This window comes from Balaenoptera musculus, chromosome 14, assembly GCF_009873245.2.
Source record: "Balaenoptera musculus isolate JJ_BM4_2016_0621 chromosome 14, mBalMus1.pri.v3, whole genome shotgun sequence".
Lineage (NCBI taxonomy): Eukaryota > Metazoa > Chordata > Mammalia > Artiodactyla > Balaenopteridae > Balaenoptera > Balaenoptera musculus.
The window spans coordinates 30497859-30642037 of NC_045798.1; the positions used below are offsets into that span (position 1 = coordinate 30497859).

Consider the following 144179-nt stretch of genomic DNA (forward strand, 5'->3'; position numbering starts at 1 on the left):
GATATATGAGTCCTGGGGATAGAACGGACAGTGTGGTGACCATAATTAATAACACCATGTTGCGTATTTGAACGTTGCTAAGACAGTAGATCTTAAAAGTTCTCAGCACAAGAAAAAAAAATTGTAACTATGTGAGGTGACAGATGTTAACTAGACTTATTGTGGGTGATCATTTCCCAAGATATACAAATATGGAGTCATTATTGTACATTTGAAACTGTTATGTGTTAATTATACTTTAATTTAAAAAGTTAAATTTGGGACTTCCCTGGTGGCACAGTGGTTAAAAATCCGCCTGCCAATGCAGGGGACATAGGTTCGAGCCCTGGTCCGGGAAGATCCCACATGCCACAGAGCAACTAAGCCCGCGTGCCACAACTACTGAGCCTGTGCTCTAGAGCCCGCGAGCCACAAGTAGTGAGCCTGCGTGCCACAACTACTGAAGCCCGTGAGCCTAGAGCCCATGCTCCACAACAAGAGAAGCCACCACAATGAGAAGCCCGCGCACCTCAACGAAGAGTAGCCCCCGCTCACTGCAACTAGAGAAAGCCTGCGTGCAGCAGTGAAGACCCGAAACAGCCAAAAATAAAAAAAAAAAGTTTATTAACAAAAAAAAGTTAAATTTTTTTAATTAAAAAAGACAGGAGGGCTTCCCTGGTGGCGCAGTGGTTGGGAATCTGCCTGCTAATGCGGGGGACACGGGTTCGAGCCCTGGTCTGGGAGGATCCCACATGCTGCAGAGCGACTAGGCCCATGAGCCACAACTGCTGAGCCTGCGCGTCTGGAGCTTGTGCTCCGCAACAAGAGAGGCCGCGATAGTGAGAGGCCCGCGCACCGTGATGAACAGTGGCCCCCACTTGCCGCGGCTGGAGAAGGCCCTCGCACAGAAACGAAGACCCAACACAGCCATGAATAAATAAATAAATAAATAAAATTAAAAAAAAAAAAAAAAAGACAGGAGAAGATAACAGAAGCTAGCATTGACTTCTGCCTCTCTTACCAGTCTATGGTCGTAGGCGACTTACTAACCTCCCGGGCCTCGGTTTCCTCATCTGTAGAATGGAGAGAATAATAGTATCTGCCTGATAAAGGGGGTTGTGAAAATAGAATGAGGTCATATGATGTAAAACGCCTGGGACAGTAGCTGGAGCAAAGCAGGTCGCTAAACTCGTGTTTGCTCTCGTTTACGAGCACCTGCTCCGTGCCGGGACCAGAAGAGGTGCTTTCTGTCGAGTGAAACCCATAGAGCCCACTCAAGAGGCACTGAGGGTGTCGACGTTTGTGTACACAGGGCCCTGCTGGCTGCCCGGAGCCCCCATGGGCAGCCCTCTTCACACGCATGTTCTCCTTGAATCCTGAGGACACCTGCAGGGTAGATGCTACAGCTTTATATGGTGGATATCATACCTTGTATGACACCTTGGGGGCAGATGTTTTCAGAATTCGGAATTTTGTTTGGATTTTATAACAGTAATATGGTGCATCTATTACAGAACATGCAGCAGAGTCAGGGATCGAATCCTACAAGCAAACAGCAGGAATTCTGCAACCGAATGTGCAGACATTCCCCCCTCACCCTCGCCTGGTTGGATAAGTAGCTATAAATAGCATCACATCAGTTCAGGTCTGGTTTTATGGCCAAATGAGTCCATATCAAACTTAAGAAAAAGTCCCTTCCAAAGCTTTTGGGATTCCAGAATTGTGGATATGTGCATATGAATTATTTTCTGCATTTTATATGTGAGGAAACTGAAGCTTAGAGAGATTGATCTTCCAAACCCTCCCACAGCCAGCAAGTTACTTAAACAAATTATTCAACCGAACATTATAATAAGAAAAAGACAAACTTGGTAAAACTTAAAATATTTATTAGTATGAATCAGTGTGTGTTAAACCAAAAATAACAGATACAATTGGGCGATGTGGAGGGCAATGCTTTATTACAGAATATAAGGTGGAAAGGTCCTAATGTCTGCAGCGGCGTCTTCTATACATGAGAACTGGGTCCAGCCCAGACAGAAGCTCTTTACAAAAACACGAGAAAGGGAGCAGTTTACACAACTGAGCGGTGACAATGGATCACTGGGTCTGGTTTCAGCAATGATGGTTAAACCAGAACCTAATAGGTCTGAATGAGGCTTGGAGTCCTTTTATTTATGAGCCCACTCTTTCTTCAAGTTGCAATGAGCGTGGCAGAGCAGGGAGAAGCAGGGCCCCTGAGGGGAGCCAGTTTCAGCCATCACAAGCCACGTTCCTTGATCTCAGGGGGCATACTTTGGTCACCCAAGCCTCCCTCGGTCCTCGGTGGGTCACAGCCCTTTGCTTGGCTAAAGGCTGGCTTTAGGTTTTCAGCCGTCTATGGTTTGTAAGGGAAGTCATCTTTAGCGCCCTGATGTACCACTTTCCACTATGAAAATGGCAGGTCAATTATGTGCCTACGTAAAATGTTTGCATGACCCCACTGCCATTTTAGAGATTCCCACCGGGAAATGATCCCTCTGAGAGCCCATGCCTGCATTACATGACACAGAGTCACGAGCCAGACTCAGCCAGTGAAATGGATCACATGTCGGCATAACAAATATGAAATCATATTTACACATATACACACATGTACCGCACAGGAGAGGAAGGAAAACAGAGGAAAAGAGCACATTTGGGGAAATTGGGCAAAGGATGCTGCTTGACATTTTGGAGCAACAGTAATTTCCAGGCCTTTACATGATGTTACATGGTTATAGTTCAAAGATTAGAAGAGCCAGAAAGTAATCTCAAGGCAAAATAAAGGAAGATCAGAAAGCCTCCTTGTGGACAAGGCTCGAGCACCTATCTTCAGGGAAGACGCCGTGTTCCTGTGAATGTGTGTGTGCCCAAGTGCCATCTACTCTTTCTACCAATTGCTCCAAGGACTGACTATAGACACATTGTCGCCTGACGGCTTGAATAGTTAAGGCCATACAGGAAGGCAAAAGAGTGGTTCCCACCCTCGTGGGCTTCTGAAATCAAGTCATGGGCTCATGGGTGGGTAGCTTGCTGGTTAAGACCGGCTGTTTTATGCAAGATGCGAGCACTGAAAACTTGCTGGGCTGCGTAACTCCTTAGCTAGGCAACCTTGTCTAGAGACAAGCCCAGGTCCTCAGGGACAGCTGGATGATGAAAGATTCCAAAATAAGCCTACATTACACCTGGAATTAGGTCATTTGAATTTGCAACCCACATTTTTTTTAACTTTGGAAAGAGGCAAGGTAATCGCTTGGCCTGCAAGCAGAATCACGGTAGCCCATAGTAGTGACAAGGTGAAGAAAACCCTAAAAATCCCTGCAAAGGCCCTGCCAAGGTATCCACGTGCCAACTGCTAACAGTTTTTGAGGAACCCGTCTGGGAGAGCTAAGAGGCACTCTTGAACCAAAAATAAGTGTTTCCAGCGTTCACGTCCTAAGATTGTCAAGTTACTCTTGCAAGCTGGATGAAGCGGTAAGAACATCAAACTGACAACACATTCTCGAGTTTAAAAAACCTAAATCTGAGATTTCGACCTGTTTTCTTGATTGCAGTCCACATGAAGAAGTGTGAACTCGGCCCTGGTCTCTCAAGGACTCTCGCTTTTTTGGATGGCAGACTCAGCGTCCCCGCCCATCCAGGGCTCAGGGGCAGAGCATGGCAGGACTCAAGCACGGTTACTGAAAGTTCGAGGTTTTTACTCAGGTTATGATCTCTTCCCTGATTTTTACATTGTAGGTTTTCAATTAATGTTTGCTGAGCCTTGAAGGTACCAGCTGGCCCTGATGCCATACTGCGTGATCAACCACATCTCACCCCCAAAAAAGGCACCAGTCTGAATATCCTCCAAGAATCACCTCCCAACATGAGCCCTCATAGGAAACCAACTGCTTCTTGATCCCAGGTTTTTATGAAAGTTAGAATGGAAACAGGATTTGAATTTTCAATGGGGATAGCTTTGCCTCCTTTCCATGCCTTCTTTCCTTCTCCTTTCATTGGATTCAGACATCTTTAATTAATTGAGCAGACAGGAAATCTGAAAAGGGAGGGTTCACTGAAGTTTGTTCTCAGCCAACTGGCATTCCAGGGTTGGCCCTCTGGTTAGCCTTAATACCCACACCCCCAAAGCTTGGCATCTTCTTAAAGACTTTCTCTGATTTTGCAGTTTTGGGGGGTCTAGAATCTTAATGTGCTGGTACTTCCTCTGGCTGGCTTTCCTGTAACCTATTATTCATTGATATTATTAGAAGTTTGCCCTACAATTTAGATTCAAACATCCTCCAGGTAATTTGTTCCACGGATATGACACTATGACAAACTCTCTTAGTAAAATAATACTCTGTGTGAAACTTCCCTAAGAGAGTGGGAATTTATTACTGTGGAGGTGATGCAAACCAGGTGGTCTCTGGAATAATATTTATACCCTGCGTTTGTCACAGTTTACACAGTAGTGACTCCAGTGACTTCTAAACCAGGCCTCCAAATCCCAGAATGACATGATATATTGTAGTCAGATTTGGTTGGTTGGTTTATATGACCAAAACTTAGAAAAATGGTCATCAAGTAAAAGTCACAGATGTAGATAATAGTTCCTAATACATCTTTCTCCACTTTCATAACAGTGCAAGTCTACAGCAGATGGTCCAATTACACTCCACTGAAAGGGAAATTCCATGAACCTTTCAGTGGAGGTTGGTTGAGTAATTAAGGCAATGGCACTGAAGAAGTTCCTGAAATTTGGTTAGAAACATAGGAAATCAGAGTGGAACACCAGTTTAGAATCTCACACACATAAGCCAGTAAGACTTTTGTACAAATTTAAGAATATTTTGAGGCTTTTAACAAAAAAACTCAACTATAATTAATACCTAAAATCCATTCCCTCTGAGTGAATTTCACGCACCAAAGGCCCTTTTCTGGCAGTGTGGTGGTTTTTCCCAGAGTTTTGTAGAATCCTTTTCCAGGGATGCTCCCTGCCCCGTTCCCTGCGGGTCTCACCTCCCTCTGAGCCAGGGGCCAGGCCACCAAGGGTGGGAGGCCCCCGCAGCAGCACACGGGGAGGGGAGCTCCGGCCTCTTCAAGCACAGGGGACCCCAGTCCCAGGTCAGCAGCACCGCCGGCCGGCCTGCGAGGTTGGCTTCAGTTTGATTGTTCCGTTGTTTCCGTTTTCATGGGGGTCCAACGGTGGGATCTGGCGACCTGGAAGGAACGGAGGCCAAGGTTGAGTTCCTGTTTCCAGCCAACCCCACCCTGCTTCCACGTCTCCAGTCACGTGCGGGTCGCACATGAGGCAGAGGGGCTGTGGTACTAGCTCTTTCCCCCTCTCCCTCAGCTGTATGAAGTCAAGCTCAAGCGTAGAAAGTTAAGGAAAAGTAAAAGCAGCTTTCTGATAATAAGTATTTCCCTGGAGGTGGAAGCCCTGCTCCAGAGCCGGCATCCCTCTTCTCTGCACAAACAGCGGCCACTGGCTCCTCCCAGCCTTCCCCCGCATCCACCAGCGGAATGAGCCCCTTCTCAGCTCCCAGTGAGGCCTCATCTTTGTGCTTCTACAAACAGACCTGGCTTGGGAATTGTGATGGTCCCACTAACATCACGTATTTACAAACACTGAGCTCCCGTGCCTCATCCTGCCAGCGCACTTAGAGCATTAACTGGAAAGCCTTTGGAGACATTCTTCACAGGAAACAGTATCTTAAGTGTCATTCACAAGTAATCTTATTTTAATTTAAAGAATTAGCTGAGAGTCTCTGTTAACAAATCCAAAGTAAAAATTAAACAGGCAGTGGAGGGGAATAGGGTGGTCGTAGTTAAAGAGTATGTGTTTTGTTTTTTGTGGGTTTTTTTTTTGTTTTGGAGATAAATTCTAAAACTGTGCTGATGGGTGCACATAAAAAACACTGAATTGTACATTTTGGTGAAACGTATAGTATGTGAGTTTTGTCTCAATAAAGCTGTCTTCTAAAAAGGCAATGGAATATGGAAATAACAAATATTTGTGTAGAACCTCACAGTTAAAAGATTTTCACAGGCACGTCTTCACTGGGTCATGTGAAGCTGTGAAATGACTGTTATGATCACCATTTTACTATTAACTGGAGAACTTAGGTTACACCTGAAGGTCAATACCAAGGGGCACAGGTGGCTCTCTGATTATAACCTACATCTTGACTTTCTGATGGATCCCAAAGCCTGTGTCCCTCCCACTCTACCATGATAGCTCTTGATGCTACTTTTCTAACCCCCATGGAAAAGGCATGAAACAGGAGCTCTAAAACAGGGATTTAAAAAAATCAGCTAATTAGGGTATCAGTTACTAGGTAACCAGTAATTAGAGATGGAAGGGAAATTAGTTCCAAGACAAAGCCCTTCCATGCAAGTGGACGCCCTAAGGACCATAAAGAGAGTCAAAACGCCCTGGAAGAGGTGCATTTTCACAAGGGTGGAAATCGTCAATTTCACAGGTATTAATGCGTTGTGTAGATCGGGTGGTATGGCCACTCGTCAAAGCTCAAGCATAAAGACTGGCAATTACCCAAAATTCAAAATTCGTGGTAGAGCTCTTATCCGCTTACGGGGCAGACATGAAGGCTGGAGTGATTTCTGCAGCTACTGCTTCTGCCAATTTGTGTCCTCCACAAAGCTGTACAAAGCTTCCGCAGGCCATTCTCCAAACAGTTCTGTCCTAATCCAGAAGCAAGTATGTACTTTCCTTTTCTGGACAAGCTGTGTCTGTTTTATTAGTCATAAGAAAAGGGAAGGAAACAAAATGCCTCTCCTACTTTGTCAATCTTAAGTGATAAACAGAGGGGAAAAGTTCCCAGTGACTACCAATACTCTGATATATTTAGGTCAGATCTTCCCGGTCAAGTGTTCCATACCCCTCCAGAGAAAGTGATGTGTTTTGGAGGGATGGTGGTGTCAAGTTACAGCATTACTGAAGTTATTTATTTATTTATTTATTTGAAGTATAGTTGATTTACAATCTTGTGTTAACTTCTGCTGTACAGCAAAGTGATTCAGTTATACATACATATATACACATTCTTTTTCATATTCCTTTCCATTATGGTTTATCGCAGGATATTGAATATAGTTCCCTGTGCTGTACAGTAGGACCTTGTTGTTTATCCATCCTACATATAATAGTTTGCCTCTGCTAATCCCAAACTCCCAGTCCTTTCCCCTCCCTCCCCCCCACCCCTTGGCAACCACAAGTCTGTTGTCTCTGTCTGTGAGTCTGTTTCTTTTTCATAGGTAAGTTCATTTGTGTCATATTTTAGATTCCACATACAATTACTTAAGTTGTTTAAGTTAACACTTCGGGTGCCTCCCGAGAGTGTTAGGAGCTGTAATAGGGGCTTTTGCATCTGAAATATTTTGGGACAAAATTATAATTCTGACCGGTGCATGCCGCTGCCCTAGTTAACTAGTCAAGTACTGTTTACCGATCAGTTTTGACTACATCAAGATCAGTATCTTACACTCACATCAACCTCATGGTATTCTTAAGTTGTTAACTCTAAAGTTAGCAAAATAGCATTAAGCGGTAAGCCCTCCTATATGTGACCGATTCCACACGCCAAGTGTCATAAAGTTTCATAAGTTTTTTCCTAGGAGAAGTACCTCAAATATAGAAAAAGCTCATCCAGAAGATTAAAGTCACAAAAGTGGAGTGAAGAGCTAGAAAGGGCAATGCCGGAGTGGCCCATCCCATCCCATCCCATCAGCACCCTCCTTTGCCCCCATTCCTCCTCCTCTTCCCTGCCCCTCACTTCTCTCCTCAGCAGACAGTCAGTGGGACAAGGTCTGGGAGCAAGATGAGGTAACACCCGAGGCAGCCCCTCAAGGAGACGCCCCTCTTATTTGTTTTAAACTGTGAGCAACGTTTCTGAATCAGTGTCGAACCCAGCTTCTGAGAGGAGCCAGGTTCTGTTTATCTTCAGAACATCCCAAATCTCACTGAATAGAACGAAATATTTCTCCGAGACAGAATTACTGCAGTTTGTTTACATATTTGGGTTCCACGTAAAATTTTGAGAAAAGGGCTGTTCTGCTAAAAAAAAAAAAAATTAAAAACCGCTGATCCAAAACACCTTTGAGGCCATCTGCACTGGAATGTGAATTAAAGGCTTAGATTGGTGTCCTGTGACACATCAAGGCATTTTTATGGGTATCATGACATTTGTTTCTAGGTTTTGTTTCTGAGAATTGGGCTGCCCAAACCTTTTAGTCATGTCCAATTTTGTCATCATCATGTAGATGTGGATAAAATCTTTTCATCATGGTCAATTGGAAAATGTTCTTTACAAATGTAGCAATTTCTCATTGAAAACTGCCCTCCTGGGGGAACATAAGCGATTTCATGCTTCCCCAATGAAGAGGGAAGGTACTAACTAGCCGTGTGGCTCCAAGTACATCATTATAGTAACTGCTTCCCTTTAAGGAATAAAGAGCTGGTATTACAGCCTTAAAATTCCCTTTTAATACCAATAAAAAGACATTTTCACACTTGTTCTGCGAATAAAGTTTCTTCAGTAACTCCTTAAAAAAAAAAAAAAAAAGAATTACTGCAATTTCCTTAGACTTTGTGTTTCTCATCTGGTGGAAAGAGTTTTGAGATCTGAGTGAGTGTTCCAGGTGAGTGAATTCAGACATGCTATCTGCTCTCTCCAAGATGGCCTTTCCTCACCTACAAAAAGAACACGGGAAGTAGCCTGACAACCATCACGCATCACAGACGCTGTGGCTAATGTGCCAGGAACCCAGGACAATGGGCGGGTCCCCAGCATCCCAGGCTCTGGATGCAGCTACGTATCAACCCCTGCCTCCCCCTCCCCGCAGTGGATGCTTAGGGTTCAGTTACCAGGATGGGGCCCATCCTGCTCTTCTCCTAAACACTCAGCCCAGGAGGGGCCCACACGTTCCAGCTTCAAACAGTAAGAAGAAAGGAAGTGCTTCCATTTTCAGGCAGAGAAAGGAAAGCCGGGCCCTAGCAACGACGCAAGCACCTTAAAAAGTGCAGGAAGCCACCAGCGCTGTGAAAACACCCCAAGAACTCGGATCTTGTGGTCTGAGTTATTTGGAACTTATTCAAAGCTTAAATGCACTTACACAATAGCATAGTTCCGGATAATGCCATAGCGTTTGGTACCAAGGTGATCACCTTGGAACACTGTTGAATCAGTATTAATTACATGGGCACAGAATAGGACAAAAATATACACGCAAACATCTGAAAGAAACATCACTGCATGTTTCTGCTCTTACAAAATGTCCTCTGAGTACACAACCTCCAAACAGGTCGTTCTGGAGTATAAATCCTATGGCAGGGTGTTTATTTTAATAAGGTTTGGATTGTGTAAGATTCTGCTTGGGAAAAGTTAAAAGACTTTTTTTTTTTTGAGTTCTGTTTTCCTGAAAGTTGATAGCCCAGAGAAAAAGCAGGTTTAATAAATGATTCCTCAAGAATTCAATATGTGAGAAAACAAACTCCAAGCCTATCAACTGTATCACGGCTCTGGACTGGGGCTGTAATGCTTTTACACACAACAAAAATAAAACAGCAGGCTCAGCTGCAGCTGTCTCCTCGCCCTGTGTGGCGACCGGCCGCTTTCTGCACCGGCCTGGAGTCCTCCCTGACAAGTCGCTGTTTGCATTCTTCTCTCTTATCCCAGTCCCAGGATTTATGAGGCTCAGCTTTGTTTGGTTGGTGTTAGAGGTGCTGGTACTTGCCCTGTCACTTCCATTTCTTGATCCTGATTTTCTGAATCATCCAGAGACCAAGTTTACTAGGACTTGGCAGTCTTTGCCCTTGATCATGACCTCCAAGCCTCTCCATTTGGGGGGGGGGGTCTCTATGGCCCACTGCGGTGCTCACAATCACGGGACCCTGCCCTAGAAATACAGAATGGGGCAGGTGACACATGCATGACACTCGAGGTCATCCTCTGAACCGTCCTTTTGCTGTCGTAAAGAAGACAATATTGGGATTATGAGATGACCTGGAACATTAGAGTCTAGACCTCGGAAGATGCTAACATTCTGTGCAGGACCAGCATGGCTTAGGATTCAGGAAGTGGATTCAGCCCAAGGCTGGCAGAAAATCCAGGTCAGGGATAATGAGAGCCTTAATTTGGGTGCAGCGGAGAGAAGTAGAAAAGAGGGTTGGAAGGAGAACCGTAGGAAGACACCTGGCAGACGTGACAATTGATTGGATGTGGGAGGGTGAAGAGACAGGGGAGGAAAACTGAAGTTCAAGTCTAGGAGCCGCGGGAACGGTGATGCCCCAGCAGAGAAGGAAGGGAGGGGCAGATCAGCACTGGCCGTTAGCCCAAAATGCCAAACGTCTTCAGCACGGAGGGGCTTAAGTTACTCTAAGATCATTAGGCTTCCTTACCATTCAAAGGCATCGTTTCCTTTTATTTATTTTTTTAATTAATAGACTGTATTTTGGGGAAGGGAGGTAGCTTGAGGTTTACAGAAAAAATTGAGCATCAAGTTCAGAGAGTTCCCATACACTCCTCCTCCTAACCCCCAATTTCCTCTATTTTAACGTCCTGCAGGAGTGTGGAACATTTATTACAATGGATGAGCCATTACTGGTCATTAAGTGAAGCCCATGGTTTCCATGAGGGCTCACTCTTAGTGCTGTACATTCTGTGGGTTTTGAGAAATGTATAATGACATGTAGCCACCATCACAGTATCACACAGAATAGTTTCACTGCCAGAAAAGCCCCTGAGCTCCACCTATTCATCCCTCCCTCCTTCCCGCCCCTGGCCCCTGGCAACCACTGATCGTTTTACTGTCCCCATAGTTGTGCCTTTTCCAGAGTGTCATATAGTTGGAATCATACACTATGTAGCCTTTTCAGACTGGCTTCTTTCACTTAGTAAATAAGCATTTAACATTCTCCCGTGTCTTTCCATGGCCTGATAGCTCATTTCCTCTTATCACTGGAAAATATTCCATCGTGTGGATATATCCCTTTTAATTTTTTAGTTTAACATTTAAAAGTTATAAGATGCAAAAAAAACACCCAAAAACCACAAGCCACAAAGAACAAATCTAATAAGCTAGACTTCATCAAAATGAAAAACTTCTGCTCTTCCAAAGACATTGTCAAGAAAGTGAAAACGCAAGCCACAGCCTGGGAGAAAATATTTGAAAGACAATTATCTGATAAAGAGCATGTATCCAAACTATATAAATAAACTTTAGAACCCAATAATAAGAAAACAACTCAATACAAAACGGGCAAAAGTTGAACAGACACTTCCCCAAAGAAGACACAAGGATTGCGAATAAGCACATGAAAAGGCACTCAACATTATCTGTCGTTAGGAAGATGGACGTCAAAACCACAAGGAGAGACCACTATATTCCCATTCGAATGACTGAAATTTTATCAACTGATCATTCCACATGCTGGCAAGGAGCTGGAGCTACTGGAGCTCTCCTGTATTGGTGGTGGGAATGTAAAATGCTAAAACTGCTTTGGAACACAGTCTGGGGGACCCTTAGAGTGTGAACCATTACCTGTGAGATAAGCCAATTGCGCCACTTCTAGGTATTTACCCACACAGACTTGTACATGAAAGTTCATCGCAGCCTTGCCTGTAATTAATTGCCAAAACCTGAAAACAACCCAAATGTTTAGGTGAATGGATTAACAAATTTTTACTCACATTATGGAATACCACTCAGTACTAAAATGGAACTCAGCAAAATCCACTGTGTGTTAAACTCGGATCACGACAACTGACCTAATTGCTCGCATAAAGAAATTGCAAGGAGGGAACCTACTGCTAAGGAGGGGCTTAAAAGACACACCAGCTAATTTTATCAATTTTATCCACTGTGTGTGGGGCTTATTTGCATCCTGATCCAAACAAACTATAAAATGCAAACAAAGAAACCATTTATGATAATTATGAACTATTGAAAATCTGAACACTGGCTGTTTGATGATATTAATATGATTATAGCATTATGATTATTAACGTGAGCATGTCATTGTTTTATGTAAAAAAAAAGTTACATGCTGAAAATATTTACAGATGAAATGACGTCTGGAATTCCCTTCGAAATAATACAGGCGGGGGGTCGGGGGGAGTGGGGGGGTAGGGATGAAACCAGCTTGGTTATGAGTATAGTCTGCCCTCTATATCTGCAGGTTCTATATCCGCAGATTCAACTTACCGCAGACTGAAAATATTCGAGGAAAAAAAATTCCAGAAAGTTCCAAAAAGTAAAAGTTGCATTTGCCACATTGGCAACTATTTGAATAGCATTTACATTGTATTTACAACTATTTGCATAGCACTGACATTGTCTTAGGTATTATTTGTAACTAGAGATTATTTAAAGTATATGGCAGGATGTGCTTGGTTATATACAAATACTACACCCTTTTATATAAGGGACTTGAGCATCCTCGCTGGGGTCCTAAGCAATCCTCCAAGGACACCAGGTGACGACTGTACATGACGGTTCATTATGTTATTCAGTTTACTGGTGTATATGTTTAAATTTTTCTGTAATAAAGTCTTTTGTTAAGTTCCCTGCAATCTCACCGCCATGAAACAACCACTGTTAACATTTTAATGTGTGTGTATCTTCCCAATCTTTGCCCAGAAGAATATATTTACTATTATATATTATATGGTTCATATTTTATAAAATCAGGATATTATACAAACTGCTCTATAACTTTGGTTTCACACTCAACAATTTATCTTTTTATGTCACTAAAGACAGATTTACAAACTCATTTTTAATCACTAGTTTATACTGGTGACCCATGATTTTTAAAAAATTATTTCCCAAGTTTTGGACAGTTAAGTCATTTCCTGTTTTTCACCATCATGAATAATGTTACCATAAACTGCCATCTGCAATGAGAAGTGATACAGACTCGCAGTGGAGAGCCTGGGTTCTGGAGCCCTGCTGCCTGGTTTCTAATCCTGACCCTCTGTGACCTGGGGCAAGTCACAAACCTCTCCACGCCTCAACTTCCTCAGGTGTAAAATAGGGATGATAATAGTGCCTATTTCATAAGATAAACGGTGCATTAATGAGCTAATATATATTTAAGCAATTGCAACAATGGCGCAGAATGACAATTTGCTCTATGTGAAACATCATTACTACATTTTGCACGCCTGGTCAATTTCTTCTTTAGAATCACTGGGATAAAAGATATGCACGTTTAGGGCTTCTGAGACCCAACTTACCCACATTCTGAAACTACCTTCTTTTGCAGAGGTCTCCTATCACTGCATTTGGTAAATTAACTTTTGAGGGGTTAAGAAAGTGGACAGGCTTTGTCTTTGTCCTTTCCTTGTCCCACAAAGGCTAAACTTGCCTTCATTTGACAGTTTGCTGTACTATTATAAAATGTGCAAATGTTTTGTTTTGTTTTAAAATTTCTTTAACCTGCTCCAAACCAAAAGTGTCCACCTAGAGAATTTCAAAATCCAGTGGACTTAAAATAGCTAACACTCTGTGCAACAAATGACTGCAGACAAGACACAATTACTGCCCGTAAGCCTTAACTTCCTGTCTTTCATGTTAACACCCTATTCTAATTTTTCCAAACTCATACGCTTGTACCTCTAATTACATTCACTTTAAAAATAAAACAAATATTTCTCACCTTGTTCTCAAATTAACAACAAACAAAAGCCTAGTTTCATCTCCAGATGTGATGTTCAGGACAAAGCCTGTGTTCTCTAGTCAGTATTCAAGTTAACTGAGCAGAAGCACAGCTGTCTGTCTGGCCTAGGTCCTGCCCCAATCCAGACATGTTTCTGTTGAGCCTGCAGCCCCAAGTCTTTGTGCCCTCAGGGAGAGGTTCTTTTTAAAGGGTTGGGTATTTGAGTTGAATAACTGAAATCCACAAAGCAAACCTTGTGTTCCCCATGCTCCAGAATCCCGCCCGTCTGCCAGGCTCCTAGCAAATCCAGCCTCAGAGGACTTGCTCCTGTGCTCACCTTCCTCCTTCCAGGGAAGGCAGCCTGGGGTGTATCTCAGGACCATGCTGTTCCTTGTTCCCCATTCGGACCACTACCCAGTGTTCCTGGTTCTACTCCCAAAAGACTTCTGAAATTCACATTCACGTTTTTCCTCCTCATCCAGGCCTCTCTCCTAGAGGACCACAACTGCATCTTCCTCCTCCAGACACATTTTCCAGGGTGGATCTTCCCACTACAAGGCCTGCAAGCATCTGGCTCAGTCTCTAACACCCCCTTCCCCCCCACCCCTCCGTGTGGTCCCTGAGCTCCCACCCTGCAGCCCACCCACCTCCTTTGTCTTCCTTAAAGGCTCCACCACTTCCTGCCTCAGGAACTCACACACCGTGTCCACTTGGCCTGACAGCTCTTCCTGAGCTCTCTGCCCTCTTCTCATTTTTCGGGTCTAGCCTAAAACCATCTCCCTGGGGAGACCTTCCCCAGCCAATCTAAAGTCCCCCCCTGTAACTGTCCCCACGGTCCTTGTACTTTTGCTTCTCAGCCTTGACTACGATGTGTAATTACACACCCACTTGACTGTACCCACAGCCCGTCTCCCCACTCGACCGTCAGTCTGTTTTGTTCCCCAGGCTGTCCCTGGTGTCCAGCATGGCCCCTGACCCACAAAAGAGAGAAGAAGAGAGAGATAGGAGGCCTGTCCAATGGGCTGGTGCTAGCCAACTTAAGTACCCATAGAAAAGTGACACATTTCACTTGATCTAGTGAATCCACTGAAATATTATCTCCTGGAACAGCATGAGATGAGCTGGAAGGTCCAGATTCAAAAACCTCAATTGGGCACGCTCCTATTTCCTAGCCTCATCTTTCTGGGGAATGTGCCAGAATGAGATCAGCTCCCAGAGGACTTACAGCTCACCAGAAGAAGAGACGCATACCTGGAACCCTTAGAGAATCACTCAGAGAAAGAATATGTCCAAGTGTCAAAGTGATGGAGCAGAACATAGTAACCTCAAACCAAAGGTGAGAGCCATGCATGAGACTTTACGAAGGAAGGAGAGTCCAGGGAATTAACATCTGCGGGGAGGAAGGGAGGAGCATCTCATGCAGGGTGGGGCGGGAGAGAGCGAATGTACGAAGGAGGGAGCAAAGATGAAGCCTTTACTGCCGTCAGGGCTCCTCACCTGCCTCTCAAGGTGACTGAGACAGGCAGAGTAGTTTCACAGGGAAGACCATACAGGTTTGGGACAGCAATCGAGTATTCTCTGTGTTTCCACACACCAATTTAAAAACTCAAAGGACAATAATTTTCTTGGCCAAGAATCCTTCCTATGTTTTAACTCAAAGAGGAAAATGTTAGTGTTCAAACTAAAGGTATAAAAACCCAGGAAAAAAAAAAAAGAACAACCCCATGGGACTTCCCTGGCAGTCCAGTGGTTAAGACTCTGCATTTCCAATGCAGGGGGTGTGGGCTTGATCCCTGGTTGGGGAACTAAGATTCCATATGCCACGTGGTGCGGTTGAAAAAAAAGAACAGCCCTAAATGGAGATGCACGAAAGAACATTAGCCACACACCGTTGGGTAAAGCGGGTCCAAAAGTGCGCGGTGGAAAAGGGCACCAGGAGGAGGCCACCCGAGAACGGAGTGTGCACAGACCACCCCAAAGGGCAGCACCAAACACTTCACAGGGCAGCTTCAGTCTGAAAACAGTATTTTGCTGACAATTTCCAGTTACGAAATATATTAACTTACGTTCCCAAAACACAGTTGTCTCATTTCTGGCTTACGGGCCTTCTGGGAACGTAAAAGGGAAACACTGGTCTCTTGCTCTGAGTCCGTATGAATCAATTTTGCTTAAGCACACCTCTTTAACGGCTTTTCTCCTCACTCCTCCTGCATGGTCTTCTGTGACCGCTCTCTCCCGGGCATGTTGCCTCTGCAACCCTGCTCTGGGGGGCACAGGTGTCAGCAATATCTTGCCCTATTTTGAGTTCAGGGAGGAGCACATGTAATACAAGTTGGAACAGGGGGCAGGAAAATAAACGAGGTGTCTGCTGTAATGTATCTAGATGCACTTGGTACTGTGGGGTTTTGTTTTTTTTTTTTTTTTTGGGTACTGTGTTTTAAGTTAACCTGTAAGTGGGTGACAACATCCCACTCTGGAGACATGCACCTGAAGGAATAGAGGCCAGGGAGGCACCAGGGTCCACATTATAAATATGGACGGAGATCTCGCCACCGTCTGGGTATCCACAGGCTTCTTTGCTAAGGTAACTCTAACCAAAGTCTAATGAAACAGAAACAAACAACTGTTTATTTGACGTGGAAGATGAGGAGATACAAGAATCCAATGGCTTCTCTACGAATTAATGATTTGAAGCCATTACCCAGTGCTATAAGCAAAAGGCTTTTTTTCTTTATTAAATGAAGCAGACCACCAGGCTCTCAGGAATTCCTTATGCAAAGTCCCCATCACTTTGATCCATAAAGACCTCATATGCATGAAGGGATTTATACTGGCTGAACAGAGCAAAGGAATAGCTTTTGAGTTGAGAGACTAACGCTTGGGCTTAGGCTTGCTTTCTTCCTTGAAGTCCTTATGTCATTTTATATTGAAAGCATGACTTTGCAGAAACCTCGGAAGGTCCCCTAGCTCGTGCAGAAATCCCAAGGTGAATTTCAGGTACACAGAGCTGCGCGGATGCTGGGGAGAGGGCTCTGGAAAATACCAGGAGCTGCACAGGGGCGGGTGTGAATGTCACAGTTGTCAGGAGCTCTCCTGCTGCATTAATTAAAACCACTAATACATTCATAAAAACAAAATGTTTACTAGCTGTACAACTAGCCTGACGTACCAGAAAAGCTGAACGTCCCCAGGAAAGACAGAGTTTGAAGAAATAAGAGGTTAGCGGAATGAGCTCAAGCCAAACCCTCTTAGATGTCACCCAGACTCACACGGCGCAGCCCTGCACCCACGGCCCAGTTTCGGGAAGGAGCCGGAGTCTGAGGATGCGGGGTGTCCAACGTAAACCTACAGCCCTGGCGCACGAGCGTCCGACCTCCGAGGCCCGAGAGCTCAGAGAACACTATTGTTTTGAGGGTGAAACCACAGCAGGAATACAAATCCTTCTGAAGGAGGAAGGAAGGGAAGTGGATGTGGACCCCAGTGAACAAGTGGGACCAGGGCTGCAGAGCTCCACTGCTTCTTTCCCGTGTTCCTGGGCCCTGGAAGTAACCCAGGTCAGAGTTCCTCATGTGCGGTGAAGTCTCCTTCAAGCCAAGAGAAACAAGCAAAATATTCCCTGCTGTGGCTTCTCAGAGTCTGAAGTAACAAACCAAAACCAGCGGAAAGGAAATCAAATCTGTCCTGGGAAGCACGGCCCCTCTGCCTCTGAGAGGTTCGCCAACAGGGACTGCAGGCCACATGGAGACCAAAACATCAGTTTCCCTTCTGGAATTCCCTTCTGGAATTGCCTGCAGCCCAGATTCTTGAGAACAACTGCCAACTGTTCTGGGGTTCGGCCTGAGACGGGCACCCCAGGACTTTGGGTCCCTGCACCTGGCTAGGCACACGCTCCGAGGGCATCTCAGGACACAGTTTCCTGAGATAGCCACCGGCAGGTCGCTCTCTGGGGGTACCCAGGATGGAAAGCTGTTACCAAGGAAGCTGTGAAGGTTCAAGCTGGACGTCATCTGGGGAACAGCCGCAGATAAAGGTTATTCGTGAGACCAACGTAAAGATGGGGAAGCAAACACGACCCAGGACTGGGGACAAAGACAAGAGCCATCAGCTTCCATCAGTAACTGATCAGATGGACCCGGAGACGATCATGCTGAGTGAAGTAAGCCAAGCAGAGAATGACAAATACCATATGATATCACTTCTTACATGTGGAGTATAAAAAAAAAATACAAATGAATTTATTTACAAAACAGAAACAGCTGACAGACATAGAAAACAAACTTATGGTCACCAAAGGGGAAAGCGGAGGGATAAATTAGGAGTTTGGGATTGACATATACACACTACTATATATAAAATAGATAACCAATAAGGACCTACTGTATAGCACAGGGAACTGTGCTCAATATCTTGTAATAACCGGTAAGAGAAAAGAATCTGAAAAAAAGTATATATATATACACACACACGTATAACTGAATGACTTTGCTGTATACCTGAAACTAACACGACATTGTAAATCAACTATACTTCAATTAAAGAAAAAAAAACTCATCAGAAATGAGGAAAAGTTTTCCACACCGACTCTCCACCCACTTCCCAACTTCAGGTCACATGGGATGGAGACACCACTTCTTGCCGACGATCACGAGGCAAAAGAAATGACTAAAAGCTTCTCTTGTTTCGTTTGCCCAGAGTCATTCAGTTTCATGGGTGATTTTGGTTTTCTATACCTTTATCACTCTCTATTTTCTTTCTCCTCCCCTGGACATACTAACATAAAATGCTATAAAATACATAATTCTTTGATCAAAATAAATTTTATTTTTCAACAGGATTACTTCATTTTGATTCACGAAACCCAGACTCGGCAGGTGAAAGCACGGACTCGTGGAGATGGAGAATGAGGATGCACGGTGTGGGTCCGCAGTAACCAGGGCAGAACTGCAGGGTTTAGCATCTGTGGCATCGGACAAATTCACACAGAGGAAATGCTCTCCTCTGGAGCTCCCTGGTTTTTATCCTCTGACTCCCAGAGCATAAAAATGCAAGCTATCGGGGCTTCCCTGGTGGCGCAGTGGTTGAGAATCTGCCTGCCAATGCAGGGGACACGGGTTCGAGCCCTGGTCTGGGAAGATCCCACATGCCGTGGAGCAACTAGGCCCGTGAGCCACAACTACTGAGCCTGCGCGTCTGAAGCCTGTGCTCCGCAACAAGAGAGGCCGCGATAGTGAGAGGCCCGTGCACCGCGATGAAGAGTGGCCCCCGCTTGCCGCAACTAGAGAAAGCCCTCGCACAGAAACGAAGACCCAACACAGCCAAAAATAAAAATAAATTAATTAATTAATTTTTTTTTTTAAATGCAAGCTATGCTGAAAACACAAATCAGGTACTTACTGATTCCTTGAAAGAGCTCTTCGATATTAATTGCATTCTTTGCACTGGTCTCAACCACAACAGCACCAATGGCCTCTGCGTACTCCTTAGCATCCTTCAAGGGCACCTCCCTGGAAAAGAGGGCAAACCCAGACACAGATGAATGCTCGTTTGTACAGGATAAATAACCCGACGGAGCAAAGAAAAAGCTCACGTGCAAACAGCTCCCTTGTGGTCCTGCAGAATAATAACTCGGTTGCTCAGCAAGTATTGAAAACCTAGGATGGGTGAGGCTTTTTCAAGTTTAAAACCTGGTCTCTGGCATCCATGGAGATAAACTACTGTCCCCGGTCCCACCGAAGGAAAGAACTCCAGAACAGTAGGAAAAGGCTTTAGGAGTAAGGCCAGCTTTCAGAGTTAGGGTTGATTCCAAAAATTTTTCCCATAATAATGACTCAATATTTTAAAAAATTTGTGTATGTGCAAATGCATGCATACATGCTTTTCTAAGGATTTCCATATATTGCCTTTTATAAATCAGAGGAAATATGTGACATGATCTGAAAGTTTGGCAGTGAGCATGTTCACAGCTCCAATGGCACATTTAGATGAATAATCTAAAAAAGACATTTATTGATGTACTTCTCATGTGAAGATACTGTGGTGGATCCAAACATTTAAAAAGACACAGTTCCTATTCTCCAGAAGTTTACTGATGTATTCAACCAATATTTAGTGAGTGCTGTTGTATGCCAGCCTTTCTTTCAGGTGTAGAGAAAACCCTAGTCCCTGCCTTCTGGAATCTACACTTGAGAGCGAAGACACACACCCCCACGGACACGCTAAGGCACAACACTGTCATATCTGTGTGGATAGCAAAGTGCTCAGGAGTAGCGGGGTAGAGAGCCATGCATTTGATCAACGGAACCCAGGCAGGTGCCTTGGAGGAAGTCACTGAAGTGTGGCCACAAGCGGCAATGAGAACATGGACCAGGGCCTGTGATACAGCAGCCTGACGAAGGCCCCCCAGGTGGGGAGCGCCCTCATTCCCCCATCCCAGGTGCCATGGAAAGTCAACTCTGCACCCAGCACTGCCTTGGGTACAATGGAGGGTTGACAATGAAGGACGTGGGGTCTGAGTGCAGAGAAAGTCAGTGAAGGGGCTGAAAGGGTCCAGCAGGAATCGTGGACGGGCAGGTGGGCACCTAGTGGTCATGGAGGGCCGGCGACAGGGTCAGCTCCACATCCTAGGGAAACAGGGGCACGAAATGGACTAGAGGGGGAGGCAGGGGAGAGTTTGCCAGCTCCTCCAGTGCTTCAGGCAAGAGAATGCAGGGCTGGGCTAGGGGGATGCTACAGGGAAAGGGCAGAGGGCAGGGGAAAATCAAAACTGGGAGGGCAGTTCTTCTATAGGCCTCATCGATGGTTTCAACTGATGCATAAAGTTACTGGGAAGGGCTTCCCTGGTGGCGCAGTGGTTAAGAATCCTCCTGCCAATGCAGGGCACATGGGTTCAAGCCCTGGTCCAGTAAGAGCCCATATGCCGTGGAGCGACTAAGCCCGTGCGCCACAACTACTGAGCCCACGTGCTTAGAGCCCATGCTCCGCAACAAGAGAAGCCACCGCAATGAGAAGCCCGCGCACCGCAACGAAGAGTAGCCCCCGCGCAGCAACGAAGACCCAGTGTAGCCAGAAATAAAATAAATAAAATAAATAAATGTATATTAAAAAAGAAAGTTACTGGGCAACTTCTACCTGGCATTTAAATTCTCTCCAGACCCCAAATCATATGAGAGGAGGACTTTTCAGGCACTTCCTGGGAAAGGGTCCCACTGCCACCTTCAAGACGGTGGTCCCAGGAGAAAAGAGGCCTCCTGAGCCGTGTCAGCTGGAATCTGCACTTGCGTTATCATTCTCACCAAAGATGCACCGGGCAAAATGACCCTCCTGGATCTACCCTCTTTCTTGTTTTCTAACAGACAAGCCCTGGGCCTCTCAGTTATTAAAAATAGGTCTTCAGTTTTTTGGTGGCGGTGAATTTTACAGTTGAAATATTTCAGAAGAGGGCTTGTCTAGGTTCAGTCTGGCAAGTCACCTTATTTTTTCTGTCTTCCTGGCAGTCTTTATCAAACCACAAATTGAAGGGTGGGGCTCCTCTCTGCGCAAAGGTGGCGCAGATAAGACGGGCTGTGTCTGCTCATCTCTCCCTGGGGTGGGGGCCCATCTGGCAACCAAGCAAGCTGCAGCGACCCCTCCCCTGCGTTCTTAACTCCCCTCTCATCAGCCCCCTTGCTGGACGAAGAGGAGCAGAATAGTTTCTGCCAGGGTTACGGTGAGAACAAGGTCACTTGCAATGCAATACAACCTATCCATCCTGAGGACCGCAGTAAACCTCCGAGAAGGGTTAATTCTCTCAGAGCCAACAACACTGGGCCCTGAAATGCAGAGAGAAGAGAAGCGTGTCCTCAGATCTCCCCCAGGTTTCGAAACGGGTCTCGTTAAACAAATGACTGGCCAAGGTGACACAGTGACTCAGGGCAGAGACAGGGGCCAACGCAGGGCCCTCCGGCTCTGCCCCCTTTGCTCCTGTCACAACCAGCAAACAGGCACCCACATTCCAGAAGCTGTTCCTTCAATCTTTACGGACAAAGAAATAACCCCAAACTGCAGCACGCTGGAGGCGGGGCGGAGGCAGGGCCGGGTGCAGCCCGTCCTGTAGAACAGGTTCTCCCGCCAGGAGTCTGGAGGCCAGGCACGTCCCGCTCCTCTTAGATGAACAGAGATTAGAAGGACCACCCACTCCTGGGTCTGCGAAAGTGTGTCTCACCACTGTGATATCACACGAAATACGTCTTTGTCCCTGGTTCTTGGCGCAGAGCTCCTGAAGCCCATGGAGTTTCCAGAGTGGTCGGTGCGTCTTTGTTATTCACGAAGAGCCCCCAGGAGACCACACCTGAGTTTCTGATGGGGCTGCAGGACAGGAGCTGGTGGCCCAGCTGAGTAGAGGAGGGGGAACTTTCAGCCCCACTCACAACCTTGGGCAGGGGCGGGGGCTGGAGATTTAATCAGTCACGACCAAGTAATGACACCTCAATAAAAAGCCTTGAACACAAGGCTTGGGGAGCTGTGGGTTGGTGAACACACGGAGGTGCTGGGAGGGTGGGGTGCCCGGGGAGGGCGTTCGAGCTGCACGCAACAGCCCCTCCCTACCCCCCAAACCTTGTCTTATGTGTCTCTTCCATGTGCCTGGTCTTGAGTTGTATCCGTTATAAAAATGAATCACAAGTCTAGTGCTGTCTTGAGTTCTGTGAGTCTGTTCTAGTGAATGATTGAACCTGGGCGGGCCAGTCACGGACCCCCAAAATGCGTCGTCTGCTGGGCAGAAGCGTGGGTGACTTGGGGATAACCAAGACCTGCGCTGGTGTCTGAAGGGGCGGGCAGTCTCGTGGGACTGAGTTCATGACCCGTGGGGTCGGTGTTAACCGTGGGTCAGTCAGCATCAGAAATGTGCTGAGCTGCGGGACAGCTGGTTGGTGTCCAAGAACTGTCGCTGGAACAAACGGTACAGCTATAATCTGAAAGGAGAACCCTGGGGAGGTGAGTGGGTGCTTCCTCGGGGCCCTTGGCAGGTGTGTGACCATCCGGTGACCTTGGAACCCCCCCAGCTGTGTCTCGGGGGAGGCCACGCACAGCCCGGGCAGACTGGAAGGTGCCAGCGTCAACTGGTCTTCTGTAATCGCCATCACAGCAGACATGGCATCCATGACTTTCCTTCATTTCTTTCAACAAATATTTACCGAATGTCTGCCATAGGCTGGGCGCTGTGATAGGCCTTAAACAGATAACCTGAAACGAGTCCACCCAAGCCAAGGTATAAACACACAGCTAGTCAATTTTGATGGGAAAGAGTATTTTCAGACTTTCAAGATGAAGCTACATACACAAAGTCAGGACTCCCAGAAGTCACCCTGGAGACCATGGAGAAAAACACCAACTTCCAGGGACCACAAGAAGGAACGGAGTCAGGATGAGCGTGCAGAGCTGGGTGACAGCGGGGCGGGGGTGGTGGTGAAAGCATCACAGGTCAGGATCTGGGATGGGCGGCTGCCTCCAGCAGACTGGCCTGCGTTGGGCATGCGGTTACAGCCTCAGAGGGCTCATAGCCGTGTGAAGAGCAAATGGGCTTGGAAAACATCACTTCTCTGTTTATACTCACCGCCTTTCAGCCACAAACCGGCCGCTCTCCCTGTAAACCTGCTGTTTCCTAGGCCAGAAGCCCTGGAGGTGCCTACAAGGCGTCCCCTCCCCTCTCACCCCGAAGTGATCAGGCCCTGGTCCCCATCACTCAGGTTTCTGCTGTTGCCTCTACCTGGTCCTCCAGCCTCCTGCAATCTATCACCCCCAGGCCTACCGTGGGGATCTTTCAAAACTACACATCTATCAAGTATTCCGTGAATAGAATTCTTCCATGTCTTCCAACCAATGAAACCTAGCGCCTTAGCAGGACGAGGCTTCCTGCCTTAGTCCTCCCCGTTCATGCCCGAAGTGACAGCCACTCTGGGACCTCGCTGTGCTCGCGTCTGTTTCTGGGCCTTGCACCTGCTCTGGTCCACCCCTCCCCGCCCCCTTCCACACGTGGCCTCCTGGAGAGCTCCGCGCAGCACCCCCTTCTCGAGAGCAGCCTGGGGGCTGCCATCATCCTGGTGAGATTCTGTCTCCCTAATGGGCTGTGGATCTCTTACGATCAGGACCACGTTTTGTTTTTAAGGGGCCGGGATCCTAGTGGTGCCAGGCACCTAGGAGGTGATCGGCAAGTACCTGCTGAATGACTGAGTGACAGTCACACCCAGTGGCCTTCAGCAGAGAGGAGGACTGAGGTAGAGGGACCATGGGGTCTTCGGAGGAAAGATGGGGAGTGCTGACAAGGACAACTGGAAAAGTCCTGGGGGGCGAAGACTCACCCAGCCTTCTGAAAGGGCCAGGAGGGAGGCTTAGGGCTGAAAACACAGGAAAGGGGGCGTCTCCTCTCAGCCCCAGGCTCGGATGGTAATCAGGTGTTATATTTCAGCAGGGTCCACGCAGCGTGGACGGTATGTGTCTGGGACTCAGGCAGAGCCCACAGCCCTGGGAGGCTCCCCATGGGGCAGGAGGGCAGGAAACAGCATCCTTGTGGCTCGGGATTTCTCAACAGGCTGTGCCGCCCAATGAGGGTCCATGTTTTGTTGGTGGTGGGTGTAACCCGGCAACACGGCAGCTGACTCATTCCAACCCCAGGGCTATTTAATTCCCCATGAGCCTCCTCCACGGATGGCAGGGGGAGAGGAGGTCAGGGATCCCAAGAAGGAGCTCCTGGGCCCCACCTGTCAGGAGGGGAATCCAACCTGAAGGCCAGGGCAGAATAGCGCTCTGCCCCTAGGAGTTCATTGGCAAGTTCACCTCCTGTGTCCCTCCTGAAAGTCAACGGAGACAGGTGACCTCCACTGGGCCTCCCGTGCAGAAGAGCAGTACTGTGGCAGTGAATTCTCGTTCAGAAGCTCTGAATGACAGGTGGCCTAGTCAGTACCCAATGTGAGGAAGGTACCTCAACGTGCTGCTCACAGAAGTAAAATGTTCTTCTCCTTCAGTACACAGCCTCATCATGTCTCCCTCGCTCGGGTCTTAGCCCCTGTGCTGCCAGATGGGCAAATGCTTTACCATTTTATTTTATTTTACTTATTTTTGAATTTTATTTTATTTTTTTTATACAGCAGGTTCTTATTAGTCATCAGTTTTATACACATCAGTGTATACATGTCAATCCCAATCGCCCAATTCATCACACCACCCCCCCAACCCCCTGCAGCTTTCCCCCCTTGGTGTCCATATGTTTGTTCTCTACATCTGTGTGTCTATTTCTGCCCAGCAAACCAGTTCATCTGTACCATTTTTCTAGGTTCCACATATATGTATTAATATACGATATTTGTTTTTCTCTTTCTGACTTACCTCACTCTGTATGATAGTCTCTAGATCCATCCACATCTCAACAAATGACCCAATTTCATTCCTTTTTATGGCTGAGTAATATTCCATTGTATATATGTACCACAGCTTCTTTATCCATTCGTCTGTTGATGGGCATTTAGGTTGCTTCCATGACCTGGCTATTGTAAATAGTGCTACAAGGAACTTTGGGGTGCATGTGTCTTTTTGAATTATGGTTTTCTCTGGGTATATGCCCAGTAGTGGGATTGCTAGATCATATGGTAATTCTATTTTTAGTTTTTTAAGGAAGCTCCATACTGTTCTCCATAGTGGCTGTATCAATTTACATTCCCACCAACAGTGCAAGAGGGTTCCCTTTTTTCCACACCCTCTCCAGCATGTTGTTTGTAGATTTTCTGATGATGCCCATTCTAACTGGTGTGAGGTGATACCTCATTGTAGTTTTGATTTGCATTTCTCTAATAATTAGTGATGTTGAGCAGCTTTTCATGTGCTTCTTGGCCATCTGTATGTCTTCCTTGGAGAAATGTCTATTTAGGTCTGCTGCCCATTTTTGGATTGGGTTGTTTTTTTAATATTGAGCTGCATGAGTGGTTTATATATTTTGGAGATTAATCCTTTGTCCATTGATCTGTTTGTAAATATTTTCTCCCATTCTGAGGGTTGTCTTTTCGTCTTGTTTATGGTTTCCTTTGCTGTGCAAAAGCTTTGAAGTTTCATTAGGTCCCATTTGTTTATTTTTGTTTTTATTTCCATTACTCTAGGAGGTGGGTCAAAAAAGATCTTGCTGTGATTTATGTCAAAGAGTGTTCTTCCTATGTTTTCCTCTAAGAGTTTTATAGTGTCCAGTCTTACATTTAGGTCTCGAATCCATTTTGAGTTTATTTTTGTGTATGGTGTTAGGGAGTGTTCTAATTTCATTCTTTTACATGCAGCAGTCCAGTTTTCCCAGCACCACTTATTGAGGAGACTGTCTTGCCTCCTTTGTCATAGCTTAGTTGACCATATGCATGGGTTTATCTCTGGGCTTTCTATCTTGTTCCATTGATCTATATTTCTGTTTTTGTGCCAGTACCATATTGTCTCGATTACTGTAGCTTTGTAGTATAGTCTGAAGTCAGAGAGTCTGATTCCTCCAGCTCTGCGTTTTTCCCTCAAGACTGCTTTGGCTATTCGGGGTCTTTTGTGTCTCTGTACAAATTTTAAGATTTTTTGTTCTAGTTCTATAAAAAATGCCATTGGTAATTTGATAGGGATTGCATTGAATCTATAGATTGCTTTTGGGTAGTATAGTCATTTTCACAATATTGATTCTTCCAATCCAAGAACATGGTATATCTCTCCATCTGTTGGTATCATCTTTAATTTCTTTCATCAGTGTCTTATAGTTTTCTGCATACAGGTCTTTTGTCTCCCCAGGTAGGTTTATTCCTAGGTATTTTATTCTTTTTGTTGCAATGGTGAATGGGATTGTTTCCTTAATTTCTCTTTCTGGTCTTCCGTTTTTAGTGTATAGGAATGCAAGAGATTTCTGTGCATTAATTTTGTATCCTGCAACTTTACCAAATTCATTGATTAGCTCTAGTAGTTTTCTGGTGGCATTTTTACAATTCTCTATGTATAGTATCATGTCATCTGAAAACAGTGACAGTTTTACTTCTTCTTTTCCAATTAGTATTCCTTTTATTTCTTTTTCTTCTCTGATTGCAGTGGCTAGGACTTCCCAAACTATGTTGAATAATAACTGTAATTCATTTCTAATCTCATAGCATTGTGGTCAGAAAAGATGCTTGATATGATTTCAATTTTCTTAAATTTACTGAGGCTTGATCTGTGACCCAGGATGTGATCTATCCTGGAGAATGTTCCATGTGCACTTGAGAAGAAAGTGTAATCTGCTGTTTTTGGATGGAATGTCCTATAAATATCAATTAAATCTATCTGGTCTATTGTGTCATTTAAAGCTTCTGTTTCCTTATTTATTTTCATTTTGGATGATCTGTCCATTGGTGTAAGTGAGGTATTAAAGTCCCCCACTATTACTGTGTTACTGTCGATTTCCTCTTTTATAGCTGTTAGCAGTTGCCTTATGTATTGAGGTGCTCCTATGTTGGGTACATATATATTTATAATTGTTATATCTTCTTCTTGGATTGACCCCTTGATCATTATGTAGTGTCCTTCCTTGTCTCTTGTAACATTCTTTATTTTAAAGTCTATTTTATCTGATATGAGTATAGCTACTCCAGCTTTCTTTTGATTTCCATTTGCCTGGAATATCTTTTTCCATCCCCTCATTTTCAGTCTGTATGTGTCCCTAGGTCTGAAGTGGGTCTCTTGTAGACAGCATATATATGGGTCTTGTTTTTGTATCCATTCAGCAAGCCTGTGTCTTTTGGTAGGAGCATTTAATCCATTCATGTTTAAGGTAATTATCAATATGTATGTTCCTGTGACCATTTTCTTAATTGTTCTGGGTTTGTTTTTGTAGGTCCTTTTCTTCTCTTGTGTTTCCCACTTAGAGAAGTTCCTTTAGCATTTGCTGTAGAGCTGGTTTGGTGGTGCTGAATTCTCTTAGCTTTTGCTTGTCTGTAAAGCTTTTGATTTCTCCATCGAATCTGAGATCCTTGCTGGGTAGAGTAATCTTGGTTGTAGGTTCTTCCCTTTCATCACTTTAAATATATCATGCCACTGCCTTCTGGCTCGCAGAGTTTCTGCTGAGAAATCAGCTGTTAACCTTATGGGAGTTCCCTTGTATGCTATTTGTCATTTTTCCCTTGCTGCTTTCAGTTTTTCTTTGTCTTTAATTTTTGCCAATTTGATTACTATGTGTCTTGGTGTGTTTCTCCTTGGGTTTATCCTGTATGGGACTCCCGATGCGCACACTACTTTGTGTGTGCCCTCCAAGAGTGGAGTCTCTGTTTCCTCCAGTCCTGTCAGAGTCCTGCAGTCAAATCCCACTAGCCTTCAAAGTCTGATTCTCTAGGAATTCCTCCTCCCGTTGCCAGACCCCCAGGTTCAGAAGCCTGACGTGGGGCTCAGAACCTTCACTCCAGTGGGTGGACTTCTGTGGTATAAGTGTTCTCCAGTTTGTGAGTCACCCACCCAGCAGTTATGGGATTTGATTTTATTGTGATTGCACCCCTCCTACCATCTTATTGTGGCTTCTCCTTTGTCTTTGGATGTGGGGTACTTTTTTTGGTGAGTTCCAGTGTCTTCCTGTCGATGACTGTTCAGCAGTTAGTTGTGATTCTGGTGTTCTCACAAGAGGGAGTGAGAGCATGTCCTTCTACTCCGCCATCTTGGTTCAGGGCCTCCGCTTTACCATTTTAAATGTAACGTAGGGACTTCCCTGGTGGCAAAGTGGTTTAGAATCCGTCTGCCAATGCAGGGGACACGGGTTGGATCCCTGGTCCAGGAAGATCCCACATGCCACGGAGCAACTAAGCCCCTGCGCCACAACTACTGAGCCTGCGCTCTAGAGCCCACGAGCCACAACTACTAAGCCCATGCACCACAACTACTGAGCCCGTGCACCTAGAGCCCATACTCTGCAACAAGAGAAGCCACTCCAATGAGAAGCCCGCGCACCACAATGAAGAGTAGACCCCGCTCCCCACAACTAGGGAAAGCCTATGTGCAGCAATGAAGACCCAACGCAGCCAAAAATAAATAAATTAATTTATATAAAAAATATAAATGTAACATAAGTTGATATTATAAATTGCTCAAAACTATACCTGGCACATAGAAGGTGTTTACTTAATACATCTTTACAAAGATGGCACCACTTTCTTAGAGAATGCCAAAAACATAGAGGAAATGAAGCAAGTGGAGGAAACAAGTAAGTAGGAGGCTCAAATTGCCTCAGAGCCTGAATACATTTATTTGACTCACGCTCCTCATTTTACAGCCCACGAAGGCTCCCAGGCCAGTCATCACTGTTCCACAGAAGAACGGGGGACACAGGGTACATCATTAAATACACTAACCACCATAAATCACCCCAAGAGTAAAATTACATCATAGTTTAAAGTCCTTACTCCATGAGAAAAATCTGACATTAATTCTGAGTAACTTTTATTCAAAGTTGGTGCACAACTTTTCATAAGCCACGGATATTTCTTGTTCTGTAATATTCTTACCCGTGTTCTCTGCACACTTTGGTTTGGATTGTTTGGATATTTAAAAATTTATTCGTAAGCGCTCTTTGCATACTAAGGAACCTAGCCTTCTGTAATATATTTTCCACATTTTTTTTCAGCTTAGCATTTTTATTTAGACGTTGTTGTGGCATTTTTGCCACACAGGAGTTTTCATGTAGTCAGACTTATTGATCACTTTCTTCTATGACTTCTGAGTTTTGTATCATGATTAAACAGTTCATTCCAATTCCAAGATTATTTTAAAGATTCCACTGCTTTCTCTAACTTTTATGGTTTTGTTACTTTACAGTTAAATCCTTGATCCACTTTGAATTTATTTTCTCTCTTTTTTCCCCTAATTATCCCAAAACCATATATTGAACTATCCCCTTTTTTGGACTTATTTAAATATCATCTTTATCATATACTAAATATCCCTATGTATTTCACCCTATGTCTTGATTCTGTAGTCTGTTCATTGATTTTCTGTCTAGTTCTCTGACAATGCTGTACTATGATATCACTAAATCACTAAAATATATTTCAATATGTGATGAGATTAGTCCTTCCAATACAATTTTTGCCTGTTTGTTTTTCTAGGTGAATTTTAAGATCATTTTGTAAAAACCTTTTAAAAATGTAACTTTAAATTATCTGAGGTAATTTGCCTGGAAGCTCAGTGAATTCATGATGCAGGTGCACAAAAGTCTTCATTAATTTAGAGCAAACTGACATTTCTACAATACTACTCAGTTTTCCTATCCAAGGAAAAAGTACCTTTTTTGTCCTATCCTAGAACTGTAACATTTATCTATATAGGTCTTGCTCAATTCTTGCTAAATTCATTCCTAGGAATTACAATATTTCAAATTTTAAAAATGACACACACACCAAAAAAGTCTATTACTCATTTACATTGTTACTTATAAAGAGGGTTTTAACTTCTACTTGATTTTCTAATTGATATAGGTAAAGAATAGTTCTTTTTTTTTTTTTTTTTTTTGCCTGTGTTGGGTCTTTGTTGCTGCACGCGGGCTTTCTCTAGTTGCGGCAAGAGGGGCCTACTCTTCGTTGCAGTGCACGGGCTTCTCATTGGGTGGCTTCTCTTGTTGTGGAGCACGGGCTCTAGGTGCATGGGCTTCAGTAGTTGTGGCACTCGGGCTCAGTAGTTGTGGCTCACGGGCTCTAGAGCGCAGGCTCAGCAGTTGTGGCACACGGGCTTAGTTGCTCCGCGGCATGTGGGATCTTCCTGGACCAGAGGTCTAACCCGTGTCCCCTGCATTGACAGGCGGATTCTTAACCACTATGCCACCAGGGAAGCCCAAGAATAGTTCTTGTATATAGGTAAAGAACAGTTCTTCAGTAGATAATCTTGGTTTTCCTAATCCTGCTTGCAATTAAAGAAATTCACATGAAAATGCGGATCGCATCATTCATGCATCAGACTGGCCAAGATGAAAACGTTTACTATCTGCAGTGCTAGCATGTGGAGACAGAGGGGGGCTCAAACACTGCTGGCAGGGTAACCATGTGATTCCAGAGTTCGTGGGTAACTGCATAGCAGCCATGTCTCCTAAGAAGTTTTCAGGTGTCTTGGAGCAGGTGCACAAAAGTCCTCATTTTCCCAGAAAATTAAACACATATGTCAAAAAACAAGACACTTTGATGCTAAAAACAAAGAGACAAAATGACATACATCCAAGCTTCCCGCACTTCTCTCTGTCACATTAACAACCATCACTAAGCTTCTCTAGACGTCTTCAGAGGATGCCTAATGCATCTTGTAGAGCATCAGTCTCAGGTGTGTTCTACAGACCTCCTAGCCCATGATCATTCAGGGCTTGTTAGAAATGAATACCCCTGTGCCCCAGACCTACTGAAGCAGAATGTTTAGTGGGCACATCCCAGAAATAGGCATTTTAGCAACTTCACGACAGCTTCTTATGCTTTCTATAGCTTGAAAACAACTCTTTTAGAAGGTAGACTGTAAAATATTGAGTTTGATATTTCTGCAGTCTATCCAATTCATAATCTGACACTATCAAGTCCAGAGTTTGGAAATCTGTATTAAGATGACTATATGTAGGACATAATAAAGTATACATTTATCAGGCACCATTTTATAAGTGATAAAAGAATAGCGGCCTCATGAGCTCTAAACAACAGAAAACTTCTGGTGTTTCTGGTGTGTTCTAGCATGTATATGATATTTCTAAAATACCATACCAGCAATAACCAAGCATTTTATATTCTGCCAGACTTCTGGGATATGACAGTTACCATTTCACTGAAAAATGTTTGCCCTGTAATTTTACTCTCTCCACCAACCACAGCCCCCTTCCAACCAAGGTCAAACTGAAGCAACCAACTAAGCTGGCCATGAGGACGCAGCAAGGCACTGTGAGCAGGAGAGGCTGTTGAATGTCTGCTGGCATTATTTTTTTCAAAACCCTCCCATGTGTTTAAGGCATTCTAGCCAAAAGCAATGGAAATCGTTCACAACATTCCACCAAAGCCCATCAGAGGAAGGCTGCAGGCTGTTTGCAAAGGCTGTTGTGTGTCATGAAGTGGTCTCCGTCTCCCCAGCTCCCTCAAGCAGCCACTGAAATGAATAATCAGGGCTTACTGTGCTCCTACCAGCTCGTATTTTCTCTAAATATCCAAGATATTTGTGTAGCACCCAGAGGAGGCAACCATGTTAGCAATAATTAAAGCAGCAAAATCTCTGTTCAAAATGCCAGTTCTTTCAGACCCTCAGATTGGTTTATCTGCCAGGTGGAACTAAAACTTAAATGAACTTTAAAAAAAAAAAGAATTACTACCTTCTCAATAAATATCTGATTGGAAAATAACTCTTTACGATGATCTAAGCACTTACAGTTAAAGCACTTGGCATGTGTACCCAGGGAAGGATTTCTGTTCCCAGGGGGCCGAGCCTGCTTATTAATGCGTCTGCAAATGCTATTAACCTGGGGCCAAATTCCTGGTGTCAGGTTCAAACAAGCAGTGTCAGGTTCCTGCCACAGACTTACATGGACTGTTTCTCATGGAAAATGTCAGAATTTGAATCGAATGAGGACTGAGCAGAAAACACAGGTTCCTGATGGGGGCCTGGCCTCTCCTTTGCTTCCAAATACCCCTTCTCCAGACAGAAATGTAGGCTAGTCCCAAGAGGCCAGAGAAACCACTGGAAAAAATCATTAGCTCCAAATTCTCTGAGCAGAATCAAATCAGCTGCCATTTATTTTCTCTCGGTAGATCAGAAATTATTTTCCCTCTTGGATCCTGTTCGTACTTCTTAGGAGAGGAACATAGAACAAACATCAAACATCGGCTCTGGGACAGACTACCTGGGTTTAAAGCTGGGCCCTACATCTTCTCAGCCACAGGGACCTGGGCAAGCTCTTCAGTCTCCGTGCCTCTGTTTCCTTATTGATAAGATGGGGGAATGATTGTAACTCTCACCGGACTGTGAAGATGCAGTTAAACTACTTATAATAGTATCTGGCACATAGTAAGCATTCAATTCAGATTGACAATGATGATAATGGTGATGATGGTTAAACTTGTTTTCAATCCACTGCCTAAGTGAACAGTATATAAAGATAAGTAAATATCGTGCCATTTGAAAGTAACCACTGACATAGCTGTATTTCTTCACAGAAGTCACATTTTGAACTCTTAAAGGTCTGGGCAATATGTAAAGTGAAAGGGGGAAAGATTGTTGTATCTTCTAAGAAAATCTCCAGCAACAAAAGCTTATCCCTCTGTTTAATCATACATCAGTTGATAATTTTTTAAAACATCCCTCCCCCGCCCCGTAAGAAGGTTACAATGATCCCTATGGTTCTGGATTAAAGTCAGAGTTATCAATATGAACTTATGTTTATCTTAATATAGATACAAATGGATACTTATAGAAATAATTATAGATATGTGTGTATGTATACTCCTGTTAGCATACATACATATATTTCCCAGCTCTGTTCACCCAGAGGGCCTAGACTCAATGACACCCCAGTAGCAATGAGCACACCCAGCCCAGATCTTGGTTTCTAAATACCCTTCTCCAATAAAAGGAATGAGGGCTGCTTGGAGAAATGGCTGAATCTAGGGTTGTAGCCTAAACCATCCAAGATGGGCCTGGAACATCTTATGGTGTCAGAAAGTAAGGAAGTGCTCAAAACCCAAAATGATGCGTACATGTTAAAGGGACACAGGTGCCAAAAGAAAGAGCTCCCAGCGGCCAAAGTGGGAGCAATTTGGGTAACAAATTAAATGATACAATACTGCATTATAACTTAAAGTATAAAATAAATATCCATGAGTCCACACTGATATAAGTAAATGACTGAATAAATAAATTGGGGGTGAGACAAATTTCATCAGCAGAAGAATTACAAATAATTTATGTAGGGACTCCTCCCTCGGGGAGGTTGAGGATAATCCTCACCCCTTGAGTGAGGGCTGGGAACAGGGACTGCCTTCCAAAGAGCATGGTAAGCAAAGCGGGGGAGGGTAACTTTACAGTCACCACCTCAGCCAAGTGATCAAGGTCAATATCATCAGGGATGACAAATCATGTTGATAACATGAACACTTGCTATGCTTAATTAATAATAAAGTAATGAAAAGAGCACTTCACCCCCGTGGTCTTCCTCCCCAAAACACAAACCCTCAGTCTAATCATGAGAAACACATCAGGCAAACCCCAATTGAGAGATAGTCTCCAAAATATCTGACTAGTACTAAAAACTGCCAAGGTCATCAAAAACAAAGGAAGTTTGAGAAATTGTCCCAGCCCAAAGGAGCCTAAAGAGACATGGCAACTAGATGTAATATGATATTCTGGGTGGGATCCTATAATAAAAAAGGGATATTAGGGGAAAAGTAATGAAATCTGAGTAAAGTATGGACTTCAGTTAATAATAAAGTATCAATGTAGGTTCCTTAGCTGTGACAAATGTACCACAGTAATTAATGTAAGATGTTAACAATAGGGAAAACTGGATATGGGGTATATGGGAACTCCATACTATCTTTGCAACTTTTCTGTAAATATAAAACTATTCTAAACTAAAGTTTATTTCAATATTTTTTAAATCGGCCATAAAAATAAACACTCCCCAACACACACATGTAGATTTGCGCCCCAACACTCTCCTAATCTCCACCAGACCAGAACTCACACATCCACACCCACACCCTACACTCTCATGAAACCTTCCCTGGGCCCAACAAATATCGGTTACAGAGATTCCAGACCATATCAGAAGTCCAAGACCATTTATCAAGACCCATGATAAAGCTGTGATAATTAAGTCAGTGTAGTATAGGTATGAGGATAGGTAAGTCGGCTTGTGAAACAGAACAGAGAGCCCTAGAAACAGACCTGTGCACCCAGGACACGTGATACATGACTGAGGTGGAATTTCAGTGGGGAGAGAATGGACTTTACAACCAAGAGTGCTGAGACGACTGGATATCCACATAGGAGAAACTAGGCAGCACACATAAAATCAGTGCCAAGTGACTTAAAGACAGACAGGAAAACAAAACTGTAAAGTTTTGATAATCAACACAGTGGAATATCTTCATGATCTCGGGGGTACAGAAAGATTTCTTAAATGATTCGCCCTCCCTCGACCATTCCCCCCCAAAAAACATAAAGGAAAAAATTGATAAATTCTCTTAGGTAGGAATTACAGGCTTCTGATGCTGTAAAAATATAAAGAGAGGACTTCCCTGGTGGCGCAGTGGTTAAGAATCCGCCTGCCAATGCAGGGGACACAGGTTCGAGCCCTGGTCCGGGAAGACCCCACATGCCGTGGGGCAACTAAGCTCGTGCGCCATGGCTACTGAGCCTGCGCTCTAGAGCCCGTGTGCCATAACTACTGAAGCCTGCGCACCTAGAGCCCGTGATCCACAACGAAAGGCCACAGCAAGGAAAAGCCCGCGCACCACAACGAAGAGTAGCCCCCGCTCGCTGCAATTAGAGAGAGCCCGCGCGCAGCAACGAAGACACAATGCAGCCAAAAATAAATAAATAAATAAATAAAAGTTTAAAAATATATATATAAAGAGTGAAAATACAGGACATAAATTTGAAGAAGATATTTCAACACATACCATCAAATTAGATAGATAGATAGATAGATAGATAGATAGATAGATAGATAGATAGATAGATCCTATGAATAAACAAGATTAAGGTAAATATCCCAAGAGAAAAAGTGGCAAAGACTTGAACAGCCTCTTCACACAAGACGAAACTTGAATGGCCAATAAATAAAAACATGCCAACTTCCCTGGTAACTGGGGAAACGCGAACTGAAATTCTTATCAGATCTCTCTCCATGCGCTGGCATCTTACAGCACTAAGGGCGTTGAGTAGCAGGAAGTCTCCTGCACTACCGGTGTCCTCTTTGGAAAACATTGGCATCACCTAGTAAAACTGAGCTTGCGCCCACCCTGTGACTCAGCAATTAGACTCCTACACACCCGAACCTAGAGGAATGCTAACACGTGGCACTATGAGATATGCAAGAATGTTCAAGAAGCAATGTTCATAATAACAAGGCAGAAATAACGCAAATACCCATCACTTGTAGGATGGATAGATAAGCTGTGTTGCACTCATCAAATAGAACTGTGTACAGGACTCCCCTGGTGGCGCAGTGGTTAGGAATCCACCTGCCAGTGCAGGGGACACAGGTTTGAGCCCTGGTCCGGGAAGATCCTACATGCCGCGGACCAACAAAGCCTGTGTGCCACAACTACTGAGCCTGTGCTCTACAGCCCGAGAGTCACAATTACTGAGCCCGCGTGCCTAGAGCCCGTGCTCTGCAACAAGAGAAGCCACCACAATGAGAAGCCCGTGCACCGCAACGAAGAGTAGCCCCCGCTCGCTGCAACTAGAGAAAGCCCGCACGCAGCAATGAAGACCCAACGCAGCCAAAAATAAATAAATAAATTTGTAAATAAAAATTAAAAAATAAATAGTGTATTAAGACTGCCTTTAAGAAAAAAAAAAAACGTGTACAGCCGTGGAAACGGACAAGGTACAGCTAACGTTCGTTGTGATGAAATCTCCCAGGCATGTTGAGGGTAAGAGACAAACCATCAGGGCTTCCCTGGTGGCGCAGTGGTTGAGAATCTGCCTGCTAATGCAGGAGACACGGGTTCGAGCCCTGGTCTGGGAAGATCCCACATGCCACGGAGCGGCTGGGCCCGTGAGCCACAGCTACTGAGCCTGCGTGTCTGGAGCCTGTGCCCCGCAACGGGAGGGGCCGCGATAGTGAAAGGCCCGCGCACCGCGATGAAGAGCGGTCCCCGCACCGCGATGAAGAGTGGCCCCCACTTGCCGCAACTAGAGAAAGCCCTCGCACGAACCGAAGACCCAGCACAGCCAAAAATAAATAAATAAATAAAAATAAAAGTAGCTATAAAATTTAAAAAAAAAAAAAAAAAAAAAAGAGACAAACCATCATGTAATACACTCAGGGTTATTCCATTTACACAAAGTTCAGAAACAGGCAAACCTAAATCTATTGTTCAGATATGCAAACATGGGTGGCAAAGTACAAAGAAAAAAAAAGTGATGGTTATCACAAAAGTCAGAGCAGCAGTTACTTCTGGATGGGGAGCAGGGGATGTGACTGAGTAGGTACAGAGCTGTTCATTTTATTCTTTAAAATTCGTATTGTTCTTTAAGATATACGTAAATGTTTTATAGATTCTTCATTAAGAAAACTTCATAACTGAAGCAGAGAGCAATTCCAGATCCCTCTCTGGGGAGGTCAGTCTTCAGTTCCTTCCCTCCCACTTGGATAAAAGCAGTAGATGCAGGCTCAGCCGCTGCACAGCATCAGAAGAAGGTAGACACACGGGACGGCGCATCTCAGGGCACAAAACGCACATTTTAACAGCGCAGACTCTACTCTGCTTCCTCATCTCATGTAAGGAAAATGCTGGATGTGTTATTCATTCATTCATTCATTTACTTGTTTGTTTGTTTATGCTGCGTCGCATGGCTTGTGGGATCTTAGTTCCCCGACCAGGAATTGAACCCAGGGCCCCGGCAGTGGAAGCTCGGAGTCCTAACCACTGGACAGCCAGGGAAGTCCCTGGGTGTGTTTTAATACTTGCCATGATATTTCCACACCTTGCACAGTAGTGGCTTTTGATGTTCGTTGGCTTTTTTGCTTTTTAGTATTTGGAATAAATTGGATTTTTATCATCCAACATCTCAAGTTCTGTTACTTGGTTTGTATAATTTTAAACAAACTCTTATACCCATTTTTGGCCCACTGTCAAGACTGGAATGAGTTTTGGAGTCACATGTAAGAAGTGAAAGCAATTCATGTATTTTTAGTAAAAAAATATTTATTTCCAAATATATTTTTCATCTACTGAAGACCTCAACTTTCTCCCCAGAACTTGAAACCACTGGTGCCTGATGATTTCTGACTGGGTTGGCGTGTGTTTCAGGAAGCTGCACAGGGGGCACTGAACCTGCAATGTCCAGCTCTCACCCTGGTTTCCAGCTCTAGATGACACAGGAAATTGCAAGAAGCCTTACTTGCTCAAGAATCCAGAGAGGCTCCCACAACTACCGTGGTGCTGGCAGATAGGTTCCATCGCTTTACCTGGTGGTGACTACATGAAGCTCTGTGTTAAGAAGAAGCCTGAGACCACAGAGGCTCAGGAGAAGACAGAGCCATGACTGATGGGCGATGGAGCCCGGGAATGAGAGACAGAAGTAGGAGGCAGGACCTCAGGGGTTTGTCATCCTGGCCCTGCACATTGAGCCCAGACACTCTGCATACTTTTAAGCCACTCACCACCCACCCATCTTCTCCCCATTCCCGAAGGCAGACGATCAGGTAGATACCCTTGATGTCCCCCCCACCCCCCCATGACACCTGTCAAAGGCCCTCCCACGCCCATGCCTTTGCCCATGATCTTCCCTTCCTGGAATTTCCTCCTACCCGACTCATCCTTAACAGCCCAGCTTGTGACACATTTTATCCATGAGCCTTTCCAAATCACCGTCTGCGACTACAGACTTTCCCTTTCCTGAATCCCTTTGTCCTTCCTGCACCTTAACTTTGGAACTTTATTAAACATAGTCTTGTACTACTCATTAGATATTTTCCTCCCCCTGTATATCCCTCTTGGCTCCCCAAATAGAAATAAATAGCTCTAAGAAAATATTTTCTTCTCTCTTCTTGTACTTCCCATAGTACTTTGGTCCACACAGAACTACCAAAAGTTATTTGCTAATCGAATAACTGAAAACTGGTAGAATAAACCGCCTTCCTCGTCCCCCAGCCTAGTTTCACTTCTACCCCAGCTGCTCTGTTCTTGGAAGACGACCTCTAGTCCAGGAGAAAAGTCTTGACTCATCAGCAGCAGCCCAACCAATCTCTCACAATGTTTCTCTTGGAGACACCAGAAGTGTTGCTGTAAGATCTCAGAGACCCTGATTCCATTCCTCAGGATTCCATCCCTGATCATCTCCTGGGTTGTATTTAGAGGGGGAAGGGAGGAACCTTGGGCATCCCCAGGTCATCACCCACCACCTCTCCAAGTCCCAGACTCCACCACTACTTTCGGTGGGTAACTTCCATCTGCTACCATGGGCAAGATAAAATAAATCAGGCCTCAAGGGCTCTCTCCTATCAGCACTTCTACACCATCACTCCTTCACCCTTTCTGATTCGTTCACAGCCCTAAGGATGTCAGGAGACCCCTGAGCTTGAACCCATTAGAGGAAGGCCAATGTCTAAGTGATCAAGAAAGGCAGGAAGAGTTCCTAATCTGGAGAGGTCACAGGGGGTTTTGTGTACAGAGTCAAGAGTCCAAAATCGGGAAAAGAAAATCAAGGAAACAGAACTGGAGCCTGCTATGAGGTAGGGGTGGGGTGGGGGTAATTTCTCCAATAAATTACTTATTATGATGGCTACAGATCAAGGCTGCTTGAAAGGCTGATGGGGAAAAGTGAAGGGGGGATTCTGGCTGAAGTGTCAGGGGTGGGATAGGGAATCCTCTTCTTCCTCTAACCTCAACACCTGGAGGACCCTTCCCCCCATCATTGATTAAAGCAGATGGTTCCTGAAATACCTGCAGTGCATCACATGAAAGCACCCAAGCAAGGTGATCCTAATTCCTGGCCTAAGCCAAGGCAACCAAGTACAGGCTGGATCTGGGGGAGTCCCAGCATCCAGGAGGGGGCTGGGTGCAAGATGCTGGTCCAGCGGCATCTGATATCAATCAGATGGAGGCAAACCAACCCACAATCGCATCTTTTCTCCTGACGACTGTCATCGTGAGATGCAAAAAAGGGGGCAGAGAACTGGAGCTGCTTCTGAAGGGGACAAGATGGTGGGTCAGTGGTGCTTCTTCCATATCCTGAATGATGCTGGACCACTGTTTCCAGCCTCCGTGAGCTCCGAAGGGCAGCAGGGAGGCCCAGGCAGGTGTGGCCTGCAGTCAGAAGCCCAGCCAGGTTCCAGGACCCCGTCCCTCTTCCCTCGCATCAACTCCTATCACCTAAGGCAATGCTTTTGCGAGTATGGCCCTTGGACCACTTGTAAAAGAACTGCTTTACAAAATGCATCTGTCCCCAGCCTGCTCCTGCCCTACTGAATCAGAATCTACGGAACTGAATCCTGGAATCTGAATTTTAACACGTGTGCTAAGCAATTCTTATGTTCATGGAACTTTTAAAACTCCTAAAGCGAGGTGATCTATTTCTTTTTTTTCTTTTCAAGACTTGTTTGCCCAAAATTTCCCACCAGGCCCAGGACAAGGCCGTGCAGTCTCTGGCAGGCTCTCCAGACTTTCTGAGAAGAAGGTTTCTCTTCTCTCCAGACCCCAGGCCAAATGTGCCCTCATCAGAGCCACCTGGAATTAGCCCAAGGCCTCGCGTTACTAGTTCGGAAGCCTGGGACCCGCCCTGCTCAGCACATGTCAGCAAATGGTCACTGTCCGGGCTCCAAGCCTGCTGTGCTCCTCCAGCCCGGCCACCTCAGGCCCTGCACAGTCAGTTCAGCGCAGGCTCTCTGATTTTCTTTCAACTATGTATATTCCTAAAATGTCCCCAATTTGCAACGCCCCCTCCCAGCATCAGCAGATGGTAAGGAGAAGGGAGGTGCCCCATCGCCTAGGCCCCATCAGGAGTCACACACACGTCTCCCCAAGGCCCGTCCTCACTGGGGAGGGAGGGGGCAGGAAAGCAGGGAAGGGACGTCCCGGAGCACCTGCCGTGCGCAAGCTGGGGACAGTCTTCTCACGCACAGCATCACCAGCTCCGGTTTGCTTCCTCGCCTGCGTTCAGAGAGACCACACATCACTCCAACTCCGCAATAATCTGAGCCCGAGGAGATTCTGTCTAGAATTCTTCAAGATATTCAGGAAAATCTCTCACAAAGATCAGGAGCCTTAAAAAAAAAAATTCAAACTGGAAGTCCTGAGTTCCTCTGACCAGATGCCCGTGAGGGCCTTTCACGCTGGGGTGTGGTCAGACCCTTCTACCCTCTTCTGGAATATTGGTGGATGTGAAACCCACTGACCCCATGATCGGCATCTCCCCTGCGAAGCACTTCTGCACACAAACGCCTCCAGCGGGCTGAGTCAAGTTCAGGGAGTTAATCCCATTTCAAGTCCAGGCACTTTCAAAACACGCCAGGCCTAGCTCTGCTCAAGGATTTACAAGCTTACACAACCGAAGTCTGTTAGGTGAGCCCGGCTCCCGCTACACACACACACACGCACACGCACACACATGCGTGCACGCGCACATACACACCAAATCTACATACTCTCCTTCTCCAACCCCCAGTGAAAAAGAAACTATAGTCTTGTGGCAATTACAGAAGAGCAAAGTATTTTAGATTAGAGTAAAAGAAGGTCAAGCTCTAAATAAGGTCTGGGGTGTAGAGACTTGGCTAACTCCCCAGAAAAATCGTACCAGCAGGCGGAATCTGGAGCAGCTGGATTGGTTGGCCAAGAACGCAATTCCACTGCCATGGAAAGGAGTCAACAGCAGGTGCCGTCAGGCTCGCAGGCCTATCATTTACCAGACTATTTCTGTCTAGCGGGAGAAAGTTTATCCTCTGGGCAAGGACCAATCCACCAGGCTTCCCCTTCCCCACTTTCCTAAATGGGAGTTTTTAATATAGTTCCCGTTTTTCTTCTGTACAGTGGGTGTGGCGGGGGAGTGGTTAAATTCATCCTTTGGCTCAGTGTGTTTACAAAACTTTAGTTAATCATATATAATATACATAATATGCATGTATATGTGCACATATACATGTCCACACACACACACCACTGCCTAATATTTACTTATTATTTTTATCTAAATCCAACTTTGTTAACTGAAATTTGTACTGGGGTAGCTGTGGATTCACACACAGTTACAGAAATAATACTGAGAGACTCCTTGTACGCTTTGCCCTGTTTCCCCAAATGGCACCGTTCTGCAAAACTGTAACATCACACCCAGGATACTGACACCAATACACTCCATCTTGTTCAGATTCCCCTGGTTTTACTGGTGCTTGTGTGTGTGTATTATCACTTGTGTAGGTTCGTGTCCTCCCCACAGAGAGGTGGATGTTTCCGGCATCACAAGGATGCCTCGTGCTGCCCTTTTATGTCCATGCTGTCCTTCCTCCCCCTCCTCCGCCCACCTCACCCTGACCATAACCACCAATCTCCCTCTACTTCTAAACTGCTTTCATTCCCCAAAGTTATATAAGTGGAATCATACACCATGAAACCCTTGGTACTGGCTTTATTCACTCAGCATATTTCCTTGGAGGTTCGTCCAGGTTGCTTGTACCCGTCTTGTTCCTTTTCACTGCTGAGTAGTATTCCACAGTGTGACGCACCCTGGTGTGCCCACTGAAGGACATCTGGACTGATTCCATCACAAATAAGGTTTCCGTGGGGACTTCCCTGGTGGCACAGTGGTTATGAATCTGCCTTCCAATGCAGGGGACGTGGGTTTGATCCCTAGTCAGGGAACTAGATCCCACATGCATGCCGCAACTAAGAGTTCGCATGCCGCAACTAAGGAGCACACATGCCTCAACTAAGACCCAGTGCAATCAAAAGTAAATAAATAATTAATTAACTTTTAAAGAAGTTTCCATTAACTTTCATGTGCAGGTTTTCTGTGAACGTAAGTTTTCATTTCTCTGGGATAAATGCCCAAGAGTGTGATTGCTGGGCATATGGTAATTTCATATTTAGTTTTTAAAGAAATCGCCAAACTGTTTTCCAGAGTTTTACACTCACATCAGCAATGTACGAAGGATCTAGTTCCTCCCCACCCTCACCCGCACTAGTTGTTAGCCCTCTTTCTTATTTTAGCCATTCTGATGGCCTGATTATGACATTCAACAACTTTTCAGGGCTTTGCTCAACATCTTGATATTCTCTTGGGTGAAATGTCTGCTCATCTCTTTTGCCCATTTTAAAATCAGACTTTGTTAACCATTAAGTCTTCAGAGTTCTTTATGTAGCCTACATGCTAGTCCTTTGTCAGATGTTTGGTTTGCAAATATTTGCTCCCAGTCTGTACGTTGTCTTTCATCCTCTTCACATGGGCTTTCTCAGAGCAAATGTTTTTAATTTTGAAGAGGTCCAATTGATCCATTTTTCCTTAGATACACTGGGCTTTTGTTATCAAGTCTAAGAACTCTTTGCCTAACCCCAGATTCTCAAGATTTTCTCTTACATTTTTTTCTAAAAGTTTCTAAGAGTTTTACATTTTACATTAAAGTCTATGATTCATTTTAGAGTAATTTTTATATAAGGTGTGAGGCTAGGGTTGAAGTTCTTTTTTTCCCTCTTTTTTAAAGTTTGGCAGTTCCTCAAATTATGAAATACAGAGTTACCAAATGACCCCAAAATTTTACTCCTACGTATACACCCAGGAGAAATGAAAACATATGTCCGTATAAAATTTGTACATGATTATTCACAGCAGCACCTTTCATAATAGCCAAAAGGTGGAAACAACTCGAATTTCAACTGGTGAATGAAAAAATAAAATGTGGTGTATCCACACAATAGAATAACAGTCAGCCATGAAAATGAATGAGGTAACTGATACAAACTTCAACATGGATGGACCTTGGAAGTATGCTGAGTGAAAGAAGCCAGGCACAGAAGACCACATTTGTATGATTTCATTTATACAGAATGTCCACAAAAGGCAAATTAATAAAGACAGAAAGGTAGATTAGTGGTTGCTAGGGGCGGGAAGGAGGTGGAAATTGGAAGTGGCTGTAAATGAGCATGATGCTTGTTTGTAGAGTGGAGATGTTCTAAAATGAGATGTGAGGCTGACTAGACAACTCTATACATACACAAAATTCATTGAACTGCATACTTAAAACATGGGTCTTATGGTTTGTCAATTATCTCAATAAAATATATTAAATGCTTAAAAATTTTAAATTTACTAGCATCAAACTGGGTTTTCTTGTTGAGTTAATCAGAGGTTTGAAGGAGAATTGCAAAGGGAGTTATGTCCTTGATTCAATAACAAGGAGAATTTAAGAGAAAAATCTGGGCTTCCCTGGTGGCGCAGTGGTTGAGAATCTGCCTGCCAATGCAGGGGACACAGGTTCAAGTCCTGGTTTGGGAAGATCCCACATGCCGCAGAGCAACTAAGCCCCTGAGCCACAACTACTGAGCCTGCGCGTCTGGAGCCTGTGCTCCGCAACGAGAGGCCGCGATAGTGAGAGGCCCGCGCACCGCGATGAAGAGTGGCCCCCGCTTGCCACAACTAGAGAAAGCCCTCTCACAGAAACGAAGACCCAACACAGCCAAAAAATATATATATATATATATAAATTAATTAATTAATTTTTTTTAAAAAAGAGAAAAATCTAAGAGAGTTTTGTGTCTAACAAGAGATCCACATTCCACCCTTTAAACCACAACTACGGGAGCTGGAGAAGCCACATTCAGACCCACTGAGGCCAAACCAGGGGGGACCCCATGATGTCACACTGGAAGCTGGAAGCAGCGCTGGATCGTCTCCCTTTGGGGATGGAGTGGCTGTGAGTGCATTTACAAATGGAAGTGAGACGGAAAGATTATGTGAATGCGAGGTTGTGAAAACTGCATAGATAAGCAGACAAAGCAGAACATCTGCTGAGGAGAATGCAAAACAGTGAATTCCACCCTAAGAAACAGTGTGACTTCGGTGCCAGCGGCCAAACCAACATGTCACAGACATCAGGCTGGACTTTTCCAGGAACTGCCCCTCCTCAAAACTACCCACCCTCCCATTCTTATGATTATGGTGGGAGAAATCATCTGTCCCACCCACATCCCCTCCCTTGGCCACAAATGCTTTCTCATGACGTGGGGCAATCCTTTTATGGCAATGTAGAAACAAAGAGAGCGCCAGGCCAGGATCTTTCTAGAAACCAAAGCTGGAACATATCAAATACCAGAGCTAAAGGCACCCCTGTTTTTTTTATCATGTGGATCCCAGTACCTTCCAATAAATTCCCCTTTTTCCTGAAATTAATTTCAATTGAGTTTCAATTCCCTACAGTCAAGAGTGCTAACTAATTCCATTCACGTTTAAATCGTTTTCTGCTTAAATTGTCATCCATTAGTTCTCCCAGGACACACAAGGCTTAGTTTACTGAAAGTCGCACCTTTACCACAGTTCGATGGTGTCGGATGAGAGCAAAGGCTTTCTCTCAGCAGAGGCTGCCTCCACCCACCCACCCCACCTCCTTCCCATGACAAAAGTTAAACCATTCATCTGGGAATTCTAGACAAGCAGGTTGTTTCAGGATTACAGTGCAGAAGGCAGAGATCTGAACTAAGTCTGGGGAGTTTAAAGATTTGTCCAGCCCCCAGAAAAACAAACAAGTAAGTGGTGGTTATGGCTGTTATTATAAACCAACCTGATGCAATGTGATATAAAGCTTCTGAAATCCCAAAGAAACAGAGCAATTTGGCAAAGGCCATCTTAAGGGCTTTTACAAGATCTATTCCTGTTGTTCATTACACTTTGGTTTAATCATATTTGGACTAGCAAAACCTGAAGCATGTGTCATTGTCTTTACGAAAATCAACTACTCGAATTGCTGAGAATTAAATTAACCAGGGGATGGAGACAACACAAATTCACTGTTTTCTTTTTTATTTCAGTTTTATGTAGTAAAAATAGTTAGCTTATCAGGCTAGATAAAGCTATCATCACAGCTCTTGTCTATGCAGACTGGGTCCCTACGAACCTCTCTCCTGGCAGAGGAAGTTCAACATCCAGTGTCTCTGGGGGAAGCCAAAATGTTCACATATGATGCATCAAATTCAGATCTTAGAACAAAACAGTGAGATTATATAGACCTGGCTACAACCTTAAGTTAAAGTCTAGAACTAAAACAAACAGGGAAGCTGTGGAAAATGTGAAGAATTCTAACCCTCCTCACCATATGAAAATGTTACTAAAATGGTAATAGTAGTAATAATGACAAAAACAACAGAAAAGGTAACAATAAACAATAATAAGGGAATTCCCTGGCGGTCCAGAGGTTAGGACTCCAAGCTTCTACTGCAGAGGGCACGGGTTCAATCCCTGGTTGGGGAACTAAGATCTTGCAAGCCGTGCGGCGTGGCCAAGTAAATAAATGAATTAATTAATTAAAAAAATATATTAAAACCATTTAGCCCAAAGACATCTAGAGTCAGGGGTGTAACTGTACTCTGTACAGGAAATTTGATTTAAATATTCATGAGTGGGTGCTCCCTCAAATGTGCATCTCCCTATTACTTTTCCCTCAATTCTACTCTGGTTGAATAAATACCACCTTGATCACCACAACTGAATGACATCGATTAAATTATGACACTGAGAACAGACTTAACCACACAGTTGTGACAGCCTTTTATGCACAGACATTCGGGGTCGAGGACTTGAACTGCATAGACATTTTTTAAATGCATCTTACCTAATATCTGAGAGGTCGCACTTGTTTCCAGCGATAGCCATCACAATGTTTTCTGGACCATGTTCTTTCAGTTCTTTCACCCATTTCTTCAAGGTATGAAATGAATCCTAAACCAAAAGTGTAAATCAATCTTGGGAAAGACCCATCAGTGTAATATTTGAACCATGTAGAAATACAAACCCAATATAATTTAATGAAGAAAAATATCTTCAGGGGGCACACGAAGGTTAACATAGTACCCCAATCTTGGCACAAAATTTAATATTAGCTAAGTTATACTTACAGAGCCTGTAAAAAGTTGCCCTTCTAAAATGGAAACTTGAAGTTAAGATAATCATATTAGTAATTTTCTTTTATAAATAACATTAATTTTAAATTATAGCCTTACCTCAACTTGAGTAAGACAAAGCTATAGGACTGAACCAATGTTCATGCTTAATCAGAAAAGAAAAAATACACACACACACACACACACGCGCGCGCGTGCATAAACGCACGCTTTAGAGTCCTATTTTCCAAACTGCTCTTCCCTCACAATGACCTCCAGGAAACAGTCAAGGTAGCCACTCCATTTAGGAAGCAGTGGTCAGGAACTCATGGATGGTCACAGCATCGAATTAGTTAAAGCAGTTAACTAAGTTCCGTTAAGCAGGTCCTGAACGCTGAGTTCCAGGAGTGGGGGAAATGCCAGCAGACCACTGCCGTTATTCATTGATGGGTATCCTCGGTCCTCAAAATGATAATGAAAAATACATTCATCCCATCTGCACGCAGACACACTATACACACACAAACATCATCCTCGGCGTTTCAAGGTGTATGATTGAAACACTAATAGGAAATAAGTATCTATAACCATCAAACATGCAAAACTTAAAAGTAATTTTCCTTTTCCTAAAAAGCTGACATTCTGGAGACCAGTATTAGCAGGCATAACCTTGCCCCTGCAAACAGACAGTCAATTTTAAAAACGAATGATCACTGTTGTTTATTTAATTTAGCAGGTAGATTTGAAAGGCTTAGCTACATATAGATGAGAGAAACTCAAAATCTGGTGTTCACTCTCCCCAACCAGCATACTGTGGAATCTCACCCCAGGCTGCTGGGGAGACTCAGTGATGCCTCTGCCTTGGTCTTTCTAGGAGGATCACCATAAACAGCACCTAAATTCTAAAGGGCACCTTCTTACCTGTTTGGTAATATCATACACTATGACAGCAGCTGCGGATCCACGATAGTACATGGGAGCCAGTGAATGAAACTGTTTAGGAACAAGGGATAGTTTTAGGCCAAAGTGAACATACTTTATGCAACCCCAAATTAAACATAAAATTATCACCCTACAACATCCCTATAGGATCCCTGGAATTTCCCCAGAATTCAGATCAGATGCTAAATTTTCCTCCTCAACGGCACATTCCCTTGTAGTTTATAAACCATGAGATTCATTCTTGGGAAAAGCCAAAATTAAACATTATTTTCAAGGTTGCTATCCTATGAATTTTCTTTTCTCTACTGCTCACCACTTATCTAATATGGTGGACCCAGGGCAATGTCATTAGGATGATACAGCGATAAGAAGATGTTTGCCAAGGGAAGGAAAAGATGAGACTGGCACAAATCACACCACCCAGGCCTGGCTGCTAAGGAGGAACACTGCAGCAAGGGCATCTCGGCTCCCGCCCTCAGGTCTGGAAGGCTGCCGTCCCACAAATTCACAACAAATGGTGAGAGAGATGAGCTTCGTTCCAAATGTGAACAGAGCAAGTGTTGCTGGTCATGAGAATCATTCATCCCCAAGCAGGACAGATACTTATCCTAGGGCTACATACAGATTTTATGTATATTTTGAAGAATATATCTTTAAATATATTTGAATATATCTGAAGAATGTATCACGGAGGTGTTTTGAAAGACAATAAGAAAAAGATAATTCAGCTCAATAGAAAAATGAACAAAGGATATATATAGATAGATAAATCACAGGAAGAGTAATGAATTGCCAATAAATATTTTAAAATATGTTCAATGATAATAAAAGAAATGAAAAAAAGCAATGATAGGGTATTTATTAACTTATTAAGTATTAAAAAGATTGATCATATCCAGGGTTGGTGTGGGTTTGGGGCAGGAGGCGCTCATACACTTCACAGGAATGTATTTTAAGACCTGTTTATGGAAAGATGCTCAACACCACTAACCATCAGGGAACTGCAAATCAGAACCACATGAGATATCACCTCGCACCTGTTAGAACAGGTATTATTAAAAAGACAAGAAATAACAAGTGTTGGCGGGGATATGGAGGAAAGGGTACCCTCCCTCATACACTGTTGTCCGGAATGTAAATTGGTGTAGCCACTATGGAAAACAGTATGGAGGTTGCTCAAAAGATTAAAACTAGAACTACTAAATGGTCCAGCAATTCCTTTTCTGGATATTTATCTGAAGAAAACAAAAACACTAACTTGAAAAGATATATTCACCCTCATGTACACAACAGCATTATTTACAGAAGCCAAGACGTGGAAAAACGACCAGTGTCCATCAACTGATAAATGGATCAATAAGATATGATACACACACACACACACACATACACACTCACATACACACACACACACACCACACACATATATAAACACACCACACACACACACACAGGAATATTATTCAGCCATAAAAAAGAATGAAATCTTGCCATTTGCAATACCACAGACAGAACTTGAGGGCATCATGCTAAGTGAAGTAAGTCAGTCTGAGAAAAATAAATACCATATGATCTCACTTACATGTGGATCTAAAAACAAAAACTGAATTCACAGATACAGAGAGCAGACTGGAGGTTGCCAGAGGCCGCGGGTAGGGGTGGGCAAAATAGGTGAAGGTGGTCAAAAGGTACCAACTTCCGGGCTTCCCCGCCAATGCAGGGGACACGGGTTGGATCCCTGGTCTGGGAAGATCCCACATGCCGCAGAGCAACTAGGTCCGTGCACCACAACTACTGAGCCTGCGCTCTAGAGCCCGTGAGCCACAACTACCGAGCCCGTGTGCCACAACTACTGAAGCCCGTGAGCCTTGAGCCCATGCTCCACAACAAGAGAAGCCACTGCAATGAGAAGCCTGCGCACTGCAACGAAGAGTAGCCCCTGCTCGCCACAACTAGAGAAAGCCCTGAGCAGCAACTAAGACCCAACGCAGCCAAAAATAAATAAATAAATAAAATAAATTTATATTAAAAAAAAAGGTACCAACTTCCAAGTATAAAATAAATAAGTCAGGGGAGGGAATCAATAGCATAGTGACTATAGTTGATAATACTGTACTGTATATTTGAAAGTTCCTAAGAGAATAGATCTTAAAAGTTCTCATCACAAGAAAAAAAAATTGTAACTGTGCAGTGACGAATGTTACCTAGGATGTGAACTAGACTGATTGTGGTGATCATTTCACAATACATACAAACACCGAATCGCTATGTGGTAAACCTGAAACTAACATAATGTGGTATGACAATTATACATCAATTTTTTTTAAAAGTCAAGTACATAGAAGCAAAGAACAGAGTGGTGGTTAGCAGGAGATGGGGGCGCTGGGTAGGGGTGGGTGGGAAGACACGGATCAAAGGGGACGAGGTTGCAGCTATGTGGGTAAGTCTAGAGATGGAATATACAGCATGATGACTGTGGTTGATAATACTTGAACCCGGAAATTTGCCAAGAGAATAGATTTCACATGTTCTCACCACTTAAAAAGGGTAACTATGTGAAGAGAAAATATGCTAATTAGCTTGACTGCAGTAATCATTTCACTACGTATACATACATCAAATCATCGTGTTGCACACTTTAAGCATATACAATTTTTATCTAAAAAAAAAGATCTTCTTTCAAAGCTACTGTTGGTAACATATAACAAAAAGTTGAAACGTGTGTATCATTTGACCCCAAAGTTCCACTTTTGTGATCGTCACACAAAGATCCTCATCTCTATGTGGTAAATAGGAGAAAAATATTCAAAACAACCCAAAGGTTCATCATAGAGAATTCATTAACGGTGTATGTATATCATGGAAATGCCACAACCATTAAAATGATGGTGAGGATTTTTATATATAGGAAAAGATATCCTTGACATACCGTTAAACGAAAACAACAGTCTCAGAGCAGCAGACGCAACATAATATAATTTCGGGTAAAATGTGTCTGGGTGTGTCCGTGTGTATAGGCATAACATAATGTTTCTCAAAATGTTAACAGTGGGATTTCTCATCACGTGTACCTTTTCCTCATAAGAGTCTGTACTGTATAAATTTTTATGATGATTTTTAAATGATTTTTAAATTTTATAAAAGCAGCCATATTTCAGTTATAAAAAATAATGAAATAATGCCATTTTCAGCAACATGGATGGATCTAGAGATTATCATACTGAGTGAATGTAAATCAGACAAAGACAAATATCATATGATATCACTTATATGTGTAATCTAAAAGAATGATACAAATGAACTTATTTACAAAACAGAAATAGACTCACAGACATAGAAAACAAACTTGTGGTTACCAAAGGGGAAAGGTGGGGGGAAGGGATAAATTAGGAGTTTGGGATTAACATATATACACTATTATATACAGAACAGACAATCAACAAGGACCTACTGTACAGCACAGGGAACTCTACTCCATATTCTGTAATAAACTATGTGGGAAAAGGATCTGAAAAAGAATGGATATATGTATATGTACAACTGAATCACTTTGCTGTACACCTGAAACGAACACAACATTGTAAATCAACTACACTCCAATATAAAATAAAAATAAAATATAAAAAAAGAAAAAGAAATAAAAATAAAAAGCAGCATATTTACTGGGGAGTCGGGGGGAGGGGGGGGAGCAGGGAGAGAAAGTTCGGATCCTGATGTTTTTCTGGCAAACAACAAAACCATCGTTCATTTTTACTTCCCGTGCAATACTTTTCATTGAATCAACACTGGCCAAGTTGAAATGATCCTATTTGGAAATTGGAAGCACATCCATAGCCGAGGATTCCTTTTACTGCAGGATGCTAGTGTGGCCTCACCAGAGTGTGCAAAGAAGCAGGCCACCCACCCCAGCCCCACCGCCCTCGTGCAAGTCTCCATCCACCTTGATGAGAAACTCCCCTGCTCCTGTGTGGCTTTCGGAAAAGGGAACGGGTTGGATGGAGCTCAGGATGGACCCAGGAGTTCCCAGCTGGAGGACCCCGGCCGCTGACCAGGAGTCACTGAGGACAGAGCCTTTCCATAGGCACTGGCTGCACAGCTCTGTGTTTGTTGTCCTTGTCAGGCATCAAAAATCTATTTTTAGTCCATCCTTTGGCAACCCACTCCAGATGCAGAAACCAAAATCAGAATTCCTGCCATAAAGGAGAAAAAAGCCATGTATTTTTTAAAACATTCCTGCTTTGCTAATGGAAAGGAATACATATAAAGTGTCCTTTTAGCCCAATTATATAAAATGTCTATTTTTCCAAAATAGCCTCCGTCTAAGAATGGTCCACTTAAACACTCGAAGCAGGAGAGTCAGTACAAAAATGTATACACAAAGAGGAGCAAATCGTGGCTTTTCTAAGACAGAATTCGTTTTCAGCTGTAACACTGTGAAGTGAATCTGAAATGGTCACTGCTGTGCAGGTCTCATGAATTATTTACTAGAGCTTTGTATATAATGCATTACTTGCTCTTTCCTTCCTCCAAATGGAATCATTTTGAAATAAATCTGTTGATGAAGCCACTTAAATTTTATTACCGGGGACCTGGGGGTTTTAATGAGTTAAAGTTCGTGTCTCAGTTCCAAAACCCAGTAATGCGTTGGCCAAAGGATAATGTTTGTGGAGGACAAAAAGATAAATCACGTCTGGCCTACAATGTGTATACTTTTCCCCTACAAATATAAAACAAAAGCCACAATCGGCCTCAACACTCAACATGACATCATTCCATTTCCGTGGGGTCGGAATTAAGACTGATGAAACACTCTCATGAAAGATTCTTCTAGAAACAAAGTTCTCAATCACAGAAGGTTGATAAAACTTTTTAAAAACTCTCACCTTGAAAGGTTATTTGAAAATCAGCACAATAAATGCCAATTCAAAATCCCTTGTGAACAATCTGTCCCCCAAAAGAAGAGGCTGTTTATGCCCATGTGTGTGACTGTTTGTGCTGTAACTGCTGGATGTCTACAGAGTGAGGGCAAGGGAATGGCCTTCTCTGAGCTTCTAAGACCCTCAGCTTTCACAGGTGCAAAAGTGCTGCTCCCACTTCCAGCAACGGGCAGAATGATAAGTGGGCATGACCCTTCTGGAAAGCATCTGGACAATGTATTTAGAAAGTCTTACCTAAATGTCCATCGACAGAGGAGTGGGTAAAGAAGATGTGGAACATATATACAATGGAATATTACTCAGCCATAAAGAAGAATAAAATAATGCCATTTGTAGCAACATGGATGGACCTAGAGATCATCATACTAAGTGAACAAAGTCAGACAAAGACAAATATCATATGATATCACTCATATATGGAATCTAATTTTAAAAAATGATACAAATGAACTTATTTACAACACAGAAACAGACGTACAGACAGAGAAAACAAATTTATGGTTACCAAAGGGGAAATGTCAGGGGGGAAGGATAAATCAGGAGCTTGGGATGAACACATGCACACTACCATGTATAAGACAGATAAACAACAAGGACCTACTGTATAGCACAGGCAACTCTACCCAATATTCTGTGATAACCTATATGAGAAAAGAATCTACAAAAGAATGAATATATGTATATGTACAGCTGAATCACTTTGTTGTACACCTGAAACTAACACAACATTGTAAATCAACTGTACTCCAATAAAATTAAAAATTTTTTTAAAGTCTTAAAACATTCCTATGCTTTGACTCAACAATTCCATTTCTGAAGGGGATGATCAGCGGTGGCCTCAAAGAAACCAGAATTCATTCTAGAATCATCAGTAATGCTGAAAAATTGTAATCAACCTCAATGTCTAACCATCGGGGACTGGAAACGTAACTTTGGCTTAGCTGTATGATGGAATACCGGGCAGCAATTAAACTCAAGTTTCTGAAAAATATGAAATGGCACGTGAGCCAAGATGGCTTAGTATTTCCCAAAGAAGGGTTTTCTGCAGAACCCTGTGCCCTTTGAAGTACTTTTTGGAAAAAAGCTTCTTGGTCATGTAAGTTTGAGAAACTCTACATATTACAACGTTCCCCTGGAGGTTTACGGAGTTTTATTAGTACGCGAAAGGCTCTGAAAATTTCTGTAGTAAAGGAACCTATTTATTTTCCTTTTAACTCAGAATTTTTGATTTACTTTTTACCATTTTTCAAGTAATATTTATTAACATCTAGGGACCTAGTGAGTGTCCTGAGAACCCACCTTAGGGGCACAGGATGAAGACCCAAGACAGGGTGTTGACCCGCGTTTGGCTCTGTACTGGTGTGGGGGTGGCGGTGGCGGGGCTCAGGTTTTCCCAGCTCTGTGAGGACACTCACGGTTCAAGGTGAGACAGGTTCTGCATGGAACCTCCTTCCCCTGCCCTGCTCTTGCCTTACCTGCAAAACAAAGCTCCCTTCTTCCCATCCCACAGCATCCTTTGTGTGCCTATACACCCACACACACACAGACACACTCAGCACACAGGCAGGAAGTGTTATTCCAGGAAACCTAATCCTTTAGACCACCCAGTTTGCTTCAGGCAAAATCCCTTACACGCAGGTTGGTGGTGTCATAAATTCCATAGCAGCAAAATTCTGCACATCAAGGGTGAGCAGTGGTGGAAAATACATGAAATTTCCAAACAAGGACAGGCCCCAGCTGGGCTCTCTCTCCCCAGATGAGTCACCCAAGCCAGGGGGCTCTGGCATCGGGTCCTGGAACTTCAGGGATTGGTCGTTTTAGGATTTTCAGAGAACGCTCTGTCCCTAGTGAGATGCTTCCACGCAGCCTGGGAGCCGGTGCTGGTCTGTCTCGGGGGCCAGCGCTCGAGCAGAAATTCTCACCCTCCCCCAGAACACCAGGGCCGCGCACACTCAAGGGCAGAAGCCAAAACACATCCCGAGGTCTCTCAGGATTCAAACAAAGAGGGAAGTGGTAGAGGAAAATTCCTGACATTCCGATATTCTCAGCTGGCAAAAGTTGAATGGAAAAACCACTACTGAATGTACTTTCTGTGTCATTCAGAAGAGCGTTTCTAAGTTTTACACAGACCCTCTCTCTCCACAGAAAAGCAGAGGCCTATTTAATATGCCTACTCAGATGTCCTAAAATCCAATAATACGTAAAGTTTAATAGAAAAGCCTATTAAAATGGTTATTTCTGAATAATGCCATTATAGGCAAACCATCACTTGTTTTCATATTTCCTAATTATTTTTAAAAAATTTTTAACAGGATACACTACTTTTGCAATGAGAGGGGATTTTTTTCCCCCTCTGCTTTCTTTTTTCTTTTAATGTGCCAGTTAATGTCAAAGGGCTTCCTCTGCATTCGGAGATCAAAGGGTTAAAGCAAAAGTCCCAGGAGGAAGCTGGGGTTTAGGGTCACCTGACAAGGTGCGTGCAAACCTTCTGTAGCAGAAAATGGTATGACCAAATCCAAATGTCTTTCCACAAAAATGGTGTCGGCGTGGGAGTAAGGGGAAGAGGATTAGTGTGTTGTAACAGACAAGGTCATGAGCTGGCCTATTCTGATCCCTAGAATAATGTGTAAGACAGAAGTCAAGGTTTCGAAGTGCTGTAGCAATTCACGTTTCTCCCACCCATGAAAAACCCAACCACGGGGACCCTCAGCTCTCAGTCCAGTTGGCTGGCACGGGGTCGGGGGGAGGGAGGGGTCCTATAAGTGCAGAACCACGTGTGCCCCACTTGCCCCTAAATCATCGAAGGAAAAGCGGTGATGGTGACAGCTCAGGTTTCCCCAGGGGAACATTGTACACCTCCCTCTCTCTCCTCCAGGCTCTGCGTCCTCGGCCCTCTGAGCTTCAATGTCCCATTGTGGAGGCGAGTCCCCCGCGGAGTGGGACCACAGAGCATCACCCGGGATGGTACCCAAGCTGGCGACCCCGCACTCCCAGGCGCCGGCCACCCTGGTGCCAGCAAAGCTGGCCCTCGATGCAGCCACGAGGAAACCTCCCCCCCGCCCCGTGCATCGCCTTCCTGAGCCCAAGTCATCCTCCCGTGACCCACTGTCCCAAAGCTTCCGTCAGTGCATTTAGATGTTGCCGTGGCCTCCACGCTGGCGGCACAGCGGGGGCTGGGGGATGCTGTCTTGTACTGCTGGGTTGTGATACTTGTTTACATACACTGTCAAATCTATTTTTAACTTTTTATCGTGGAAATTTTCAAACACACACACAAGAAGAGAGCAGAGTATAAAGCACGTCGGTGCTCTTATCCCCCAGACTCAGCACCCCTGACCCGCGGCCCCTAATATCCGCCCCCCCTCACCGCCCAGCCCACCCCCACCACTGGAGTCCAATGCAGCAAACACTTGACATCATATCATGTTAACTGTAAAGCAGAAGGATTTTTCTTCAAATATAAGTCAAATTGTGTCACTTTCCTGTTCAACATCTGTCTAACTTAGCATAAAATCCACCCCCTGGACTGTGGTGTCTAAGGCCCTCGTCGCTGGGGCACCAGGCCTGAACCTGCAGCCACAAGGAGTCACAGGTTTTTCCCCCAGCCGGGACCCTCCTCCACCCATACCCACATGGCTCGCCCCCTCCTTCATTCACACATTTCTCAGCTGCCACCTCCTCCTCCAAGAACCTTCGGTGACCCCCTATCTGGGCAGCAGCAGGAACTCAACAAACATTCAGAGGCTGAACCCACAGGATGAGCCAGTAACCCTGTGCAGGCAGGCTAGACAGGGGGATGGGGTGGGGCGGGTGGGTGTTCCCATTTTACAGATGAGAAAACTGAGGCTCTGGATGATTACGTAAATTGCCCACAGACACACAGCTCTTAAAAGACCTTGAACACAGGTCTTCTGACCCCAAATTCCACGTTTTTTCCACTAGTCAGCTGATTCTCTGAAATGAAGCATTGCTTACACAGATGAAGATACGGGCTGGCACTAACTTTACTCATTCATTCATCAGCTATCACCTGGACACCTGACACGTGACAGGGACCATTCTAAGCCATGGAGACTCAGGGTTGGTAGGTAGGATAACAGCCCCCAAAGGTTTCCACCTAATCCCTGGACCTGTGGTGATGTTATGGTGCACAGCGACGGGCATTGGGTTCCTGGCCAGCTGACCCCGGGATGGACAATTACCCTGGGTTATCAGGTGGGCCCAGTGTCATCACAAGGGTCCTCTCACATGGAAGAGGGAGGCAGGAGAGTCAGAGAAACTTGAAGATGCTCTGCTGCTGGCTTTGAAGATGGACGAAGAAGCCACAAACCAAAGACTGTGGGCGGACTCTGTAAAAGGCCAGGAAACGGATTCTTCCCAGAGCCTCTGCGAAGGAACCTGCCCAGACCTGTGAGAGCGTGAGCCCAGGTTGTTTGAAGCCACAGGAAACAGAGAAGGTGAAGAAGACAGACAAATTCCTGTCCTCCAAAGCGCACATTTTCCTTGGAGTGGAGGGTGGAGGCGCCGCCTTCAGAGGGGCTGCTCTGGAGATAAAGGCACACACGGTGAGTTCCCTCTCAGAGGACACTCCTCTGTCCCCGTGTAGACACGACCTGCTCTCTGCCCCAGGCTGCTTGAGAGTCACCGAGGGAAACTGGCCTCAACCCAAGTGGCACAGACCATGCCTCACAATTAGAAGCCACTTAGGTTGTCACATCCCAGACTAGATACACACGGTAAAAGCCCGACTATCGAAGCATCTTCATCTAGAGGAGCCACGTCCCTCCACAGGACGGGGAGATGCCCTCTGGGGAACAAAGGAAGGTAGTGGGGTCTGTCGTGATGGGGAGGATGCAGAGGGCAAGGGGCTGGGTCCCTTTCAGACCAGCTCAGGGCTGAGATTCCCACCCGCCCCGCTCCTGGATCCCCACTCCCCATCCCCTCCCCCACTTCCAGTGTCCCATCCCACTGGCTGAGGGCAGAGACGTTTACAGTGTTTCCCAAAGGATTTATTATTTTAGTACATGGACGTGTCCTTCCTCTTGCTCTCCTGTCAGCAGCATCTCTGACACACAGGAGGGCAATTCTGCACCTAAGTCCTATTTTCCTAAATGACACCAACACCCACACACTGAACAACCCTGGGGACCAGGTCTATGAGCAACTAGCTCTGTCCCTTCTCGCACACCACTGTCACGCTTTTTTCCTGTAGTTTCTGCCGCCAGATAACTGCCCCTCTTGAGCTGTACCACTTATAACTGAAGGAGACTCCTGGGGCTTCTTCTAAGAGGAGCCGCTAAAAAGGAACGAAATAATGTCATGTGCAGCAATGTGGATGGACCTAGAGACTGTCATACAGAGTGAAGTAAGTCAGACAAAGACAGGTATCACATGATAGTCCTTGTATGTGGAAACTAAAAAAAATGGTACAAACGATCTTATTTACAAAACATAAATAAAGTCACAGATGTAGAAAACAAACTTATGGTTACCAGGGAGGGAAAGGGGAGGGGAGGGACAAATTGGAAGATTGGGACTGACATATAAGCACTACCATATATACAATAGATAACTAATGAGAACCTGCTGTATAGCACAAGGAACTCTACTCAATGCTTTGTAATGGCCTATACGGGAAAAGAATCTAAAAAGAGTGGATAGGGGCTTCCCTGGTGGCACAGTGGTTGAGCGTCAGCTTGCCAATGCAGGGCACGCGGGTTCAAGCCCTGCTCTGGGAAGATCCCACATGCCGTGGAGCAACTAGATCCGTGAGCCACAACTACTGAGCTCTGAGCGTCTGGAGCCTGTGCTCCGCAACAACAGAGGCCACGATAGAGAGAGGCCCGCGCACCGCGATGAAGAGCGGCCCCGCTTGCCGCAACTAGAGAAAGCCCTTGCATAGAAACGAAGACCCAACACAGCTAAAAATAAATAAATGATAAAAATAAAGGAATTCCTTTAAAAAAAAAAAAAGAGTGGATATATGTATATGTATAACTCATTCACTTTGCTGTACAATAGAAACTAACACAACATTTTAAATCAACCCTACTCCAATAAAAATTTTTAAAAATAAAAATAAAAATAAATAAGAGGAGCCGCTGTGACCCGGCCCTGTCGACAGCTATTGATTTCATTTTAATAGCACACAGCATATCTGCAGGTTTCTAAGCTGTCTTCTTCCCATAAAACCTTCATCCAGTGTTCCTTTCTGGGAGCGTTCTTGGTGGGCGATGGAGCGAGGGGGTAGTTCCCTTATTTGGACCTCGAGTCACACTGTGACAGCACTGTTCTCTGGGGGAGGGGGTGCCTGTACTCTACCTCCTCCCATTGAAGGGAGACCCCCATGGAAGTTTGCGAGGAGGCGCCCCAGGGTGGAGCCCCCCCCAGCAGTGCTCCAAGTGTGTGCTCCGCGCTGGGAGCTGGGCCTCTCTTTCCAGGGGCTGCAACGCGAGCGGGGGAGAAAAAAAGAGCAGCTCATTTGGAGCCTGTAAGAGGCCTCTTTCTTCAAGGATTCCTGAAGGTCAAAATTTCCTCTGACTTTAGCTGCAGCCTATGAATAGGGAACCACTTTCCTGACCATGGACTCCAGGGCCCTGAGAAAGAAGGAAAGAGAGCAGACAGGTTTCTTTTGATGTTTGTAAAACAGCCTGAACTTGACCTCAGATACTTGCTGTCTTCAGTTCTCTTTTCCTTCTCAAGGACCCATTCAGACCCAGCAGTGAGGCCACGGCATTCTCAGCTGCATCCCAGCAACTGACCTCCAATCACCTAAGTTTCCAAATGATGGGAGACGACTGGTAGGTGCTGGCAGAATTCAGCCGAAGTAGGGGAACAAGCAGCACCGCTAACCAGCCCGGGCACCCAAGTTTTCACAACTGCATCCATGAAGCCGTCAGCTCCTGGGGCCTCAGTGACTTTTCCTTCTTCAGGCACCCGGGGCTCAAGGAAAACTCCCGACAGAAGGAACAAGTAAAGATTAAACAAACCCGGGTGGTGCCAATATAGCTCTTTAGTATATATTTTCTGGAATCTTTTAAATCTCTCACAACTGGGGAAAAAAAAAGTCTGTGCACTCACTAGGAAAGTGACCATAAGCCTTTTGAATCAATGGGTTTCAGAATATTATCACATTATCATTAGCAGTATGTATTAAGTCATAAAGTCTGGTCTTGGGTTAGATAATATTGCTGAAATAAAACTAAATCAGCTGAAAATAATACGACTTTGACGACTGATTCCTTCTTTTAAAAAATATATTTAGTCAAATACCATAAATTTCAAGTCTAATAATGGTTTGGTACATTGTAAGTGATAACTTCACAAATATAACCTTGTTTATGGTACTATATGAATTTACTACAGGGACCACATTTAAACATTTAAAAGATTTAATACTTTATTCAACATTTTTTCTTTAGGTACTACTCTGAAGTCAAGACTGCACTTCCAAATCGTGAGTAATCTCCAAAAAGATGAAAGACAGTGTGAAACTCACTTATCACTTATAATTTAAAGGTTTAAGGAGTAGGTAACCTCAAATTCACTATGGATTCAATACAATCCTTATCAAATTCTTAACTGGAGTTTTTTTGATAAACATTTACAAGCGGATCCTAAAATTCATGTGGAAATGCAAGGGACTCAGAAGATCCAAAAGAACCTTGAAAAAGAAAAACAAAGTTGGAGGACTCATACTTCCCAATTTCAAAGCTTACTACAAAGCTACAGGAAAATTTTAGATCAAAGGAATAGGACCGAGAGTTAGGAATTAAACCCTCACACGTGTGGCCAATTGATCTTCAACAAAGGTGCCAAGACAACTAATTGGGCAAAGAATAGTCTTTCCAATTGTGTGTATGATACTGACATACAAAGAATGAAGCTGAATTCCTTTCTTACCCAGATACACAAAAAGTAACAACAAATGATCAGAGAGCTAAATGTAAGAACTAAAACTATAAAACTCTCAGATGAACATACAGGAGTAAATCCAGTGACCCTGAGTTAGGCAAAGACAAGTGTTGGCGAAAATGTGGAGAAATTGGAACCTCATGCATTGCTGGTAGGAATATAAAATGGTGCAACCACTTCGGAAAACAGCTTGGCAGGTCCTCAAAATGCTAAACTTAGAGTCACCAGCGTGCTGCAACCACTTTGGAAAACAGCTTGGCAGGTCCTCAGAATGTTAAACTTAAGAGTCACGACCAATTTCACCCCTAGATACATACCCAAGAGATTTTTTAAAATGCATCTGCACAAAAACTTGTACAAGAATGTTCACAGCATCATTACTCATAAAAGCCAAAAAGTGTAAACAACCCAAACGTCCATCGACTGATGGATGGATAAACAAAATGTAGTAATCCATACGATGGAACATAAATCAGCTGTAAGGAGGAAGTACTGACCCAGCTACAACACAGATGAACCTTGATGACATTATGCTCAGTGAAAGAAGACAGTCAGAAAACCCACAGACTGCATGAGTCCATTTATATGAAATGTCCAGATTAGGAAAATCTAGAGACTGAAATTAGCCGAGGGCTGGGGGATTTGAGGGGAGGCTATATTTTAGTCTGTATGTGTGTTCTTCAGTTTCATCCTTAAAAAGCATAAAACAATGAGCTTGATTTCAGAAGCCAATCTAGCCAACTTCAGATGTTTGCAGAGGACTGGAGAGTTTTTATGCTAATAACAGAACCATCAACTCGCCTTTGTGGAGTTTGTGACTGTGGTTCACTTGAAACCAAAATTACACAAATGCAACCGTTATGACTTAGGCAGTCCACTAGGAAAGACAGACAGCTATAACACTGACTCTAACCAAATGAAACAGAAGAATAAGATGAGGGCTTCCCTGGTGGTGCAGTGGTTAAGAATCCGCCTGCCAATGCAGGGGACACGGGTTCGAGCCCTGATCCGGGAAGATCCCACGTGCCGCGTTGGGACTAAGCCCGTGCGCCACAACTACTGAGCCTGTGCTCTAGAGCCCGCGAGCCACAACTACTGAAGCCCGCGTGCCACAACTACTGAAGGCTGCGCGCCCTAGAGCCCATGCTCCGCAACAGGAGAAGCCACCGCAATGAGAAGCCCGTGCACCGCAAAGAAGAGCAGACCCCGCTCGCCGCAACTAGAGAAAGCCCGCGCGCAGCAACGAAGACCCAAAGCAGCCAAAAATAAATAAATTAAATTAATTAATTAATTAAAAAATAAAGAATAAGATGATGCTAATATTTTTCCAGGTTAGATTCTTAAAATAATGCTGCTCTGATGGATCAGACCAAAAGAAGGAAGCCTGACATTTTTCCAAGATACTGACATTTTCAATGGCGTTACTCTATAGATTGTGATTGTGTTTTAAAGCAGGCACAGAAGGATCTGGAAGCACACATCTAGAAAGTGAAGGTTGCATCTCACATTGTGATATTTAATAGCAATGAGGATATGCTGGTCCCCAGTTTAAGTGAAAAAACAAAGGAGGAAATCAAAGGAAACTCAGAGGGAAGGAATGACGTGTTGATACCGTGGGACAGAAGTCTCATCTCCCCTCACAAATTCTGACGATGGGAGGACAGACCTGGGCAGATAAATTCCTTTCTCTTCCCGGGGTTCTCTCTGAGCTGCAGTTCCTGAGTGCATCCTTCTAGGGGCTTTGCTCACCTACCGCTGCTCCTCCTCATAGATCAGCATGAAGCGAAAACCAACACCCATGTGAACAGGGCAGGATGGAAACCCCAAAACACCCCACCGAGCTCCAACACGGGCACTCTTCCCTCGCAACACCCCTCTGGGGAGCAGCAAAGTAAATGCACAAATCTCGAAAATGGTAAGCTTTTAACAAATTGGATTCAACCATCAACTGGAAATGGTTACATTTTTTTTAAACCATTTTTCTTACAGAGGCACTCGGTGGATTACCATTTGCCACTGAAAGAACTGGAGAATGCCCATCATATATGGCTGGACTAAAAGCAAAATTAAGACAACATATCAAGAAAGAATGCACTCTTACACGCAGACAAAACTCTAGTTTGCAAAGATACATGCACCCCTATGTTCATAGCAGCACTATTCGCAATAGCCAAGACATGGAAACAACCTAAATGTCCATCAACAGAGGAATGCATAAAGAAGATGTGGTACATACACACAATGGAATACTACTCAGCCACGAAAAGAATGAAATAATGCCATTTGCAGCAACATGGATGGACCTAGAGATTATCATACTAAATGAAGTCAGAAAGAGAAAGACAAATACCATATGATATCACTTATATGTGAAATCTAAAGTACGACACAAATGAACATATCTATGAAACAGAAACACACAGACAGAGAGAACAGACTTGTGGTTGCCAATGGGGGGTGGGCAGGGAAGGACTGGGAGTTTGGGATTAGCAGAGGCAAACTATTATATACATGATGGATAAACAACAAGGTCCTACTGTACAGCACAGGGAACTATATTCAATATCCTGTGATAAACCGTAATGGAAAAGAATATATATATGTATAAGTGAGTCACTTTGCTACACAGCAGAAATCAACACAACACTGTAAATCAACTATACTTCAATAAAATTTAAAACAAAAAAAGAATGAATGCACTCTTATACAAGGACAGGAGAACCGGGATCCTTTTACATCTTCAGTGCCCAGAGGGAAAAATAAACTTTCAAGAGTACGAATCTGTGCCACACGTATAATGCAGGATTAGTACTGGCAGTAAGCAGCGCATCGACGGAAGTGCCATGTGTGCCAGGCAGACACAGACTTGGTCTAATTTTGAGGAATTAACATATGCAAAGCACTGCGCTCAGCAGTCTCCTTCCTTGAGGACACAGAAATCTGTCTTGATATTGTCAACTCATAAATCCAAAGAGATTGGGTTTGTTTAGCGTTGTGAAAACTAAGGAGAACAGCAGCAGATTTCTACGAAGATAAGGAGGGAAAATAAAACGCACTGGACTCCAACAATTAATGAGAGAACCAACAGCACTCCGCACCAGCAACAGCAGGGAATTTATTTTTAGCTCAAACATGAGGCCACATCATTACGAGCACGATTAAGTCCCTCAATGAGCTGCCAAAACAGCTGAAAGACTGCCATCCTGGAGAGATCGGGGACCGCACAGGGGGACCACAGACAAGGTCAGCCGGGAGTCACACACCAGCCCTTCGAGGGTCAGAGGGATCGGACAACCACGAGGCTGGGTGGATACGGCTCACTTGCTCTCCACAAACTGGATTCACCTGAAGTTACCACCCAAACCCCATCCCTCTTCCCTGAAGTATAAAGAGAATCACTAGTACGGAGTTGTGCCTTGCACTTACAAGATTAACACTTTTCAAATTATAGGCACAGTAATATAGTCACAGGTGTCTATAACTTCTAAGAGTCAAATTTTAGAAAAGCAATTAGAAGAATTAAAAATAGTCATATGAAAAAATTTTATTGCTATGTTGCTTTGAGATGCTAAGTGGGCCAGACTCCAAACTAAAATAGTCACTTTAGAGCCAAATTTCATCAAAAGCAATCGACCCCTTGAATATTTTATTGGAATAAGTAAGTAAATGTCAAATGTCCTGTTTAGATTATACAGAAATCTCCCTTTAAGGACACTATTATCAAGTGAAAACGGCAGATTATAAAGACTCATGATCCCATTGATATGAAATTATCAGCACACACAGTGAGCTATCTGAAGGATGGTCACCTAATGTCAACAGTGGAAATATCTGGGGGTTGGGATTTTGGATAATTTTACTTTCAACTGTATGGTTTTGTGTGATTTTTCTATCATAACAGAACTATAAAGCACAGGACCCAGACTGCTGGATTCAAATTTCAGCTTTATACCTTATTAGCTGTGTGATCTTGAGCAAGTTACTTAACCTCTCTGTGCCTGGGTGACCTCCCCTGTAAATGGAGATAAAGACAGTCCCCAGCTCAGAGTGCTGTGAGCAGGCTAAATGCACTGGTGCACAGAAGGCACTCAGCACAGGGCTGGAGCACAGCAAGCCTTCAGGACACGGCAGCCGGCGGTAGAAGCCGCAGTGCTATGTAAAATTGACTTATTACACTCATTAAAAGCAGCTGCAAAAGCAACTATTTCATGGGCAAAAGTAAAAAGGAGAGCAAGAAAATCACACTGCTTAAGTTTAAATAACAACCCCTCAAACTCCCAAAAAAAAGACTAGCAGATCCACTACAGAGAACACACAAGTACATGCAGAAGAGGTTCCTAAGAAGACATTTCCCCTGGAATCCATCCCCCTCACTTCAGAACACAGAGAGAAAGAGAGGCCCCAGGCAGCGGCTTCATATGTGCAAATCTGCACTCTCAATTCCGCAGAGAAACAGAAGACATTCTAATGAGGTTAGCATTTGTAGGACAGAAGATTCGTCCCAATTAAAGAAAAGGAAATCTCTGAAACGCCTTAATCTACAAACGCTGGAATGTTCATTTTAAGAGTGGATTTATAGAAAATAAGAATTATATAAACACACACTTGATTTGTTAGGAGCTGATGATGAAAAATGATGGATTATCCTGAACCCTGGATTCTCTTTCTTTGAGAGGGAGACGGTCCACAGAACAGATAAGTGAATTCAGTGGTGTATTAGAGGCTGGTAAGGGCTATGGAGAAAAATGGGGTGGGGAGGGCGGGGAGGAAGTGCTGACATTCTAGGCGGGGTGGGCAGAGAAGGTGACGTCTGAGCTGGAACCAGATCAGAGGAAGTTCAACCTGTCACTCCACGATTACAAGCACTGGTGAAAGTTTTGATCAGGCTGAAAGCTCTCGTTGAAGACAAAGTATTGGTTACTGCTGTGTTCACTTCTCCTGGCCACCCCTCTCAACTTTGATGAAAGTTTTGATCAGGCTGAAAGCTCTCGTTGAAGACAAAGTATTGGTTACCGCTGTGTTCACTTCTCCTGGCCACCCCTCTCAACTTTGATAACATACACTCTACTTACTACACACATTTTCTGTTCTAGACAGTCTGCTGGTGTTTGTTAGTTCACTTTTTAAAATCTAAAGATGTGAGGTTCTTGAGTAATCTTCTCCATAAATATCTTCAGCAAAGAAAAAGAATCAGGAATAAGAAAGCAGTCATCTGCTGTTTCTGGTAACCCAATGTCCATTGCCCTGTTTCCGAGCAAGAGAACCCAGACTTTCCTCAGAGAACAAAGCCCATCCGGCTCCCAGCCAGCAGGGTTCAGGCGCAGCTGAGCGTAGCCCTCACCTCCAGGGGTAAGTGTACGACTGGCCCTACCAGCAGGGGCACCACAGCCCCCGAGCACATGACTCAGACCAGGTGGAGGAGGGCCCCAGGGGCAGGTCTGGGAAGAGGTGCCTGCTTCCTGGGGGTGCTGATGAGGCCTCCTTGCGACCCTCGTGGAAGGGAAGCTGGTGGGTCAGCCTAAAAATGAAGTCAATTTAAAGGTAAGCAAGCCAAGGACTTCCCTGGTGGCACAGTGGTTAAGAATCTGTCTGCCAATGCAAGGGACACGGGTTCGAGCCCTGGTCCAGGGAGATCCCACATGCCGCAGAGCAACGAAGCCCCTGCACCACAACTACTGAGCCTGCGCTCTAGAGCCCGTGAGCCACAACTACTGAGCCCCCGTGCCACAACTACTGAAGCCCGCGCACCTAGAGCCCGTGCTCTGCAGCCAGAGAAGCCACTGCAACAAGAAGCTCTCGCACCGCAATGAAGAGTAGCCCCTGCTCGCCACTAGAGAAAGCCCACACGCAGCAATGAAGACCCAATGCAGCCAAAAATTTAAAAAAATTTTTAATTAAAAAATAAAATAAATAAAAAATAAAAACAAATAAATAAAATAAAGGTAAGCAAGCCAAGAAAAGTGAATAGAGACGGACGCCCTGGACAGCACGTTGGCAGGAATGGAACTCAGCCCCACCCTAAGGTGATTTTGCCCCCTTCTTTTTCTCATAGCTGAAGAGTACATTTCCTTTTTTGCTTAAATTATTTCAAGCTGGGTTTCTATCACTAGCAACCAATAGTCTTACCAAAAAAAAGAAACCATTGGTCGCTGGCATTTTTTCCCCCCAGGATTTTCCCTAGAAAGCCAGCAGCAGCACGTTCTTACCCGTTCCTGACCAGCAGTGTCCCAGATGAGGAACTTATGAAGTTCATTTCCACAAGGCACTGTTTTGGTCATAAAAGATGCCCTGAAAAAGAAAACCGACATCTCCACGTTACCGATCACCCCTACAACCTTCACGAAGACTCCTCTTTCCAACAAGTGAAGGTGGAGCCTCTGCTGGACTCCAGAAGCTCTCCTCTCAGGGGTCACGGAGAGGAAAGAAGGGCTGTGGGGTCCTGTCACCAAAAAAAAATATTCTGCATTTTCTGTTAGTCCAACGGGGGGCTTTAGCGGGGGAGAAGGCAAAGAATGCATTCAAAACACTGTTTCCAAAACATTTATCTTCAATTGTTCTAAGACATTATGCCTGAAATCAGGAAAGAAAATAAAACCTTAGATTTTAAAAACATATTATCGGGCTTCCCTGGTGGCGCAGTGGTTGAGAGTCTGCCTGCTAGTGCAGGGGACACGGGTTCGAGCCCTGGTCTGGGAGGATCCCACATGCCGCGGAGCGGCTGGGCCCGTGAGCCACAGCTACTGAGCCTGCGCGTCTGGAGCCTGTGCCCCGCGACGGGAGGGGCCGCGATAGTGAGGGGCCCGCGCACCGCGATGAAGAGCGGTCCCCGCACCGCGATGAAGAGTGGCCCCCACTTGCCTCAACTAGAGAAAGCCCTCGCATGAACCGAGGACCCAACACAGCCAAAAATAAAAAAAAAAATAAAATAAATAAATAAAGTAGCTAAAAAAAAAAAAAAAAAAAAAAACATATTATCACCACAATGAAGAGTGAAAGAGCAGCTGGTATTCGGGCATTTGACAGTGTGGGCCCTGCAGAGGTGCAAACAGTGGCGCATACTCCCTGCTCTATGAATCCAGCACTGGTAGCAACGATTAGAATACTGTATCTCATTCCCATCCTGCTTGCCTAAGTGCAGGGATAAAGATGGGTAGCTTAACAAACATTTGTTTTCTCCAAGAAAAAGGAAGAATTTGAAATTCTCAGTAGATAATGAAACACTTGCTGTTTTCTTTTTTGCATAGTTCCTCTTAAAGCTTTTTCTTTGTGCTCATGAAAGATGTAAAAATCCTTGTACCGGATAAAGCTTCCCATTCATTAAAAACTAGCAAGCCTCTCCAATCCTGTGACAGCCAGACATGAGGAGCCTCCTGATGTGATGGGATTAGTACACGCATCACCTGTGCAGCATTCCGGGCAAAAATGTTTAATCTGAATTTAATCATGAGGAAGCAATCGGGCAAATCCGGAATGGGGAAGATTCTACCAGACAACAGCCTGAATGCTCGGAATAAGTCAGTGTCATGAAAAGCAAACAAAACAAAAGGCAGGGGAATTGTTCTACATTAAGAGAAAGAGACAAAACAACCAAATGCACTGTGTGGGCCTTGACTGGACCCTGGAGACCCTGGATTAGGAGGAAAAGCGCTTCGAAAGACATTTGGAGGACAATTGGAGAAACTTAAATTTAGACTATATGTCAGATATTATCATTGAATCGAACTAACTTTCTAGGTACAATAATGGTGTCCTCCTCATGTTCTTCTTAGGAGATGCACACCGGAGTCTGCAGGGGAAACGTGTCAGGGCGTCTCTCACTTTCATGGACCCCGCAGGCCCTCCTGGTCCAGTGCAGAGTCCAGCCCTGCAACCAACCACTCAGCACTCATCCCGGTAATATTTCCTCAATTTCTACTCCTTTTCCCCAAGACTAAGAGGCAAACTACAGAAGTCCCAGGGAGAAAGGTATTCGGCCCTTCAATTCCCATACTGTTCCCACAACAGACACACACACCAAGGTTAATAGTTCTAATTATCAACATACAATTGCACTAAATGGAAATTCTAAGTATTTTTCTAAGTGATATGACCTAATATGATCAATATCGCATCTGCCCCATGACGTTTCATTTCTTTAAGAGTTCTTAAACTATACATCCCAGATTACCGGTCAGAGCAAATATATTCCAAAAATAAAAATATCTTTATTACTTTTCTCATTATAAAAGCAATATAAGTATTTCAAAAAAAAGAAATTCAAGAAACGAAAATAAAGCAGGAAAGTAAAATCAACTGTAATTTCACTACCTAGCCACAATCACTGCTAATAAGTCGGTATATGTCCTTACAAATGATCTTTACACAACTTTTACCCCCAAATTGATGATACATAAATTTTGTTTTTCCTCCACTTTATATATTGTGGACATCTTTCTATTTCTATGAATATAGATCAACATCATTATCTAAAGGGACTGCATATTACACACCATGTTATGGATGTAAGTTCATCTTCATCACCTATTTTTCACTATTATGACAATAGTTACATGAATATCGTTGTACCTAAATCTTTGTGTCCTTGTACAACTATTCTTTGGACTTAATTCTTAGAAGCATATATTCTCCACGTTGCTATGTTCACCAAACGGTGGGTTGTACCAACCTATATGCCCACCACAGTGTATGAGATGACCTTTTCCCCAACCAAGAATCTTTCAAATCTTTCAGGATGACACACAGAAAATGGTATCTCATTCCTGTTTTTGTTATGGTTATCATAAGTCTGGACATCATTTTAGTGTTTACTGTTCACTTGTTTTGCTTTTGTGAATCTTTAGTTCATGACCTTTGCCCACTTTTCAGTTGGGATGTTCATCCCTTTCTTATGTACTTTTTGAGTATTTTACTCAAAAATACTGTTTTTGAGTATAACAATATATTTTTAAAAATATTTTTCCAGTTAAATCTTTGCCCTTTAACTTGGTTTATGGATTTTTTTCCAAAAACGCTTTTTTAAATTTTATGTGGACAGCTATATCAATATTTTGTCTTGGTACTTATTTTTGTTTTCATTTCTACTTTGATGTAAGCAGATTTTCATGCATTTTTCAATATATCCTAGGCAATGGGATGAATAATACAGCAACTCTGCCCTTAAAAAGTTCTCAGGCTTAGAAAACTAAGTTTGTGCCTTTAAAATCTTAGACTTTACTAACTGGGAAAAAAAAAATCCAGGCCAACCCCTTCACTTTACAGATAAGAGGGGGGTAAATCTGAGACCAGAGAGACGGCCTTGACCCTGGTCAAAGAAGAATCTGATGACACAGTCAGGAGAGAATGCAGAGGCCCCGCGCCAGCCTGCGGAATGGGGGCTCACAAAGTCCCTCAGTTTGCTCACCTGTGAAACAGGTCCCAAATCTATTCTGCAGGATCTACGGGCTGTTGTAGGGTCAAATGAGGAAATGATAGCTGTGAAATCCCCCCTTGGTACACAGTAAGCCAGTGAGGAACAGCTCTAGTCACAGTAGTAATGAGTATCATATATATATGTACGTATATACCTATATGTGCAGACGCACTACACACACACGCGCGCGCGTGCATGCACACATGCACACACCCCTCTCTGTTCCTGATTTCCTGCCTCTAGGAGAAAGACTATCACTATTTGAAATGAAGACTGACAACCATTGCTCTTTTGGTTGTTTGGGGTTTTTTTTCAGCCTCCTTGCTAGCTTACGACTTCAGACTCTCAGGCATCTTCTCTTCCCTCTAGTTGCCTTCTCGAGCGATGGGGGTGAGCAATGCTGAACTGACTTCGTTCCCTGAGGGAAGCAAAATCTAGCAGAGAAGTTAACACAGTTTCCTTGTAAAGGTCGAAATAGAAAGGGAGGTGCACACACATGTCTGTTCAGGATGCCGACAATCTGCCTGAACAGCAGCCAGGGTTTCTTATGAGTCACAGGACGATAAGGATGAACTTTCACTGCTGAAACGCTGCCCTTTCACAGCCTTTGGTCTTTCCCCAGCGGCAGTGATCACAGTGGGAGGGAGCTGGACTCCCAGAGGACTCACTTGCTGTGAGTCAGAAGCTTGCTGTGTGCCCTGCCATAAATTTTCTCCACTTACGGCTGATGGAGACCATCGCCCTGTCTTCATCAATCCTACCCAGTTCCCAAAATTTATACACGCATTGTTTCTCTGCTGAGGAAGACCAAACCTTGCTCTCTGCAGAGAGCATGCTGTCTTCAGAGAGAAAAATAAGCCAGGCCAAGTTCTAAGACAGTGAAATATCAGGCACCTGCAAAACAGCACAGCAAAAGCGCATCTGGCAAAGGCATCCGTAGGAAAGGGGAAAATGGAACAGGAAAATGCTCCTACGTTCCAAGGTCAGGGTCTGGGGTGAGCAATCCTCCCCTCCCCTCCCAAGCATTAGAAAGGAGATGCTGACGTTGGATTAAGCCAGGAAAGGAAAATCAATCTGCCCACAGGCTGCACAGACAGCTCTGCTGTGAGTGGATGCGTTCCCGGTTTCCCCGGCAGGCGAGTCAAAGCAGAACCCTCAGGGATTTGCCCCAAGTCTCGACTTCCATCTGGAAATAAAGCCAGCATGATTTGCAGAATGACGCTCTTGGAGATCAAGGAAATGGCCTTAGGCTGCAGTGTGAGGAGGCTGGTTAGGGGGATGGAGGGGATTGACAGGGGCAGTAAGAGCGGACACACTGCCTAGAAGTCCCTGAGTTTCTGTCCAGGTCTTTACAGTGGGGATTGGTTCTCACTGGCTGGGAGAAAACCACGTGAAGGCTCAGACACAGAATGACCTCCCTGAGTGCTTAGAAAGGAGGAAAGGTGAATTAGAAGAAAAGACGAGAACTCACCCAATGGTTGGGCTGATGTTGTGGTCAAAGTGATCCTGGACAAAGCGACACACGATGCTCGATTTCCCGACACCGGTGTCCTGGAAGAGGAAGAGAACACAGCCGTGAAGATCAAGGCTGCCGATTCTGACCGAGTCTAAACGGAACCCAGGACCCGGGAGCTTACTTCCAGTTGGTGGGAAGGGGGATATTTTCCTCTATTTCATACAACAATGAAACCGTATTGCTTTCATAAAATGGAAAGAAGTATGGTAAAAATAAGTTTAAGAAACATGTCCCATCTATATACAATAACTAACCTAGAACTGGCATGTTCACAGTACATTTATTTCCAGAAATTTGGAAATTTTTGGAGGGGTCTAAGACATATGGCAATGCATCACATTGTTTTGCTAGAAATAGAATTGATTTCGTTCAAAACTTTAGCACTCTAAAAAGATGTAATCTATTTTTCTAGGTATCGCCCTATAAAAATGACGAATTCTAATTATTGCATTTCTAACATTTTCTCTCTAGAATCTGATGGCTGCATATGAACCTCCAGTTTTGCTCAATTATATAAAGGTTGCATCTCAGCTCTTTCTCTGTTAAATAATTCTTTAAAGCTGATTAGGATAGGGGTCCAGTTACACACTGGAACTAGGACACATGCGTTTTTCTGCAGTCCCTTCCAAAACCCTTGGTCAAATGGTTCAAGGAATACAAAACACAAATTCACAAGGTCAAAGAGATGGGAGAAGAGACAACCATCAGACCAGTGATGACAGCGAGAAGCAGTGTTGGGGGAGGGGGTGTCACTGGAGCCAAAGGGCCTGCAGGGAGGAGAGCAAGTCATTCCACACCCACATTCCCTGAAGGTATCACGAGCTGGAGGGCAACGCTGGAACCAGAATCAGGTGAAAAGCTGCACAAAGTCACACCCTGGGCGCCCCCGGCACGTAACCAGAGGAGGGACATTCCACAAGGACCCAGGAGGCTGACTCTCCAGGAACTGTGTATCAGCCACTGGCTGGCTCGGGACTCCACACGCAGCTCAGGGGGCCCCGGGGCTACTGCCCTGGCCTGTGGGACCCCAGATGGAAGAGGCGAGGGTGCCCCTCTGGGCAAGAGGAAAACCCTGCAGACCCTGAAATGTGGCGTCTTCCAACTACAGGCCACGTGTGCACCCGCCCACAAGCCCCCGTGGAAACAGAGCTTTGGGGATGCATTTTAATCTTTTAAAAAGAAAGGCTCAGCTAAGAAATACCAGACATTTATACCCACAAAAAAAGAGCAGGATGCAATTTTAGAAGATCATTCAGAAAGTTAAGAGGGACCCCTCAGAAATTAAAAATACGATGGTAGAAGTGGAAATTTCAAAGGAAGCGTTACAAGGTGAAGTCGAGAGATTGCCCAGAAAGCAGGGGAAGGAGAACAAAGCAACTGCCCCAGCTGCCAGCAGCTGTGCTTTGAGAGCGGCCGCAGGGCGCGCGGAAAAGTCCTGTCGCCCTGCTCTGAGGGCATCACGGAGACTTGAGATGGATAGTGAAAGGGAAACGAGACACGTTTAGTCCAAGAAGGAAAAAAAAATACTGATACACTTCTCTTCAAAGTGTAACGTTAAAAGCCTACAGATCAAGGAGAAAACTCTGCAACTCAGAAAAAGGTGTTTTTCTCTAGACACTGAAATATGAAATGAGATTTGAAACACCACTGCCCATCTGAATTACGGGCACGTCCTCTCGTTCCTACATTCAGGGAACCATTCCAGCAAATGGGGCGAGAGGGCTGTGCGCTCAGGATCCTCATCAGAAAATCAGTGTCCAGAAGGTGTCACCTCCCGGTGCATGCGGCCTGCGCTGGTCCTGAGCCCCAGGGGAACCGCACCAAGCACTGTCTCTCTGCAGTGTGGGGATCGATGTGCGGAGTTCAGAGAGGTGAGAACAGAATGGAAACACCAGCTCCTCAGACTCCAAATCAACGCCGCTGCTATTTCTGAGCTGCACCTTCGGGAGGGATTACAGCTAACATTCCTCACTCCCCCCAAACCACAAGGCCCTCCTTCCTATCTCAGCTGCTCTTAAAGCCCCCGTGGATGAGCAGACCCTTGCCATCCTGCAGTCCTCGCAGCCCCGGAGACACTGGACACGGAAGAACTGGGCCGCCACCCAGGCCGCCCTCCTTCCCAGCTGGGATGACGGCGGCCCCTTGACAGCCTCCCCCCAGCAGCAGGGCGCTCGCCCTCTAAGGGAGGGGCTGGCTCCAGCGTTCCAGGGCTCCAGCCTGACGTGCATCCTTGGGGTCAGGATTCTGCTCCGGGGGCATGTTTTGGAGTCCATCCATTTGCTCTACCCAAGGGCTCAGCTCAAAACTGGCTCCAAATCCTCCAAACAGCCCAAGGGTCCTGCGAGGCCAACCCTTAAAATCCCCTTAGAGATGAAATATTCCAAAGCCAAAATTCCAAATTATTCATCTCTATTCATCATCTTCTCTGGGTAACTCAAGCTAAAATACCCCTGGTCCTGCACAGTTAAAGCAGCCAGCCTGCTCAAATTTAGATTGAAGTTCATTCTTCCACCAAATACACTCAGTGTTCCTTTTCTTTTTACAATTTTAACTCCCAACATCTCTGTCTGATACAATTGACAGGAAGGAAATAACAGGACGAAAGGATAGGCAAAGTTGTAGTTTCTCTCCGAAAGGAAAATATTCGTACAAAGCACGGCCTAAATCATCTTGCGGGGCCAATGGCTTTGTGACGACCTGGGGACCTCGCCCTCCCGTGCCTGCCGTTCCCCCGCCAGCCACGAGGGGAAGGCCCGGCTTGAGGATGGCAGGGGAGCCAGCCAGGATGCCGGCGCTTCTCATGAATCACTCAGCTTGGTGACTTCCTTTTCCTGCAGGACCTCGTTCAGACCGTGACACACACACACAGGAGGAAAACGCCCTGAGTCATGACCATCCCACAGGAAATGGCAAAGGTCTGAAGCAGGAAATCCTGGGTGGATAAGGAGGCAGAGGAGAAAGAGAAGGGCCGAGGCCCGGGCTGCTCGTCGCTCTGCACGGCCCCGTTACGTCCGGTGGACTTGACACCGATGGAAGGAAGCTCGGTCGCTTTCTGAGATGAGACTGTCACAGCCCTGTGCAGCCTCTAGTTCCGCACAAGAGGAAGCTGAGGCCACGCAGCAGGCCACAGAGTCAGAACCTAATTTTCTGAGTCCCGGTGAAATCCTTAAAGGCTCTCATCAGGTTAAATCAACCGCCCTGCCAAATGTAAATATCCTTAAAAAAAAGTCCATTTCTAGAACCCACAAGGAGTGCTTTTACTATTGCTTTCCAGAGTTACCGTCCATAGTAGAGTCACATGTCCTAAAGATACGTCTGCTGGGTTTTGCCTTAATGAAAGGGGGACATATTGCCAACTACCGGGGAGGCATTAGAATAAAACCAATTTTTTTTTTAAACTGAAGTATAGTTGATTTATAACGTCATGTTAGTTTCAGGTATACAGCACAGTGATTCAGTTAGACATACACACACATCTATATCTATATCTGTATATTCTTGTTCAAATTCTTTTCCCTTATAGTTTCTTACAAAATATTGAGTACAGTTCCCTGTGCTGTACAGTAGGTCTTTGTTGTTTATCTATTTTATATACAGCAGTGTGTATATGTTAATTCCAAACTCCTAATTTATCCCTCCCCACCTTTCCCTTTTGGTAACCGTAAGTTTGTTCTCTATGTCTGTGGCTCTATTTCTGTTTTATAAATAGGCTCATTTGTATCTTTTTTTTTTTTTTAGATTCCACGTATAAGCGACATCATGTATTTGTCTTTCTCTGACTGGTTTACTTCACTTAGTATGATAATCTCTAGGTCCATCCATGTTGCTGCAAACGGCGTTATTTCATTCTTCTTATGGCTGAGTAATATTCCATAGTAGGTATATACCACATCTTCTTTATCCATTCATCTGTCGATGGACATTTAGGTCGCTTCCACGAGAATAAAACCAATTCTGACTGCACAAAGCAGGAATAAAATTTAGTACAACCCTCCCTGGGGGATAATCAGAATTTCTTTGTATTCTAACTTGTACGGTTGATACCAGAGCCGTTTTGAGGCCGAGCTATCGGTTCCTGCTACTTCCTGGGAAATGGATCCCTCTTCTGATATTCCTCCCATAGACGTTATTGCTATTATTTGGGGCTAATAATACAATTCTCTGCGAACAATCACATACTCTGCCATGACACTCTCTGCTGTTTGAACGGTCCCAATTATTAATCATGTGTAAATCTGGAATTATGGAATCACGAACCACAAACTTTCAGCTGCTGCCACATAAATCTCTAGGTGTCACTTAATTCACTTCTGGACTAGGGCAACAGGCTGCAGGTAGGGTTTCCACCTCTCAGAATAGAGAACGGGAAATCCTAGGCAGCTATATCACCGCTACGTGATCCTGCTCTAATGGAAGACATCACAGATCAACTCAGGACACATTATTTTAGGAACCTTTTCAACCCAGCTCTGCAGAGAATCACTACGGCCCGATCAAGGTGGGTTCCCAGGACAGACAGCTGCCCTCTCCCCACCCTCGACCCACTCCTCCCGGCCCCTCCACTCCAAACTCACGAAGCACTGCTCTACAGACGCTCTAGACATCTTTACAGGCGGTAAGGTTGAGAAACTAATAAGGAATGTTGATACTGTTGATAACATTATAAATCCACATGCCTCTTATGGAAAGGAAACTGCAAACGATAACAAGACCTACAGACTCAGGAATTCCATTCCTAAGAATGCAGTTAAAAGAAGGGGAAAAAAAATGAGCACAAAAAAATTTCACTGAGGTATTATTTATAAAAATTAGAAATCACCTAAAACATAACTTTAAATAAATTATGGCATAGATGGTACTCGTGAAGCTTTCATCTCAGACCTATCAAAACATCAAAGAGGTAGAATACTATTTGCACATAATGTGAACCATGGAAATGATAACTCCAGCATCTGTCTCTGGTCTGGCAATCAGAACCCAAACAGCAAGGATTTTTACGTTTATTTGTTTATTTGTTTCACTCAGTCACCCACTTGTTTAAGTGTTTAGACTTTAAGCGTTACATTACTTCTAAAAAGCCTTAAGTGTCTGACGTGTCGAGAAGGAGTTAAGTTAGGAATTTAGGAGGATGAGAGAGGCCAGCCAGGTCTTGTGGGTGGAGAGAAACAGGCAGAACCGTGGGGTGGCTGACAGTTTGATCCTCTGAGCCCAAAAGTGAGGGAAGCTGAGAGCAGGGTGGAGTCTGACCCAGGGGAGTGCAGGCCTTGTCCAGGACACCGGACACGACCCCTGCACGCGATGCCCATGTGGGGAGGCACTAGACTTCGTTTACTCTCATGGGAAAAACTGCTTACAGACCGAATTTTAAGCATACAAATAGCATAAATGAATTTAAGCATCTAGATTGAGGTCCCAAGGACAATAGTGAACACAGCTTGTAAACGTCCACAATCCTCTAGATGTATATGAACACAATCTCAAGTCCACACAGAGGGAATAAGGTGCCATGTCTGAGGTGCAAAAAATGCCCAGGAGAAATGTAAAAGAATCCTGCTAGAGAATATGAAGAAATAAGCAAAAATGAGGAGGCTGAAAGCCCCAAGAGAGATGATTAGATGGTTCAACAGGGAACATAGGCACACGTCTACTTCCTTTATCTCACTAGGTGCTCACGACAACGCTTCAGAGGACAGATGTACTGTCCACATTTCCCACATTAGGAAGCTGTGGTCTAAACGTTTATGTGACTTGGCCTGCAGTCCTATAATCAGCAAAGGCTTCATCGGCCTTCAGACTTCCCCTCCCCCATACCCACCAGCCAAAGCATCTCTCTCCAGAAGGCGTGCGTCCGTGCCCTCATTGACTTACTGGTGCCTGTGCAGTCCGCAAGATACAAGGACGGGAGGCAAGATTAAGTCCCGATCCCTGCAGTCAGATCACTTACACATCAGACCTAAACCCTCAAAGGAATCAAAGACAGAGCCGTAATGACTGACATCACACAGGCCACCCCAAGACGTCAACGGGACGGCTGACAGCCGTGTTCCAAACTGCATTTGTTGGCCCATCATTTGAAACTCAGGTGTGTATTCTTCTGTTGACATAATGCTGTAAATAAATGATTATTTCCCAAGCTTGCCCCTGCACTATAGCACTCAACAACAGAAGACCCCGACATCCATGTGTACTATTGTTTCCATAGGAAAATTTACTCTACTTTCAACCTGGGGGTTTCAGCCAGTGTGAACCAGGCCTGCAGTCCAAGCAGAACGCCCTAGGAGTAAAGAGATCTTTGGGGAACATGGTCTCCTGCATTTGGACTCCAGTAATACTGCCAATAATCCCAACCTTTCATAGGAGCAGGAGTGGGCCAAACAGTCATAAGGACAGTGACTAAAGCTCCTGCCACCCAGCCAGGCATCTTCTATGGAGAAATGTCCACTGTCACTTCTTCGAGCATCGTCTCCGGTCTATCATACCTCTTCTCGCCTTCTAGGACTCCAACTGTGCCTGTATTAAACTTTCTTCCCCTACCACATATGTCTTTTATATTCTTTTCTTTATTTTCCATCTTTTTGTCTGAGTTTCAATTTGGAATTATTCTAACCTATCTTCCTGTTCTTTCTACAGATGTACCTAATGTGATGATGAACCCATTTATTGATTTCCTGATATCAATTATTGGATTTTTTCACCATAAAATTTTTACCGTACAGTTTTCGATTGCATGCCAAAGCTTGAAATCATGACTTTTATTTCCTTGAACATAACGAACATACACGTTTTAAAGTCCATGTCTGATAAGTCCATTATCTAGATTCTCTGCAGGTTCTGTTTCTATTGCCTGTGGAAAGATCTTCAGTCAAATCGCCTTGTCTCCTCCTATCACTGGTCAAGTTTAAGTCTTGGAAGCATCCCTCCAGAGAAGGGAATTAGAGCAGCCTGTCTGGTGATGACCCCCGATCTTCTCTGACTCTTGGATGGGTGTTTAAAAAGCATAGTGATCTCACTTCTGGGATGTCATCCACCCCCAAAAAGCTGTTCCTAGTAAGAAAATATTTATACTGTTTTAAAATGCTGTCCTGGACTTCCCTGGTAGCACAGTGGTTAACAATCCACCTGCCAATGCAGGGGACATGGGTTCGATCCCTGGTCCAAGAAGATCCCACATGCCACGGAGCAACTAAGCCCGTGAGCCACAACTATTGAGCCCGTGCGCCGAGAGCCTGTGCTCCGCAACAAGAGAAGCCACCGCAATGAGAAGCCTGTGCACCGCAACAAAGAGTAGCCCCTGCTCGCCGCAACTAGAGAAAGGTTGCACGCAGCAACAAAAACCCAACGCAGCCAAAAAAAAATGCTGTCCCTTTCTACTATTGTTAAATTTATTTGCCTCTTGCTCTTCCAGAGTTGGCAGATCTGGTGGATTCCGAAGTCTAGCAATCTTTCAGTCATGAAGTGCTCTGGCCCCAGAGAGGGGGTGGCTTCTCCACCCTGCTGGTGGCAAAGGAACGTCCTAGAAGTTCTAGGGAAGCCAAGGTCACGTATTGGGCATGAGAAAAGGTGAGCAGCAGAGGCCCCATGCCTCTCCCGGCCCCGGTTCAGAAAGAAGTCCTCCTCCTGCCTGACTCCTCAGACAAGTTAAAGAAGGAAAAGAAGGAGGAAGACACTTCTTAAATGGGGAAGAAGGGCACGTTCCATCACCCCTTCACTTCCATTATTCTTATAATAGCTCCCACTGCTTCTCGGCGTTTCCACAGAGCACTCTGTCCCGATGTACGAACTCTGTGCGGCTAAGCAGAAATTTCAGAGTATCTGAGTCTTAGAAGGTGTGACCTTAACTGTTGTAAAAAATTTTTAACCCAGTGTTTTACTTAAATCGCACTTCCTGCCCAAGGAACCAACTGTTCTTTTACCACCTTTGTTTCCTCTCAAGCAACGCACGTGTGGGCTGGTGACGGGGCAAGACAGGTCACCAGACAAACGGCAGAGACACGAGCTGCCCTGTTCCTGGCGGGGAACCCACTGGCTCCACGGGACACCTGGCCTGCATAGGCTCCCGGCACCAATGTGGGATTTTATTGTTATATTCTGTCGTGTTCTTACAAAACACTCAATATTCACTGTTCCCGAGTTGCAGATCTAGCAAGTAAGGATAAAGAATGATCATAATTGCAGCTTCTAAAGTGGTTCCCAGTGATCCCTGACTCCTGGTGTTTGGTCACCTGTGCGTGACCTGGACCTAATGACTTGCTCCTAAAAAGTAGAAAAATGGCAAAAGTGATGGACGTCAGTCCCCAGGTTAGGTCATAAAACACTGAGACTTGGCCTCCCTTTTCTCACCAAGCTCCCTGCCCCCAGCCAATGGGCTCCTGAAGCAGACACGGTCCTGGAAACGGACACATCAGAGCCCTGGCACCCAATGACCATCCAGGGTGCTCTGCCCATCCTTAGGATAGGCTGGTACGGCCACACCATGAACTTACCCTTCAGGTGGGAGGTGCTGCCGTGAACCCCAAGGGCACCGGGACTCGGATGAGGAGGCTTTGCCCTCCTCCCCTCCCCTCTTCTCCACCAGCCTTTGGAGCCTGGACTTGTCCTAAGGGCAGTGGAACCAACGATACCCACCAAGGGTGGAACTTTAAGAGGACTGGAAGGAAACCAAAACAGGAAACAGAGGCATTTAGGAGGCTGCACTCATCAGCTGTATTTTTACTGAGCACCTACTATGTGCCGGGCATCTTCACAGATAACGGTGGCCAGTCTATCGTGTCAGAGCTAAGACTCCACATCGAGAGCTCGCCTGGTGCTCATGTTGGGTTGTGCAGGGCGGACAGAAGGAACCGTTTTTGTTTTTTTTGTTTTTGACACAGCACAAGCTTTATTCGTGGCCAAAGAATAAAGGAGTGTGAACTAAATTCACAGATCGACTTCTCGCCCACCTGGCAAGAGGGATTTAATTTTAAAGGGTAAAGACAAAGGGAGGAGGAGGGAGGCTAATGATGGGGAGGCAGATGCTTCAGTTTACAGGGGAAGGGGCAGGGCTTTTTCAAGGGAGTAGGGTGCCACCCCCTTTTTAGGAAGGAACCGTTCTTACACCCTGACTCTGACAAGCCTGACAGCTGGCATCCTCAGACCACTTGCTCATCTGAATTAACGCTCGATGCTTCGCTGACCCCCAAGCCGAGATCTTGTGTGATGTAGATAGTTTACTGCTGTGATCCTTAATCACGACACTAGATTATAGAGGATGCACATGCACCCTTGTCGGCTGCAAACAAGAGCAAACAGTCAACACACCTGCATGGTACTGATAAGCTGGGGATACTAGCCTCTGCTCACAACTAACCTACCTTCCTGACTCTATCACTGTTCCCATTAAATAACCATAGTTTTTGACCCATGACATGTGAGGAATCGTCCTATGACAGTCAACTCTATCAAGCCCCAGGCTTGATTCCCACACTAGTGTCAGAAAAGGGACTTGCATGAAAGGGAGGAAGTGTGTCCGAGGTGGGGCTGGGCCTACAGAGTGTGAGAAAAGCCATTCCCATAACTATCACGCTGGCATGACTTTCCCATGGCTTAGTTCCTTCGGTCAGCTGGCACTTCTGCAAGCATTTCAGAGACTTTACAAAACACACATAGAAGGCAGCAGTGGGAATTTCCAGCTCGAGGGAAATTACTACCCCCCTCACTTTCAATCTATGCTGTTTGGGAATAAATGCTAAACTATCACACTTAGTTTAAGACATTCGTCCAGGAAACGCAAGGCTGCCTGCATCACAGCTGCCCCTGCGAGAAGAACCCCTACCTGGCAGCCTCTGAGCAGGGCTCAGCCTCCAGGGTGAGCCTCCAGGGTCAAAGATGGGGCACCCTCATACTTTCATTGTCCAAAGGAGAGAAGACGGGTGTGGCTTCTGGGGCTGGAGATGAAGATGGACCACGTGGATGAATTCCCCAGGAACAGCCTGAGTGGGTGCACTGCTGACAATAAGCAGTAAAGCCATGGATATGTGCCCTCTGATTCCTGCACGGTGTCCCCCACTGCTCCCCAGCCAAAGACCAGCTGAAGGTCAAAGAGGAAAGCACATGACTGCAGACCCGCCCTCCACTGCTGGCTGGATGCTAAACTGCAGAGCCAACGCCATGTCATTAATGCTGAGGCACAGCTCTGGTCTGAAAACTACCCGCCACCCCCCCCCCCAACCCCCAGAAGGGAAAACTAATCTGAAACCTTGTCATACAGGAGGATGTTCCGCCGACAGAGGTGAAGATCAAGGGCGCTGCATTGAACCTGAGCTAATAAGTAAGTGCACGTGCCCAGTTGAGCCAAAATTACAACGAAAGTGATGACTCAGGGAAAAGGGAAGAGAAGACAAAGACTCCAGGCAAAGCTCCAAGACAAATGGAGCTTCTGGGCTTCCAAGTTCCGAATCACGATGATCCATGAGCTGTTAATAACACCGACCACGTTAGTCACGTGATGGTGGTGATGGTGACGGCTGACGTTTTGCTCAGCTAGACTCCATGTTAACCTGCATCATCTCGTTCATTTTCAGCCCAAATCTCTGAGAGATGTACTACTATTGCCCATCACAGTTGGGAAAACAGGCCCAGGAAGGGTCAGCGATTGAACCCAGTCTGTGCTTCCCAAGCCCGAGCTCTTGACCTCCATCCTTTACCCTAGTGCCTCCTGACAAACACCACCCGGGTCCCCACCCTGCGACAGGTGTGATGATGCGTATCTCTCCCACTCGCTAACCCATCCCGCGTCTGAGACACAGCAGGCCCCGTGTCGAGTGCTGGCGAGTCAGCAGGATGTATCCTCTCCTGCAAGCGCAGGAGAGACACACCCAGGGACGTGACCCAGAGCCAGACCTCAAGGTCTGGAGTTTCCTCTTCATGACACAGAAGGAGCATCACGCCCAGGACTACATGCCCCCATCCCGGGGGAAGACTGCTCAGGCCCATGGGGTTTCCGTGGCCCCTCACGATGCCCTTTCCATGATGTTCTGGCACATGCCCTTGCTCAGCAGTTCAGGAGAAACTGAAGCCATGGCCTTTCTTGACCTCAGCCTGCGTTCTGAAGGCTTTCCAGCTGGCAGAGCACTCACATTCATTACTGCATTCGGTCTTCATGGTGACCCTGTGAGGTCATCATTCCCATTTCGCAGATGGAGAGCTTGAGGCCCAGTACCCGTCAGAGCACACCGCTGGCAGAAAGGAGGTCCGGCCAATTCCAGGCCTTGGCCTCCCCGTACATTCTTTCCCCAACTGGAGAAACCATCTCCAGTCCCAGGTCAACAAATCCTTAGGGAATCTCAGTGTGCGGGGCCAGCAGGGCTTTCAAAAGCAAAACGCGCAAAGGGGGTCAAAAGGCACAAACTTCCGGTTATGAGATAAACAAGTCCTGGGGATGCAGCAGATGGCTTGGGGACCAGAGTTAACAATACTGTGCTGTATATTTAAAAGTTCTAAGAGAGTAGGCCTTAAAAGTTCCCATCACAAGAAAAAAAGATCGTAACTATGTGAGGTGATAGATGTTAACTAGACTTATTGTGGTGATCATTTCACAAGATACACAAATGTCAAATCATTACGTTGTACACCTGAAACTAATATAATGTTCTATGTGAATTACATCTCAAAGAAGAAAAAACATCCAAGCAAAAAAAGAACTTGGTCAGGTTTTCCTAGAAATAAAAATGCTTTTATCATGCAAATATATGCTGCATGAACCTAATAAAATAATTTGCAATTTTAAAAAAGATTGAACAAAATGTTAGAGTTATTTCATGTTGGTACAGATAATTTATCTTAACTAGAAATATGGGCAAAGTAAAAACAGAATTCTTTCAAAAAAGAAAAGTTAGGGAGGAAAAAGTCCAGCGCTAAGAAGTGTCAAAGTGAAATAACAGGCAGTTTGTTTCCTATAAGTGAACAACTTTGGTTAATTTTTATATTAAAACATAATTTTATGTAAATAGGTATAGATACGTTGATAACAACCCCACAGCGTGGGTCACCTTCCTCTTCACGCTGATAGGAGGGTATCAGTACGTGTTTGAACTTCATGTACCAACACTGTGAAATTCTGCTTGTGGATACTTCTAGATCTGTGGATATAAATCTCTTTAAGAAGTTTATTTTAGGGTCAAGAAAGAAAATATGCAGTTTATGCTTCTCAAGATAGGAGCTGTTCCCTTGTATGAATCACTGAATATTCCCAGAGACACTGTGGGTAAACATCCTACATGTACTGTGAACAAAGGACAAGTCCCACATTGCAGAAAAGGAGGTGTGTATCGTCTGATAGGTGTATATCTATTTACAAGTGGCACACATGCAATACTGTATGTACTAAGATACTATACAATGTATAAGCTATAATCAGAAATAGAAATTTTAAGAGAATGATCTATTAGGATCTTCTCAATACTGTGCCACCAAATACAGAAAATCCCTGGATGCTGAGGCTGGCGTAAGCTGCAACTGCCCCCAAGCCCCCGATTTCACATTTCTGCTCAACCAACCAGCTTCGCTGGTGTCACAGACAGACTTACAATCGACACAAGCCAGCGCTGGGGGAAAGGACTTTCAGTGTGCCCCGCTACCCACCCCCACACACACAGAGCCTGGAAACACAGGGATGAAGCCCTCTGAGGCTAGAGCCACACCGTGCAAAGCGGAGTCTGGAAGCGGCCACCTTTCAACTCCCTGCATCGGAGAAGGGAAGCAGCTGTGCAGAGAGACATTAAGCCAAGCAGCCCAAAGACGGGATTCTGGTACCTCCCCTACCTTCCCGAGGCCCAGCTGCATTCCTGCTTTGGGTTCCGTGGGACACCATATATCTTTCTTACTTTTTTAACTGGGTCTCAAGTACACGTTGGAACCTCCCAATGGCCACTAGCAGCACAGTAGGAGGCTGCCCATCCGAAGCTTGACCCCCAGGAGGAAACATCTGTAAGGATTTTACAGCTGACCCCCGGTCATATCGCACCATCTCCATGCCCCTTTCCTTCCGCCCCTGACTCTGCCATCACATCATCACACATGCTACTTTTTTGCAGGAAGTTACGGCCAAACCACAACTTCATAACGTGCTGCTCTCCCAACAAAAGAGAGCCTGGAAAAGGCCACCTGATGTCTGGGCCTGGCCAACAGCAACGTCTGGGTGCCTCTGGCCAAAGCATCAGGAGCAATCCCTCGGTCACTCGCTAACACCTGGGTGTATTTCATCTGCATCACGGGTCACGGTCACGGTCTAAAGGCATTGCTACACGTGCACTCAGAATCTAAGTGACAGAAAGCCATGTGCAGCCTCTAATTTGTTAGGAGATGTCCACTTCTATCTTCTAGCTTTACAAAAAGACAACTGATTGACTTTATTAGAAAATGAAACAAGGAAGAAAAATCAGTGGTCTAGGAAAGACAATCACTTGTTCCAGGAGTGAAATCATCTTTCTGGTTTCAATTTGGACCCTGTTGTCTGTTCATGTTCTGACTCTGGGGACCCATCACACACTGCCCTGCCTCCCCCACCAAATTCTCTCTCAAGCAGGCAGGAAGATTGCAGCTAGATTGAGGCAACCAGGCCAAAAGTTGACAGAATAATTTGGTCAGATTAACCAAAGGAAGTGTGTTTCTTCACTCGGTGGTTTGGACACCTTCAGGGGTGAGGAAAAGGATTGCAGACCTTCTCTGCCCTCAGAGCACAAACTTCTGCTCTATTGCGATCTGACCACGTGACCTGAGCAGCTAATTTCAAACTCTGATTTCCTACCCACGAATCTGTGTCTTACCCAACCTGGCATAAAAGAGACTTTCCCAAGCGTCTGACGCATATGAAAACACGCTGGTAAATCCGCCTACACAATCTCCTATTTTGTGTGCCTGCCTCTCTCCCAAAAAAAGGATTAGGATATTTAAGAATGAGCTCCCAGCACACGCCCAGCCTGCATTTTTATGAGACGGGATCCTTTTCTGCTAAATGGATCTAAATGGCAAACTGTAGCTGGCGGCCAGAAACACAGAGTCAGCCAGGACACACAGACAGCGGCAGCATCCTGCTGTTCTGCTGACCAAAGGAAAACATTTTGGAGCTTGAGTTTTCTATGACGTTTAATCTTGACTCTAGATCCAAACCGGCTTGCTGTTATGCTTGCTCAAGACAGTAGCAACAGGCTGGCCGGCAACATTGCAGTATCCGTTTGCTCCTTCTCCGAAAAAGCCAAAACGTGCATCCCCAGTGCACAACTGTTCTCCGCAATATCCCCGCATCTGATAATGCCACGAACTCACAGAGTACCCCGGCGCCCCACCCTCTGATCCGTGGGCTGGCTTACCAGCTACAATTCAATCTGGAGCTCATCAGCTGGGGAGACACAATGACCCAGAGCAAAGAAAAGGAAGAAATAAACAGCAAGGGCCGAGGCGCCCAGGGATTAGGGGCTTCCTCGGACCCGCCTTTCATCCTGGGGACCCATTCACCACGTAGCAGGGCAGGCACGGGACACCCAGAAAGTCTCAGTGTGGTTCTCAGCCATGTGGCATCCCAGGGGGACAACCAGGACCTGCCTCCCCTACAGGAGAGAAGAGTCTCCGAGATTTCTTTCTGTATGCATGCCAAGCTATAGAAATTATGCACACTCTCTTTTCTGGGCTAAAAGATCAAAATCTGATAGCCACTCTTGGGAATAATTTTGCAAACCTTAATCATAATTGTTTTGCTCTTCTGAGTTATTCCCTATCTCTTTTAACTGCAGGACAACATGAAGAGAACTCCAATAAAACAGAAACCCCAAGAGGTCATAGCCTGGAGTGTGAGACACACAGGGCGCACACATCCGAGGGGATGCTGTAACAAAGGAGGAAGAGAAGATAACCACCAGGGGTAAACCAGAAGCGGTGATAACCCCCGCCTTCCCGCAAACTAACCGCACAGAGGAGCAGAATCTGGGGGTGGTCAGAGTGTGGGTCTGGGGTCAGATGCACGAAATTTAAATTTCTTCCTAGTTTTCTCTGTGCTTCTGTTCCCTCCTCTGTAAAAGAGGAGCAATAGGAGGGCCTGCCTCATAGGACTGTCGTGAAGATTAAATGAGATAACATGTCCACAGCACTTAGAAGGGCGCCGGCATCCAGCAAGTGTTCATAAATGCTGATTATCATCATGACGATTACACAGCCATCCAAAAGAATAAAGTCCATCTGTAGGAGCTGATATGTATGGAAAGCGTTCCAAGATATACTGATTGAAAAAATCCATTTACAAATTTGTAATGACACCTTTATTTAAAAAAAAAAAAAAATCTGGGTGTGTGAGCACAAGCACACAAGCCTGAAACATTTCCTTTAAAAAAAAATCACAAGGACACATTAACAGTGATGATCGAAGGTTAGGAAGGCTGCACTTTTTATTCTGTACCTTTCTGACGCATTTGAACTTTGTAATCCTATACAAAGGGTTCCTTGTATCTATTTTTAAGTATGAACAGATGTGATCCAGGTACAGGGATCAGGGTACAAATTCTGTATTCTTCTTTAAGCTTCTCTATATAAACGTAAGTTTTTACACTAACATTTTCTCCCCAGACTCCTTCATATCATCTAAATTTTAAATGGCCATTACCCAAACCATAGATTCTTGCCTCTGTGGGGTATGGTCCGTGTAATCTGTATGAATCAGAGTTACCGAAGCTGATGAGGTGGAATTATAGGAAACTTGCTGGAAACTGCATGAGCCTGGGAACCCGTGGGAGCGTGCTTCCTGGGTCAACTCCACTGTCGGTGTCCTATGTGTCATGTGTTTCTGGTGGGAAAACATTAAAACTGCTGAGCTAAACCCTCCCCCTCCTAATTACTCACATGTAAACTATTTCAGAGGTGGAAGTTGCCTACACTCATTTTTGTTGCTGTTGAGGTGCAATTCTCATAACCCAAAATTAATCATTTTAAAGTGAACAATTCAGTGGCACTCAGTCCATTCACAGTGTTGTGTAACCACCACCCCCATCTAGTTCCAAAACATTTTCTTCATCCCCAGTAACTCCATACTCATTAAGCAATTACTCACCATTCTCCCCACCCCACAGCCTCTGAATCACACATTTACTTTGTCCCTATTGATTTACCTATTCTGGACATTTCATACAAATGGAATCATACAATACGTGATCTTTCATGAGTGGCTTCTTTCCCTTAGCGTCATGTTTTCAAGGTTCACTCACATCGCCCTGTGTATCAGTACTTCATTCCTTTTTAAGGCTGAATAATATTTCATTGCATCTACACCACAATTTGTCTAGCCAGCCTCCACTGATGGACACTCGGGTTGTTTCCACCGTTTTTGGTTGTTGTAAATAGTACTGCTGTGAACATTCGCATTACAAGTATTTGTTTGAGGTCCTGTTTTCAACTGTTTGCAGTATATACCTAGGAGTGAAATCGCTGGGTCACATGGTAATTCTGTCTATAACTTTTTAAGGAGCAGCCAAATTTCCATTTTCCACAGCAGCTGCACATCTTACGTTTCCACTATCCATATATGAGGGCTCCAATATTAAGAGGAAAACTTCCCATGTCTTGAACCCTTTAGGATTAATTAGTTCTTCCACTTTCCGCATCCAACTTCCTCTCACTAGGGTCCTTTCTTGTCACTAGTTAACCAGGAAGCACACTGCACCTTTGCTATTTTTTGATTCTTTAACATATTTGTTATGTTAAAGAATAATTACCGTAGGCAAAATCCTGACTCATAGATATAGAATGAACATGTGTTAAAGTCTTTATTGACCTCATTATTAATGAGAGTATTAGTGAGGCGTTACAACCAATTCACAGAAGTCAGAGAAGCACAAATTTATATGGATTAAAGGAACGATCCAATTAAAGGTTGAAATGAATTTACAAATGGACAAGAAACTGACTTTTTTTCCTGATGCTGGAGGAGGTCATTTTAACCACACAAATAGATGTTTTTTCCATGTCTGCAGACTGTAATTATTTTGCATTGCTATCAGTTATCTATAACTTACAAAGGCAAAAAGCAGACCAAGGTCAAGAAAGGGCTAGAATCAGACACCCTGGAAGGCTGTTCTTTACATGATGCATAGTTTTCCACTGGGGACACCCAGAAATCTTTTCTGCTTATTCCAAATTTCCTCACAATATGACACAGGAAGTAAAAAGAGAAAAAACTAAAGGTGTGGATGAGAAAAGGAACTAGGAGAGGCAACTCCACACTAAATAAAAATGAGAACTAGAATGGGAAAAGATTAATGGGCCAACGTGCACCATGGGGTCCCACGACCGCTGTACGGTTGGGGAGGACACAGGCCATGCGTGCCACAGGAGTCCACATGGCGAAATCTGGGGGCTAACGAGGAGATCTCTCTGCAAACAAGACCCTGGTCTAAAAGGGAGGACACCAAAGGCAGCGGACACGGGACAAAGAACTGACCGGGGCTGCAAGACAGCAAACCCTGGCACTGAGTCGGACGGTGCAGAGGTCTGTCACCGCTGCCGGGGGGTGTGAGGGCCCAGAAGCATCAGGAATGACTAACAGGACCGGGTTTGGGCTGGGAAGGGAGGTTCCCTGGAGCACGTGTGGGTAGTGGAGACCCAGGAGTTTTCCCAAACCCACCCAGCGTCCAGCCTGGCATGCACCTGGGAGCCCGGATGGGGAGTCGGCCCTCGTGTGAACCAGCCCTTGTAGAAACCTAGACAGTCACAGGTTGGCTTCATATAAACACTCGGGTATTATTATTTGACTTAATGCAATACTTCTTCTTTAAGTGATTGAGATATATATATAAATATTTCAGTTATTACATCTGTCCTCTTTATTTCCTGCAACAAACGCATTGTTTTGTAGCTTTCAAGCATATGACAATTATTTGTACATCTGTTAATCATTCCTCCTCATATGCTGGTAATGCCTGTACAGGGAAAGTTATCACACAGAACTGAAAAAGAAAATCACAATATTCAAGGAAAGTAAATCATTTTAAGCAAAACTGTTTCCATCCAAAGCAGGTCTAGGGGCTGACTTACTAAAGCATTGTCACTGGTCTTCAGAGCCTGTTTACATTGCTTTTTTTTTTTGGCTGTGTTGGGTCTCTGCTGCTGCGCGCGGGCTTTCTCTAGCTGTGGTGAGCGGGGGCTACTCTTCATCCCAGTACGCGGGCTTCTCACTGCGGTGGCTTCTCTTGTTGTGGAGCATGGGCTCTAGGAGCGCGAGCTCAGTAGTTGTGGCACGAGGGCTCAGTAGTTATGGCGCACGGGCTTAGTTGCTCCGCGGCATGTGGGATCTTCCCAGACCAGGGCTCGAACCCGTGTCCCCAGCTTTGGCAGCGGATTCTTAACCACTGCGCCACCAGGGAAGTCCCTACACTGCATTTTAAATGGGCATCTTCCCATTTACGTTTATGAATAAAAACCTATCACTTATTAGAAAACAAAGAGCTATGACGAGAACTGAGAACGGCCTTAGCACGCAGCTGGCAGAGCGAAGGCCCAACCCCCTCCCGGCCACTTCAACAGGACTTGGCTGTTCCCTGTGGCATTAGCATTTCTTTACTCTTCCTGTTGGGACAAACGGGGTGATTGTTTGTGAGAGGAACTTCCCAGAAGGCCCACCAGCTCTTCAAGGGGAAGCTTCCACAGGCAGTTTGCACCCTAGGATTCTATGAAACCCTCAAAAACCTTGCCTTGCCGTTTGCACCCATCCTGCATCGTGACAGTGATTCTTACCCAATGACAACACCCTCCTGCTCGGAAAGACCTCCTTAAATCAAACTTAATTCTCAGCGTCGGACCTTGCCTCCCTCCACTGGCGCTGCCAACACTGGCTCTGCCGGGTGGTCAGCAAGGAACTTCAGTATCTCCCAGACAGGCCTCTCCCGGACAGGTGAGGACAGCTCTGGACAGGAGTGAGGGTGGCCAGCCGGAGCCCCCATGACGCCACAGGCCTCCCGTCAAGAGGCCACTGACTCCCCCTGCCTGACACCAGGGCCCCCCAGCAGTAGGACCTGTGGGCACTGCATCAGCTCAGCAAAGACACGGGTGCCACGTGTTAGGCAGGAGAGCATTTCCAGATGCCATCCCCCCACACGGCAATCAGGGCGCCAGTGGAAAGTAACCACACCCGGGGGAGGGCTTCCCAAAGCCGGGGTGGCAGCAGGGGCTGCCAAAGTGCCGGAAGGCAGACGGTGCCTTAACTGAAACACGCACGGAAGCTACAGGAAGCCCAGGCCAGGAGGCATGGCCCCACCCCCTCCCACAGCCCTGCGAAGCCAGCAAAGCACCAGGGGAGCCGCCCAGTAGCCCACATGTGGGACCCCGGCCGGGGAGGCAGAGATGGGAAAGAACGTGGCTTCCCAAAGGGCAGGTCCTCCCAGTGAAGGCTCATCAATTCCAACCCCACGACTTCAGTTCTTGTGATATGTCTTTGTCACTTAGCGATGCCACCCAGTTCTGGAGCTGCCTATCCCAGGACCCCGTTTGCCACATCCCAGGGGTGCCACTGGCCACCTCACACATCACAGCATGCGATGCCCCAGCAGGAGTCCCACCTGCCTCAAAGCAGCACATGCCGGGGTCTTGCCCAGGACCAGCAGCGTCCCTGACAGGGTCTGGGCTCAAGACCCAGGGACCCCAGGGTACCGGCCAGGAGGAGCACGTCTGCACTGCCTAGGGACTACAGCTCACGACCCCCAAAGCCTCCTTCGAGGCCACGGCTGCCACTGCAGATTCCCACAAGGCAGCGTGCATACCTCATTTCCCAAAGAAACTTGCTTTTTTGTTATCCCTTCTTTCTAGCACGGGTGCAGCGGGGCCAGGAGATGTGTCATGATGGTATGAGTTGCCTCTGGGTGAACATTAGTTCATCACAGAATTTTAAAATTTGCATTTGGAGAACTAAAAATACTTTTACTGTAAAGTGGTATAATCCTGGTGCAATAAGGCAAGTTAAAGTAACTTCTGAGCAAGTCAACTTGTTTTTCCAGAAGCATCAGGGAAGTAGATGACCTCTACCAGTCCTCCTAGAGAGGAAGAACAAACTTAGTTCTACTGAGAAGTTACCATACGACAGGCAGGAGCCCCGGTGTTCTCAGGTTACTTGTGCTGTGTAACTGTCACAACTCGCTGAGACAGACACTGCTATCAACATTTGACAAGTGAGGGATCTGAGTTGAAGAGGTTCCACAAGCCAGCTTAAAGCTTGCTTCTCTCTCCTTCGAGTCCAGAGTCTGAAAGACAAATCAAGTCAAAGCTCCGGTCAAAGCCATAAACTCACAGTCTTCAAATTCATAGTCTGGCAGTGACCTTGCTGGAACACAAAAGGTGCTTATGGGAGAAACTATCATTGCTCCACGATATCCACGTTCCCCTTCACCATCAGAAAAAGAGCCCTGAGTGAGGTTCAGCAGGCACTCGGCCACCCCTGCTGGTCGAGGTGGTCAGGGGTCTTGGTTCTGGCCAACGGGGTGGAAGCAGAGGCAATGTGTTGACCCCATAAACCATCAGAGCATCCTGAACCAGCCACCAGGACTGATCAAGAAGAAAGAGACGATTTCTCTCCTGCTTAAGTCACCAGACTTTGGGATCTCTTATTTCAGCAGCTCAGCCTGTATCCTCAATACAGCGCATCGAAGAAACTTAAAAACCTGCATATCCCTCTAAGCTGGCTAAGAATTCTCCTTAGAGCTTGTTGAACCTCATCACCTGTTTATTCCTCATTCATTTATAAGGTAAATTCATCCTGGCCCTGCGTCTGAATTCTCACAATTTCCAAATCCCAGTTTATGAGATTTACCTGTAAAGTATGACAATATACCATTTCTTTAAACCCATATGCTTCCCAGAATATGTCCTTCTTTGGAAAATGCCACTCACCCATATTTAGCTATTGCAGGTGGTCTGTCCACCACCCAGTTTCCCAGTGGCCCGGGCTGGCAGGGCATCATTTGAACCGGGCGGTGCTCTCTGTCCTGCTGGGTGGCTCTGGTCCTTCTCCAGCAGCTGCATCTACTTTCACACACATAAGGCCCAGCGGGGTTGCCACGGCATCCTTTAAATGCTGGCTGGCAGGCCGGATGCCAGGACCAAGTCGTTGATAGTCCTGTCTTGTTGGATAGCGTTAGAGCAGACAAAACTCTTTTTATGACCATTCAGCAACAACAGCCCTTAAAAGAAGCAGAAGGGGGTGGGGTATCTGCTGGAACCCTCTGACCTATTTAGAGACCCCCAGCTTGGATGCCTTATGCTATATAGTTCAGCTGCACCACACATAACCACCCAACCGTCATTACCTGAGATTATGTGACAGGTATGGGTCAATGTGTTCTAGCCTGCGGTTTTCTGCCTTCTCAACGACCTATTACCAAGATGAGATTGATTTGCTGTGACACCTGCTGTGTCCCGTGACCAGAATAATAAACACAACCAATTCACTTTGGCCACTCCATTTTTGGTGAAGAGCTGCAGTTGAGAACGACAGACATCTGCCCATTAGGAGCAGCACGTAATTAACAGCAGTGTTTACCCACCCGATACCAAGCAGTAGAGGGGCAACAGACTGTCACCACGAGAGACCAGCATGACCCTCGCCATCCTGAATTACGGCCGCTACACTCTACCTCCCACTCAGCCTCAACTACAACCAAAATAAATACACTTTCAGATTGAAATGACCTATGCTATACATCTATATTATCTATGCTATATATTATCATTATATTACACGTATTAGGAAACTAGGTGTTTGTGTGATCACCTGCTACAGAGGCCAGACTGGGGCTAATCTTAGATTGAAACAGATGGAATTGCCAGCTCTGTGACGGAATTAAACTGGCATATGGAACCGCGCTTTTTATGGCATTTGATTGGAATTTTTATGTGCTTGACCTTGTCACAGGAGCGGAATCCATCATCTATGAAAAGTCATAAAACTGACAGTGTCACCTTGGCAAACCATTCAAAACCAATTAACCGATCTTCTGCTAGACACATAAATCCATTGATCCATCCTTACAACTGGCATATAAAACATTCATAAGTGCAGACAGGTAATACATTTTAATAGACATTTTAAAGAGTAAACTAGAGACAACACAGGTTTAAAAACAAAAATAATGAGCCCTTGCCCCTCTTATCCAACATCTCAAAGCACTACTTTTTAGTCTTAGGGGAAAACTTGGAAGTTCACATAAAACAGTACTGTGCTTTTAATATACATTTGTGTATTCTAACACAAATTATACACCATTTTCAAGCAAATTTATCACCACTGTAGTAGTCTGAAGGCTTTTTAGAAACTGAAAGCATAACCCACTTAAGACTTCTGTTGCCTTTGGCAAATCTAATTATTAACGTTTGCTGAATTGGCTTTAGACACCTGATATCATGTTAACACAATCAGCAAATATTTACCAAAAATTCCCAGGATGTATGCCACCATTTTGATGTTCTGAGTTGTCAAGGAATTTACAAACAAACAAATACAAATCCACACACATCGGGAAATTTCAGCTCTAACAATCAATAAATGAACAAGAGGGACCCCCCTCAGTCACAGAGAAGGCTCCCTCACCTCCAGCGTCACTGAGCGTCACCTGCTTGGAGGCGCCGGGCCAGCTCCAGTCCTCTGCAGTCCCGACAGGGGGACAGAGTAGTGACAACGGTGGGCAGCAAGCTTCTAGAGCTTCAGTTCTAGATTTAGGATCTAGAGTCCAGAATCAAAATTAAAAGTTTTAATAATGACAAAGAAGATGCTATTTACTCTCTATATCAAGACGGTAAAGAGTGGGAAAAAGTGCCCCTTTTCAAAAGAAGGAATAGATTTTGCTAGAATAAAATCACACACAACACGCCTGGGACACGATGCTGAGATGAGACAGCCTTGGCATCACCTGGGGAGTCCGTCCCTGCACGGTGATTCGGTCCCAGCGCCCGAGAACACAGAGCAGCCCCCACCCCAGGGAGCTTCCAGGGGCCAGAGCCGAGGACCGCCTCCCGGTGCCCCTTCTGTCACCCACAGCTGTGTCTTCCGTCTCCCCTGCGTTAGTCACTGAGGCCGGGTCTGCTGTGTGGCCTTCAGGCCCTGAGCCCTGCACGTCGTCAGCCGGCTGGCCCCTCACCCCTCATCCTTACGCGGCCTGCACAGGCCCACAGAGCCGCTGGGAGCCAAGGCCAGGGAGGTGTCGTGTGCTTATGACCTTCGCTCGATAGGACCTAGTCGTCCACACCTGCAGGCTGCCGACCCGGCTCTGATCCCGACAACCTCACCACACCTGCAGCTCCGGCCAGGGCTCCACGCGGGGCATTCAAGCTAAAAGAGATTTCCTGAAAAGATGTCGGCCTGGAAACAAAAAGGCACAATAAACACAGCAGAATGGTTGGAGCTGGGTTGAGGGCCGGAGGAAAATGAATTAATTAGAGCTAAAAAATGAGAGAGAGGATGCAGGCGGGCCTGGGCTGACGAGGCATTAGGTGAGGGGGTGTGTCCATTGAACCCTCAGCACCTAAGAGCACAACTCGGTGGGGGGGCGGGCGGTGAGTCGTACGAATTAACTCTGAGGATTTCCAGGAAGCTGGAGAGCTGCGGTCGCAGCCGAAATCACACCAGGACATCAGGCTGGCCGGGTAAGTCTGCCAGGCACAGCTCCCCGCAGCCGCCTGCAAGGTCACTGCCATCCCGGCTCCTGGGCAAGGGCCAGGGCGCAGGTCCCAGGCAGGTCGAACTAGGTCACCTGCCCGTGGCCAAGCTGCCAAAGAGGTTCTTGGCCTTTTTCGCCTCTATTCAGAAGGCAGGATCTGCTTCCCTCTGAAATTAATGCTACAAGGAATTTCCTAAAGTAAAAGACAAACATCCACCACATTCCCTGCATCTAATTCCATGGCTTATACAACTCAGACTGGAGACTGCACCCAACTCCAGACAAAATTCAGTTTAGTTCAAGGGGAGAAGCAGCTCTTTCCTCAGGCATTTTTCAGGTGCTCTGAGAATCGTTCCCTCCCTATGTTTGATCTGGAAACTAAGCCAAGGAAGTCTTCCATCCTGTGATACTTGAGACTGATAGGCAACACAAGCGTTAGCATTCCAGCTAAAGTGCGTTCTGTCACAGAGTGATGAGCCTATTTCACACGCGTGAAATTTCACCAGTCACGTGCGTGGATTCACGTGTGAGGGTTCACGGGCGGGAAGGTGAGCCTAAAGACAGAGGAGAGGCTGGTGGCAGAGGGGCTGGGACACAGCGCCTGAGGGAACGTGGACTGGCCCCCCAGGGCAGGAGCAGAGGCTGTGAACGGGGAGGCAGGCGGCGGCCTGTCCGCACCCCTCCTGGGCAACTCCTGGACGTGATGACGGCCCAGGAAAATGGGAGGCTGGGGTTCGGGTTGGGACTCCACGCGAACAGGAGGAATCAGAACTCTCCTAGAAGGAAGGCGAACCTGTGCCTCTGGATTCGCCCTCAATACTGAAGTGCGTCCTCCTGGAAGCAGCCTCTGCCCCACCTAAATGGCAACAAGCAGTGCCGGACCCGCCGTGATGTGAGGTCTTCGCTTCCCTGACCGGAGCATATGCCCTACAGTCCAGCGCTACAGGCATCAGAAAGCGTTAATTTGTCACAAAGAAGGACTCCAGCCCTGCTCGCTATTTGGGGGAGATGAAGAACCCAGGATCTAGGATCACTTTAAATGGACTGTGTTACACGTTAAGCTCGATGTATCCCTAACTTTTAGACTCACACTTCCCACTGACATAGCACTTTCTGGACTAACTCCAATGGAAGTAATCCCACTCACACTGAAGGGGAAAAATATAAAGATTCACAGCACGGAAAACACCCAAGTGCTATAGATGGTGGAAACTGTAACTCACCACTCCGCCTGCTTATTTTTCTACAACTGGTCCAAACACAGAAGCCATCACACTTCAGAGCCAGGTACCATCCAGCTAAGCTCAGCTCACAACATCACTCTTTCCCTTTAGCCACCCTCAAATTTTTCATTCATTAAAGCACCTTCCGGTAACCACTGAATGAATTCAATATATGCAGTGTTCCAGATTATCATTCTCGGTAAAATGGACATTGTCACAGACGAACGAAACTCGGTGCACTTGTACCTATAAAGTTCGTACACGTTAATAGTGGTTCCATGAGCAAACCAATGAACTAGATCCGAATTGCAGCCCTGAGTGTCCAAGGCCCCCTGCACCATTCAGTTCCCAAAAGTGATTCCTTCATGCTATTTCTAAACTTTCCTGAATCTGATGGATTCAGAAATCAGTGTATTTTTAATAGAACAATATAGAGTCCAGAAACAGACCCACAGGCACATGGAGATTTCATTCATGATAAAAATAACCTATCAGATCAGTAAATAATGATGAATTAATCAACAGTATTAAAACAACTACCTAAACATTTGGAGTAAAGAAAAAAACAAAAACAAAAACAAAAAACTTGAATTCTAGCCTGGCTCTTTGTACCAAAATAAATTCCACGTGATCAAAAAAAAATTTTTTAATTAAAAAAAATTTTAAGACACTATGAAAGTACAAGAGCAAAATTAAAATATAGGTAAAAAATTTTATAATACTAGAATGTGGAAGGACTTTCTAAGAAAGACATAGGCAACAAAACCATAAAGGAAAAGACTGATATATTTGACTAAATAAAGATTTTAAAATATTGATATGATTTTTTTAATTCAGTAAAAAGGTAAACTAGAAAGTAACAAACTGAAGAAAAGTTTGTACAATACAAATGACAAAGGATTTGGTTTCTTTTTTTTTTTTTTTGATAGGTAAGAAGTGGATTTCTTTAGAGAGAAACACACTCCACAGACAGAGTGTGGGCCATCTCAGAATGTGAGAGAGGCCAGGATTTGGTTTCTTAATATACAAAGAGTTCTCACAAATCAATAAGAAAAACAACCCAATAAAAATTAGGTAAATGATGTGAATGTGTAGGTAACAAAAAATACAGTAAGTCAATAAACATATGAAAAGATGATCACAGTCATTCATAATTAATGAAATCAAATTAGAACAGATTATCATTTTTAATCTATAATATTAGTGAAGATAAAAAGTTTTGGTGATATTTAGTGTTGGTAAAGTTGCAGAAAATCATATCCTAAACACTTAATGGGAATATTCTGTTTTTTGATCTGGGCATTTACATAGATCTGTTCAATTTGTAAAAATCCATTGTGTACTATATTAAGATTTGTGCACTTTTTTGCATGAATATCATACTTCAGTATAAAAATGTAAAGAGGGACTTCCCTAGTGGTCCAGTGGGTAAGACTCCACGCTCCCTATGCAGGGGGCCCAGGTTTGATCCCTGGTCTGGGAACTAGATCCCACATGCATGCTGCAACTGAAAAGATACCACATGCCACAATTAAAGATATTGAATGCCACAACTAAGACCAGTGCAGCCAAAATTTAAAAAAAAAAAAATTTTTTTTAAACGTTGAAAAAAAATTTTTTTAATGTAAAGAATATGTTACATCACCATGAGATATCACCTTATACCTGTTAGAATGGCCATCACCAAGAAGACAACAGGTTCTGGTGAGAATGTAGTGCAAAGGGAAAGCTTGTGTACTGTGGCAGGCATGTAAATTGGTCCAACACTATGAAAAATAATATTGAGGTTCCTCAAAAAATTAAAAATAGAGCTACCATATGATCTACCAATTCCATTTCTGGGTTTATACCCAAAGGAAATGAAAACAGGATTTCAACGAGATATCTGCACTCCCTTGTTAACCACAATATTATTCACAATAGCCCAGATATGGAAACAAGCCAAACGCTCATCAGCGAATGAATGGATAAAAAAGATGTGGTACATACACACAACGGAGTATTATTCAGCCATGAGAAAGGAAGACATCCTCCCATCTGTGACAACATGGATGGACCTTGAGCACACGATGCTATGTGAGATAAGTCAGACAGAGAAAGACAAGTACTGGGTGATACCACTTATATATGTCGAATCTAAAAAAGTTAAACCTGTAAAAAACAGACAGTAAAATGGTGGTGACCAGGGGATTGGGGGTCGGGGGGATAAGATTGCTATTGTTCAGGGCACAAACTCATAACAAGTAGTACATAAGCCGTAGAGATCTAAGGCACAGTATAATGAATACAAAAATTGTACTATAATTATGCAATGTGACAAATATTTATACGACTACACTGGCAATTGTGTTACAACACGTAAGTGTATCAAAGTAACATGCTTACACCTTATACCATCAAATTTATAAAAAAAAAAAAAGAGTAGGTTAGAAATTTGTTCAAATTCATGAAAGGAATGAAATTCTGAAGTATCACACAGTAAATCAAAAGCTATTGCTTACCACTTATGCTTTGCCAGATCCCTTAGCTAAGCAGAGTAAAGAAAACTTCTAAACTGGAGATTCTCTTGTGGAAAGAACCTACTTAAACTCTCTCAAGCCTTGAGATTCTCAGGGTGTAAAATGGTTTGGGGAAGAAGAGGTAAGAGAATATTCCCATATGACACGCCAGGCAGGGTTAGAGGGGATGTCTGTGCAAACTGCCAGCATTTTACAAAGGAGGGAACTGGACCCAGGCAGTTATGTGATTTGCCAGGGGAATCGAGCTAGGAAGTGCCAAAGCCAGAGTAAGCACCCACATCTGGCGGCCCGAGGGTGACCCACCATCCACTGTGCTCCGCTGGCAAGAGGCCCGTCCAGCCGCACTGACAGTTCAACTGCAGCCCTAGAAACTCCTAACACCTGCAGGCCCGCCATCCAGCAGGTGGGCCATCATGATGGACCACAGTTTGCAACCTGACATTTCCTGAACCCAATTACAGCGCTTAACATGGATCCCCTAGGGAGCGAAGGAAAAAAGGCCTGGAAATCAGGGCTTCCTGCACATGAGCTGGAAAATGGGCAACAGATAAAGCCAAGCTCAAGGCTGCTCCGCACACACAGCCCTGGGACCTGCCAAGGCTCCTCTCACACCACAAACCAGAGACAGGGGCCCCCACACAGGGCGGTCCGAGAACTCAATGCGACAACTTATGGACCCCACGCTGCCCCTGCAAGGTGCTAAGCAAACAGAGGGCGCGTCTGTGTCACTGTCACCGTGCACGGTGGTGTCCTGGATGCATTCCAGCCTCCCAGCTGACACAGCACTTTGCCTCTTCACGGCTAATACAGGCCCCTCCATCACACCTCCCCAAGCCTGGCCAGGACCCTGCCTTTCTCTTCCAGGGAAGTACTTCAAACCTGGTTCAAATTGCTGAACTATTTTTTAAATAGTGAGAAGGAAAAATAAATTGTTACTTTAAGCACTAAGTTTGGGGTGGTTTGTCACAAAGCAGTGGAAAACTGAAATATCACGGTGTCCGGTATGTGAGTTACACTCAGTAGGTGTCAGCTGTCTTGATTACAGGGATACTCATAAACTAGAGTGATTTCAACACATCCCTCTTCATAAAAGGCATTCTGAAGCACTTTCTTGATTGAGAAAGAACAGAATAAGGTTTTGCTTCAATTCTTTCTCAACTGTTACTGCTGTCACTGTTGCTGTGATTAGGGCCGGGGGCAACTACAAATTATTACAGTGCTTGTGAGTTTATAGTTACTGTTTTTCTTTTACCCATGGATATTTTTAATAAGAAAGAAGTCAAGGACATAAGGAGAAGACCCCAGCAGAGCATCTGTAACTACACTGCTCACAAGCAAGAATAAGGGTGTGTACGTGGTTAGCTGTGACACAATAACTATGATTACCAAAACGGAAGCACAGGGCTGATGGGAGTGAAATGTGCAATAATGCAGTTCACACCAATAGCAGCAACATATTCAAATCAGTAAATTACATCAATTATAACTTAAGCAAAAACTTCAAAAATATCTCTATTCTTATTGAAAAAAAAATATTCTACTAGTTGTCTTACTAAGATTAGCCTAACCTGAGGTGGAGGTCTAGAAAGAATACAACTCATCCTTTTAAACAGACGTCTTTCTTTACAAAATATTCTCGGGGCCCCTGTTAAGGTTCCATAAGCTCTTTTAAAGAGAAAAGCAACCCCAGGGACCCAACACAGATATTACTTGTTGTGTAAATATACTGTACACAAATAGTAAAAGTACACACAAACTGTTTTTGTTATTCTAGAGCTATAAAATAAAGATAAATGCATTAATTAAATACAAACTGAACTATCAAACCGGTGCCACTCAAATGAACATTAACCTAATACGACAGATGGTGTTGTTCCCTGAAGAAAAACAGTGCAGGGCTGTGGTCAGTCCCAAGGTCAGTGTGCTCTGTCACCCTGTGCCCGGGACGGGTTACTTCCCTTGCATTCCACACACCATCTGTCAGCAAAGTTTGTCAGTTCTTCCTTCCAAACAGCCCGATCGGGACCCTGCTCACGACCAAGGTCACAGCCTGCCACGGGCTCCCCTGCATGCATCCTCCAGTGGTCCACCCTCCATGTGGCCGCTCGGGTGACCACCATGATGGACGAGCCAGATCACTGTCACTGCGCAAAAACCTTCCATAGCCCCCACTGGATTCCCAGGAGACGCCACAGTTCCCACACCGGCCCGCGAGACCCCAATTAACAGGCCCCCAACCCCACTGGTCACTGTTCCAGCCACACTGGCCAGCCTGCTGCTCCCACCCCAGCGTGGGGTCCCCTCTGCCAGGAGGGCCCAGCCGGCTCAAGAATATGGTCTCCGTGTTTACTTAAAGGCTGTCTTGGCGAGGACTTTCTCAAGCCCCTACTTGGAGCTGCACCCTCCCAGCCAGCCCACCTGGCCCATCCTGGCTTTCCCTGCAGGGCGCCTATCACCATCTGTCACACCAGGGACCCAGAGCCCTCATTCAAGATCACTCCTAGGATGTAGGCTCCGTGAGGTCAGGGACAGTGGGTCCACTCTGCTGCCTGCTGTGCCCAACCCCGGAGCAGGTCCATCAATACCTGAGGCACCTGCTCCGGAACCGCTCGGTCATCACGCGGCCCCAACGCGATATCTGTTCTGACTCTGCCTGGGTTCTCCTCTCCTTGGCCAGTTTTAATGGACATTAAAGTTTCTACAGTTCTGTTACAGGAGGATCACCTGGAAGATCCAGATGTAATTGTATTTACCTTTCAAAGAGCAGCACAGAAATAAACAGGCACAGACAACCTGCAGATCCCACAGGACAGATCGGCAGGCCCACGCCTCTCCCAGACCCATCTGGAGAAACCCTAGATCAGGGACCGGTGGGGAAGCCAAAGGACGAAGGACGGACCACTGTCGGGGGCCACTCACCACGTCCGGAATGCCCCTGCCCACCCCCCCGCCCCTGCCACGGCGATGGAGCAGGAGCCTGAATAACAACCCAAATTTACTTTCTTTTTCTTTTTTTTTTTAACTGAAGTATAGTTGATTTTACAATGTTGGGTCCAAATTACCTTCCAATTTTATTATCGGTGTACCCGTTATTTCCAGCAACAACCAAACGACCTCTACCCAGCAAACATCTCCTTGGGTCCTGCAGTAAATTTTTATAGGTTTTAAGTTAATTACACTAGTAATGCAGGCTCACTAAATAAACCAATGCACAGAAGCAAACGAGAAAGAGTAAGTTATTTATGAGCACAAATCAGGCCCCGGCACACCCACATAACCACTTGGACATGCAATCAAGCCCTTTCGGAACCTTTTCCTGTCTCTGGATGGTGTAAACAGGGCCACTCCCGGTCCCTCCTCTGCGCCCAGCCTCATCCTCAGACACCTACAGGCCCCCCCCACAACCAGCCATGCCCAAACTCCACCCCCTTACCTGGCAATTGAGCATCATGTGACATCCCAGGGGTCTCCTGGTGCTGTTACTTCACCTCCCCCTTCCTGCCCTATCAGTCCAAGGGCCCTGCTGGGCTGGAAGCCCAAGGACAGACCCCACACTCCTGCGGGAAGTCATTACACCTGCCCACACGGCAGCCACGCACACACCTGGTAAGGGTCTCTCTTCATCCCCACAGCACACGACCCATTAGTGAAATCCTCATTTACTTTACCCAGATGCCTTTTTGCTGTTTTATTTTAAACTAAAACAAGAAGATTCATGAAATGCCTTCGTTACTCCCCACAGGGTAAGTCTGCCCGGGTTTCTGGTCTCCGCTGGCAGCAGGAGGAAAGGTCAAGCACTGGGGCTCAACACACTCCCCACTCAGTGGGGAAGGGAGGGATGGAAAGCAGAGTCAGAAACATTTTCCTCTAAGAGCCAAGCCCCGGGTGTCTCTTTAAAGGACAGACTGATGATTCATTGACTAGAAGGGGAGAGAAAAAGGAAACAAAACAATGGAAGAATGTGGGGCTGAAAGAACAGAGACAGCAGGAAAACTCAGGAGCAGGACGGTGGGCTGGATGTTGACCATAAAATAAAGGAGCCGGCTGAACATAAAACAAAAGACAGAGGAAGAAGAACCATGAGGAGGTGAGCTGCGAGGTGAAGGAGGGCAGGCAGGATGCTGTCTTCACAGCTGCAGGATTTCCATCTCACCCGAGGAAACAGGACATCAGCAAGTTGGTACAGTTACGTGTCGTTCTAAAGAAACAAGGTTAAAGGCGCCATCCTGTATCCCTGGCCTTTGCCATCTCAAACCCAAATTGACGTTCATCATTTCACTCCTTAATCCTTTCCCCCACCTCATCATTGGGTTCAAAATCTAATTAAGATGAGCACGGATAATGAAAAAAATAGCTTTTCAGAAGTTTGTCATGAAAAGTTTAGAAAATATCTTAGCTCCCAAAATGAAAGATGTCTATGAAGTATGTGGTATTGATGCTATGAGATGTTTTTCTTTTTTAAAAAACGACTTTCTTGGGCTTCCCTGGTGGTGCAGTGGTTGAGAATCTGCCTGCCAATGCAGGGAACACGGGTTCGAGCCCTGGTCTGGGAAGATCCCACATGCCACGGAGCAACTAGGCCCGTGAGCCACAACTACTGAGCCTGCGCGTCTGGAGCCTGTGCTCCGCAACAAGAGAGGCCGCGATAGAGAGAGGCCCGCACACCGCGATGAAGAGTGGCCCCCGCTTGCTGCAACTAGAGAAAGCCCTCGCACAGAAACGAAGACCCAACACAGCCATAAATAAATAAATAAATAAATAAATAAAACGACTTTCTTAATTAAGCTTGCTACAAATGTAAATGCCCTGGCCAATCGTTTGATAAAGGGAGGGAGGGAGGGAGGGAGGCTTTGCTCTTTTCCCCTGCCAGCAGAGGGCAAGCTTTATGTGATACCCCGTGTGTGTGTGTGTGTGTGTGTGTGTGTGTGTGTGTGTGTGTGCCTGTCAAGCTTTATGTGATACCCTGTGTGTGTGTGTGTGTGTGTGTGTGTGTGTGTGTGCCTGTCAAGCTTTATGTGATACCCCGTGTGTGTGTGTGTGTGTGTGTGTGTGTGTGTGTGTGTGTGTGTGCCTGTCATTCTCCCTCTCTCTCTCTCACACACAGACTTCTTTCCCCTTCCCTTGTCTTCTCCTCCCCACCCCACCCCCGCATAACCTCTCCTTCCCTCCATCCCTTTTCTCTCCTCCCCTTCCAGGGCAGGCTGGGGTAGAGGCACTTTTTAGGACGATGCATTTCATTTGCAGGTCCTAGTTAGAACAGTGATTCCACGAGGGCAGAAAGGAAGTAATTCTGAAGAATTCAGGTATCTGTTTCTTCTAGAAAAACGCATACTGTTGATACAAAGGCATCCAACTTCCCGGCGTCTTGCTCAAAGAAGAGAAAATAGGAGGGAAGTGACCTCCCCTAGGTTCCGCTTCTCTCCAGGGCCCAGTTTTCTGATAACCCGGGTCATCTGGGCACCCCTAGGGAAATTGAAAGTAGCCCAGGCTAAATCCTGAGCGAGTGGAAGGCACAGTCATCACCTCCAGAGAATTCAGAGCAGGGCTGGGGCATCAGGAGCAAGGAAATAGATCAGAAAAAGACACCTCGAAACAGAAGGTTCCACAGGGAGAAGCTCGCTCCGGGACGCCAATGTTAAATCCCGCTTTTCTTTATGTCTGCTGACAAACTCCTCAGGACACCTGCAACTCTCAGCAGCTTTAGCAATTAGGTGGGGAAAATAAATCATGTGGTCTGTCAGGAGGTGGTCAGTGCTCTGTGGAAAGTCGGGACCCAGAGTCCGGGAAGGATCGCGGGAGCCCCGGGGGTGGGAGGTGGGGGGGCAGATGGGTAGGAGGTGGGTGAGCTCAGCATCTCACTCACCCCGAGTGGATTTCGATTCTGCACCTTCAGTCCCTGCTAAAGCGTCTGACCCACATGATCAAGGCCCTTAGTTTTGTTCAGACACACCACTGCCCGTTGCTCACAGAAGCCAGGAGTATTTTTTGAATGAGTGCCATAGAGGTAAATGAGAAAGAGTTATTTCCATATGAGCACAGAAAAAAAATACAACCATTCAACATCACCTAGGTTGTCTTCCCACCACTTAACCCAGAAGAAGCAATGAGGAAACAGACAAATCGAGATACTAGGACTTTCTACAAGACAACTGGCCCGGATTCTTCAAAAACACAAATGTCGTGGTGAAAAAAAAAAAAGAGAGGAACAGTTTTAGATGAGAGATGTTAAGAAGCAGATGTGAGAAGCAAATGTAACACGTGATCCCTGACTGCATCCTGGATGTGAACTATACGACTGACACTATTGCTGTGTTCAGTGTCAGAGGTGAGATGATGTTACAGTTGTGCGGAGGGAGAATGTCCTTGTCCCTAAAAGATACACGCTGAAGCCTGTAGGGGTGAAGTGTCATAATGTCTGCAACTCACTTTCAGATGGTTCAGGGGGAAAATCCAATATTATCTGTGTACTATAGAGAGGAAAGCAAGAGTGACAAAAAGTCATCCCTTCTGACTCCAGGTGAGAAGGCTATAGACATTCGTTCTACTGCTCTTTCAACTGTTTTGTAAGTTTGATGTTCTTCAAAATAAAACGGGAAAGGGGAGTTAAAAGACCCCCTGCTGGAGGCTGTGGGGTCAACAGGAGAGCCATCAGCCTGGGAGTGGGAGGCGGTGCTCCTCACCTTCCCCTACCCTCCAACCACCTCAGCCTTCCAGAAAATAGCACGAGATCCAGAGCCTGCTCTCCCAGTCCTGGGGTCCATGCCCACATTTCCTTCCCTGTCCAAGCCCTACGTGTCCTTTGAAGTCCTGTGCAAATCCTTCCCACGCCAGGAGACCTTCCAGATGGCTCAGTTCCCAGCCCCCCACTGCACTTAACATAACCTGCATGTCTCCCATGGCACCACGTGACACCTCCAGCATCCTTCTTGTCACCATGGCCACGGATGCTGGCTCCTGTCTTACCTGCCCAACCAGGAGCCTCTCCACCACAAGCAGGACCAGAACCCAGCCTCCCGACTTTCCACCTCCAGTAGAGCTGACACAGCACCTTATCCACCGCAGGTACTCAAGACAGACCTTGAGCAAAACCTTTTTGTCCCTCACCTGTCCTCACACCTGATAAGATGGACGACAGTCAATATTTATCGTCATCCTACTCTGTTACTTCTATTGGGCGTGGCTCCGTGGTGAGTGCTGTCGAAGGGATACTGGTGATGTCATTTAGTTCACGTGTCATTGTGTCCATGTCGTGGGAAAGGCAGAGCGCCTTGAAGACAGGGATCGTGGCTGTCCTGTCCACCTGCAGCCGCCCAAGCTCCCGGCATGAAAGAAGTGCTTGATAATCAGTGAACGACTGAGTGAAGGAAAGTCTATTCCAATTTCCAACACATATGACAAATTATAAAAACTAAGACAAATGAAGGTGTAATATGTACAGACACGGAAGCACCGAAATTAGTCTAACCTGTTGGACACAACTGAATTTGAAGACCTGTTCTAATGCGTGACCTCAAAATCTTTTCACGTCCTGGCACCTTAAAATGTAAAGTTTTCTGTTTTCCAACGGCCAGAGCCTTGGAGCAGATCTGGGGGATACAACACACTCACTGAAACAGGGACACTGGGTGGAGGTAGAGGTGGGGCAGCACTCCTGAGAGCTACAGACAAGGGCTGGGGAGGGACCAGAGAAGTTTGAAAACGCTCCACAGACGACTCTGATGCACACGCTGGGCTCAGGGTGAGATGCGGCCACACCGACCCTGAGCAGAAGAGGAACGAGGGCCTGGTGGACCCCAGCAGCCCGGCTCGGGTGCTCTGTGTCACTACCCGCTGGGCCCTGCTGGGACACGTCCCACTCTATCGTGGATATTTATTCTCATCCCAGAGTCACCAACGCTAAACCACACTTTCCACAGGGGTTCAACCTAATAGAGGAATCAGGCAAGAAACAAATTACTGCAAGTTCCTAGCCTCTCTGCATCCCCCCACTCCCCTCCCCCCTTCCCCCGCAAAAAGAAATGCTAGTTTCTGGGAAAGAAAAAGAAAAAGGGTATGTGTGGTTTTTTTAATTTTATTTATTTATTTTTGGCTGCATTGGGTCTTCGTTGCTGCCCGCGGGCTTTCTCTAGTTGCAGCGAGCGGGGGCTACTCTTCGTTGCGGTGCGTGGGCTTCTCATTGCGGTGGCTTCTCTTGTTGCGGAGCACAGGCTCTAGGTGCGCAGGCTTCAGTAGCTGTGGCATGTGGGCTCAGTAGTTGTGGCTCACAGGCTCTAGAGCGCAGGCTCAGTAGTTGTGGCACACGGGCTTAGTTGCTCCGCAGCATGTGGGATCTTCCCGGCCCAGGGCTTGAACCCGTGTCCCCTGCATTGGCAGGCGGATTCTTAACCACTGCGCCACCAGGGAAGCCCCCCAAAAATGAGTATGTTAACAGAATCTCAGGCTTGGACAGCAATGCTGATGGCTGCCTGGGCTGCGCCTCCCCATCCTATGCATTGTTCCTTCCACAAGGACCCCACGATCCACATAACCTTACGGAATACTTTCGGTAAGGAGCGCTCAGCCTCACTCAGAGCAGGCCGTGCCGGTGTCCACAGCTCGGGCTGGTCTGCTGGCTGTGAGCAGCCTCGTGGGTCCTCGGGGGTCCCACAGCCCTTTGTCGTGAAGGTCCGGACAGGCTAGAAGTCCCCACTGCCCACGTGTCACAGCAAATCCCAAGGACTGGACTGCTCTGTGGTGAAGCGCTAAGCAGATTCGAATAGAGGCCTGAGGAGAGGCCTCACCAAGGCCCTGACGGTGGACTCTTACCCATGGCACTCGGCTGTGGAGGAAGTGGCAGAGACCTCTGAACTGTCGTCAAGACAACCGAAGTCCAAATATAAATCTCTCAGGGATTCCATTCGGAAGCAGTTTTTAAATGTACACACCCAGAGGAAATAATAAAAGAAAAGAAATATCCTTTCCTCCTTCTCTCCCTCCCCCTCCCCCTCCTCCTCTCCCCGCCCCCCTCCACCTCCTTCCCCTCCTCTCCCTCCTCTCACTTTCTGCCACGTGGTGATGTCTTTTAAAAATGCATACTGGGAAGCTTTCCACCTTTGGGGTTGGAACAGCTGCTGCCTCAATATTGTTTTTGTTAGTTTTTTTTTTTTTTTAACATACTTTGCTGTTTTTAATGGAGTTGTTTTTAAGCTACATGTTTCATAATACTAGCTGAGACTCACAAAGCAGGATGATTGGCACTTTATTGGCAAGAATGAGACTCATGGGTCCTAAGAGTCCAACGCAGACCCCCGTCAACACCCTCCTGCCCGGCTCACTTCCACGACAGCCCGGCTTATCCCAGGAAAGGGCACTCACGAAGGCTTGGGAGAAACACGACAAAGTCCACCCACGAAAACAGCAAGAGTCAAGAATCTCTACCAGGTAGGCTAAATAAACCCTGCGCTAGCACAAAGCATTCAGGGAATGTTCCACAGATGGCTGTGGTTCCATCTGGGAGCACTCACCAAAAGAAATAAGATCAGACACGCCTAACATCAGGGTTCTGAAAGGCACAGGTACATGCCACCTGGCCCACTCCACTGCCACCTTCTGCATATGACCCTCCGGTGGGGAACCTCCACCCCCTTGAGGAGCAGGAGGCTTCAGCTGAGAGGGAGGAAAGCCTGCTCCGCCCGTGCCAAGCACAACCGTGTGCCTTAAATGGGAAGCACATCCCCAAGTAATCACTGAGGAACAGGGACAATCACCAGGCACAAAAGGACCAGCCCCTCAGCCTCTCCAGGGAGCGAGCAAGGCTGCAGCTACGTGGTCCTCATTCCCATCACCTTTTCAACGGGGCCCAACAGAAAGTGACGCCCACAGTGGGCACGGCTGCTAGGGCCTGGGTCAGACTGAGATTTCAGGGAGGTGTGGCAATGGCTAAAAACAGGAAGCTGAGGGCTGGCTGCATGCAAGACTTCATCCAGAAGAGACAGGCCTCCCACACACAGAACAAAGGAGCTGGGACGCCTCTTAAAATTTTGAGAGGACGCTGGGTTTGGCACTGATTCCCTCTTCCAGCCGCGGATCCACAGGCTTCTCTCCCAAATCAAGAGAGCAGACCCAGCAGTTAGAATGGCTGTAGCCTCACCCCAGTGCTGTCTCACCCAGAGCATCGCCCTGTTCGGAGGAGCAGCTGAGAACATACCCTGTCACACACATCTTGCCCAGGACGGGACCAGCCAAACGGGGGGAACTTAAGACACATTACTCAGTGTGATAATAAGATCACTGGCCCTTTCAAAGATTTCATATAATATGTCTTCTGACCTAAGCAAGACTAAAACCTAGAGCCATTCTCAAAAACAGAAGGCCACGGATACAGTGTGATAGGATTGAAGCTTCAAGGTCTCCATCTGCTCAGAAACATCTTCTTGCTCTGCTTTGGGACCATTCTTCCCTTCCAAGCCCAACCTCCTACCAACTGAACCACTGCAGAGGACCAGCAAACAAGGAGAGTCACTGTCTCCAGGAAATCACTGAACGAGTGCGTTCCATTCTTAGAGATAAAACAAAAAGAAGTATAGGGAGTTCCTCCAGCTTTCTCATCTCCCAGGCTTGGAATCACAGAGTAGCAGGAAATGGTACCATGTATCTTAGGCGATCATCTGCTATAGTCTTCTGCCTTAAAAGGGAAGATGCTATTATGTCCATTTCACAGACCATGCAACTAAGGTACTTGTCCAAAACAGCACAGCCAATGAATGGCAGAGAATGAGAACCCAGGCTTGCTGCCTCTGGGCACAGGGCTCTTTCTACCTGATCAGTTCCTTGTAGAAGGAAACAGACTCACCCCTAAGTAGCAAAATTGCAAATAATTCATGCGGTGGGACAGGCAAGTCACTTCCGACTTCATTTATTCCCAAAGCCAATCCTGACACACACAACACACGTCAAAGCTGCCTCTTGATTCCTCGGGATCCGACCTTCCTTCTGAGTCTTTGAAGGGCTTCCTTGAGGCTGAAATGATTCCTCACAAGGAAAACATGCGATTCCTGGAATTTATGTCTGGCTTATGTTAGAGAGCCTGGCAGACGGTGCAACCTACCCCTGCAACACCGATAAAGGTCAACAGAGGAAGGCCAGAACAGCATCCCATCCAAATCCAGGCCATGGCAGAGCAAGCAGGGGGTGGGTCACAGGGAAGGGGGGGCCTTTGCCTGATCCCCTGGAATTCGAGGCCAACCCGAAGACCTAGTGTAACTGGGGGTTCCAACAAAGGACAGTGAGGGGAGATAGCCAAGAGCATCGTTCTGCCCCAGGTTCCAGAAGAGCCTAGAGGGAGTCCAGACAGCCCCTTGGTCTGGGACAACCCAGTCCTAACCTAGAATCATTTCTTCTTTATCTACTTCTGCACATCCATCTTGACAGACCAGTTAGTTCAACCTTTGCTGCTTTTTTCAGAAATGGTTTTCTTGGGAGACCAGATCGGCAGAACACTAGGCATCCCTACCAAAAGCTGCTGAAAACAGGGCTTCAAACCAGCTCTTCCCAAAGAAGTAATTCTGGAATTTGATATGGGCACCCAAGAAGAGGCGACCCTTAACACCACCTGAATTCCCTGGGCGGTCCCCAGGGGGCTGCCCGGTGCCATCTGACAGGTCCGCACCACTTGGGTGTTTGTGTCTGTCTTTGTTTCTGGTTTCTTCCAAGTTTCTTCGGGCTCAGAAGGACCCACTTCGGGAGGGGAAGTGGGGACAGGGGAGGACTCTCTCATCCTGCCTTTATCCGCGGCACGAAAAGTTTTCTAAGCGCGGTTTTCTACCATCCGATCTCTCTTCACTTTCCCGCCGGGTCATCCCCTCGCGCATTTTCTCACCCTGAGCTGGGCTTTCTTTTTAAACAAGTAAATAAACTAGTTGGCCCCGGGAAGCAAAAGGAGTCGGCGCCTTGGCTGAGTTACTTAAAGTTTCCGCCGGAAGAAAATTATTAAAGGCGAAGGAGAAAGCCCTCAGAGTTGGGGGCCGCGGCTCCTGTCCCCGCGGAGGGGTCCCGGGCGCCCGGCCCGGCCAGAGCGGCTCCGGGGACGCGGGCCGGCGGCGGAGGGACGAGTCGAGAAAGCTCCCGACCAGGTTCGGGCCCGGACCCAGCAGGGCCTGGCGGGGAGTGGGCCCAGGGGCGCGGGAGAGGGGGGTGCAGGGGACACGGGGGGAGCACGGACGGGGGGGTGGGCAGGGGAAGTTGGAGACAAGGGGGGCGCGGGGACGAGGGAGGCGCGCCGACCAGGGGCGCGCGCGGACCCGGGTCCCCGGCGAATGGCGGCGCAGGACTCACCCCGAGGAGACAGACTTTGAGCTCTCGGATGGCCATCATGAGCTCGGGGCCGGGCCGGACAGGGGCTCAGCATCCTCCGGAGCCGCGCTGCGCCGCGCCCCGCCAGCTGGCGTCCTCCGGTCCCCGCCTTCCCCTCGCTCAGCCCGCGGGCGGATCCTCAGCCGCTGCTATTTCTGGGCCGCCGGCCACGCCGCGGAGGGTCACGTGGCCGCCGCCGGCTCCTCCCGGGGCTGCGGGGTAACCTCGGCGGCCAGGCTTCTGGGAACGCCCCCGACGGCGTCAGCCCCCCCGCCCCCGGGCCTGCGGCGTCCTGGCACAGGGCCTCTTCCCACCCGCCGGCCGGCGGTTGGACCCGGCTCTGCAGAGCCCCCCTCCCCCTCGCTCGCACCCGACCCACGGCCTGCCGGCTGCAAGGCCCCCGGGGTGGAGAGAGGACCGGTCCGGCCCGGGGCTTGGTGGGGTGGGGGGGGACCGGGCCCACGGCTGGAGACTGCATCCCCCTCCGGAAAGTGGGTGATGCCAGCCCAGGCCATCTTCGGGGAGCACTTCCAAGTCATAAATGGCACTTGACAGAGGCTGGGCGGACGGGCAGGAGGGTCTGAGGGTGCAGCCCACCCTCTCCCGCAGTTCCTAATATCATGGGGAGGGGGCTTCAGTTTACCCCCACGTAGCTTGTCACTCTCAGCCCTGAGCTCATTTTTCTGTATGTAATCGAAATTGGTTCTAGAAGCTACGGTCTATTCCTCCCTCCAAAACAAGGGTGTCCGTGTCCGAAAAGGGAAGCGCTTTCTAGAGAGGAAGCTGCCATGCTCAGCACAGAAACGCTACCCCTTGCCGGGGCAGAACGACGCTACGAACGGGGAGCTCGGCCGCCCTTCCGCACCCTTCCGTGACCGGGAAACCAAGAGGCTCTGGCTTGAGACAGTCGAGGCGGGCTTGAGGAACCGCCCTTCCCTCTCCACAGTGGCTCACGTACCTCACCCACTCAGGCCACCTCGTGTGTTGCTGCCATAGAAATGTCCGCCTTTCCGACACAGGTACCTCAGTTATTCACGTCATTTCAGATGAGAAAGAACTTTTTTCTTTAAACTTCATCCCCTAACCTAAACTCTCAGGCCTCTGTCCTGAGTTGCCAATTTTGATCAATGACATTTGTGGCCCCCAGTGGACCACCCACCTTGATTATCTGGCTTTGTTCCTACTGAGGCCATGTTGAAGCTACCCAGCACCCAAGGAGCGCATACAATAGGGACTTCCGAATCAAGACCTCCAGAGAGAGAGAGAGAGAGAGAGACTGGAGTCAAAATAGCCCTCCCCCCCAAAAAACAACCCCTGACAGTTGGCCATGAATTCCCCAGGGCAGTGGAGGCTTCCACTGGCTTGGGCAGGCTGTGGAGGATTTTTCACTTGCACAAACCTGGACTAAACTGTTCAAAAAGTAGCCATGGATGAAACACAGGTCCTGTTCGGCGTGAAGATCATTGTATCGGTACCTGTCCTTGGCTTAGTATCGAAAGCAAGGACAGAATGAAGAGAGGCCTGCCCAGAGTCACCCAACCCTGGTCACAGGGCCTCACTGTCCTCAGATTCGCTGAGCAGAGAACAGCTGCCACACAGCTGCAGAGCTGTTGTGGTGAAGCAGCTCTGGCAAGGCCACCTCGAGTGCCCGGCAGAAAGAACAACTTAAATCTCCACGTCAAAGTGCTTCCCTTTGGCCTTTCTTCTCACTTCCCCAAAGTCGGCCAAACCAGTTCTCACTTCCCCAAAGTCGGCCAAACCAGGGTGGGAGGCTTTTCCATTAAAACTGCAATAGGGTCACTGAGGCAGAACCATCCCCATACAAGTGGGCTGGCAGAATTTCTCGTCGGTTCCCCTGCTCTTCTCATGATTCTTCCCATTCCTCTCGCTTCTCCACTAGCCTAGGTGTCTGCCATGCTTGTGTGGTTTCTGGGTTCTCCCCAGTCGCTGATCCAGGCCTTCTCCCCTGAGAATCACCCCTCTGTTTATTCTGCCCACACCTACCCCCTTAAAATCTCCTCACTTGCGTCTCATTCTGACCAGGCCGAGCGCTTCACAAAGTGCCAACCCTGGTCTGTCAACCGCACCACCCCCTCATCAGCCAGGTCACCCTTGGGGACTTAAAAACTGGCCTCATGAAAACCCTGGTCCCCGTGATCACCCCAAGGTTGTGCACTATGCTCTCCTGGGAAGGAGGGACGGTGGCTGCTCCAAGATGTGCTTGGGGAGTGTCAGGTCCTGGGTGGGTCTCAGCTTGTTAGACGTATAATGTTTCCTAGGAATGCTGTCATTATACTCTAGGATTACTGTATGACGGGCCTGGCCTGACTCCTCTGGAATTCTCTGCAAATATGAAGAGGTTCTGATATAACTTAAGCAGGGATAAAAATCCAATGGTACATAACTGAGGATTTATCAAATTTCAAAAAAATGGAACATGCAAGGTTTTCTTATGAGACTTTTGTAAAGCAAAAGGTCATTGTACTAACTCGGATTTCTGCTTTTCTGCTGCCTTGAAGTCCTCAACGGCACCCACAAGATGCAATCGAAGTGTTCAGCACATCTTGCAAAAACGTGGCCCAAACCAGCCTCTTCTCTGCCCCTCTGGTGGAATCCATCAGCCTCCAGAAACCTGCTCAGATTCCACCTCACCAGTGAGGTCTCCTTCTGAGCTTGTCAATGCTCTGCTCACAGCTCTCCTAGCATTGACTCAGCAACTCACCTGCCCTCCCATCCCCAGTAAGCGTCCTGCCCAGCGTCGTTCCAATAGAATGAGGCTGAGTTCAGTTCAGAAGCAAAGGAAAGTTTTATTCTTTGATCAAAGAATGGGGGGGTGGGACCTTATGCTCCAGAGCACACGCTCTCCCAACAGGCCCGATTGGGGCTGCTTTAGTGGGGAGGGGGCGGGGTTCTCGCCAGCAGCGCAGGCGCAGCTGCTGCTCACGCCCCCTGATCTCGGCGCCAGGCGCAGCGTCTCTGCACACGGCTCGCCCGCCATCTTGAACTGTGTGCGCCGGGGCGGACCTTATGTGTAGCGCCGTGAGCTGAGCTGTCGGCGCTGCCGTTTTGCACCAGGAACCGTGGTCTGAAGAGCGGGACACAAGGCCCCTGCACGCGGTGCCCTGGGAGCCAGCCGACTAGACTGAGCGCAGAGGAAACAAGGTTAGACTTTATCACCCAGGTTCTATTTTTATTTCCCAGGAATTGTTAATGGACTTTCCTGCTGACAAACATAATTAGCCATTAAACCCCTTTTACAACAGGTCAGGGTCTAAACTGATACACAAATGGAATTATCTGTATGAGAGGTGCCCATAGATGAAGCAAGGATCATCTCTATCACCAGGGTGTGAAAATGACTAGAATTTTCTTTTAAAAAAGAAGAAAAAGGTGATTAGAAATGATCTTTTTACCTAGGACTTGTCCCAGCAGGGTCTTTGTCCTCTCATGCGATTCAAACGAGACTCCTGTTTGATGGGTCTGGGAGACCACAGTCGTCTTCATGACGGGACCCCAGGACCGGGGCGTCCACATAACGGGATGGTTGACCTGGAATACTCACCCTGGACCTCATCTTAGAAGGTTCTGTGTGGGGATTTCTTCTAAAAGAAACAAGTAATTCACCAACAAGTGTTTAGTGAAAATCCACCAAGGGACTGGAAAAACCACCCTATTCTTTCTTTAAAATCTAGCCAATAACAGCCATAAAACTGATCATGTTTTTTGATCCAGCAAATCCTCTTTTGGACAATAACATGGAAACACACACAGAAAAGTGAGCAAATAGAAAGCCTGCCTGTGCGTGCACAAACAAACATGCACACAAAGAAAGAGATACATTTGAGAAATAAAAAGTCATCTCTGCTGAGATGGAGGAGTACAGCTGCATTAATTGTGGCATTAAAGGGGCAAAACAACTGAAATCTCTTAACATTTGGGAATGATTAAGCAAACTGGTGTCTTTACTCGGGTATATTTAATGGTGTGCAGTGGTATATGTCACTTAGGTATTACATGACATGTGTGTATGATGTAGATTTAGAGAGGCGTTTGTAGTAAATAAGTTTCTGTGAGTATAACATGACCCAAAAATTGGGTCTGCATGTTAAACAGTTAAGCCACACCAGTTTGTGATAACCCGTACTAAGGAGTGTGATTGCTCGATTATGTGGTACTACTACTACCTACCTATTAGAATAGCAAAATCTGGGACAATGACAACACCAAATGCTGACAAGGATGTGGAACAACAAAAACGCTCACTGCATTGCTGAATGCAAAATGGTGCAGCCACTTTGGAAGACAGTTTGACAGTTTCTTATAAAGCTAAGCATACTCTTAGCATCCAACCCAAAATCACGCTCCTTGGTATTTATCCAAAGGAGTTGAAAACTTATATCTACACCAAAAATCTGTACACAGCTGTTTATAGCAACTTTATTCATAATTGCCAAAATGTGGACGCAAACAGATGTCCTTCAGTAGGCAAATGGATAAATAAACTGTGGTCTATCCAGACAATGGAATATTATTCAACACTAAACAGAAATGAGCAATTAAACCATGAAAGACATGGATGAAACTTCAGTGCATATTACTAAGTGAAAGAAGCCAATCTGAAAAGGCTACATACTGTATGATTATGACATTCTGGAAAAAGCAAAGCTATGGAGACAGTAAAAGGATCACTGGGAGTCAGGGGGAAGGGGTGAACAGGCAGAGCACAGAGGATTTTTAGGGCAGTGAAAATACTCTGTATGAAACTATAATGATGGATACATGTCATACATTTGTCCAAACCTGAAAAATATACAACACAAAGAGTGAACCCTAATGTAAACTATGGATTTTGAATGCTTATCATGTGTCAATGTAGGTTATCAATTGTAACACTTGTACCCTCTGGTGAGGGATTTCTATAATGGGAGAAATTATGCATGTGTCAGTGTAGGGGGTATATGGGAAATCTCTACCTTCCTCTCAACTTTGCTATGAACCAAAAACTGCTCTTAAAAAAAAAAGTCTTTAAAAAAAAATAAGCAGGCCCAATCAGGCAATTCACAAGTTGGAAATGAATATATGAAGAAAGTATTCAATTTCACAAGTGAGTAAAAATACAGATTAAAGCATTAAGAAACAATTTTCCACTTATCAAACTAGCAAAGTCGTAAAACCTAGACCCCCATGCTTCTGTGAGTGGGACAGGAAGAGCAGTGCCCGTTCAAGCTTGCTGGGCTGCACTGGTTTGACCTTTTCAGTCACACATTCTTTCTTTATGTGTGTGTGTGTCTTTACATATGTTTATATATCTTTATATATCTTCACAGCCATTCTGTCACATGGGTGCCTTCATACGTCTTTTCTCTGGTGCAGTATTTCTCTTTTACTTTCCATGAGCAAATTTATACTCTCATCAAGCGTATTTTTAGGTTCTGGTGGGGGAGAAGGATAAAGAGTCTGAAAGTTCTCTGCTCTTCGCTAAAAATACTACATTTACTATAGAGAATAAGGAGGGGAGGAAAAGGACCTGGAAGGTTAAGTCAGGGTCACTGGTGACATTCTCCCCTTTTGAACCTGAAAGTCTGGAGGGAAGAATGACTCTTAACCATGAGAGTAAACACTTACTGAGTTTTCACTGCCAGCTGGGTACCACCATGCCTAACATCTCATAACAATTGTGTCACTTCCTCCTGCCTAGAAAAAGGTGCTATTGTCCTTGTGACCGAGGCAAATGGTCTCTCTGAGGGTCTGCCCACATGGCCACGGCCGGGATTCCAGCCCAGATGGGTTATTCAGTGAGCCCTTTAACTACCACACCATGCATTGAACTGTACTTGGTTTTAGTTTGAGGCGTTGGCAGGGATATGCGGGTAAGAATGATGAGCAGAGTGGGAAGTAAAATATCAGGGCTGAACTTAGAGAATCAAGAGTTAACTGCAAAGACGAGAGAGTCAGTGCCGGCTGGTGTGTTCACACCCTCACTGCCATTGGTAGAGGTCCCACTTCCCCCTGTTCACTAGAAGCTCAGAGGGCACCAGGTCAGCACCTGGAACATCTTGGAATTCTCTGCAGGGCTGGGGAGTCACTCCCAAAGAGTAAAAATGATACCATGTCTATGAAACACAACATTTTCCATTCACCAGATTATTCTTACTGCCATGGAGCTCTTACCTAAAGAGAAGACAATAAACTCAGCAATAATATTCGGAATGGTTAATTTTGTGTATCAACTTGGTGAGGCCATGGTACCCAGATGTTTGGTCAAACATTCTAGTAATGAGCGTGCTATAGTTGTATACAGAAGTAGAAATATAATGTTGTACACATGAAACATATAATGTTATAAACCAATGTTGCCTTAATAAAAAATAAATTTTTAAAAATTATTCTTGATGTTTCTGTGAAGGTATTTTTAGATAAGATGAACATTTAAATTAGTAGGCTTTGAGTAAAGCAGATAACCCTCCATAGTGTGGGTAGAACTCATCCAGTCAGTTGAAGAACTTAATAGAGAAAGACTGATCTCCTGGAGGAAGAAGAAATTCTGCCGCAGACAGCCTTCAGACTTGAACTGTTACTCCACTCCCAGTCTCCAGCCTGCTGGCTGACCCTACAGATTCCTTAAAGTACATCTTGCTATATTTATACATCCTATTGATTCGATTTCTTTAAAGAATCCTAGCTAATACAATACTTAACTGATTTTTTCTTTGCCCTGAATCTGCCACCCAGTGGCATACATACTGGTCCTGACTCTGTTTCCCCAAATATTAACCAGGCACCCACTGTGCACCAGACACGAGGCCAGGAGCTAGAGATGCAGAAGGTCGGCAAGGAGGCCCTGGCATCAGGAGGCCACAGTCTGAACTCACCTCTGGCCTTGACCCTTTGAAGAAATCGACTCTTTCCCCAGCCTCTAAGTCTGTGACCAGAGTGTGAGAATTCATGAATATACATGTTGGTTTGGGCCACATCAGTGTTGTGAGGAGAGGGCAATAATGATTGAAAAATAAAAATTGGAGATAAAAGATCCAGGTCCAAAGCAGAAAAGACGTGGCCTATGAGATTGAAGCCAGTGACCAGGAAGTGTCAGAACTGGAGAGAAAGGGCTGGTGCAGAAGCAGAGATGAGTCATTCAGAGTAAAACAGCCAGGCTCCGTATGGGGTGTGGACCCCAGGAGGAGAAGGCACCGCTTGGGTAGACTCCACAGACGACACCACCAGGCTGTCCAGAACCTGTCCAGCAGCAGTGTCCAGCCTGACTCAAGTACACCATCCAGAGAAGTGAAACAAAAAAAGCATTACTTCCTCACCATCCAAGGGAATTGAGAGAGAGGGCTGCAGCCCAGACCAGGAATAGAAAACAGCTGTGTTTGAAAAATGAAAGCAAGAAACAATATAAAATTCTGGTGTGTTAAGCCAGCCCCAGCTGGCCGGAATAACACGGCTGTGTGCTTGCACCTTGGCTCCATGGATGAAGTACGGCGGCACACAGTAGATGCTCAATAAATGCTGGCTGAGAAAATGAATGGATGAACGAATGAAATCTTGAGACATGCTGACAGCTCAATGAAGGAAAAACCCAAAGAGAAGTACAAGAGGGAAGGCTGGATACCGTGGAGGAGGTCTCTGGAGAAACCGTGGAGTGGTGCTCTCGGGCGGGAGGTGGACAGTCACCACTTAGGCTCGGGACACCTCATTTCCTCACGCCCTTGCCCTCTCGAGTCTCTCCTGTCTGAGACCCAGATCTGTCCCAAAGCTCAGGCTCAAACCCACCCCTCTCAGTTATTCTTTTTTTTTTTTGGGGGGGGTAAAAAATTAATCATTTATCTGGAAATTATTACAGGGAATTATCAACCTACTCATTTTATAGATAAGAAACCAAGGCTCAGACAGGCAGAGTGACTTGCTTAAGGTACAAAGCATGGCGGAGCAAGGGCTTCTGATCAGGCTGGCTCCAAGTTGAATGTCTTTGCCTCCCATACCCTAGGGCCCACTATATGGCATTTATGGAGTCATTAGTGTAACTTTCTACAATATTCTTTAAACAGAATGATTTTAGAAATGACCATTGCCCTCAGGTTCTATTTAATAAGCTATTATTTCTTATTTAGAGCACTTGCAGCTCCCACACAGGTCTCATGTTCTCTTGGGAGAGCACCCCATGTCCCACCCTTTTAGTTCTTATGGCTGGTCCCGTGGACAACAGGGAATGGGCTGCAGGAAGACAGGTGAGAACTGCAGTAGCGGCTCCTTATCCCTCCCGTTGCTTCCACAAAGCACATTTCTCTGCACATAAGGGAGAAATGAGCTGCGAGAGACCCATTTTTAAAATAACACTGAGAAAAATAATCAAGGCTTGGAGCTATCAGTGAATCACTACAGTTCTTTACTTTGCAAAACATTATTTTCTTTTTAAGTGGACAAGTGCTCCAAGGAATACAGATTCTTCTGTACTGTGGTACTTTAGAGGAACAACGGTATCCCCCACACCATGAGGCACAGGGACTCTCATTCCACCAAGGGCTAGCTGTGGGCCTCATCCCCCTTCCAGCTGCTCTGGGATGACAAATCTGCAGACATTTCAGTTGACCCAAGGTCCTTCATGGGCTCCTGACTTGGACACCAGGCAGTGGGGAATAGGTTTTTTCCTCTACCTTCAAGCATCAAGTCTTCCTCTGTCAGAAGTATCAGGCATGAAATTTCTGAGCAAGTATTTGCAAGGATGCAAATACAAATTCTGAGCTCTGATGACCTAATCTCCTCAACTGATGTGTGCTGAGAATGCTTTATGGTGGCTCTGCATCAATATTAGGATCAAGTGCTGTCCACCAGAGAAGGGGTTTAAATCAGTTGCCTTTTTTTTTTTAAGCAGATATTCATTTTTAATTAATTAATTATTTTTGGCTGTGTTGGGTCTTCGTTTCTGTGCGAGGGCTTTCTCCAGTTGCGGCAAGCGGGGGCCACTCTTCATCGCGGTGCGCGGGCCTCTCACTATCGCGGCCTCTCTTGTTGCGGAGCACAGGCTCCAGACGCGCAGGCTCAGTAGTTGTGGCTCACGGGCCTAGTTGCTCCGCGGCATGTGGGATCCTCCCAGACCAGGGCTCGAACCCGTGTTCCCTGCATTGGCAGGCAGATTCTCAACCACTGCGCCACCAAGGAAGCCCCTCAGTTGCCTTTTGATTTACCTTCAGCGGTGCATTTGGAGAGCAGGGGGAGAAGAAGCTGTTAAGGCCTATATCATGCAAACATTTCCACCTGTCTCATATCAGTTACAGGCCTCCAGGCTCAAAGGGATTGCCAAAATGATCTAGCAACTACACACCCCCATCTGATGCATCAGTTCTGTCTCCATCAGTCTCTGTTGTAATAACTCCAAGGACAGGGAGCTCACTACATCATGAAGCTCAGGTGCTCAAAAATGGGAAAGGTCTGCCCTAACGAGGGATGGAAACCTGCTTCCCATGACTTCTCTCCCACAGGTCCCAGTTCTGTCCTATGTGAGCCACTCAGGTCACTGCTGCTCTCCCCCACTGCTCCCCCCCCCCCCCACAAGCTGCATAGCTCCAGGCCTTCTGGCTGCTCCTTGTAGCCACTTTTCATGCAACAGCTAGCATGCTCAGAGTCATAGCATACTGCTGGATGAGTGATGGTGGGGTCAGCCGAGCCCCCAGGATCCAGGGAGGACAAGTAGCAGGCAGGCCTTGCAGATGAAAGCTCAGAAATCTTGAGCCATCAAGGGCTACCTGATATCCCTGAAGTCCCTGCACTCTAGGTTTCCAAAAACAGCCCACACCCCTCTCTCACAGCTCCCTTATAACGACAAAAGGGAACATAAAGCAGGAGTCAGATTAAGTGCCTTAGAGGGCCATGAATGGAGCTCACCCTGTTTGCAGAGGTTGTGCCAGGAGGCTCAAAGCACTAGACGTGGCAGAGTCCCCAGGGTTCATCTAATCCTTACCTCTCCTTGTATGGATGAGGGAACTGAGGCCAGGGAGGAAGGGACTCACCCTGGGTCACACAGAAGGTTAGTGGTGAACTCCCAGTCTTAAGTAATCTCCCCGGCCAAAGGGCCTGCTTCTCCATTGGAACCCAGAACACGGGCCCGAAAGTCAGCCACTGCTCCTTGACATCATCACTCCAAACCCAGGTGGCATAATCTGCCGCATCACTCTTGGTACCGACGGAGCGGCGGGTGGTCCTTACTGAGAGGTGTGGTTCTGCGGGTTCAGGCCTAATCAGAGAGCGCGGTAGCTGGGGCAGGGCAGTCGGAGAACGGTCGGAGGTCCACGGGGCGCTTGGCCCGGCCGCAGAGCTCTCGCAGGCCCTGGCGGAAGTCGCGGCGCAGCAGGCAGTAGAGCATCGGATTGAGGCAGTTGTTGGAGTGCGCCAGGCAGATGGACAGGGGGAAGAGGTAGGCCTGAGCCAGGAAGTAGGTGCGGTCCCAGGGCACGATGTTCTGCTTGACCGGCACCCCCCAGAGCGTAAGCGCTTGGTTGGGCAGCCAGCAGAGCACGAAGGCCAGCGGCACGCAGGCCAGCGCGCGGGTAACCCGGGAGCGTCGTCGGAGCTGGACCACAGGCGGCCAAGCGTGCCCGCCACCGACGCAGGAAACGCAGGAGCAGCAGCGATCAGGTGCCCAGCGTGGCCAGCCGCAGCACAAAGGCCACGGCGATCTTTTGCAGATGGTAGAAGGCCAGCCAGTCGGGACCGCCGTCAGGGAAGCGCAGCAGGCACAAGCGTTCGCCCCCGACGCTGGCCACTTTGGCGAACAGGGCGGTGGCCGCGGTGGCCAGGACTGCAGTGGCCCAGAACAAGCAGCACACGCAGACAAGCCCATGGGGTGCCGGGCCGGCTGGGGCGCAGCGCGCTCGCCACGGCGCAGTAGCGCGCCACGCTGATGGCGCTGAGGAAGAAGCTGCTGGCTATGTTGAGCACCGCGAGCACCACCTTGCACATGGCACTCCCGAAGGGCCAGCTGAAGTCACGCACCATGTCAACGGCCCAGAAGGGCAGTGTCAGCACGAACTGCAGGTCGGTGGCTGCACGGTTGAGGAGGAAGCAGTTGAGCAGCGAGCGGCGGCGCCGTTGCTGAGACCGCACCAGGACCAGCACCAGAACGTTGCCCACCAGCCCGAAAGTGCACAGGGCCAGCTAGGCGCCAGCGATCAGCGCGCGCAGCGCCAGAGCCGCGCCGGCCTCCGCCACCCACGCCAGGCTGTCCAGGTCTGCGGGGACCCCAGGTCGGGCGAGTGCTCTCAGATCCGTTGCCCACGGAACTGTTAGGGGGCTGCCCCAACGACGCGTCTCCAAGCCAGTTCAGGGGGAGCACGGCCCCGATGGCGCGGGCGATGCGACAGCTGCCTCTGGCTGACGCCATCGCCCTTGGTGGCGCGCAGGGGACCGCTCAGGTCCCCTCAGAGAACAGCGGCCGGGCTGCGAGAAGTACCTGTGCTCGGTAGCGCGCCGCAGCATTTTTTTTTTCCTCTCAGTTATTCTTGATGAAAATTATACTAGAGCTGGTACTCTCCTTTTTCTCTTCCTTTAAAATATGTTTTAATTATATAAGTAATATCTGGATATTTATTGAAAATTTCTAGAAACTCTAACAAGAGGGAAATCACATTATTTTCATCATCCAAAACACACACACATACTCACGTCAGTTATTTCTGATCTTTTTTCTCTGTATAAAGTTGTATCCTGAAATGGTTATAACCACTCTAAATATACAAATTTGCATCTTTTATCTGTTGGAATTATCAATATTTTATTGTGCTGTAACCTAATTTTGTAAGAAATATGATGCTGGGTGTTTTTTTTTTTAATCATGGTAAAAATGCACATAACATACAATTTACCATTGGTGACATTTAATGCAGTCACTATGTTGTGACTCTCACCAGGATCTAGTTCCAGAACAATTTCATCACTTCAAAAGGAAACCTCATATACTCCAATAAAGATGTTTAAAAACATAAAATATAAAATTTTTTTTAAAAAAGGAGGGCTTCTCTGGTGGCGCAGTGGTTAAGAATCTGCCTGCCAGTGCAGGGGACACGGGTTCGAGCCCTTGTCCGGGAAGATCCCACATGCCGCGGAGCATCTAAGCCCATGTGCCACAACTACTGAGCCTGTGCTCTAGAGCCTGTGAGCCACAACTACTGAGCCTGCGTTTCACAACTACTGAAGCCCACGCGCCTGGAGCCTGTGCTCTGCAATGGGAGAGGCCGCCGCAGTGAGAGGCCCACGCACCACAGCAAGGAGTGGCCCCTGCTTCCCGCAACTAGAGAAAAGGCCTCGCGCAGCAATGAAGACCCAACGCAGCCAAAAATAAATAAATTAAATAAATAAATAAAATAAAAAATTTTTTAAAAAAGGAAACGTCAATCCCATTAAGCAGTCATTCCCCACCCCCTCATCTCCCCAGCCCCTAGTACCCACTAATTTGCTTTCTGTCTCCATGGATTTGCTGACCTGGGTATTTCACATAAATGGAATCATAGGATATGTGGTCTTTGGTGACTGGTTTCTTTCACTGAGCATGTTTTCAAGGTCTGTCCATGTTGTAGCCTGTGTCAGCACTTCATTCCTGTTTATGTGATCCTGTTTTAAATTCTACTGTTTGGCTCAAAAATCTTGTATGGTTCCCCATTGCCTACCCTGATAAAGTCCAAGCTCGTTCACATGGCGTTCACTCTTCTGCAGAATCCTGCCTGCCCGTCTTACCTGCACCAACCCACTCTACTTTCTTGCTTCTGTACCTTTGCCTAAGCCCCAGTCTCTGCATCTCTAAACCCCTGGTCCCCACACAAGCAGCAGCAGCATCCCCTGGGAAACTGTCCTAAATGCAAGTTCTCGGGCCCTTCCCCAGACCACTGAATCAGAGTCCAGATTCTGTCTTTCGACAAGCCCTGTGGGTGATGCTGATGTACACTGAAATTTGAGAATGTTTGGTCTCAATCACGTCACTCCTCAAAGTCTCATTTGTATGCTGCGCCCTGAGCCCTGCTTTCCCTCTCCTCTTACCTCCCGATGGACATCATCCTACATCCTTGAGAGGATTTCTCACTTTTTACACTGTGTTGTAGCCGTGTCTCCGTTAGTGGACGTCACCTGAGTGATATATTTCATCTAAACCCTGAGAAGGAGGTTGGATAAGGAGACCCTGAAGGTTGTCTCTGGCTGAGATTCTGGGCACGAGCTCCCAAGGGCAACTGCGGCACTTTCTTGTACCCTACGTCGTACTCACAGCCGAAAGCACAGCTCCCAAGTTATCCTGAGATTATGACTTTCCCACTTCATGGGTATCAAAATATCCTTTCTTTTATGAATGGTAGTAGTAATACTGGGGATGTTTGGATTTTTAAGTTTTTATTTGGTTTCCTTGTTGTTTACAAGTCTATTATCAGATATAAGATGTTCTCATTTTACGGCTCTGTCTGGGAACCACTGGCCTATAAAGATAGTGGGGTCAGGAGAGGCTCAGCCAGAGGGGTGTTTGGGAGCATCAGTCTGGAACTGCCTAGGAGAACCTGACTTCTGCATAGTTCAGGAGCCATAGTCGGGCCATATTCAACTTCAAAGCTGCTCCCCCCCTCCCGAATGTCAGAGCCTGTTGTAAATATCTCAGAGCCACGGCTCAGAGATTAGAGAGCTCAGCTAAGAACGAGAAAGAGGGAAAGATCGAAAATAGGGAAACCCCACTGCTGAGTGGATGAGGTCTCCAACATGCATGATGCAAAACATTTTCAAGGAAAGCAAACCTGCATCCCAGCCTTGTGATTTTATTAACACACATGTGCACAAGCATGCACACCCACAACACACACAGGCACACTAACTAGAGCTGTAGAAACACCTCTTGAGTGCTCTTAAAGTCTAGACTTTGAGAAATTACAGATGGAGTGAATACCTTTTTAGTGCTACATGAAGGAAGCTTAAAAGTGAAAAAAAATAAAATAACCAGCCCACAGCTTAAGAAGGATATTTAAAAGACTGGTGTGTTAGAGCTAGAGATAATTAAGGAAAACATGACAACCTTCAGCTATCACAGGCATATTCATAAAAGAGGGCGAAAGATCGGTTCCCAGGTTACTTCTTTCTGGATTCATATCTTACCATATCCAAGGGGAAAAATGGAACTGGCTAAATTCCGAGGTGCTTCAGACGGCAAAGTAACAAAGAGTGGGAGCCACAGAGCAGTCCGTTTCAGCTCAAAAAGGAGACATTTACTCTCAGAGCTGGCCGGGGGAGTAGGTCCTGGAGGACGGATTTCGCTTACTCTTCTCTCTCCCGGAGGCTGGAAACAGAGCCGCCCAACGGGGACGTCAGCCATGTGATTCCCAGCCAGGAGGTGTTTGGGCCGCATGGTCCCACCACCTGCCCGGGGACCAGGCCGTCCCTACCGGCTTCGCTTTTCCATGGCAAACAGGAACAACGTGTGTGTTCACACGGACAAAGGCAGCTGGTTTAAAAAACTTTCACCCTGAGATAACAGACTGCTTTTTCTTTGAGGTCGTTATTTCATTAAAATGACATTTTTAATGACATAGTATGATAACAGATGGAATAATAGATGACTTTTTCAGTTGTTTATGTCAGTCTTTATTGGACAAAATACAGAGCTAGCAACTTTACATCAGTTCCCCAATTTTTTTGTTTTATTTTGTTCTGTATGTATGTGTATATTTTTATTTTTAAATTTATTTTGGCCCATGAAATCCAAGTCTGGATGTACTGAAATATATATATATTATAAGTAAATTATATATTTATAAACAAACTTCAGTCTGGAAGTACTGAAATTTATATGTTTAAATATAAGTATATATGTATATTTAAATAAATAAATATGTACATAAAACATCTTTTTTTGGCTGAATCATTTGAAATTAATCATCACACTTCACTCTTAAGTACTTCAGCCTGTATCTCCCAAGAACAAAACATTCTTATATAAAATTACAATAATATTATCATTCCTGAGATATTTAACATGACTGAACAATTATATTAATAATTAATCATGATAATTAATTTTATATTAATTAATTGATTTCTATTATACAATCCACAGTTTCCTGTCTCCTTCAATCTTTCAAGATTTTTGACATTTTTGAAGACCTATTTGTCCTGTAGAATATCTTCCACAATCTGGATATGAATAATTGTTTCCTCCTAATTAGATTTAGGTTAAACATTTTGGCAGGAAAACTACAATGGTGATGTTGTATCCTTCCCATTGCATCTGAGCAGGGGGCACAGATGTAAGTTTATCCCATTACCAGTGATGCTAACTCAGCACAGGCGGTGTCCAGATTCCTCCATTGTAAGGCATCTTTTCTCTTTGTATTTAATAAGTAATCTGACCCAGTAAAGGTTTCAGATTCACTTTTACTTCCTGTCTCAGACTTGCTGTCAGCTGTTTCTCTAAGGAGCCCTGATTCCTTTTAATAGGGAATAGTATTTAGACACCAAGATTTTGGCGCTGAGTGTTTAAGTGATATTGGAAAGGGCATATAGGTCCTTTCAATGGATTAGATTAAACAAACAAACATGAGTTGATGCTAATACAACTACAGCTCTTCTTTCTCATGACTTATTTGTATTTCCCTTTCCCCTGGTTCCCAACAACACATAACATACCTATCCTTCAATATACATAAAATAGTTCCAATATCACTAAACCAATACCCTTGAACAACAAAACTACTATAGAAATTGACGATTTCTCTGCAGTTCTTTTTTTCCTCCTATTTACTAAGGCTATATAGTCAGAGTACTTGGTTCAAAAGCTAATTGAATTCATTATTTTTTTCTATGTGTTTATGTAATTATTTAATGCACAGTTAGATTTATTTGTTTCTAGCTATATTCAAGTTTAGGTTAATTTTGTTTTGTTTCATGCTATGGACTAAATTGTGTCCCGCCTCCCAAAAAAATCATATGTTGAAGCCCTAACCCCAATGTAACTATTTGGAAATGGGGCTTTTCTGGAGGTAATTACGATTAAATCAAGTCATACGGGTGGGGTCCTGATCTGAGAGGATTAGTGTCCTTATAAGAAGAGACACCAGATTGCTTTGCTTACTCTCTCTACACATACTGAGGAAAGGCTGCATGAGGATGTGGCAAGAAGGTGGCTGTCTGCAAGCCAGGAAGAGAGCCGTCACCAGAAATTGAATTGGCTGAACCCTGATCTGACTTTTAACCTCCAGAACTTGAGGAAATTAATTTCTCTTGTTTAAGCCCCCCCATCTATGGTATTTTGTTATGACAACCTGAGCTGAGTAACACATTTTGCTTTGTTCTTTATACATAATGTCGATTTCTTATAGGAATTTGAGGCATCCATTTCTCTGGATTATTAAGGTCCTGGCCAGAATGAACATACAAATAAATAATAAAAATAATAAACAAGGACATATGCATCAGATGTCTGCATAAATTATGGTTATTAATACCTCATAGGACTGTTGGAGTTCAGACTGTATATGAGATAATTCCCTAGGGAAACCAAGCCTAAGAGGGAGGTCAACCTAAAATACCAGAGGTCAGTGATGGAACCAGATTGAAAGTCACATTTTTTCCTAGACCAAAGTGTATGCTTTTAAATACTGTGCTATACTTCCAGGAATAATAACAGTTAATAAGGATTAATAAGAGTTTCAGGGAGTTTAATGAGCCTGTAGAAAAACTTCAGTATACATTTATAAATAATATAAAATACAAGTATATACATGTATATAAAATACAAGTAAAATACAAGATATCTATTTCTCATATGCATAAAGAAAAATGAATAAGTTGATTTGGATTTATCTGCATAAGGGAGAGAGCATGACTAAATGCACTGGAGTTGAAGGCCAGTCTCCAACACCAAGACCCCACCTCAAAGGTACCCTTTATCTTAGTCTCCCAGCAATGTATCTGTTGGAAAATAACTCACCCTTAGGAGAGAAAGAATTGATGTATCCAAGTCAGTGCAAGAAAGCTCAAGATTGCTTCAGCTTCCCCCGTTTCAGAGAGGTGGGAAAGAGCTGTGATGGCCCTGCCAACACCCACAGTGGAAGAAAGGGAAATGGCAGAGGGTCAAACTTTACCTTGGCGGGGCATGGTCAGGTGACTGGGAAACTCTTAAAGGAGACAGCATTTATAATGTTGATTTTAAGCCTGGAGAACCCAGGTTGGGCCCCTTTCTTGGTAAGTGTCTTAGAAGAATAGAAGTGCCAGCATGGGTCCAAGGTAGCAGCTACCCCCCAGACCAGGTCACCTCTGCCCTTGCCTGAATGTGGCAACAAGAGCCAATACACCCCCTCTTGTGGCTTAGGCGAGGTGAGGTGGGGTTTCACCTACAAACAAAGACCCATGGCTAGTCTATACATAATTCTTAACCCTCACAAGAGCCTGTGGGGAAACTAGTAACATTTTACTGTTTTATGATGAAAAAAACTAAATTTCAGATACTTAAGTAACTTTCTTAAGGTCAAATATTTAGCAAATGGCAGGCAAGATTTGAACCAAGATCCTCTGAGGCTGAAGCACTTTTCACTAGATTATGCCATTGGATATGTTATATATTCAACAGCTCTACTAACAAAAAGTTTATGTTTACTGAAAAAATACAGATTATATCACGTGTTTTTTTTTTTTATTGAAGTATACTTGATTTACAGTGCTGTGCCAGTCTCTGCTGTACAGCAAAGTGACTCAGTTATACACATGTAAACATTCTTTTTTTTATATTCTTTTCCTTTATGGTTTATCACAGGATATTGCATACAATTCCCTGTGCTATACATAGGACCTTGTTGTTTATCCATCCTATATATAATAGTTTATATCTGCTAATCCCAAACTCCCAATCTATCCCTCCCCCACCGCCATCCCCCTTAGCAACCACAAGTCTGTTCTCTATGTCTATATAACGTGTTTTTTTCCTCACTTCTCGGTTATGAAAGGAACAGGAGAATGTTTATTGAGCACCTACCACATGCTAAATGTTTTCAAATCTGTGAGGCCATCATCCCACCCAGCGAACCAGTGAATCATCCCCGTGTTGTAGATGAGGACCCTGGGGTGCAGAGAGGACCATTAGTAATTACCCACAGTCACACAGCAAGTAGCAGGACGAGGGTACTATTTCTTCTGACTAGAATCCTGGTGTTCTTTTGTTCTACTAGATCCCTTCTTCCTAGTATAGAGTTTGATTGTTTTACCCCAACCCCACAATTCAAGGCACTGACAATCACCTAGCGGCCTCTCTCCAGGGAGTGGAAGAGAGAGCTTCTGAGAATCCACCAAGATCCGTGGATAACTTTGCATGCTCAACCCTGTTTCAGTGGTGGAAACTGTCACAGCATTTCTAAGCAATTACCTAAAGTTCAGCTGAGAGCTCCTCATGACTCTAATATTCATCAACAATGGATTTACAAAAACCAGAGCAAGCATCCAGGCAGATAAATCATTTCATTTATATGTTATAATAGTCTTGGCTAAAAAAGTTTACGTTGATAAGAACCAATAGCAGAACACAGCTTGGAGGCCCAAGTGTTTTCTCTCATGACCCATTAAATATCCTAGACCATTTCCAAAATATTTTTATCATCCCATGACCATCAAGTAAGTCTCTTCCTGAGTATTAGGTTCCAAGTTAAAGCATCAACATTGAAAATGGGTGAGAAGTTTTTATAGACAGGTTCCTTAGCTCTTACAATGGCCCATAGACTCACAGTCTTTCAGGCACTGAGGGGGATGGAAAAAGAGTTTTACGACTTCCTTTTGGAGGACTCTAAACAGACCTCTTTTTCTCTTTAAATAAATTTTTAATTAATGTATAAACATGTGTGAAGACAAGCTCACAAATCAGAAAGTGAACAGCCTGATGAATCATCACGGATTGAACACACTCACATAACCAACACCCAGCTCAGGAAATACCAGAGCCTTAGACTCATCCCCACCTTGACCCTCCTCCAAGTTACTACCTCTCTCTAAAGGTAATGACTATCCTGGCTTTTAATACAATAAATTCATTTTCCCTTCTTTTGAATGTTGTTTTTTTTTTAAATTAATTATTTATTTATTTATTTTTATTTTTGGCTGTGTTGGGCCTTCGTTTCTGTGCGAGGGTTTTCTCTAGTTGCGGCAAGTGGGGGCCACTCTTCATTGCGGTGCGCGGGCCTCTCACTATCGCGGCCTCTCTTGTTGCGGAGCACAGGCTCCAGACGCGCAGGCTCAGTAGTTGTGGCTCACGGGCCCAGTTGCTCCGCGGCATGTGGGATCCTCCCAGACCTGGGCTCGAACCTGTGTCCCCTGCATTGGCAGGCAGACTCTCAACCACTGTGCCACCAGGGAAGCCCTTGAATGTTTTATATATAGAATTATGAAGTTCTATGTATCAGTCTGTTGGATAGATACCTAATCAGGGAACTGCTAGATGATAAAATGTAAATACATTCAGCTTTAATTGATGCCACCAAACAGTTTTCCAAGTTGGTTGTATGGATTTACGGTTCCCTTAGAGTATGAGCATTCCAGATGCTCATACTTGGTAATTCCATCCTTTTCAATAATTTTAACCATTCTGGTGGATGTGTAGTAGTATTTCATTGTGGTTATAATCTGCATGTCTCTGATGACTAATGAGGTTGAATTGCTTTATGTTCTGTGGCCATTTGGATATTCTCTTCTATCCAGCATTTAAATGAGGAAATCCTCAAAATCTTGGTCCTAATATTCTCTTCTCATCTCACTCTTATACTCTTTATTTCAATAACTAATCTTTAGGCACAGCTTGAATTATCTGCCATTTTGCTTTCACATCTTTATTCACTTAGTAGACATTTACTCAGCTCCTACTATAACCCTAGGCACTGGTACACGATGGTGAACAAAAACAGACATGGAATATACAAAGAATCCTTAACACTCAACAGTAAAAAAAAATGAACAACCCAATTTAAAAAGGAGTAAAACATCTGAATAGATGCCTCACCAAAGAAGATATACAGATGGCAAATAGACACATGAAAAGATTCTCAACATCATATATTCTTGGGCAATTTCAAATTAAAATAAGATACCACTATACTCCTTTTGGAACAGCTAAGATCCAAAACACTATCAACAACAAATACTGGTGAGGATGTGGAGCAAAAGGAACCCTCATTTATTGCTGGTGGGCATGCAAAATGGTGCACTTTGGAAGACAGCTTGGTGGTTTCTTACAAAACTAAACATACTCTTACCATATGATCCAGTAATCGCACTCCTTAGTATTTACCCAAAAGAGTTGAAAACTTATATCCACACAAAAATCTGTACACGGCTGTTCATAGCAGCTTTATTCATAATTGCCAAAACTTGGAAGCCACCAAGATATCCTTCAGTAGGCAAATGAATAAACTATGGTCCATCCAGACAGTGGAATATTATTCAGCACTAAAAAGAAATGCTATCAGGACTTCCCTGGAGGTCCAGTGGTTAAGACTCTGCACTTCCAACACAGGGGGCGCGGGTTCAATCCCTGGTCGGAGAACTAAGATCCCACATGCCACATGGTGTAGCCAAAAAAAAAGCCATGAAAAGATATGGAGGAATCTTACATGCATATGACTAAGTGAAAGAAGCCAATCTGAAAAGGCTACATACTGTATGATTCCAACTATATGACGTTCTAGAAAAGGCAAAACTATGGAGACATTAAAAAAAATCAGTGATTTCCAGGGGTTAGGATAAAGGAGGAATTAATAGGCAGAGCACAGCAGATTTTTAGGGCAATTAAACTATTCTGTACGATACTGTAATGCTGGATATATGTCATTATACATTTGTCAAAACCCAAACAACATATAACACCAAGAGTGAACTCTAATGTAAACTATGTTCTTTGGGTGATAATGATGTTTCAGTGTTGATTCATCGACTCTAACAAATGTACCACTCAGGTGCCGGGTGTTGATGGTGGAGAATATTGTGTCTTTGGTAGGGGGAGGGGGCAGATGGGAACTTTCTGTACTTTCTGTTCAATTTTTCTATGAACCTAAAACTTCTCTAAAAAATAAAGCTCATCTAATAACAAAAAAAAAGACTTGGTCCTGTTCTTACATTCTAGTGACAGAGACAGTTGTTAGTCAAATGAGGATGCAAATAAATGTAAAACTGCGATTGGTGATTGCTCCAGGTACCACGAAGGTGAGGTATGTGGTGCTGTGAGGGTTTATTACAGGCTTGGGGGTGAGGAAGGGTAACCATAGGGAATGACAAGTGATTTGGAATCTAAAGGAAAAGTAGAGAGTCCCTAGGCCAAGGGGAGAGGGAGGAGGATTGGAGACAGATGGAACCACATAGGCAAAGGCACTCAAGCACAATTCTCCGGGGAACCAAGAGGCCAGGGTGGCTGGAGGATGGTGTGGATGCGGGTGATTTCAAAATCTTCTTCAGTTCTGACCTTTCCTCCGAGCTCCAGACTCATGTCTAACTACCTACCCAACCATCCCACCTTGCTTGTCTTTTGGGCCCCTAAAACTCTACAAGACCTTCCTCCCCGAATCTAATCTTCTTTATGCTCGTCCTAGTGCGAGGATTGGAACCACGCCCTGGCCCCCTCAACAAAGATCTCTCTCTTTTACGTTCCTGACATTTCTCAGAGTTGCCCTCTTCTCTCCATCTCTGCTGTTGCCACATGACGTGGACCCCCGTGGTCTCCCCCTGAGATTCCTGCACTAGCATCCTGACAGGTCTCCCCACAGACACCTCTCACCTTGCTCAACGTTTATCAGAACAATCTTTCAAAACTAAACCTGATTACATCACGTCCCTTGCTTAAATCCCAGCAATGGTTTCCCCTTGCTCTTGGAATAAAGACCAGCACGTGTAACAGGTCTAACACACTAGGCGTGACCCAGCCCTTGCTGCACCCTCTCTCCCTCCACACTGCAGTCCCAGGTCCCCGAATGTGCCATGCTTCCTGCCACATTTACACATGCTCCTTCTCCTGGGATGTACTACCCGCCCCCCCGCTTTTGCCTCTAAGCATTCACACATCTTTTCAGATCTAAGCTCAAACCTCCTCACCCTGAGGAAGCTTTCCCAGACTCCAGACTAGAGCAAGTCCCAGGTTCTGCTCCCATCATTCTGGCTCCTTTCCTCCATAACACTTGGCACATTTATTTGTGTGATTCTGATAAATATTTCTCTCCCTCCAGAGACAGTAATGTCCACGAATGTGGAAAGTGTTTCTATTTTTGTAACTTCAGCTTCTAGCATAGTCCTAGATAATACACATACAACTGATATTTTTGAACCAATAATGAGTACCCTCCTTGCTCTCCTCAGTCATCTTCTTAGTTTTGGATAAGTCCCCGATCATTAGAGGGTCCACATTATGGAGGAGTAGAGGTGCCTTCCTTTGCAGTATGGTAACATATGAAGGTACCATGGGGCCCCACTTCCCCTTAAATAATGTCTGGTTCCTATGACATTTTAGATTCACACTATTAAAGTCATTCCTATAAGTTAAAACCCCCAAAACCATGCCATCCTGTAGCCACTAACCGCGTGTGGCTGTTGAGTGTGTAAGATGCGGCTGGTCCAAATTGAGATGTACTGTAAGTGTGAAATATGTAAGATTTTTAAAACTTAGTATGAAAAAAAGAATTCAAAATATCTCATTAATTTTTTTGATTACATATTGAAATGAGAGTATGTATAATAATATTTAATGTATTATTAAAATGAATTTAAGCTGCTTTCTCTTTACTTTTTCACATGTAGCTACTAGAGAATTAAAAATTGCATATGTGGTTCACATTATATTTCTATTGGACAGAACTTCTCTAACATATAACTTTCAAAATATAAAAATTACTACATCATTAACATCTCTCCAGCAATTTCCATGGATTTTTTTTTAATAATCCAAGATCATCTTGAAATGAAGCAGATCTAAGCAGTTTTGTGTCACCTAATAGGAACCAACTTGGAGCCAGCTTAGGCCAGAAAACACTGGTAGTTAAGGGGAGATGTTGATTGAACAGCTTGGGGGATATCTCATAAGGTCGACAGGGGGAACAGAAGGGACTCAGAAGGAACTGGACTTGGAAGAACAAAGTCAGCTGGACCTTCCTTCTTGCTTCTGTCGACCCCTGAAATTTTCCTGTTATGGTGATCGCCACACACAGAACAGGGCACCAAGAGCTGGGAACACTGAGACGAGCCCAAAGTACACTGGCCTGCTCAGCCTCTGCCTCAGCCTGAATCAGGTCACTGTGGAAAGAACCTAGGGAGACCTGGGCTTTCTGGACAGAGTTGGGGAGGGACCAGGAGCCAGAGAAAGGCTTCCAGGAAACCCAGGGCAGACCCTCCAGGACCCAGAAGAACCATCAGCACGGAGGGGGGAAGAGAAGGGACATGTCTGACACTGGCCGTCACTCCCTCTGAAGACGAGGCGACCAGGAACAGGAACAAAGGAGGTGAAACAGTTAAATGTGGCTCCTGGCCCTCTCTTTTCCAGGAACTGACATAAATTCTGTTTGTCTGCCTACATGGAGTTGTGGTTAGGAACACATTTCTGAGGGATTGGTTTGGTTTCAATGTTTTCCAGCATCTGGTAAAAACAGAACTATGCAAGTTGAGTATTCTAAGGCTTTTGTTTGGGTTTTGAAACAGGAACATTTTGAAATACTGAATATGTTATTTTTCATTTTATTATTTTACTTAAAGCGTTCCTTTTTAAGTGAAACCAACTTTTCAGCTACTAACATAAATACTGCAAGTAGTCTTCCTTTTTGCTCTAAAGCCAGTTTCGGATACTGCAATTGTAGAGGCAGGAAAGGAGAGGAAGAAGAGAGAGAGAGAGAGAGAGAGATACCACACCACAAATGAAGAGGACATTTGGGACAGTTACGCAAGTTTTTCTTGAATGTTCTAAGTAATCACTATTATCCTTTTTCTACCTTTGGCTTTGGAGATCTTTTCACAAAAGGCAACCTACTGGGAGAGATCAGAATTTATCTGGAGCAGCTATTTGCATTTGATTTTTAATGTCTTTTAATAACGTGTGTGTCCAGATGCTTTCCTTGTTTATACATAAAAGAACCTTACTATATATGCTTTTTTATTTTCTTCTTAGCATGTAGATTTAATATGGTTTCACTTACTGGATTCAGAGAGGAATATAGAAATTAACAAGGGGGTTCTAGATTTCTGCTTCTCGCCAAGATTAAGTAACAGGGACCAGATATATGCTCCTGCCTGAAACACCCCACCCCCCCACAAAAAGAAACTGGATTTTTAAAAATATTTCAAGACACTGGCTGTAAATAACAAAGGACAGTGAGCCCTAAGAGATGAGAAAGAAATGAGGTGAGCCCTGTGATTGCCCCACCCTGTGGAAACTGAGAGTTTCCAGACTGTGGTGCAGAGCAGGGAACACAGGCAAAGCCTGGTGGGTTCCCTGGATTGTGGGGACAGAGATGAGAGTCTGCGGAGAATAGGGTGACTGGAGCTCATAGGGCTGAGCACCAGACAAGGGAGCGCTTCGAAAAGAGAGAACCCTGGGATCTGCAGGGGGTCTCCCTCGAATAGTCAGCAGACACCCACCAACCAGCATGTCCATGTGAGGAAATCATCAGAGACCAGGGAAAGAACCACCTGAAAGGATTACAGGGAACAGTGTTTGGTGCTCACTCAGGGCTAGGAATAGTGCCTGTTCCCATCAGGCAGGCTGAAACCCTCCTCATTCATGAAACATTGGGTAGGGTCCTCAGAAAAGGGGAAAAATTAGACTAAACACTAGTCTGGTCCTGCCAAATTAATCCAAAAAGCAAGATCTGAAAGGATTAGATTGTTTCAGAGTAACTTAACTGTGTTCCAGAACAAAGCTCAAAAGTATTTATGGGAATACAAAATAGCCACACCCAAAGTCTGACAACCAGTAAAGAATTACCAGTTAAGCAAAGAACCAGGAAAATAAAAGCTAAAAAGGAGGAGAAAAACCAATTAAAACTGACCCAGATCTGACCCAGATGTTAAAATTAGAAGACAAGGACATTAAAATAGTTATTTCAACTGTATTATATATGTTCAAAAAATTAAGTAGAGACAAGGAAGATATCAAAAAGACCCAAATGAAACTTCTACAGATGAAAATTGCAATGTCTGAAGCAAAAAATGCACTGAGTGGGATTAAAGGCAGATTAGATATTGCATAAGAAAATATTACTGAATTTGAAGACATAGCAATAGAAACTATCAGAAATGAAACCCAGAGGAAAAGCATCATAAAAAGTGAACAGAGTGGGATGACTCCCAGGAAGGTAACCTGAGGACTCCATGGATCCACTGCTGAAACAACCATGACTAGTGAAAATTGTTCTTTTCAATGACCATTTAAAGTCTCTGAAATATGTCTTAAGGGCATGCAGCAAATTAAGAAACCCTTATTCAAGAAAATCCACTCAGTCTCAGTAAGAACAGTGAGAGCTTATGGCACCTGAACCAGAACTGTTCCCTCCCTCCCCCTCAGCTCAGCCTGATGGATGCTCCACTCTGAGCAGGTGTGGCCCAGAAGCTCCAGGTCAAGGTCTATGGCATCTCTCGGGGAGGGAAGCTTGCCAGCATTTCTCATCTCCTACCCCCAGTGCCATGTTACAAAGGCAAAGCTTCTGGTGAGTGCATCCAAGAGGTCAGAGGCTCCCTTCCTCCACCCCATCCCCACTCCTAGGATGGAGATTTTGCTGATGCACGTGCACAGCAGGCAGAGAACACAGGGCCCCTGTTGTCCTTGCCTTTGTTTGCTCATAGGACAGAGGTTTGGTGCCGAGAGGCAAGTTGAGAAGAGCAGAGGCTACCACCCCTGTCCAGCACCCTTGCAAGGGAAGCAGTCAGGCCATAAGGACAGAGAACTCTGAAACTTTCCCCAAAGGAACTGACTTTATTTGGAACACAGTGTGGGGAAGTTCAAGCTTAAGAATGCTCCTGAGAATAATGGAGATTTTGGTGATAAGCGGTTAAGAGAAGGCTGGTAGCTGAGAGCAATAAGCTAAACTATAGGCCAGCTAGTTTGCCAGAGAAGGGCTGAAGAAAGATATAAGTAAAAAGAACCCTCCTAGAGTCAGAACGAACCTCAAAAACTACCCCTGCAAAGGGGCCTGAATTTAGTTTGATGAGCAGTGAAGCAATTAACCTACAGGCTACTGTGGAAAACAATAGAGCAATCAACTGCCAATCAGTAGAGCCTCAGAGCTGGTTATGAGTCCAACAGAAGCAGCAGCTTAACAGAAAGATTAAGGAAAGAGACAGTCAAGGGAGTTTTGCTAAAACTACTGTGCACACGCCCAAAGCTGCACCCTCTGAACACTGATGTCGAAGCCTCACATTAGGAGAAACAGACTTCACTAAAATAATACCACCAAGCCACTAAACAAATAAATAAGCAAACAGCAATAAGGTAAGCCTGGGGGTGGAGAGGCAACGGGAGCATTCAGTATCCAGCGTTTTCACAATTGTCACAATATCTACAAAGTCTGTTTTTTCAATTAAAAATTACAATACATGCAAAGAAACAGTGACGTATGGATTGTACACAGGGATAAAGCAGACAACAGAAACTACCTATGAGAAATCCCAGATGTCAGACCTAATAGATAAAAACTTCATGGAAGTCATTATAAATATATTTTAAAAACTAAAGGGGGACTTCCCTGGTGGCACAGTGGTTAAGAATCTGCCTGCCGATGCAGGGGACATGGGTTCAAGCCCTAGTCCGGAAAGACCCCACATGCCGCAGAGCAACTAAGCCCATGCGCCACAACTCCTGAGCCTGCACTCTAGAGCCCACAAGCGACAATTACTGAGCCCACGTGCCACAATTACTGAAGCCTGCACACCTAGAGCCCGTGCTCTGCCAGAGAAGCCACCACAATGAGAAGCCCGCACACTGCAACGAAGAGTAGCCCCCACTCACCGCAACTAGAGAAAGCCCACGCACAGCAATGAAGACCCAACGCAGCCAATAAATAAATAAATAAATAAAAAGCCAAAAAAAAAAAACCACTAAAGGCAACCATGCTTAAAGAGGTAAAGGAAGGTGTGATGACACTCTCTCATCAAATAGAGAATATAAATAAAGAGAAATTAGTTTTTTAATTGATCTATAGGTTCAATGAAATCTCTGTCAAAATCCCAGCTGGCTTCTTTGCAGAAATTAACATGGTGGACTCTAAAATTCATATGGAAATTCATACGAGATCAGGTGCATTCAGGGTGGTCTGGCCATAGACTCATATGGAAATTCAAAGGAACCCAGAATAGCCAAAATAATCTTGGATAAAAAAGAACAATTTTGGAACAACCTCACTTCCCAATTTTAAAACTTTCTTCTGTGCTACAGGAATTAAGACAGTGTGCACTAGCATAAGGATAGACTTATACATCAATGGATTAGAATTCAAAGACAGGAAATAAACTTTCATATTTATGGTCAACTGATTTTTAACAAAGGTGCCAAGAAAACTCAATGGGAAAAAATAGTCTTTTCTACAAACTGTACTGAGAAAACTGTATACCCATAAGAAAAGAATGAAATTGGACTCCTTCTTTATACCATACACAAAAATGTATCAGATATCTCATAAATGTATAATAAATGTATCAAAGTTTATCATATTCTTATATGTAAGAGCTAAAACTATAAAACTGTTAGAAGAAAATATAGGAGTAAATCTTTGTGACCTTGGATTAGACAATGGTTTCTACACCAATGCACATCGTAATCAAATTTTTCAAACCAGAAAAAAAGAGCAAAAGGTAAAAACAGCCAGAAGAAAAAAAAGACATATTCCAGACAGAGCAACAAAGATAAAAACAGCATCAGATTACTTGTGGTAAGCAATGTGAGCAAGAAGAAAGTTGAGTAATGTGTAATACACTGAAAGAAAAAGTTATCAACCTAGAATTCTATACTCAGTGATAATACCTTTTAAAAATGAAGGTGAAATGAAGACATCTTTAGACAGACAAAAGCTGAAAGACATCATCATTAGCACATTTGCAGCACCAGAAATGATAAAGGAAGTCCTTTGAACAGAAGGAAAAGGATACCTGCTAGGCAAGAAGTTTGTTAAAATGCGGATTCCTGGGCCCCCAACCCAAAGATTTTTGTCTCCATAGTTCCGTAGCATGGCTATTTTTGTAATTTTACTTATTTGTTTTAATATATAACACATGCACCTGCTAGAAAACAAAAATGGCACAAAATGTTGGTAATGGATACATGGGGGGTTCACTGTACCATTCTCTCTACTTTTGTGTACTCTGAAATTTTCCATAATCTTAAAGTTTTTTTAGGTTAAAAAAAAGAATGATACCAGGTAGAAATTTGGATCTACACAAAGGAGTAGAGTGCACCAGATATGGTTTATTACATGAGTAAATATGTATTTTTTTCTTTAAATATATTTTTAAATATATTTTAAAGATAATTGGCTATTTAAACAAAAATAAGAACAATGCAGTGCAGGAATCATAACATAGATAAAAGCAAAATGTATGACAACAGTGACACAAGGATTCAGAGGGGAGAAATAGAAGTATACTATTATAATACTCTATATGCAGTGGTATAGTATCACTTGAAGGTATACTGTGATAAGTTAAAGATGAATACTACAAACCCTAAACAATTACTTAAATAATACAACAAGAATTATAGGTAATAACCCAACAAAGGAGATAAAATGAAATCATCAGAAATACTCAATTAATCCAAAAGAAGGCAGAAGAGACAGAAAAAGGAACAAAGAAAAAATGAGTCAAATAGTAAGATAGTCAGATAGTAAGATGATAAATTTAACCAAATCCTTTCAGTACTCACATTAAATAAAAATGGTCTAAACACCCTAATTCAAAATCAGATTTCAGATTAGATTAAAAAAAAAACAAACAAGATTCAACTACATGCAGGCTGTAACAAACACACTTTAAATATAAAAACACAAAGAGTTAAAAGTAAAATAATGGGGACTTCCCTGGTGGCATAGTGGTTAAGAATCCACCTGCCAATGCAGGGGACACAGGTTCAATCCCTGGTCCGAGAGGATCCCACATGCCGCGGAGCAACTAAGCCCATGTGCCACAGCTACTGAGCCTGCACTCTAGAGCCTGCAAGCCACAACTACTGAGCCCACAAGTCACAACTACTGAAGCCCGCACGCCTAGAGCCTGTACTCCACAACAAGAGAAGCGACCACAATGAGAGGCCCACGCACCACAATGAAGAGTGGCTCCCACTCGCCGCAACTGGAGAAAGCCCGCATGCAGCAACGAAGACCCAACACAGCCAAAAACAAGCAAACAAACAAATACATAAATAAATAAATTTTTAAAAAATAATAAATAAAAGTAAAATAATGGAAAAAGTTATGCTACGCTAATCAAAAGAAATATGGAGCATCTATATTAATATCAGACAAAGTAGATTTCAGAGCAAAGAATATTACCAGAGAAAAAGTTTATTTTATAATGATAAAGGGATCAATTCACAAAGAGGACAGATTAATATTAAATGTTGAGGCACATAATAACAGAGTTGAAAGATAGATAAAATAAAAACTGATAGAATTACAAGGAGAAATAGACAAGTCCACAGTTATAGTCAGAGAGTCCAACAACCTTCTCTCAATAATTGGTAGAACAAGTAAACAGAACATCAGTAAGGATACAGAAAACTTGAAAAACACAATTAACCAACCTGACCTGTGTAACTCATCACAGTCCACCTTCAGGAAGTACTACATCACACCCATTCCTGATCAAAACTCTCGGTTAACTAAGAGTATAAGGAAATGTCCTCAGCCTAATAAAGGTCGTCTATAAAAACCTACAGCTAACATCATGCTTAATGGTGAAAAACTGAAGTCTTTCCTCCTAAGATTAGGAACAAAACAAGGATTTATGCTTTTACAACTTCTGGTCAATAAGTATATTGAGATTCAAGCCGGTGTGATAAAGGGAGAATATAAAAATAAACATAGGTGGATTGGAAGGGAACAAGTAAAACTCTTTCTTTACAGATAACTTGATTATCTATGTAGAAAATTAGAAGGAATCTGCTAGAACTAATAAGTTTAGCAAGGTTGCAAGATGCAAGATCAATACTTAAAAACCAGTTGTAGGGACTTCCCTGGTGGCAAAGTGGTTAAGAATCTGCCTGCCACTGCAGGGGACACGGGTTTGAGCCCTGGGCCAGGGAGACCCCACATGCCGCAGAGCAACTAAGGCCGTGCGCCACAACTACTGAACCTGCGCTCTAGAGCCCGTGAGCCACAACTACTGAAGCCCATGCGCCTAGAGCCCGTGCTCTGCAACAAGAGAAGCCACCGCAATGAGAAGCCTGCGCACCGCAACAGAGTAGCCCCTGCTCGCCGCAACTAGAGAAAGCCTGCGTGCAGCAACAAAAACCCAACGCAACAAAAAATTAAATAAATAAATTAATTAAATTATTTTAAAAAAAACAACAGTTGTATTTCTATGTACTAGCAACAATCAGAAATTGAAAATTTAAAATACCATTTACAATAACATCAAAAATTATGAAATTCTTAAGTATAAATCTGACAAAAGATGTGCAAGATCTGTAAACTACAAAACGTTGCTGAGAGAAATTAAATAAGACCAGAATAAATGGAGAGAGATATTTTGTTCATTTGCTGGAAGAGTCAGTATTGTTAAGATGCCAATCCTCCCCAAATTGATTTGTAGATTCAACATAATCCCAGTCAAAATCCCAGCACATTTTGTGGTAGAAATTGACAAACTGATTCTAAAATTCACCTGGAAATACAAAGAATGTATGTAGCCAAAACAACTTTGAAAAAGAAAAAGAAAGTTGGAGGCCTAATGTTACTTGATTTGAAGACTTCTTTTATAGCTACGGCAACCAAAACAGCAAAGTATTGGCATAAAAATAGACAGTTCAGTAGAACTAAGTAGTGTCCAGAAATAGACCCACATATGTATAAGCACAACTGATTTTTGACAAAGATACAACGGCAATTCAGAGAAGAAAATAATCTTTTCAGCCAATGGTACTGAAACAATTGGATATCCACATTTTTAAAAAAAGAACTTTGTTTCATACTTCATACCCCATACAAAAATTTACTCAAAATGGGTCATAGACTAAATATAAAACCTAAAATTATTAAACTTCTAGGAACAAATGGAAGAAAAGTTTTGTGACCTTGAGTTAAAGTTTTTTTTTAATACAACATCTAAGTCATGACCTACTACAGAAAAAATTGATAAATTAGATTTTTGCAGAAGTAAAAACTTCCACTCTTCAAAAGACAATGTTAAGCAAATGAAAAGACAAGCCACAGACTGGGAGAGAATATTTGCAATCATGAATCTGATAAATGACTTGTATATAGCTCCTATAAAGAACTTTTAAAACAATAATAAAACAATTTTAACATGGGCAAAAGATTGGAATAAACATTCATCAAAGAAGATGTGAATAGCAAATAAGCACAAGAAAAGATACTCAACATCATTACACATTAGGAAAATGCAAATTAAAACCCCAATAAGATACCACTACCTACCTATTCAAATGACTAAGATTAAGATGTGGAGCAACAGGAACTCTCATATCCTGATGGTGGGAATGTAAAACGGTACAACTCCTTTGCAAAAGAGTTTTGCAGTCTCTTAAAAACTTAAACATTCACCTATCATATGATACAAACATTCCACTCAGGTGTTAACTGAGAGGAATGAAAACATATATTCATAGCGTTGCCCCAAACTGGAAACAACCCAAAGTTCATCAGCAGGTGACTGGGTAAAAAAATTATGGTTGTGGTATTCTGATTTATAATAAGAAATATATACTTGGTCTTCATCCCTGTTCCTGGCACAGAGCTCTTAAAACCCTTGAATTTCGTAAGTGATAAGAGCCATAAAGGTGTCTTTCATTATTCATCACAAGCCCCTTTCAACCACATTTGAGTTTATTAGTGAGATGATTTTTGGAAAGCTTCTAGATAACCAACCCCAGAATGGGGCTTGTTCCCTGGGGAACCAACCCTGGGATTAGAGGGTTGAAACTTTTATCCATACCCCACCCTCCGCGTCTGGGGAGCTGAGAGGGGCCGAGGTTGATTTAATCACCAAAGGCCGATGAATTAATCAAGCAGGCCTATGCAATGAAATCTTCATAAAACCCCCAAAGGACGGGGTTGCTCAGAGCTCTGGGCTGGTGAACACATGGCGGAGCTTGACGGTGGTGAGCCTGCAGAGGGCATGGAGGCTCTTTGCCCTTCCGGAGATCGCCCTGTGCAGCTCTTCCATCTGGACGTTCATTTGCATCCTTTGAGACATACTTTGTGATACATTGGCAATAGGAAGTAAAGTATTTCCCTGAGTTTTGTGAGCCATTCTAGCCAATGATCAAACCCGAGGAGGGGGACGTGGGAACCTCTGATATGCAGCCAGTTGGTCAGAAGCACAGGTGTACTGACGTGGAGGCAGCCTTGTGAGACTGAGCCCTTGGCCTCCGGGATCCGAATCTCTCTCCAGCTAGATAAGCATCAGAATTGGGTAAATTGCAGGACACCAGCGGGTGTCAGGGAAGCACTTGGCGTGAGAACACCCCACACATTTGGTGACCAGAGTGTCAGAAGTGAAGCAGCACGGAGAGGACAGAAGTATTCTGGGCGTAGAATTGCTGAGAGACACAGGAGAGGTTTTCCTATTCCGTGGCACATCTGCCCCTTCCCCCTTCCTCCCGCCCCAAATACAAGCTACCAAGATTGGTTATTCATCCGATGTAAACACGAAGGCACAGGCCCTGTCCACTCATGCTATAAACCCATTGCAAACTCTTTTGGAGCTTCATTTATGTGGAAAAAGAGGATATTCAAACAGCGTCAGGCTGAGCCACGCTGAGTGACCAGTTTGAAGGGCAGAAGTTGGGAGTCAAAACCTACTTCAAGTCCCCCAAGCCAATCTTCACTTCTCATCATGTCAGGATAGGACCTGTATCCTTTTCTAGCATCCAACATTCCCTTTTTCAGCTGGAATCCATTTCCCCACATATTTTCAATAGACCTGGGCCTTATCTATGATCTTTGAAGAAGAAAATTCCGCTGATCTCTGGTCCAGTCGGTGGCTTTCAGGTGCTCTCTGCCAGATGCATATTGAAAGGTCACCAGTAGGTCCTCAAGGTAAAAACGCCATTACCTTGATATTGAAATTCTCTTGCTGACTTGATGTTGTGAGAAGTAAATATAATGGACCAGGA

The 144179-nt window shown here is 45.2% G+C and overlaps 1 protein-coding gene across 1 annotated transcript; it reads right to left on the minus strand.

Moving 5' to 3' along the window:
- Positions 1-1851: 1851 nt before the first annotated feature.
- RAB31 (RAB31, member RAS oncogene family) lies at positions 1852-111049 on the minus strand. The gene is made up of 7 exons (XM_036823480.1): positions 110852-111049; positions 71096-71175; positions 66422-66503; positions 47344-47415; positions 46155-46261; positions 19052-19161; positions 1852-5199 (listed from the first exon to the last, which is right to left on the minus strand). The coding sequence occupies exons 1-7, from the start codon at positions 110888-110890 to the stop codon at positions 5105-5107; spliced, it is 585 nt and encodes a 194-aa protein (XP_036679375.1). The 5' UTR covers positions 110891-111049; the 3' UTR covers positions 1852-5104.
- Between the last annotated feature and the right edge of the window lie 33130 nt (positions 111050-144179).

Coding starts and splice junctions, on each gene's coding strand:
- RAB31 (XM_036823480.1), bottom strand. CDS start 110,890: ATGATGGCCATCCGAGAGCTCAAAGTCTGTCTCCTCGGG. Junction 71,176..110,851: donor TCAAAGTCTGTCTCCTCGGG/GTGAGTCCTGCG, acceptor TTCCTCTTCCAG/GACACCGGTGTCGGGAAATC. Junction 5,200..19,051: donor AGAGCTCTTTCAAGGAATCA/GTAAGTACCTGA, acceptor CGTTCCTTCCAG/GTCGCCAGATCCCACCGTTG.